This window comes from Musca autumnalis, unplaced genomic scaffold (assembly GCF_047663935.1).
Source record: "Musca autumnalis isolate F117 unplaced genomic scaffold, ASM4766393v1 scaffold_2, whole genome shotgun sequence".
Lineage (NCBI taxonomy): Eukaryota > Metazoa > Arthropoda > Insecta > Diptera > Muscidae > Musca > Musca autumnalis.
Genome location: NW_027411755.1, coordinates 182781823 through 182914827, shown reverse-complemented (window position 1 = coordinate 182914827; position 133005 = coordinate 182781823). Strand labels below are relative to the sequence as shown.

Here is a 133005-nt window from a genome sequence, read left to right as displayed (position 1 = left end):
ATAATCGGTTATTGCCAGTGTGACCGTTCATTTTTGTCAGTCATCAGGCAATCACAAGATATTTTGTGGTTGCTGGGTTGTTTGACATTTATCAATATTTCTGAAAAAACGACTGTCAAAACTGATCGTATGTACCACGCTTTAATACCGTCACGGTTGCACAGAAGGACTGTCATAACGCCCAGAACACACTTAGGGTATTATGACAACTTGAAGTACTTTCAATTAAAATAGTCTTGTTGTTGTAGTCTCAGTTTCACCTTATTAAGTCTCGGTCCACACTAGAGCACATTCAATGAATTAATTTCTTAAAAATAGGCTTTATTAGATCGAGTTCCCCATTATAGCAAATTTATAAAAAATATGGAACTCGATCTAGGGACGCATAATTTCATGAAAATTTTTTAATGAAATCACTCCAGTGTGGACCGGGACTAATTACATCATGATCCACACATTTATTAACTTCATGGAAGAAAATTGAGTGGGACCTTAAGGCCTGGGTACATAAGCTGCCTCGTCTGCTTGCCTTGCTTTGATGCTTCATTTCTGACATAATAAAACTAAAAGATTAAAGAAGGCCGAGCAAATTTCGAAATGGGTTGCCCCTTTCTTTTTTATTCTTTTATCAGAAGCAAGCAAGGTTGGCGAGGCAGCTTATGTACCTAGGCCTTAATTTTTTCCACATATTTGTTTACATTTTAATTTTAGTATCTTCCTTTTATGTCATTTATTCTCTGCATTATTTTGAAAAAAAAAAACTCAAAATGTAACGGACAACTCGGAGAAACAGTTGCAACATTGTGTACTTTTTTGAGTAGAGTTGGGTTTTTTTGTTACAATCACAGAATACAACACTGTATTTTTGGTGGATTTGTGCCGGATTGAAATCACATCTGATCAAAATTTATCGGATTAAGCTATTAAATCCTCGTAAAGAAGGTTAACCCGGCAAAAAAAATTAACTTTTTATTCTAGAATATGTATACAAATTTCTCAAACTATGCTTACACACACATTCCTTTTGCATGCACTGTTTTGATAACATAGAAAAAATCCGGCAATTTCTAGGGGAATTGTGAAACTCTTAATCGCATAATTAAAAAAAAAAATCTCAAAGATCCAAGAGAAAAGAATTGTGTAAATCATGAGAATATCAATGAAATTCTTATTGACTACAAGTATTGAATACACAATAAAAACAATAACAACAGCGACGTACATATAATAATGATAAGATATAAAACTATTGACCAACCGGTTTAAGTGCTTATCGAAAGGAGGAAGAGTGTGTCAATATTATTCGACTATACACACACACTTCATATTAAAACAATAACATGTAATTAAGTAATTACGAGTATATTGAGAATTAAAAACATATTAAAATGACCTCAATAATATATAATGAATGATTGCAGTCGGTATGTGGGACCATTTCATTTCGAAATCCCATTTCACGTACTGAAATATCAATATCAATGCCCCCAAAGTTATAAGAGTGGTAAAATGAATGGGGTATCTATTCAGGAACTGGTAATCATAAGACTAACCTTCAAAATACGTACGTTATTTTGATAGAAATCACAGTGCAAAAGGTAATGGTCAAGATCTTTATAACAGGCCACGTAACAACAACTCTATTTTGACCGAAAAAAATTAGATGGGCGACACAAAACCAGTAACTACGGCAACATGTCTATTGTGATTGAATACCTCCAAGTTGTGAAATAATTATGATTTTATGCGATTAATTCCCAATTGCAATGAATTTGACATCATGGAGGAAATCAGCTGATCTTATAGTACATTTAAATGTAACTGGGTTTAATATATACACTGGATTTCAAATGTATCTGCCGATCCCTTAAAACTACGTTTACATTAAGAAATCCACTCGATTTAAACTGCCAATTCCTTTTCTTACCTTGCGTTTACACATGACAGGACAGTTGAGTACATGTATTGATTGCCAAAATCTAAAACTTGCCTGTGTAACGTAGGCGTCCAGACAACTGCAAAAACAGTTGTAAAATTATGATTAGTTTTCCGTTCACATATTTTGTTCTTGTTCATGTTATTTTATTTTCAACAGATTTCAATTATTATCTCACTTATTTTTACAAAAATGTCAAAAATTTGTTAAACCGACTGCCGGTGAAAAAATGATGGACAGATGGGAGACAGCCGACAAATGTATGTGTTAGTAAATCAGAGTTGTATTTGAAGACAAACTGTCTGGTGTAAACGCCTAGTTAAAGTACATTAAGGCTATGCTGGATTTATTAAATCCAGTGGATTTAAGTTGTCATTTTCATACAATGCATGTCAAATAAACGATATTATGCACTTAAGGCCGCGGCACATACGGTCCGTAATATTAGACTAGCTGTCAAATGCATTAGCTTTGTTCCTTTATGGCCCCGGCACATACGATACGTTGTGCGTCGCGTTACAACAACCACATGAAAACTTCAAAAACAAACTTGGCATCACTTACATTTTTTTCATGTGGTTGTTGTTTCTAACGCGTGACGCAACGCACAACGTACCGTATGTGCCGGGGCCATTACTTTTTTAATGGTAAGGGTGGTAAAAGAGAAAAGTGTCAAATTTGCTCAAAAATGCTCTCTCATGAACATTTTTACCAGAAAAGTAAAGGAACGGAAAAATGGTATATCTAGCAGCAATGTCAAAAAGAAACATAAAAAAATCAAATTTCGTCTTTTATTTCACAGTTTTTAATTTAGTTTTCGAATTTTTCCTCTGTTGATCGTCTATTTGTGAAATAATCGTCAAACAAAAGTCGAAAAATCAGTTCTGCCATTTTTTACCTGCAGAAATTTTGGTGGTAGCCTGTGGTAGAAGAGAATGCCATTTTCGCTCTCTCTCCACTCTCACTCTCTTAAAAATTGCTTCCAGTTTTGCCACTTTTCGGGGTTAAGGAACGCTTTGCAGGTTAAAAATGGTAACAAATGGGAAAAATGGTAACCTCAGGTAAGTAAAGGAACACACCTATTGTTATTAATCGCATACATGGCACATTAGTTGTCAAAATTCATTATTGTGAATAAAATCACATATAAAAGGGAAAACAAGCAATGCACAGTAAAGATGAAAACATATCCAACGTTTGAGTAAAGTTTTGTGTCATTTTTGGTAGATTAATAATAGACAAAGTGCTGCCAAGTTAAATTTTTCATTGTTCTTCTACAAAAAATGACACCAAACTTTACTCAAACGTTGGATGTGTTTAGGGCTTAATACGTTATAGTGCACAAACTTTGACGTTTGGTATGGTTCATGGCACAATTATTGTTATTGATGTTAAGCTGAAAACACATACAACGTTTGAGTAAAGTTTTGTGTTGGGCGTTGACAAAAAAACAACAACAGGGCGACGATGACACCAAAGTCCAGCGTTTATCTGTTTGTCGGCATATATTTCAAATTTGAATTTTTCGGCATCATGCCCGACAGTGTAAAAATGGCCAAAACGACACAAAACTTTACCCAAACGTTGTATGTGTTTTTAGCTTTACACCATCGTATTCCGCCATGATCGCATGGAAATTTATATTGAGCGGCTTTTACATCTATATATAATATAATTGTTCCACAAACATCCCAGGCGGGACAAGGGAGACTTCTCTCATATCAATGAGTGCCCCGATTCATATTACCTCAATGATATGGGACCTACAGTTTATCGCCGAGTCCGAACGGCGTGTTCCAAGACACCACTTGTAGAGAAGTTTTACATGGATGAAATACTCAGAAAATGTCGCCAAAATTACTGAGGGGATTTTGCCACCGTTGAAAATTTGATGTTGCCTAGCCGGGGAATCGAACCCACGACCCTCTGCGTGAAAGGCGGGTGTGCTACCATTGCACCACGGTGGCGCCGATAGCTTTTACATCTAACATGTATTATAAAACATGCCTCCTTTAAGTTGTCATCCTCGGGGGAGCCTGTAACCCCTAGAGGACGCGTCCCCAGGTGGCGGATAGGGGAATGCTTCCCAGATATGGGTGGTAAGAGGGAAATCAAATACCTCTCGCGGACCAACAGGTAGCGGTGTCTGTTTCCACAGTGGGCGGCTGCAAACAGCGTCTGTACTCTAAGAAGAGCGGCTGAAACGAGGACGGAAAACTTACAACCCATCAGAAGATAAGGGGAAATCACTGATGTATTATCCCTTGAAAACCATATTACAATGAATGCAGAAACAAACATATGGCCCTCAATCTCCGGTAACTCGAGGGTGCTAAGAATCCCCGGAGGTAAAACTAAAAAGACGCTTAACATTGGTACTTGGAATGTTAGAAGCCTTTATGAGTCAGGCAAATTAAGCAACACAATATCTGAAATGGAAAGACTGAATATAGATATCCTAGGTGTTTGCGAAACCTGGTGGCCGAATGTTTCGGAATTTGTATCCCATGGTGCCAAAATCTTCTTCTCTGGAAATTCGAACAAGAATCATAGGAATGGTGTTGGGATTATCATTAGAGGGAACATTTCCAAAAGCGAGGTAGGATTTTTTCCAAAGTCAGATAGGACCATGATGATCAAAATAAAAGCAAGGCCGCTCAACATCAATATAATTCAAGTATATGCTCCCACATCAGACAGAAGCAATGAAGAAGTAGAAATGTTTTATGAGGAAATAGAAAGTCTTGTTAAACTTACAAAACCCCATGATATAAATATCATCCAAGGTGATTTTAATGCAAAAGTAGGGAGAGGTGAAGTAACTGGTGTTACAGGACGATATGGATTGGGCGAAAAAAATGAAAGAGGTGAACGACTCATTCAATTCTGTCAAGAATTCAACATGAAGATAGCAAATACACTTTTCACTCTACCGCCAAGAAAGCTCTACACTTGGAAATCTCCACAAGACAGAATTGGCAACATCATTAGAAACCAAATTGACTTCATTCTTATCAACAGGCGACACTGCTCATCAATAAGGAAGGCCACAACATATCCGAGTGCTGATGTACCATCTGATCATAACCTTTTAATGGCAAAGATACGCATAAAACTAAAAACTCATACTAAAAAGGCACAAAGTAAAAAACTTGACTTAGGAAAACTTCAAAACCAAACACTAAAATCGGATGTATGTACAAGAATAAATACAGAGCTGAATAATGTCGACAGCGAAGATATAGAAAATATATGGAATAATGTAAAGAATACTATAAACTCAATAGCCAGAAACACCCTAGGCAATTTTATAAAACCAAAGACCAAAAATTGGATGACTCAAGAAATCCTGCAGCTAATGGATGAAAGAAGAGCATTTAAAAATAAAGATTACGAAAAGTACTGGGAACTAAATAGAGAAATTCAAAGGGAGATACGTAACGCAAAAAATAATCACCTAAATACTCAATGTCAGGAAATTGAAAGACTTATGAGCCTACATGACGATTTCAACCTGCATAAGAAATTGAAAGAAGCATCTGGACAATATAGGAATACAAATCCATCTATCCTTTTCAATAACAACAATGAACCGGTCTTTGAAATTGCAGAAAAGAAACATATCTGGAAAGAATATATCCAAACACTATTTAAGGATGATAACAGATCAAGCTACGTTAACAATGCACCAGATTATATGACAGGAAACAGCATCACAAATAATGAAGTAGAATCAGCAATAAAATCCCTTCGAGATGGAAAAGCTACAGGGCCTGATGAAATTCCAGTTGAATTATTAAAAATGCTAAATAACAGCAACATTGAGCTACTGACAAAACTGTTTAACTACATCTACGATACTGGTATATACCCACAGGATTGGCTAAAATCCACCTTTATAACAATACCAAAAAAACCCCATGCCAAAAAATGCAATGACTATCGTCTCATTAGTTTAATGAGTCACGCTCTTAAAATTTTTCTTAAAATTATCCAGAAGAGAATATATGAGACATGTGAAAAGGAAATGGGAGGAACTCAATTTGGTTTTAAGGAAGGAAAGGGAACCCGTGAGGCTTTATTCTGCATACAAATACTCGTTCAAAAATGTAGAAGTGTCCACAAAGACGTATTTTTATGCTTTATAGATTACGAAAAAGCATTCGACACTGTGCAGCATGATAAGCTCATGGAAATTCTCACAGCAATTGGAATCGATGAGAAAGAGATAAGGTGTATTAAAAGCTTGTACTGGCACCAGACTGCCCAAGTCAACATAAATGGAGATTTAACTGAAGATGTAGCAATATCTAAAGGAGTTCGGCAAGGATGCATTTTATCCCCACTACTCTTCAATATTTACTCCCAAAAAATTTTCCACGAAGCAGTAGATGGCATCCAAGAAGGTATATTGATAAACAACAATTACATAAATAATATCAGATATGCTGATGACACTACATTAATATCCGACAGCATATCAGGCCTACAAAATCTTGTTGATAGACTAACATCAAGTAGTGAGTTGTATGGGCTAAAAATAAACACCCTCAAAACAAAATTTATGATAATAAGTAAGAACAACGCTCACAACGAGCTGATTTTAAAATACAAAATTTCCATATTGAGAGGGTACAAAGTTTCAAATATCTGGGAGTTTTGCTAAACGATCAATGGGACTACTCAAAAGAAATCAAATGTCGCATAGAAATGGCAAGAGATGCATTTCATAAATATAAAAAAGTTCTAATAAGCCATGATATAAATGTTGCAACAAAATCTCGTTTAATAAAAGCGTATATACACTAGCGGTCATCTGAATAGGTTTGAATGTTAGGTTTAAAATGTTAAGGTGTCTTCTGATGGGTTCGTATTGCAGATCCATACTATTTACTTTTTGAGAGTCCTATACTATGCCAACATTCCCAAGAAAAAACTTGACGGTGTTGCCATATTTTCGGAAAATATCCCAATTATAATAAAAAATGTACAAAAAGTGTCCAATTTTTGCGATCATCAGAATAGGTTTGAATCAAATAAAATTGAATAATTGTACTACCCATGCAAATATTGCGCAGTTTTTTGGTATAGTTTAGTAAAATGGAACATTCTGATAAATCTTACAACAAAGTTGACCCGCTTTATTAGGAACGTGGGTTCAATTCTCAACCTGGAAAAGTTACCAAGAACTTTCAGATAAAATCAAGAAATATTCCAACAAAAACGTTTTATAAACCTGCTTTAAATGATTTTTTTGTTTTCGTTAGATCTCTTCTGAGCTCCGAAAATTGTCTGAAAGCAAATACGAAGTGTAGCCATATTATTATGATCGATAAATTAGAAAGGCCATTGAAAATAGTTGGTATTTTAGTTCAAGTTTCATTTTTTAACTATCCTTGCAGTACAAATTTAAGTATTATCATGCTCACAAATCCACTATAATTGACCACATGTATCATAAATGTTCGAAAATTGGTCTGGAAGAATGTTTCTTCGACGATAATAAAGTAACAAATTTGTAATTCAAATTTAACTCAAAGGGGCATGATATCGCCGATTTTTATAGTGCTGTATAACCTCAGTAGTCCATTCGTTTGTACTCATTCGTGTTTGTTTTATGACTTGTTAACAGAAAAAAAACTTTTTGACCTGACTATATAGGTATTACAGCACTATAAAAATCGGCGATATCATGCCCCTTTGAGTTAAATTTGAATTACAAATTTGTTACTTTATTATCGTCGAAGAAACATTCTTCCAGACCAATTTTCGAACATTTATGATGCATGTGGTCAATTATAGTGGATTTGTGAGCATGATAATACTTAAATTTGTACTGCAAGGATAGTTAAAAAATGAAACTTGAACTAAAATACCAACTATTTTCAATGGCCTTTCTAATTTATCGATCATAATAATATGGCTACACTTCGTATTTGCTTTCAGACAATTTTCGGAGCTCAGAAGAGATCTAACGAAAACAAAAAAATCATTTAAAGCAGGTTTATAAAACGTTTTTGTTGGAATATTTCTTGATTTTATCTGAAAGTTCTTGGTAACTTTTCCAGGTTGAGAATTGAACCCACGTTCCTAATAAAGCGGGTCAACTTTGTTGTAAGATTTATCAGAATGTTCCATTTTACTAAACTATACCAAAAAACTGCGCAATATTTGCATGGGTAGTACAATTATTCAATTTTATTTGATTCAAACCTATTCTGATGATCGCAAAAATTGGACACTTTTTGTACATTTTTTATTATAATTGGGATATTTTCCGAAAATATGGCAACACCGTCAAGTTTTTTCTTGGGAATGTTGGCATAGTATAGGACTCTCAAAAAGTAAATAGTATGGATCTGCAATACGAACCCATCAGAAGATACCTTAACATATAAGAAGAAAAAAATTCAAACCTATTCAGATGACCGCTAGTGTATGGCCAGTCTTGTTATATTCAGTCGAAGTGTGGACGTTAAAAGCGGCAGATATCAAACGACTCGAAGCATTTGAGATGTGGGTGTACCGTCGAGCACTAAAAATACCATGGGTCCTGCATGTATCAAATACTGAAGTATTGCGAAGAATGAATACAACAAGAGAATTATTAAACAACATAAAGAAACGGAAAACGGCATATCTAGGGCACATTATGCGAAACCGTAAATACATCATTCTCCAGGAAATACTGCAAGCAAACATAGAAGGAAGACGTACCAGAGGAAGAAAAGAGATGTCATGGATTCAAAATATCCAACAATGGACAGAATTCCAGAACGCCGAAAATCTAATAAGCATAGCGAGAAATAGAGATATATTTTCCTATTTTGTTAATAATTTATAAAAAACATAAATATGTAATTTTTTTGACAATTGTAATATGATCGCTAACATTCGAAAATCGAATAAGCAATAAAGAAGAAGAAGAGTTGTCAACTCCAAGAATACCTGTCAATTAAATTACGTAAATTCCCAAAAACACTTGTTTTAAATGCAAGTGTAAAATGCGTTTTAATGTAAATTAATCGTAATAAATTAAACTTTTATTTTCAGTACGTTTATATATAACTAAATTTAGTTAATCCAGTTTGTTCCATTCGTCAAATCCATCGCGAACACGACAAATAAGTCCACATAATGGGGTTATAGTACGTTTTCATATAACCGAATTTAATAAATCCACTGGATTTCAAATGTCAATTCGATTCACATTTTCATAGAAACACAAATGATGCCCTGCTCTTGTACATTCCCCTATACCGAAAGTAGCATTCACACGTATTGCCGATACGAGTATGAGTAATCACAACTACCATTTCACTTGATTTATAAAGGTCACCACTATAACAACAGTCAATTGAAATTCTAAAGTTTTTTATTTAGTTTTTCATTACGACTCGGTGCGGAAAGACCGCCGGCACGCGCTAAAAACATGTTACCTACAAAAGTATCTCTACTTGTCACATTTGTTGTGATCGCAAGTTTGTCGCTACAAATTACACCAACAAATGGAGCTAATATTTTGGGCATTTTTACAAGTCATAGTCCATCACATTTAATTGTTCATATGTCGGTTGTAAAAGTATTAGCCGAACGTGGACACAATGTAACCGTGGTGGTAACTCAGAAACCCAAAGTTAATCACAAGGACATTAACGTCATTGTAATACCGCCACTGCCGGAACATGAAGAGATTTTAAATCGTGAAGTTTCCGGTATGGCGATGAAAAAGAATAACATTTTTACTACCGTATCGAATATGTTCGGTTCGCTGCGCCTGCTAATCGACATGCAAAAGGAAACCCTGCAAGATCCACGTTTCACCGCCCTCTATGATAATTCTAAATTTGACCTAGTCATCGTTGGCTTCTTTTTCAATATTTTCCAATTGGGAGCGGCAGCCAAATTTAAGGCACCAGTGGCTATAAGTTGGTCGGGTCCATCAATGATTATGACAGATACTTTGATCGGTAATCCTTTGGAAATGTCATATGTACCCAATATGAATATGGCTCTAAATGTCGGTGAAAAAATGTCGTTCCTCCGGAGAATACAAAATATTATGATGAATGGATTTTTCGATTTGATTATGAAGATAATGGACTTTAGAAGTGAGGGATTTTATAAGTGAGTATTTGTTTAATGGTCGTCTGATACTTAAAAGTTTGGCAATGTTGGCTAGTCCATATCTATGTACATTTAACGAATTTTACATTCAACGTGCTTTATAAAACATGCATCATTTAATTTGTCAATTCCATACAATATCTGTCAATGACGTAAACTCACAAAACTCCTGTTTTACATGGTTTTCGGTGTTTGTGATGTTGTCTCTTATTATTAGTTTCAAGAAACTAGCTAGTGTGACCAAGGACTTTGATGGAGAGAGAGGTGAGGAATATAGTAACCATTTGCCTCTCAATACCTTCTCTCATCGACAAAATGACAATTACCGCAAGGAAAATTGCCTAATGTAGGTATGGACTTAATAATAATAGCTCATTTAGACTAGCCATAAATCCTCGACTGGATTTAAAAAATCCAGTACAAATCTCATTGCATTTAAATATACATTTTGGAGGATTTAAATGACAGTCAGCTGATTTTTGTTCATAGCACAATTACCAAGGTAGATGCATCAGCCCATCTGATTGATTTTGAAACGTCAAAATAATTTTTTGTAAATTGAATTCGTCTCAAAAACATACGACAATACGAGGATTTATTTTGTATGGGAAATCTGGTAGATTTTGGCTGGATTTAGCAAATAAAACCTGATAATGTGCTAAATCCGGCTAATGAAGTCATATCTAAATGGGCTATAAGTCTATCTGTTTTCATCCAATCTGTTATAGCCCATTTTGATATGACTTTATTAGTCGAATTTAGCACATTATCAGGTTTTATTTGCTAAATGCAGCCAAAATCTGCCAGATTTTTCATACAAAAATAAATCCTCGTATTAAGTGGATTTGTTTTAAATCTGGCATAAATCCTCGTATACAATTCTGTTTTTTGCAACATGTTGCTAGAAAATACAAAAAGTTGCAAGCTGGCACAAGAAACAAGGTAGATGCATCGGTGAATTTGCTACACTAAAAATAATTTAAAATGTTAAAATTTGTAAACAAGGCGGAAAAAATAAATTTGATTTTAATCAACCAAGACTAATAATTACGATGTCTAAACGATAAAATAATTTGTTTATTTATTTTAGATGGGCAAACTGCGATAAAATAATTCTTTATTTGCTCTTTAGTTAGCATTAGTAGCATAATGTGCTAACCCTGCGTTTACACATGACAGGACAGTTGAGTTCATGTATTGATTGTCAAAAACCCAAAACTTGCCGCTTTGACGTAGGCGTCCAGACAACTGCAAATCCAGTTGTAAAATTATGAATGAAAATCATCGATTTGTTTTTGTTTTCCGTTCACATATTTTATTTTTGTTCATGTTCTTTTGTTTCCAACACATTTCAATTATTATCTTACTTATTTTTACAAACATTTGTTAACCCGACTGTATGTGAAAATATTACTCTGTTCCAAAACCTGCAAGAAGCTACTACTTTTTACTACGATAACATTTTTTCCTTTATGTTATCGAAAAAAATAGTAAAAATTAGTAGATTCTTGCAGTACTGGAACAGACCATATGATGGACAACTGGAATACAGCCGAAAAATGTATGTATGTGTTAGTAAATCAGAGTTGTATTTAAAGACAAACCGTCTGGTGTAAACGCCTAGTTACATTTTCAGTATTAAACAATAAATTTGTAACTTGACGTATGTTTTTTGAGACGAATTCAATGTACAAAATCATGGTAGAACAAGAAAAGGTAGCAGCAATACCCAGCTGACTGAACTGGGTTGTAGTGTTAGTGTCAAATTTCATATGACATTTTATACATTTATTTCTATTCCGATGTACATTAGGGACATATATTTTTTGAGAAAAAATATAAATCATTCGGAAAAACCATTTCCCAGAAAGACTTCTTCATATCAATGATATGTAACCTCCTCCAAGTTCGAACGATAAGCCGCGCAGTAAATCACCGCTTGTTGAGGCGATACAACGTTTGTTAATATGTGAGGTATTTTGTTAAAATTTAAAAAAATAAGGCCCTAATAAACATGTGCTTCTTTGATTTCTAAAACAAAACATTGAAACAGCTTCTCCTTTTTCTATGAATTTCCAGCGACCCCAAACTTTTCTGCAAGAATTCTACTTTCTGCGAGAATTTATGCATTTAGTGGAATGATGTGGAACCATAAAAATTGAAAATGTAACGAATTTTCATTCATGTTTTCCAAAATATTCAACCAAATGTGAAAAATTATTAGTTTTTTAAATTCCAATAATTTATAGACATTTCCTTGTTTTGTTTACAAATATAACTGGCAGTAACGTTACAAACAAAAACAAATTCCTTTGTGGTTGTTGTTCGAGTTGTATTTGTTGTAGTATTAACTTTACCTTATATTTGTTCTACCATGGTACAAAATATTAATTTGAGGTTTCAAATTCGATCAGATTGGCTGATACATCTACCTCGGTAATTGTGCTATGAACAAAAATCAGCTGACTGCCATTTAAATCCTCCAAAATGTATATCTAAATGCAATGAGATTTGTACTGGATTTATTAAATCCAGTCGAGGATTTATGGCTAGTCTAAATGAGCTATTAAATTTATTGTAATTGCGAATTAATCGTATGTATGAAAACCATGATGTTCCTAAAACGCCGTTTGAATAATACTATGTTTACATTTACGAAATCCACTCGATTTCAACTGTCAATTCCATTGCTCAAACGTCAAATGAAATCCAATCGATTTCAGATGAGTTTTCATTTGACGTATACACAAAGGAATTGACAGATGAAATCGAGTGGATTTCGTAAAAGTAAACATAGTATAAGACTCTTTATGGGGTCAACCTTCTTTATGAGGATTTATTTGACGTCTACACAATGGAAGTGACATTTGAAATACCGCGGATTTATTAAATCCGGTTATATGCAAACGTGGACCGACTTCCGTATTGTCAGTTGCTTTTTATTCGTGCATGAAACTAGGGGTTCTTAACAATTTCCCCACTACTGCAATTTCATAAAATTACTCTAGTATGGAACTCGATATAAGAACCCCTAGTTTCATGCACGAATACAAAGCAACTGACAATACGGAAGTCGGCCGTGCTGTTATCAGACCATACATACATATCATGGTACAATAATACAGGTAGCATTATCAAGCCAGCTGATGGTAACATAATGTGTCAATTGCATTGAACTGATGTCAAAATCTTATGTTACCAACAATTGCCGATGCGGCTACCTGTGTATTTGTACCATGATACATATGTTTCATAATCCCAGCAAAAATTTGAATCCGTAGATGCAGTTTAAGCAGTACAAGTGAACAGTGCGTTTGTCGTTGGAGTACATCTTTTCCTATAAATTAAATTTGCTTCCACAGCACACAGCTAGGATGCACTCCATTTTAGATCCAAATCACGGCTATTGATGTTGTGCTTTGGATTGAATTTATATGCATTCTTCGGATAGTGTTTTTAATCAGTCTAAAGATGCAATAAAAATGCAAGCCTTTGCAAAATATCCCAGAATAAATAAAATGCATTTATTTTTTGTGTAAAACAAGAATACAAAGAAATTTATTATTGCTCTGTTCCAGAACCTGCAAGAAGCTACTATTTTTTACTACGATAACATTTTTTCCTTTATGTTATCGGAAAAAATAGTAAAAATTAGTAGATTCTTGCAGTTCTGGAACAGACCATATATAAACACATATTAAAAGAGTTTCCATTAAATTCAATCGCAATTGAGCTTACTTCCTCCGTTCTCCATTTAATCCAAGCGCATCTGATTTTGCTTCATCATCCTAAAGGCCAGAACAGAATAAATCGTCGCTTGCTTTAGCTTTGTTCCTTTACGTGCAAGAATCTTCAAGTTTTACAACTTTTTACTCGAAAAGCGTTCCTTTACTTCAGACACCATACAATTCATATGGAAGTAGATTACAACTTTTGCTACTTTTGCCAGTTTTACCATTTTCAAAAGTAAAGGAATAGACCATTTGCTTGCTTCCCCAAATGTCAAATTATAAAGGAATGCCAGAGCCTCTTTATAAATCCACCTGCGTTCCCATTTAGGAGGCTCTGGCATTTCTTTATAATTTGACATTTGGGAAGCAAGCGATGACAGGACAGTTGAGTTCATGTATTGATTGTCAAAAGCCCAAAACTTCCCTGTGTGACGTAGGCGTCCAGACAACTGCAAAAACAGTTGTAAAATTATGAATGAAAATCATCGATTTCTTTTCGTTTTCCGTTCACACATTTTGTTTTTTACATATTATTTTGTTTTCAGCACATTTGAATTATCATCTCACAAACTGTCTGTAAACGCCTAGTAAAGGTTTTTTATAGCCCTGTTTCTTTACGTGCAAGAATCTTCAAGTTTTACAACTTTTTACTCGAAAAGCGTTCCTTTACTTCAGACACCATACAATTCATATGGAAGTAGATTACAACTTTTGCTACTTTTGCCAGTTTTACCATTTTCAAAAGTAAAGGAACAGACCATATGTTGCCTTCCCATCACTAGTTCAGCTTTCGTCATGAACTCCAACTCCACTCCATTAACAATTTCCGTTTTGTGAATTACCTCAAAAATGTTCGCAACTTAAGTTTTTAATTTTTTATTTTATAACAAATTCTTAGAAATTGACACACTTTTTTTTGTTTTGCCAGCGGCGGGTAGGCTAACAAACTGGCTTGTTTGTGGGGATCTTTCAGCAAGTGCATATAAAATGTATCTAACGGAGTGCATTTTTCAGTACTCCGTGTGGACTGAATCGAAGGATGTAGTGAAATAATAAATCTACATGCACAACTTCCAAAATTTTTTGCTGGGAATGCAATGTGATGTTGTTGTAGTTACTGGTTAATAATTCTAAAGCCACACGTTGAAACTTTTATACGAAACTTTCACAGCTTTTGGGAGAGAGCAGAGGTAAGGAGCTCATTCATCTCCGCTCTCTCCCAAGAGCTATGAAAGTTTCAATGTGTGGCTTTAGAGTAAGGTGATTGAAAGTCCTTCAAGCTTTCAACATTTTTGTTTATTTTTTTCATACGATTAATTCACAATAATAATGAATTTGACTGATTGGATGAAATCAGCTGGCCCGCTTCACCTTATGTATTGCCCCATGTTGTACATCATAATGCCAAAGACGTATAGATATAAAGACTCGAAGAAATGATTATTCCAAAAACATGTGATAATAGTTCCACATTTTGGTTACAGATGGCTACACAACTCACTGGAATTGATAACAGCAATGCCAATCGTTTTTGATTCCCATTTCTCGTGGCAGAAAACATTAACGTTGTATTTTGTGGCTGAAATTTATTTCTCTACTTTTTTTATTGTTTATTTAATAAAAAAATCAGAAGTGAATGCCGTCAAACTTGAGTTTTAATGTTTTTCTTGTCAATATTCCAATGAGTAACAGTTTTCTGGGTCTATCTTGTATTGCCACTAAACTTGAGTTGCGTTGTCAGTTGTCTGCGCGACTGAGACGAAATATTGTACCCATGGTACAATAATTCTTAGGTAGGCCACAGCTAACAGCTGATTACAATTTTTTTTTGTTATGGCTTAATCTGTCAAAACCGTGTTGACATGCAGAGTTGATATTTATTATTGATCAAAAAATTCAACTCTGTTTTGTGTTAATTTCAACATTTCGTTCTTCTTCTTCTTTGTATACTCATCCGTTATCATTCATCAAAACAATTTTGACGTTTTAAGCCATAGCGACAGGGTTGTATTTTTTTTTGCGATTCTCATACCTGGCCTACCTATGAATTATTGTACCATGATTGTACCATTAATGTCAACTCAACTGGGTGGTCGATAAACATGTTATCGATCAGTGTTTTTTCAAACTTGTGACCTCTATTCGCCAAAAAAAAAAAAAAACATTTTAAAAATAAAGCGCTTTGGATAACTCTTTTGTGTATTCTGGACAATATTTTAATATTTTGGCTGAGTTTCGAGCAAATTTGGAAAACCACCCAAGATTGGAATATAACCTGCCCATTGAATCTTCGGATCGTCAAGTTTTATTTGCTGTCCCAAAAAATGATAAGTTCGGTGGAATTATTTTTTGATGATGAAGAAAATATACAGGACAATGCATCTATTAGAAGAAATTTGAGGGACAAGTCGAATCCATTGGAATTGCCATCTGCACTGTAAGCTGATGATCATGTGGAAAGATCTGTATAATCAGTAAATTATCTCAGGTTTAAGGCGTATTTTGGATTGCCAAAGGATGCCGCAGTTTACGTTGTGGAAACGTTAAAGGATGACTTCAAAGAAAGTTACAGATCAACAGGAATACCCCCACTTTTAAAAGTGTGCGCAGCGTTGCGATTCTTGGAGGACGGAAGTTTCCAAAAGTCCCATGGCAATGATTTCAACAATTGCATGGCTCAATCTACATTGTCGAGAGTATTGAAGGAAGTTGTCCACTTGATAGAGGACAAATTGTGCCAAAATTGGATCGTTTCGAAGTTGACAGAGGAGGAGAAAAGGCAAAATAAAAACCATTTTTATTCAAAAACGAAATTCCCTGGTGTAGTCAGCTATATAGATGGAACTCATGTGCACATTGGATTTTCACTTAATTTATCAATTAATATTTCGAACTGCTGCTTTGTCGTTATTTTCACCATATTGATACACAAAATTAATTAATGATGCAAAGAATCAATAATTGTTAACAAAATGTTTATTTTTCCTTCTATTTTACTTCTTGTTTCTTCGAAAATGTTCACTGCAACTGAAAATTGGTGGTTGCTGAAAAACAGCCGCTTCGTCAACTGAGATTCGCAACTTCAGTTGAGAGTTGCCATACGTGGATCAATTTTGACAACTGGCAACGCCACTCAACGATAATTGTTATCGACGATCGACCCCTTCGTTTAACAGAATGTTGCTATGATATCGTAGCAACAGAGGTTAACTCCCTCTACAGTTAATTTTTAACAATTGACTTTTCCTATCTTATAATATTGACATCTTTGATAATGCAATAAATAGGGTGAACTAGACTATTTTGAATGAAAGTCCTTCACACTGTCAAAACTTTTGTTTACGTTTTCATACGATTCATTCACAATAACAATGATTTTGACAGATCGGTTGAAATCAGTAGTGGAATTCTGTAACACATTTTTTGAGTTACCGACAAATGTCGGTAAAATTAAACGCATCAATAAAAGTTGACAACTCTGTTGATACTGTTCGTTAATTACCGAAATTATAAGAATTTTAATTTTACCGATTTATGTCGGTAATGCTTGGTTTACATTTACGAAATCCATTCGATTTCAACTGTCAAATCCATAGGTTAAACGTCAAATGAAATCCAGATGAGATTTCATTTGACGTTTGAGCTATGGAATTGACAGTTGAAATCAAGTAGATTTCGTAAATGTAAACTTAGCATAAGTCAAAAAATGAGTTACAGAATTCCACTACAGCTGACCTTAGCCCCAAAATGCGTTCCCGTACACCAAAAAAGTTGTAAAATGTTCACTTCTCTTTGAACAAAAAGGTTTCTTTAGAAACCGTTTACACGACAAATTTGAGCGAGCAACTATGTGCAACATGTTTGCCGGCCGACTTTGACATTTGTTCTAGATTTTTTTGATGTTTCTGCCATTTTTCCACCCATTTTCGACAGTTTGGCCTTTTGACACTTTTATCATTAAAAAAGTACTGGAACGAAGCTTATGTATTGCAGAATGCTGTACCAGTAGCTGCAACAAGAAAACTATTTTGATTGAAAGTACTTCAAGCTTTCAAAATTTTTGTTTACATAGGATTAATTCACAATAACAATAAATTTGACAGATTGGATGAAATGAGCCGGATTTAAGGGCCAAGCCAGTTGCTCGGCCTTCTTTCTTCTTTTATTTTTATTATGTCAGAAATGAAGCACTAAAGCAAGGCAAGCAGGCGAGGCAGCTCATGTACCCAGGCCTTAAAGGCCTCGTCACATAATAGGATTTCTGGCTTAATTCATTTAGTTGCATGTTCTTCCGGCTTTAAATCAAAAGTCAAAGCATACGAAAATTCTGTTTCACCACTCATTCAGCCGCGTAAAGTTGCCTCACCTTATTAGGAAAATTGCCTAATGTAGATATGGACTATGTTTGAGGAAGAGAGAGGTGAGGCATATGGTAACCCTTTGCCTCTCAACACCCTCTTTCACCGACAAACTGACAATTGCCGCAAGGAAAATTGCCTAATGTACACCATTTTCACATGTAATTCGAAGAATTTCAGTTGTAACTTGATAATTTCATTTGAAATTCGAAACATTTCACTTGTAATTTGAGAATTCCATTTGAATTTCGAATTATTTCATTTGTAAATTGAGAATTCAATTTGAATTTCGAATTATTTCATTTGTAATTTGAATTTTTTCATTTGTAAATCGAATTATTTCATTTGTAATTCGAATTTTTCTACTTTTAATTTGAATTTTTCTATTTGTAAATCGGAGTTTTTTCATTTGGAATTTCAAATGCAAAAATTCAAATTACAAATGGAAAAATTCGAATTACAAATGAAATAATTCGAATTACAAATTAAAAAAATCAAATTACAAATGAAATGATTCGAACTTCAAATGGAATTCTCAAATTACAAATGAAATAATTTGAAATTCAATTGGAATTCTCAAATTACAAGTGAAATGTTTCGAATTACAACTGAAATTATTCGAATTACATATGAAAATGGTGTAGATATGGACTTACTTGAATCATAATAGTCCATTTTTACATTTAGGCAATTTTCCTTGCGGCAATTGTCAGTTTGTAGGTGAGAGAGGGTGCTGAGAGGCAAATACTATGTTTACATTCACGAAATCCACTCGATTTCAACTGTCAATTCCATTACTCAAACGTCAAATGAAATCCAATCGATTTCAGATGAGTTTTCATTTGACGTATACCCAAAGTTATTGACAGATGAAATTGAGTGGATTTCGTAAATGTAAACATAGTAAAAGGGTTACCATATGCCTCACCTCCCTCTTCTTCAAACTGACAATTGCCACAAGGAAAATTGCCTAATATATATATATATATATGTCGTGTGATTATTTCAGGGACATTTTTTCGACACAGTGATTTTTTCGGGGACATTTTGAAATTTTCGGGACAGTCCCCGAAATTTTATTTATTCTGAGGTTATTTTGGGGACATGTTAATTTTAGGGACATTTAATGTACAAATTTATGTTGCATGTTTAATTTCAAGTTCACTTTATATTTGTTCGATGTATATATTCGTTTTATGTATATATAGCAATTATATCCAATTTTTTCCTAAAAATTAAGTATTTATTTCCTCCAGGGTTACCACTTTTCATGGAATTTCTGACAATTTTTAACGCCGTTGAAACATGTTTATTAGACCAACTTTGAAGTAACTTAGTTACGTCAACAACTATTACAAAGAAGAAGAGTATCAATAACAAAGAGTATTGTCATAGAAGGCAAAAAATTGAACAATAATTGGCCTACATCATATTAATTGAGTCTTGTGTGTAAATTAATGAGCAGATAGACTTCGTGGCGAAATAGAAACAGCAAAAAAGATTCAGACGTGGATGCAAAAAACGGAACAAGTCTAATTTAGGGGCACCTCACGGATCGGGCTGAAATTCCCGGGGGAAGTTTATGCTTCCTGAGATATGGGTCTTAACATTTGGAAAATGGCTTAATTTAACATCGCTACCTTGTTTATGGACACCTGTCGAATCGGGCTAAAAATCCTATCATAGTTACTTCTTGTTACACTATTCGCAACTATATATAGATTACCGGGGGAAGTCCACACTTTCCGAGATATGGGTCTTGACTTTTTACTCGCCATTATTAATTAACCAATGGGTATCATTTTAAAACACAGGAAGAGTGATTTCTAAAGAGTTCTTAATTTTAAAGGAAATTAAATTTCCTAATAATAATTTATTAAATTAATAATAGGTTTTCTATAGACACGAAGACTCCTTAAGTGGTCTTCTATAGAATAGAAGTCGCCTTAAGAGGTCTTCATTAGAATAGATGACATATTAATAGGTCTTCTATAGAACGGTGAACGATGTCTTTTGTAAAATCAAAGGCGCTTTGAGAGGTCTTCTATATAGAATCGAAGCCGCCTTAACAGGTCTTACAAGGAATAGAAGTAGCCTTAAAAAGTCTTCGTTAAAATCGAAGACGCCTTAAGAGGTCTTCTATAGAATAAAAGACGACTTAAGAGGTCTTCTACAGAATAGAAGACGCCTTTAGGGGTCTTCTATATAATAGAAGACGCCTTAAGGGGTCTTCTATATAATAGAAGACGCCTTAAGGGGTCTTCTATAGAACGGTACACGCCTTATGAAGTCGTCTACTTAATAAAAGACTTAAGAGGTATTCTATACAATAGAAGGCGACTTAAGAGGTCTTCTATAGAATAGAAGACGAGTTAAGAGGTCTTCTATAGAATAGAAGACGCCTTAAGAGGTCTTCTATAGAATAGAAGACGCCTTAAGAGGTCTTCTATAGAATAGAAGACGCCTTAAGAGGTATTCTATAGAATAGAAGACGCCTTAAGAGGTCTTCTATAGAATAAAAGACACATTAAGAGGTCTTCTAAAGAATAGAAGACGTCTTAAGAGGTATTCTATATAATAGAAGACGCCTTAAGGGGTCTTCTATAGAACGGTACACGCCTTATGAAGTCGTCTACATAATATAAGTCTATTATTATGTAGACGACTTCATAAGGCGTGTACCGTTCTATAGAAGACCCCTTAAGGCGTCTTCTATTATATAGAGTACCTCTTAAGAGGTCTTCTATTCAATAGAACGCGACTTAAGAGGTCTTCTGTACAATAGAAGACGCCTTAATAAGTCTTCTGTACAATAGAAGACGCCTTAATAGGTCTTCTATAGAATATAAGACGCCTTAAGCGGTCTTCTATAGAATAGAAGACCCTTAAGAGGTCTTCTATTGTAAAGACACCTTAAGAGGTCTTCTATAGAATAGAAGACGCCTTAATCTTCTATAGAATAGAAGACGCCTTAAAGGTCTTCTATAGAATAGAAGACGCCTTAAGGTGTCTTTACAATAGAAGACGCCTTACGATGTCTTCTATAGAATAGAAGACGCCTTAAGAGGTCTTCTATACAATAGAGGACACCTTAAGAGGTCTTCTGTACAATATAAAACGCCTTAAGAGGTCTTCTATAGAATAGAAGACACCTTAAGAGGTCTTCCATACAATAGAAGACAGCTTAAGAGGTCTTCCATACAATAGAAGACGCCTTAAGAGGTCTTCTATAGAATAGAAGACATCTTAAGAGGTGATCTATAGAATAAAAGACGACTTAAGAGGTATTCTATAGAATAGGAGACGCCTTAGGAAGTCTTCTATACAATAGAAGACGCCTTAAAAAGATACCCTACGGCATCTCATATTCCATCGAAGATTCCCTACGGCATCTTCTATTCTATAGAAGATACCCTACGGCATCTTCTATTCTATAGAAGATACCCTACGGCATCTTCTATTCTATAGAAGATACCCTACGGCATCTTCTATTCTATAGAAGATACCCTACGGCATCTTCTATTCTATAGAAGATACCCTACGGCATCTTCTATTCTATAGAAGATACCCTACGGCATCTTCTATTCTATAGAAGATACCCTACGGCATCTTCTATTCTATAGAAGATACCCTACGGCATCTTCTATTCTATAGAAGATACCCTACGGCATCTTCTATTCTATAGAAGATACCCTACGGCATCTTCTATTCTATAGAAGATACCCTACGGCATCTTCTATTCTATAGAAGATACCCTACGGCATCTTCTATTCTATAGAAGATACCCTACGGCATCTTCTATTCTATAGAAGATACCCTACGGCATCTTCTATTCTATAGAAGATACCCTACGGCATCTTCTATTCTATAGAAGATACCCTACGGCATCTTCTATTCTATAGAAGATACCCTACGGCATCTTCTATTCTATAGAAGATACCCTACGGCATCTTCTATTCTATAGAAGATACCCTACGGCATCTTCTATTCTATAGAAGATACCCTACGGCATCTTCTATTCTATAGAAGATACCCTACGGCATCTTCTATTCTATAGAAGATACCCTACGGCATCTTCTATTCTATAGAAGATACCCTACGGCATCTTCTATTCTATAGAAGATACCCTACGGCATCTTCTATTCTATAGAAGATACCCTACGGCATCTTCTATTCTATAGAGGATACCCTACGGCATCTTCTATTCTATAGAAAATACCCTACGGCATCTTCTATTCTATAGAAGATACCCTACGGCATCTTCTATTCTATAGAAGATACCCTACGGCATCTTCTATTCTATAGAAGATACCCTACGGCATCTTCTATTCGATAGAAGATACCCTACGGCATCTTCTATTCGATAGAAGATACCCTACGGCATCTTCTATTCTATAGAAGATACCCTACGGCATCTTCTATTCGATAGAAGATACCCTACGGCATCTTCTATTCGATAGAAGATACCCTACGGCATCTTCTATTCTATAGAAGATACCCTACGGCATCCTCTATTCTATAGAAGATACCCTACGGTATCGTCTATTCTATAGAAGATACCCTACGTCATCTTCTATTCTATAGAAGATACCCTACGGCATCCTCTATTTTATAGAAGATACCCTACGGCATACTATATTCTATAGAAGATACCCTACGGTATCGTCTATTCTATAGAAGATACCCTACGTCATCTTCTATTCTATAGAAGATACCCTACGGCATCCTCTATTTTATAGAAGATACCCTACGGCATCCTCTATTCTATAGAAGATACCCTACGGCATCCTCTATTCTATAGAAGATACCCTACGGCATCCTCTATTCTATAGAAGATACCCTACGGCATCCTCTATTCTATAGAAGATACCCTACGTCATCTTCTATTCTATAGAAGATACACTACGGTATCGTCTATTCTATAGAAGATACCCTACGTCATCTTCTATTCTATAGAAGATACCCTACGGCATCTTCTATTCTATAGAAGATACCCTACGGCATCTTCTATTCTATAGAAGATACCCTACGGCATCTTCTATTCTATAGAAGATACCCTACGGCATCTTCTATTCTATAGAAGATACCCTACGGCATCTTCTATTCTATAGAAGATACCCTACGGCATCTTCTATTCTATAGAAGATACCCTACGGCATCTTCTATTCTATAGAAGATACCCTACGGCATCCTCTATTCGACAGAAGATACCCTACGGCATCTTCTATTCTATAGAAGATACCCTACGGCATCTTCTATTCTATAGAAGATACCCTACGGCATCTTCTATTCTATAGAAGATACCCTACGGCATCCTCTATTCGACAGAAGATACCCTACGGCATCTTCTATTCTATAGAAGATACCCTACGGCATCTTCTATTCTATAGAAGATACCCTACGGCATCTTCTATTCTATAGAAGATACCCTACGGCATCTTCTATTCTATAGAAGATACCCTACGGCATCTTCTATTCGATAGAAGATACCCTACGGCATCTTCTATTCGATAGAAGATACCCTACGGCATCTTCTATTCTATAGAAGATACCCTACGGCATCTTCTATTCTATAGAAGATACCCTACGGCATCTTCTATTCGATAGAAGATACCCTACGGCATCTTCTATTCGATAGAAGATACCCTACGGCATCTTCTATTCGATAGAAGATACCCTACGGCATCTTCTATTCGATAGAAGATACCCTACGGCATCTTCTATTCGATAGAAGATACCCTACGGCATCTTCTATTCGATAGAAGATACCCTACGGCATCTTCTATTCTATAGAAGATACCCTACGGCATCCTCTATTCGATAGAAGATACCCTACGGCATCTTCTATTCTATAGAAGATACCCTACGGCATCCTCTATTCGATAGAAGATACCCTACGGCATCTTCTATTCTATAGAAGATACCCTACGGCATCCTCTATTCTATAGAAGATACCCTACGGTATCGTCTATTCTATAGAAGATACCCTACGTCATCTTCTATTCTATAGAAGATACACTACGGTATCGTCTATTCTATAGAAGATACCCTACGTCATCTTCTATTCTATAGAAGATACCCTACGGCATCCTCTATTTTATAGAAGATACCCTACGGCATCCTCTATTCTATAGAAGATACCCTACGGCATCCTCTATTCTATAGAAGATACCCTACGGCATCCTCTATTTTATAGAAGATACCCTACGGCATCCTCTATTCTATAGAAGATACGCTACGGCATCCTCTATTCTATAGAAGATACCCTACGGCATCCTCTATTCTATAGAAGATACCCTACGGCATCTTCTATTCTATAGAAGATACCCTACGGCATCTTCTATTCTATAGAAGATACCCTACGGCATCTTCTATTCTATAGAAGATACCCTACGGCATCTTCTATTCTATAGAAGATACCCTACGGCATCTTCTATTCTATAGAAGATACCCTACGGCATCTTCTATTCTATAGAAGATACCCTACGGCATCTTCTATTCTATAGAAGATACCCTACGGCATCTTCTATTCTATAGAAGATACCCTACGGCATCTTCTATTCTATAGAAGATACCCTACGGCATCTTCTATTCTATAGAAGATACCCTACGGCATCTTCTATTCTATAGAAGATACCCTACGGCATCTTCTATTCTATAGAAGATACCCTACGGCATCTTCTATTCTATAGAAGATACCCTACGGCATCCTCTATTCGATAGAAGATACCCTACGGCATCTTCTATTCTATAGAAGATACCCTACGGCATCTTCTATTCTATAGAAGATACCCTACGGCATCTTCTATTCTATAGAAGATACCCTACGGCATCTTCTATTCTATAGAAGATACCCTACGGCATCTTCTATTCTATAGAAGATACCCTACGGCATCTTCTATTCTATAGAAGATACCCTACGGCATCCTCTATTCTATAAAAGATACCATACGGCATCTTCTATTCTATAGAAGATACCCTACGGCATCCTCTATTCGACAGAAGATACCCTACGGCATCTTCTATTCTATAGAAGATACCCTACGGCATCTTCTATTCTATAGAAGATACCCTACGGCATCTTCTATTCTATAGAAGATACCCTACGGCATCTTCTATTCTATAGAAGATACCCTACGGCATCTTCTATTCTATAGAAGATACCCTACGGCATCTTCTATTCTATAGAAGATACCCTACGGCATCCTCTATTCGACAGAAGATACCCTACGGCATCTTCTATTCTATAGAAGATACCCTACGGCATCCTCTATTCGACAGAAGATACCCTACGGCATCTTCTATTCTATAGAAGATACCCTACGGCATCTTCTATTCTATAGAAGATACCCTACGGCATCTTCTATTCGATAGAAGATACCCTACGGCATCTTCTATTCGATAGAAGATACCCTACGGCATCTTCTATTCTATAGAAGATACCCTACGGCATCTTCTATTCGATAGAAGATACCCTACGGCATCTTCTATTCGATAGAAGATACCCTACGGCATCTTCTATTCTATAGAAGATACCCTACGGCATCCTCTATTCGATAGAAGATACCCTACGGCATCTTCTATTCTATAGAAGATACCCTACGGCATCCTCTATTCTATAGAAGATACCCTACGGCATCTTCTATTCTATAGAAGATACCCTACGGCATCCTCTATTCTATAGAAGATACCCTACGGCATCCTCTATTCTATAGAAGATACCCTACGGCATCCTCTATTCTATAGAAGATACACTACGGTATCGTCTATTCTATAGAAGATACCCTACGGCATCTTCTATTCTATAGAAGATACCCTACGGCATCCTCTATTCTATAGAAGATACCCTACGGCATCCTCTATTTTATAGAAGATACCCTACGGCATCCTCTATTTTATAGAAGATACCCTACGGCATCCTCTATTTTATAGAAGATACCCTACGGCATCCTCTATTCTATAGAAGATACCCTACGGCATCTTCTATTCTATAGAAGATACCCTACGGCATCTTCTATTCTATAGAAGATACCCTACGGCATCTTCTATTCTATAGAAGATACCCTACGGCATCTTCTATTCTATAGAAGATACCCTACGGCATCTTCTATTCTATAGAAGATACCCTACGGCATCTTCTATTCTATAGAAGATACCCTACGGCATCTTCTATTCTATAGAAGATACCCTACGGCATCTTCTATTCTATAGAAGATACCCTACGGCATCTTCTATTCTATAGAAGATACCCTACGGCATCTTCTATTCTATAGAAGATACCCTACGGCATCTTCTATTCTATAGAAGATACCCTACGGCATCTTCTATTCTATAGAAGATACCCTACGGCATCTTCTATTCTATAGAAGATACCCTACGGCATCTTCTATTCTATAGAGGATACCCTACGGCATCTTCTATTCTATAGAAAATACCCTACGGCATCTTCTATTCTATAGAAGATACCCTACGGCATCTTCTATTCTATAGAAGATACCCTACGGCATCTTCTATTCTATAGAGGATACCCTACGGCATCTTCTATTCTATAGAAAATACCCTACGGCATCTTCTATTCTATAGAAGATACCCTACGGCATCTTGTATTCTATAGAAGATACCCTACGGCATCTTCTATTCTATAGAAGATACCCTACGGCATCCTCTATTCGATAGAAGATACCCTACGGCATCTTCTATTCTATAGAAGATACCCTACGGCATCTTCTATTCTATAGAAGATACCCTACGGCATCTTCTATTCTATAGAAGATACCCTACGGCATCCTCTATTCTATAGAAGATACCATACGGCATCTTCTATTCTATAGAAGATACCCTACGGCATCCTCTATTCGACAGAAGATACCCTACGGCATCCTCTATTCGACAGAAGATACCCTACGGCATCTTCTATTCTATAGAAGATACCCTACGGCATCTTCTATTCTATAGAAGATACCCTACGGCATCTTCTATTCTATAGAAGATACCCTACGGCATCTTCTATTCTATAGAAGATACCCTACGGCATCCTCTATTCGACAGAAGATACCCTACGGCATCTTCTATTCTATAGAAGATACCCTACGGCATCTTCTATTCTATAGAAGATACCCTACGGCATCTTCTATTCGATAGAAGATACCCTACGGCATCTTCTATTCGATAGAAGATACCCTACGGCATCTTCTATTCTATAGAAGATACCCTACGGCATCTTCTATTCTATAGAAGATACCCTACGGCATCTTCTATTCGATAGAAGATACCCTACGGCATCTTCTATTCGATAGAAGATACCCTACGGCATCTTCTATTCTATAGAAGATACCCTACGGCATCTTCTATTCTATAGAAGATACCCTACGGCATCTTCTATTCTATAGAAGATACCCTACGGCATCTTCTATTCTATAGAAGATACCCTACGGCATCTTCTATTCTATAGAAGATACCCTACGGCATCTTCTATTCTATAGAAGATACCCTACGGCATCTTCTATTCTATAGAAGATACCCTACGGCATCTTCTATTCTATAGAAGATACCCTACGGCATCTTCTATTCTATAGAAGATACCCTACGGCATCTTCTATTCTATAGAAGATACCCTACGGCATCTTCTATTCTATAGAAGATACCCTACGGCATCTTCTATTCTATAGAAGATACCCTACGGCATCTTCTATTCTATAGAAGATACCCTACGGCATCTTCTATTCTATAGAAGATACCCTACGGCATCTTCTATTCTATAGAAGATACCCTACGGCATCTTCTATTCTATAGAAGATACCCTACGGCATATTCTATTCTATAGAAGATACCCTACGGCATCTTCTATTTTATAGAAGATACCCTACGGCATTTATATTCTATAGAAGATACCCTACGGCATCTTCTATTCTATAGAAGATACCCTACGGCATCTTCTATTCTATAGTAGATACACTACGGGATCTTCTATTCTATAGAAAATACCCTACGATTTCATGATTTTTATTTATTGACGAAAATACATATGTAGACATGTTAAAATATAAATGGATCAGGAACAGAAATCCTTTTTTATTGTCCTTGTCCACGGATGAAAGTTAGCTCCCATTTCTAAAAGCAGGCTCTCTGACTGGTCCGATATATTCGGTGTCTTCTTCATATGTTTGTCCTCCTAGGTAAAGGAAACATTTTACATTTCGTGAAACATTGGACTAGTCATCCTAAACGAAAATTATCCTCTTACCTTATAGAATGGAGAAAATTGTGTTGAAAGGCTCCTCGTAAACAAATATCCAAGTATTTGTTTTGTTGTCCTAGGTTTTAGTTATTGTAACTAAATTTTGTTCGGCGTCTATATTTGTAATAATTTAGGCATTCATGAGATACAGACCTATTTTTTCGTAGACGCGTTGCATATATAGTAAAGAAGTCCTCATTTAAAAATTAGCGCTCTACACTTTCGCAAAGGCGAGAAAATCGATCTATATTCGTGTAAAACAAGAAAATTTTACAAAATTTGTTTATTCCACAAAAAAAACTTTAGCGCCATTGTTTTGACACATGAAGAACTCTTTGTCACTTGTTTTATTTTTTGCCTGCGTTCGAATTGTGTATATGGTGTATGCCAACACAACAAACTGGGTTATTAATATAAACAATTTTATAGGCCGTTTACATATAACCGGGTTAACCCAGTGGGTCTGGGTTTCAAATGTCATTTCCATTGTGTATACTTCAAATAAATCCTCATAAAGAAGGTTAACCCTGCAAAAAACTATAATCTAAACGCCGTATTATAGATTTATAGCAATTAAAAAAAATAAGTATTTTGAATAATAATTTTTATGACAACCTACGTTTACATACCCAGCAAAATAAATTGGAAGTAGTGCAATGTGGACTAGTTCTGTCACGGAATGTTTTGATACAGTTCAAACGGAATAGAGCTTGATTTCTCAAATTTGGACTGAAGGTCACTGATGAAGAGTAAAAAAAATGTTCCAAAGGGTTTTTGAAAACCATGAGCGTAAGAAAAGTACTAAATGGTAAGAAATTTGGTACAATTTGGATTTGAGTGAACGAATAGACCTGGAATCCTTAAATTTGGAATTGGAAATCAGTTGGAGTGTAGGATAAAGGTAGTTTTGGAAATTCGATCTTATAGTAAACGGATAGCGCTTGAGGTCTGAAATATGAAATTAGGATTACTGTTGGATTTTAGGACTGAAGAAGTTTTGGAAATTCATAAAGAAAAGTATTAAGTGGTACTACATTTGGAACAATTTGGATTTTGGTGGACGGATAGAGCTGGAACCCTTGGATTTGGTAAAACTACTGTTGGAGTGTAGGATTGAGACATGTAGGTAGTTTTTGAAATTTGTACATATTGGCACGAATTGTACCAACTGGTACTAAATAGTACAATTTTGATTTGAGTGCACGAATAGCGCTGGAATCCTGTTATTTGGAGTTAAGGTTACTGTTGGGGTGAAGGATTGAGGTAGTTTTGGAAAATCGTACGAAGAGGACTTAACGGTACTTAGTTTGGTACAATTTGTTATTGGACGAATTTTGACTTAATATTACTGTTATTATTTGGTATTAATGTTAGCACAGTTTATACAGTTGGCCATTCAGAGTTCTGTTAACAACATTTGACAACAAACATAATAGATTGTTCATTATTGTGATTTGATTTCCTTTGTATTTTATGTATTTGACAGCAAACTAAATAGTCAGGGCTAACTAGTTTGGGCTGAATGGCCAACTGTATAAACTGTGAATGTTAGTGTAGGATTGATATAAGTGGTTGTCAGGGTGAGTGTTGCTGTGTAGCGTATATGGAGGTGGTTTAAGAAGTACGTGCATACCATACATATACGAAAAGTACTAAATCGTTCTAAATTTGGTATCGGGTGTAGAGTCACTGTTTGTGTGTGGAGTTAGCATATGCAGATAGATGACTTTGTAAATACATACTATGAAAAGTACTAAATGTTTCAGAATTTGCTACAATTTGTTTTTGTGTAAAGGGGTTTTTGGAAAGCCGTCCTAGAAAGGTACGAAAAATACTACAGGGTACTAAATATGGATGTTTGTACTTATGTGTACGAGAAGTACTAAATGGTTCTAAATTTGGTACAATTTGGATTTGAGTGAATGAATAGAGCTGGAAACTTGAAATTTGGAAATAAGATTACTGTTCTACTGCAGGATTGAGGAAGTTTTAGAAATTTGTACTTATGGATAGGAGAAGTACTAAATGGTACTAAATTTGGTACAATTTGGATTTGGGTGAACGGATATAGCTGGAATCCTGAAATTTGGAATTAGGATTACTTTTGAAGTGTAGGATTGAGGTGGTGTGGGAAATTCGTACTTATTGATACGGAAAGCACTAAATGGTAATAAATTTAGTACAAATTGGATATGGGTGAACGAATAGAGCTGGAATCCTGAAGTTTTGAATTAAGGCTACTGTTGGAGTGTGGGATTGTGGGCGTTTTGGAAATTCGTACTTATGGTATGAACAGTACTAAATTTGGTGCAATTTGGATTTGAGTTAAAAGATAGAGCTGGACTCCTGAAAGTCGGAATTAAGTTTACCGTTGAAGTGTATGACTGAGGGAGTGGTGGCAATGCATACTTCGGAACAATTTGGATTTTAGTAAACGGATAGATTTGGAAATAATACCCCGGTTACACTATTGAAGGTTAACCCACTGGGTTTAATAGATCCAATGGGTTAATCTTTGCTGGTTACACTTTGCTTTTCGAGGATATAAACTGTCAGCTGATGTTTGTTTACGTATACATACAAAATAACTAATAAAGTCATGTTTTACACTTTTACAATTTCTCGTATGTGATATCGTCCCCACAAACTACAAAATAAGTGTGTACTTACGCTATCGTTTTCCATAATTTATTAATTTGTTCCCTTTTTTATTTCTATTTATTTTATAAACAAACGTTGGTTTATGTTTTTGCCAAGAAGTCAGTCCGCCACAAAACATTCGAATTTAAATCAGCTGATCAAACTTGCAAATTCTTACAAGAAACATTAGGTCTGTACGATAACCCAAAAGTTTGTGCAAATTTGCACAAACTTTTACAAAATGCTGTTCGATAACAAACTTGCAAAGTAAAAGAGAGAGAATTTGGAGACAATTGTGAGAGAATATTGGAGAGTTTTGGAGACTTTTGTTTACAAGTTTTTGCAAGGAAAATTTTTCTTGTAAGAATTTGCAAGCTTGATCAGCTGATTTAAATTCGAATGTTTTGTGGCGGACTTCTTGGCAAAAACATAAACAAACGTTTGTTTATTAAAATAAATAGAAATAAAATAGGGAAATATTATTAAATAAATTATGGAAAACGTTAAATGTAAATAAAATAAATTATTTTGTAGTTAGTGGTGACCATTTTCTTTTTTATTCTAAAGGTATCAAATCCCAGCAAAAAGCGGTGCATTCATGGAGTAGGAGAAACACAATGAATGAACTGGGTTCCAGTATGTTTTATATTTGTGCAATTGAAAGGGAATTATAAGGACCTCGTCACATAAGAGGCAGAAATGATTTCAGCCTTATGTACCGAAGCCAGGACCACAACAAACAGCATCGGTACACATTTCCCAAGAATTCCAAATATTGAGCTTTTGTGGCGGAGGTACAGTAGAAGTTAATTGAAATTCGGACAAAATATTAGGAGATCAAAACTGTGGACCAAATTGGTTGCCCTGTTCAAGAGATATTGTGCTACCATTTTAGTGACATTTTTAAATACATATATGTGGACTAAATTTGGACAAAATATGACGATGTTGTTCGGTTCAGTTCGAGAGTTGTCGTGCACTCCAGCCACTACGTATGGTGACATAGAGGTTTTTACAGCTTTCGGGCTGTTCTCTCAAGAAGTATGGACTTGCCCCCGAAAAAAATGTTACCATCGTAATTGAGGCAGAGAATGCAAGTTGCTTCAAAATATATCAAAGTGATTCGAGAGCAGGTCTTAAAGTGAGCTTATTCGAAATTTTGTGTGGGAGGTACCCGAAGGAGTGGACAAATATGGTTCATATTCGAATCTGATCTATATTAGGACCAAATCAAGAGTTATCGTGCGCACAATTTTTTCGAACATTTCTAAACTTTTTTGGGGAAGGAAGCTGAAGGAAATGGAAAATAAACAAGAAAGTATCAGTCTGCTGAGCCGATAGAGATATACCCTCAGTCACGTACACCCGAAGAAAAAAAGTTAACACAATACTTCTGTGTGTTTTTTAGCTGTTGGGAAAATTTTCCAGAATGTTGCAACAAAATTCAGAATGATCCCTTAGGAGTGATCAGATGTAGTATATATTCGGACCTTATACAAATTTGTAGGAAATATTTTTGTTCTTTATTAGTCTATGGATATTTTCCTTACAGATTATGTAATAAAAAATGTTGTACTTAATTTTCTGAATTTAAATATATTACAATTTTACTTTTCAATTTACAAAGTTTGAGCTAAATCGATTTCTCTCTTAAAGGGTTATTTTACACATTAGCCAGTTTAGGTGGTGCCGGTAGGATTTTCTGAACCTTTTTGGGTCATTATCTGAGGAAGTATGGACTTGCCCACAAAAAAAAAAAAAAAAAAATACAACGTCGTAACAGGGGCCGCAATTGCAACCTGCCGCATCACAAATTAATAAGATCAGAGAGGAGTCGTTAAACTATACTTTTTCCAAATTTTGTGTGGGAGGTACCCAAATGAGTGGACCGATATAGTCCATATTAGAACCCGATCTATGCCTGAAAGTAATATTACTAATAGCAAAGTTTGACTCAATTCGGTCACTCCCTCCTAGAATTATCATGCCCACAATCTTGGCGAAACATTTTGAACCTTTGTGGGGGAGGTACCGGAAGGAGTGGACCGATATGGTCTATCTTCGAACTTAAACTAAGTTTGGACAAAATATTGACCAAATATGTTGATCCGTTCGAGAGTTATCGTGCGCTCCAACTACTCACATGGTATTATATGGGTTGTAGTTTTTGTGCTGATTTCTGAGGAAGTATTGACTTGCTCCTGAAAAAATTATATCGTCGTAATGGGAGTAGTGAATACAAGTGGCTGCAACAAAAATCAAAGCGAATCGGGAATCCATATTGGAACCTCATCTATGTCTGGTAGAAATGTCACGATGTGCAAAGTATGGACTAATTCGGTTACTCCCTTCAAGAGTTATCGTGCGGACAATTTTTCCGAACATTTTTGAACTTTTGTGGGGGAGGTACCTGAAGGAGTGGACCATATGGCCCATCTTCGAACGTAAATCAAATCTGGACAAAATACTTCGATACCCAACATTTGAACCGAATCGATTGATCCGTTCGAGAGTTATCGTGCGCTGCAGCCAACCAGACAAACAGACGGACGGACATTGCTTGATCGACTCAAAATTGTCTGAAACTGATATCGTATAAACATACTTGGGGTCTAAAACCATTATTTCGATGAGGCAAATTTTTGGTCGTATCAAAGTGTAAATACCCTCTTTAGCCTAAAGGCTGAGGGTATAAAAAATGGAAAATAAAAAAGAAATGGTAGACACTTTCAATTGTTAAATTTAATCTTTTCCGCTCACTTCTTCTTGTTTATCAAATCAGCTGACTTCTTGCAAGTTTTTTTGCAAATTGCTGTTCGATAACAATCTGCAAATTTTTTGCTTCGAGAGAGTAAAATTGTTGGAGAGAGGTTACTGAGAACTTACTGAGTGCTTGCAAGTACTTTTCACTTGCGAAGTTATCGTACACACCTATTTTTCTTGCAAAAACTTGTAAATAGAACTCTACAAAACTCTCCAAAATTCTCTCACAATTGTCTCCAAATTCGCTCTCTTTTACTTTACAAGTTTGTTATCGAACAGCATTTTGTAAAAGTTTGTGCAAATTTGTAAAAACTTTTGGGTTATCGTACAGACCTATTTACACAATTTAGTACAAAACATTTAAAACAAGCTCTTTTATACTATGTTTACATTTACGAAATCCACTCGATTTCAACTGTCAATTCCATTGCTTAAACGTCAAACGAAATCCAATCGATTTCAGATGAGTTTTCATTTGACGTATACACAAAGGAATTGACAGATGAAATCGAGTGGATTTCGTAAATGTAACCCAAGCATTAGTGGGGTTTTAGAACAAAAGGCTCTACTTGCAGTTGAAAATGTATTAAAAATTGAACATATTTTACAAAATAATGTTAGATTGTAAACTCAGCCACTTTCAACTCTTGGTAGCGATCAACAATAGGATGAGAACAATTTTCGGATACAACATTCCGGTTCATTACTGATGAAAAACGCTCGATATGCGTACAGTTTAAATTATTTTTATTTCAAAACTTATGCATGGTTTACATTTCATGATTTGTCATAAGCTTCCTAATACTTATGTCCAATTTACATTAGCAACTTTTTCGTCATTTAGAGCTGTTTCGTCATTTATTTGCTAAAACAGGCAACATTTTGCGTCATTTACCATACAAAAATAAATGACGATAGCTACGTCATTTATTCTAAACAACGCACGAAAACACCATACTATTATACGCAACCCTGCTGTTTTATGATGTCTTTTGCCAAGTTTACACTTGCGCTCCAAAATCCACTGGATTTTACGAAATCCTGAAATACACCCCGGTGTTTATACTTATTTTTTGTTGATTTCAAACATATCACAATTATCAAGGTAGATGCATATGCGCAGCTGAACGAACATGAATTTTCAAAACAAGTTGTTGTATATTTAATTAGTCATCAAAAATATACGACAATATAGAACTTTACAACTTTATTTCGAAAATTACCGTAAAATTATCTATATATCGTATTAATTGTGTATAGTACTAAAAAATAAAAAATTATTTTATCGTTGAGACATCATAATAATAAATTTTGATAGATAAAATTTGTGCTCAGAACCTGCAAAATATTATTACTTGATGTAGTTTGCTCGTTCAGTGCTAAAAATGATTTCCCGTACTCCGAAATCTTGCAAGACTTGCACTTCTCTTTAAACAATAACAGCGCCGAATAACACTCTCTTCTCCTATTTTCTGTCATACAATTTTGGCTTATTAGAAACTAGCAGCATGTTCGTTGGCATCTAACTACGATAGCTGATACGTTGATTTTGACATTTCTGCTGGAGTTTTTGCAATTTCCGTCATTTTTCCGTTCCCGTCTTTTTTAAGAAATTTGTATTGGGAAGAAATTTATGAAAATTCGCTCTTTTTTCTAACATAACCACTAAAAAGTACGGGAACACAATGAAAAACAGCATTTTAACAAAGTAATTTCATATTTTTTTCACATTGCTTACAAATTTTGATAATAAAATTTTTTGTTGCAGCAACTGACCATCTACCTTGTTTATTGTGATACGTGAAAAGTGTTGCAACTTTTGGTACTTTTTCAGGCAAAAGCAGGGTTGTATATCATGTGTACTGTGATTTCGATGTTGATTTCGCTGAAATCACGAAATGAGATGATTTCATTTTTGTATGGGAAATCATGATAATTTTTGCTTGATTCCGCGCGAAATCACGAAACGCCTTCGAAATCACGAAAAGACGCCGAATGTAAACCAAACATTTGTTTGTTTGTGTGTGTTGTAGAAAAACAAAATTACTCAAACGATGACAAAAGCGAAAATATATAGTTAAACAACTTGCAATCATTATGTTTTTGGAATTAATTTAAGTTATTTGATACACATTTGTGTTGAAGTTCCTATTTTTCTGAATGAATATATTTGGTCTGTTCCTTTACTTTTGAAAATGGTAAAACTGGCTAAAGTAGCAAAAGTTGTAATCTACTTCCATATGAATTGTATGGTGTCTGAAGTAAAGGAACGCTTTTCGAGTAAAAAGTTGCAAAACTTGAAGATTCTTGCACGTAAAGGAACAGGGCTATTGTGTGCGTGTGTTTGTGTTATTGTATATGTGTGTATGTGCGATTCCTTTTTTTTCGTCGGTAACTGACCGATGATTTTCGATAATTACCGACATAAAAATCGGTAAAATGTGTGTACAGAATAGCTATTACCGACAAATATCGACATTTGTCGTTAATTCCATCGGTAGAGAGTTACAGAATCGCACTACTGGTAGATTTTGGGCGGATTTAGCAAATAAAACCTGCAAATGCGCTAAATCCGGCCTATAAGTCCAAGTCCACACTAGTGTGAATTTCATTAAAAAATTTATGAAATTATGCGTTCTTAGCTCGAATTCCTCACTACTGTATTTTTATGATTTTACTCCACTATGGAACTCGATCTAGAGACTCATAATTTCGTATCAAAATTTCAGTGAAATTACTATAGTGTGGCCCGAGACCATGTCAAGGAACACAGCTTATGTTCGATCAGCTGCACATATTAGAGCTGGTAAATCATCGATATTCTCAACATTAAGTACAGTACACATTGTCAGTTTTGAATGATGCTTTTTTGCAATTATCGAAAACTGTCCAACCGTCCAGCAACCACAAAATATTTTGTGGTTACATGATGAATGACAAAAATGAACGGTCACACTAGCAAGCAACAACAAAGCTGTCATTTAAAACTGACAATGTGTACCCAGATTTAGATATTTTCGATATCATGTTTAAAAATATAGATTGCTATCGATATTATCGGTAATTTGTCACCACTATTTTGGGAATAAATATGACGGAAATCTCTATGCCTTTGTTCACATTTTACACTAGTACTTCACAGAAATATGAAAGAACAAAACATAGCTGCTTGTATTATAAAAATATACAAAAAATACAAATTTCTTTATTGAAAAATTTGTACGTGTGTAAAATATACTAATATGAGGAAAGAGGGGACGATATCTCATACGAGAAATCGTAAAAGTGTAAAACGCGACTTTATTACATTTTCCGTAAATGTTTTCTTTGCTCGCTATTTATGCATTTAATCACATATTTTTGTTTTCCAATCAATCACAATACTGTTTAAATACGTGTTGTACCATTACCATTTTAATTTTTGGAAAGTATTTTTTTTTTTTTGATTTTTATGTGTTATTTTGTATGTATTCATAAACAAACATCAGCTGACAGTTTATATTCTGGAAAAGCTAAGTGTAACCAGCAAAGATTAACCTTCAATAGTGTAACCGGAGTATTATACCCCGTTTGTATTTAACCGGGTTAACCCAGTGAGTTTGGGTTTCAAATGTCAATTTCATAGCGTAATAGACCATTTAGATGTCAATTCCATAAATGTCAATTCCATCGCTTATATTTCAAATAAATCCTCATAAAGAAGGTTAACCGTGCAAAAAGCTATAATATAAACAGCCTATAAAAGTCCAGTTAGACTAGGCTGGATTTAGCAATTATCTGGTTTAATTTCACATATGTTGTATGAAAATGACAACTTAAATCCACTGGATTTGCTAAATAAAGCATAATAGTACGTTTAGACTTATAAATCCACTCGATTTCAACTGTCAATTCCATTGCTCAAACGTCAAATGAAATCCAATCGATTTCAGATGAGTTTTCATTTGACGTATACACAAAGGAATTGACAGATGAAATCGAGTGGATTTCGTAAATGTAAACATAGTCTTACAGGCGTTTTAGGCTTCATTAGCCGGATTTAGCTCATTATCAAGTTTTATTTGCTAAATCCGGCCCTAATCCACCAGATTTACCAAACAATAATAAATCCTCGTGTTGAGTGGATTTGTTTTAAACTCGGCATAAATCCTCGTATACAACTCTGTTTTTTACAACATGTTGCTAGAAAATACAAAAAGTTGCAAGCTGGTACTAGAAACTAGGTAGATGCATAGGTGAATTGCTATAATAAAAATAATTTAACATTTCAAAATTTGTAAACAAGGAGGAAAAATTAAATTTACTTTGATATACAAAGCTAGTTTTAATCAACCAAGACTAATAGTACGTTTAGACTTACGAAATCCATTCGATATAAAATATCAATTCCATATCGTATATGTCAAAGAAATCGAGTGGATTTAAAATTGTGATTTATTTGACCTGTACACTATGAAATTGACATTTGAAATCGAGTGGATTTATAAGTCTAAACGTAGTACAATGCTAAGTTTACATTTACGAAATCCACTCGATTTCATCTGTCAATTCCATAGCTCAAACGTCAAATGAAATCTCATCTGAAATCCATTGGATTTCATTTGACGTTTAACCTATGGATTTGACAGATGAAATCGAGTGGATTTCGTAAATGTAAACATAGCATAATATTTACGATCTCTAAACGATAAAATAATTAGCTCTGTTCCAAGGCATATTTATTAAAGGTAGAAGTGACAACCAGCTGTATTCTTACTTTTTTGTAAATTTAGTTTTCAAAATGTAATAGGGTCTATTCATGAAATTTGAAACTTCGAAATTTGCTAACATAAAATACTTATTTTCATCGTAAATGAGTAATAAAAATTGCATACGAGAGTTCTGAATGCGTTATATTTAAATTTTGATTCAAATTTGTTCTATTTTAGAGGATTTTCAAAATGTATTTATGTGTTTCCTGAAAAACATTTTTGGAGAGACCCTAATATTCAATATTTTCTTTGACAATTAATTTTCAATAACAACAATGTTGTTTTTGAAAATTTTTTAGTTGTTGTAATTCATGCACATACCTTCTATAAATTTGTCTTGCTCTGTTCCAGAACTAAAAAGTTTTTACAATTTTTACCACTTTTACACATTTTGCGTTCCCGTACACAAAATTTATATGAAAATCGTTTACGACTTTTACAACTTTTACGACTTTTACCACTTTATAAAGTACGGGAACAGGCCAATTATTTGTTTGGTAATTAGTTAGCATAGACAGCATAATATGCTAACATTTTCAATACCAAACAATAAAGCTGGAAACAGATACAACGTTTGATTAAAGTTTTGCGTTGGGCGTCGATAAAAAAACAACAACAACAGGGCGACGACGACACCAAAGTCCAGCGTTTATCTGTTTGTCGGCATATATTTCAAATGAATTTGAATTTTTCGGCATCATGCCCAACAGTGTAAAAACGGCCAAAACGACACAAAACTTTACCCAAACGTTGTATCTGTTTACAGCTTAAATTTGAAATTTAACCTTTTTTGAAGCGAATTTAACTTAGGCTTGGTTTACATTTACGAAATCCACTCGATTTCAACTGTCAATTCCATTGCTTAAACGTCAAATGAAATCCAATCGATTTTTGACGTATACATAAAGGAATTGACAGTTGAAATCTACTTGATATTGTAAATGTAGTATTACAACAACATCTTTTGACGTTTCATTTCGATCAGATGGTCAAAGGCATCTACCTTGGTAATTGTCCTATGACTAACTAAAATTAGCTGATTGCCATTTAAATCCTCCAAAGGTATATCTAAATGCAACGAGATTTGCATTGGATTTATTAAATCCGATTGAGGATTATGGTAAAACTTTGTTTAGACTATGCACTTACACGATGATTAAGTGTATTTTCCCGATTTATTTGACATATATTGTATGAAAATGACAACTTCAATCCACTGGATTTGCTAAACCAAGCATAGTCTAAACGGGGTATTAGTCTAAATGAGCTATAAACGTGAAATAAATCCTCATAAAAAAGATTAACGCGCAAAAAACTCTCGTGCAAACTCTCGTTTTATACATAACGATGTAGTTTATTTCATTTAATTTGTTTACTTTGTCCAAAAAATGCGAACACTTCACATTTTCTTAACAATAGGCACTCCAGTGCTGTAAAATACAATAATTATTTTAGGCATGTCATTTTATGCTAAGTTATACCCCGGTTACACTATTGAAGGTTAACCCACTGGGTTTAATAGATCCAGTGGGTTAATCTTTGCTGGTTACACTTAGCTTTTCGAGGATATAAACTGTCAGCTGATGTTTGTTTACGTATACATACAAAATAACGAATAAAGTCGTGTTTTACACTTTTACAATTTTTCGTATGAGACATCGTCCCCTCTTTGCTCATATTGGTATATTTTACACACAGGGATACATGTTTGTATAATGGTATCAAGCGTACTCATTGTTAAAAAAGTGTCTAATTTAAAAAATAAATAATTTTATGATTTTCAAATAACTTTAGATTTATTAACTCCATAAAATCTCATGCTACCAATCGTAAACGTGTAAAACACGACAAATTCTGTTGCAAAAACAGTTGCAACTTATGGTACTTTTTGAGTAGAGTTGGATTTTTTTTGCACAAATACCGAATACAACACTGTATTTTTGGTGGATTTGTGCCGGATTTAAAATAAACCCAGTCGTGAGAGGAATTAATTTTTGTATGGCAAATCTGGTCAGATTTGACCAGATTAAGCAATAAATCCTCATAAAGTGGGTTAACCCGGCAAAAAACTGTAGTGTAACCGCACTATTAACATTTACGAAATCCACTCGATTTCATCTGTCAAATCCATAGGTTAAACGTCAAATGAAATCCAATGGATTTCAGATAAGACTTCATTTGACGTTTGAGCTATGGAATTGACAGATGAAATCGAGTGGATTTCGTAAACGTAAACTTAGCATTAGATTGGAGGAATGTCTTCTCGAGAGAAAGCTATTCCGCGAGAATTGAATTTCTCCAGAATATTCACGAATGGACTGTTAAGTCCAATTTACATATGCACATTAAATGATTTCGTTTTACGAAATCCTAGAATCAAATGAAGTGTATTTACATCTGTTTTTTTGCGTCATTTGCTTACGCACACAATCGCACATACACACTTATACAATAACACAAACACACGCACGCAATATATTTATTCAGAGAAATAGGAATTTCACAACACAAATGTGTATCAAATAACTTAAATTAATTCTAAACACAAAAAACATAATTTTCGCAAGTTTTTTAAACATTTATTTTTACTTTTGTCATCGTTTGAGTTTTTTTGTTTTTCTTCAACACACACAAACAAACAAATATGCCATTTAGATATGACACCATTAGCCGGATTTAGCCCATTATCAGGTTTTATTTGCTAAATCCAGCCAAAATCTACCAGATTTCCCATACAAAAATAAATCCTCTTATGAAGTGGATTTGTTTTAAATCTGGCATAAATCCTCGTATACAACTCTGTTTTTTGCAACATGTTGCTAGAAAAAACAAAAAGTTGCAAGCTGGCAGAAGAAACAAGGTAGATGCATCGGTGAATTGCTACACTAAAAATAATTTAAAATGTAAAAATTTGTAAACAAAGCGGAAAAATTAAAATTGTTTTGATGTACAAAGTTAATTTTAATCAACCAAGACTAATATTTATGATGTCCAAACGATAAAATAATTCGTTAATTTATTTTAGATGGGCAAACTGCGATAAAATAATTCTTTATTTGCTCTTTTGTTAGCATTAGTAGCATAATGTGCTAACATTTTAAGTATTAAACACTAAATTTGTAATTTGACGTATGTTTTTTAGACAAATTCAATTTACAAAAAATTCTTTTGACGTTTCAAATTCTTTCAGATAGGCTGATGCATCTACCTTGGTAATTGTGCTATGAACAAAAATCAGCTGACTGCCATTTAAATCCTCCAAAATGTATATCTAAATGCAATGAGATTTGTACTGGATTTATTAAATCCAGTCGAGGATTTATGGCTAGTCTAAATGAGCTAAAAGACATCGTAAAACAGTTGCATTTTTTGGTAGTTTATGGCGAAAAAGCTGGGTTGCATATAATAGTATGGTGTTTTCGTGCGTTGTTTAGAATAAATGACGCAGCTATCGTCATTTATTTTTGTATGGTAAATGACGCAAAATGTTGCCTGTTTTAGCAAATAAATGACGAAACAGCTCTAAATGACGAAAAAGTTGCTAATGTAAATTGGACATTAAACTTAAAAATAAAATACTTCTTTTCATCCTCATAGCTGGTTTGAATTACGAATTACGGATTTCATCTGTCAATTTCTTTGCCTATACGTAAAGTGAAAACTCATCTGAAATCAACTGGATTTCATTTGACGTTTGAGCAATGGAATTTACAGTTGAAATTGAGTAAATGTAAACTGGATATATGCGTTTTATAAACAGTTCTGTATGCTTTATATTTACATTTTGATTCAAATTTGTTCTACTTTACAGGATTTTCAAAATGTATTCATGTTTTTCCTGAACAAATTTTCAGAGCGATCCTATTATTCCATATTTTCCTTGACATTTTATTTCCAATAACAACAATGTTGTTTTTGTAAATTTGTTAGTTGTTGTAATTTATGCATCTACTATCTATAAATATGCCTTGATCATAACTAATAATAATTGTTTTATTAGGATGAACTTTGTATTGAAAAGCCAAATTATTTTTTCATATTTGGTATGTTCCTTTACTTTTGAAAATGGTAAAACTGGCAAAAGTAGCAAAAGTTGTAATCTACTTCCATATGAATTGTATGGTATCTGAAGTAAAGGAACGCTTTTCGAGTAAAAAGTTGTAAAACTTGAAGATTCTTGCACGTAAAGGAACTGAGCTATTGTTTAAAATTTTTGCACATTTTTGTTGCAATTTGCCGATACAACTACCTTGTTTATTGTGTAATTTTTGTGACGACGTAAATAAACAAATGTAAATGGCTCTGAATTTCTCTCAAGTGTCAAAACAAAAGCGCATAAGTTTATTTCTTTTGATTTCAATTAAGGTCGCCATCAGACCATCTGCTTTTTTACATGTATGTTGTCACTTTGGGTATATATATTTGTTTTGAGGCATTTTTGAAGGGAATCCATATCTTCTACAGGTAAAGTGTATGATTGATTGGCACTGGCATATATCTAACATAATTCTTATTTCATTCTTTTCTTAAAGCGAAGAAAATCAATACAACGGATTACATCACAAAGGAAACTCTTAAGGAAATACGCTCTAATATCTAGTGAAGTATGGACTTGTTGTTGAGATGCCTATGGTAAATCTTGCTGACCTATCCGAGGGGTGCCGAAAACGAGACTTAGCCATTCATTCTAAAGATATTTTGGAGAGCTGTTGACGATCAAAACCCATATTTCCGGAAGTATTGTTGTGACCTGGGCCCCAAGGACTTTTTATGGCAATAATTTCAGCCGATCCAAGAGGTGGACTTGAATTCGGGCGATGGGCAGAAGTATGAAGCATCTCAGACCCTTTAAATAAATTTATATAACTATTTGGTGTTGTGATCTTTATTATTAGAATCTTATGTAGATTGGCATCTGTAGAAGATGCCAATTAAACGTCTTTTATTCTGTCTATTCTATAGAAGACCTCTTTAGGCGTCTTCTATTCTATAGAAGACCTCTTAAGGCGTTTTCTATTCTGTAGAAGACTTCTTAAGGCGTTTTCTATTGTATAGAAGAACTTTTATGGCGCCTTCTATTCTATAGAAGATCTCTTAAGGCGCCTTCTATAGAAGACCTCTTAAGTGATCCTCTATTCTATAGAAGACCTCTTAATGCGTCTTCTATTATATAGAAGACCTCTTAATGCGTCTTCTATTGTATAGAAAACCTCTAAATGCGTCTTCTATTGCACAGAAGACCTCTTAAGGCGTCTTCTATTGCACAGAAGACCTTTTAAGGCGTCTTCTATTGTACAGAAGACCTCTTAAGGCGCCTTCTATTGTATGGAAGACCTCTTAATGCGTCTTCTTTTGTATAGAAAACTTCTTAATGCGTCTTCTATTGTATAGAAGATCTCTTAAGGCGTCTTCTATTGCACAGAAGACCTCTTAAGGCGTCTTCTATTGCACAGAAGACCTTTTAAGGCGTCTTCTATTGTACAGAAGACCTCTTAAGGCGCCTTCCATTGTATGGAAGACCTCTTAAGGCGTCTTCTATTATATAGAAGACATCCTAAGATGTCTTCTATTGTATTGAAGACCTCTTAAGACGTCTTCTATTCTATAGAAGACCTTTTGACGCGTCTTCTATTCTCTAGAAGACTTCTTAAGGCGTCTTCTATTCTATAGATGGCTTCTTAAGGCGTCTTCTATTGTATTGAAGACCTCTTAAGACGCCTTCTATTCTATAGAAGACCTCTTTTATTCTGTAAAAGACCCCTTTAGGCTTCTTCTATTCTATAGAAGACCTATGAAGGCGTCTTCTATTCTATAGAAAGCTTCTTAAGGCGTCTTCTATTGAATAGAAGACCTGCTAAGACGTCTTCTATTGTATTGAAGACCTCTTAAGACGTCTTCTATTCTATAGAAGACCTCTTAAGACGTCTTCTATTCTATAGAAGACCTCTTATGGCGTCTTCTATTGTATAGAAGACCTCTTAAGGCGTCTTCTATTCTGTAGAAGACCTCTTAAGGCGTCTTCTATTCTATAGAAGGGTTCTTAATGCGTCTTCTATTGTATAGAAGACCTCCTAAGAAGTCTTCTATTATATAGAAGACCTCTTAAGGCGTCTTCTATTCTATAGAAGGCTTCTATTGTATAGAAGACCTCCTAAGACGTCTTCTATTGTATTGAAGACCTCTTAAGACGTTTTCTATTCTATAGAAGACCTTTTAAGGCGTCTTATATTCTATAGATCTCTTAAGGCGTCTTCTATTCTATAGAAGGGTTCTTAAGGCGTCTTCTGTTGTATAGAAGACTTCCTAAGATGTCTTCTATTCTATAAAAGACCTCTTAAGGCGCCTTCTATTCTATAGACCTCCCAAGACGTCTTCTATTGTATGGAAGACCTCTAACCTCTAAGGCGTCTTCTATTCTATAGAAGACCTCCTAAGACGTCTTCTATTATATTGAAGATCTCTTCTATTCTGTGAAAGACCTCTTTAGGTGTCTTTTATTCTATAGAAGACCTTTTAAGGCATCTTCTATTCCGTAAAAGACCCCTTAAGGCGTCTTCTATTCTATAGAAGACCTCTTAAGGCGTCTTCTATTATATAGAAGGCTTCTTAGGGCGTCTTCTATTGTATAGAAGACCTCCTAAGACGTCTTCTATTGTATTGAAGACCTCTTAATAAGTCTTCTATTCCATAAAAGACCTCTTATGGCATCTTCTATTCTGTAGAAGACCTCTTAAGGCATCTTCTATTCTGTAAAAGACCCCTTTAGGCGTATATAGAAGACCTCTTAAGGCGTCAACTATTCTATAAAAGACCTCTTAAGGCGTCTTATATTCTATGGAAGACCTCTTAAGGCGTCTTCTATTCTATAGAAGACTTCTTAAGGTGATTTCTATTCTATAGAAGACCACTTAAGGCGTCCTCTATTCTACAGAAGACATCTTATGGTGCCTTATATTCTATAGAAGTCTTTTTAATGGGTCTTCGATTCTATAGAAGATTAAAAGTTTGCGCAGATGCCTCTTTTGTTTGCAGGCAGGTCAAGTTCGAAAATTTGCTATATAGGCCTACGATTTGTATTGCATCCATGTAGTACCTATGTACAAGTATTTTGAAGTTTTCGCTACATATTCTGACAGAATTTTCTAGTGGTCAAGAAACTTCTCCATTACAATTAACATAGGCCCACTTTTTAGAATAGCTCCCATATAGCGGAACGCCCGAAAGTTTTTTTAGCTCAATTTTCAGACCGAATTAACTATAATTTGGCATTAGCTATATTCTTGATCCGGATAAAATTCTAAGTCGATATAGCCTCGTCATTCCGTTTGTCTGTTGAAATCAATATAAAGCCTGCAATATTTAGAATAGAGCTTTATAATTTGGTATAGAAGTTCTATAACTTCTAGGATGTTTTGTGGTGAAAATGGGCTATACTGATCCCCGTTCTAATATCTGTACCTTCCGATTTTCTGTATTTTGAAGGGTTTCTTCGTTGGAGGTAAAAACTTTCCACCAGAAATCTTCATATAGCCCACATAGAATAGTACCTCCTGATTTTCGGTATTTTTTGAGATTTCAGTGCCATTATCGAACAAAAAGACTATGGTTTCGGGTCAATCCGGTACGAAAGAACACGATTGCGATATTGCTGTAATTTGGTACTGCGTGTTGTCAGTCCTATACGGAAAATTGTAAATATTGGTCCATGTTTGGAGATGCTTACGACATACAGTTGTCGAAATCACTGGTCTAGCAGCACCGAACTGAGATATGTTGACAAACTCAGTATGTGTTTGTGGGAAATAATGGAACAAATGTGAACAACATCGGATAATATATTGGTGTAGCTCCCAAATTAGGTGTAATTTGGTGTTCTTTCTCCACCAAATATTGTGGACATAAGTATACGTTTTAGCATTTCCCCTCATATACACATTTTCAGACCAAATAAGCTGAATTTTGACATTGGAGGTTCTATGTGGACATACATCTTATCAGCCAAAAAGTGTGATCATATTCTACGTTTTGATATAGTCCCCATATAACTGTACCGCCAGATTTTGGGGATTTTGAGGATTTAAGTTATTTTTCAGACCATTTGTCAGCAAGAGTTGCGGCTAGTTGCATCTAATCTATAAGTTCCAAATTAATTCGTAAAAAATTGGTCTAGACATTACATTTTTAGTTACGCTCCATTCAACAAAAATTTATTCCACTAAAAAAATACAGGAAAAGTAATCATTTTTGAAATTTTTTTGTTATACAACTATGTACGTCTAGTTTTTATACCCTCCACAAAGGAGGATATGATTAAATTTTTCATTCCGCTTGTAACGCATCAAAATAATCATCGGAGACCCCATAAAGTACATATATTCCTGATCGGGTAAAAATTCTAAGTCGATATAACCATGTCCGTCCGTCCGTCTGTTGAAATCAAGATACAGCTCGCAATTTTTAGCTATTACCTCACCGAAATGGCTGAAATTTGGTATTTACACTTCGTTGGGCGTACAAAACTTTCCTCCAGAAATTTTTCGGTATAGGTTCACGCCTTTATATATCCCCCACAGAACGACACCTCCCGATTTTCGGTATTTGGAAGGTTGCGGCCATAATTCACCAAAATGGCTGGAATTTGGTATTTAGCCTTCACTTGGGGCATACAACTTTCAATCTGAAATTTGTTGGTATAGGTCCACGCCTTCATATAGCCCCCGTAGGTCGGTACCTCAAAAATTTCGGTATTTTGAAGGTTGTGGCCACAATAATTCATTTAAGTGAAATTTAGTATTTAGTCTTTGTTGAGGGTATTCAACTATCCCCTCTAACTTTGCCGATATATGTAGGTCAATGCCTTCATACAAGTCCCATAGAACGGTACCTCCCGATTTTCGGTATTTTAAAGATTTTGACCTCAATAATCCACCGAAATGGCTAAAATTTGGTTTTTGGTCTTCGCTGGTGATGTTCAACTTCCCCCCCTAAATTTGTCGTTATAGGCCCACGCATTTGTGTAGCCTCCACAGAACGGTACCTCCCAATTTTCGGCATTTTAAAGGTTGTGGCCTCAATATTCCACCGAAATGGCTGAAAATTGGTGTTTAGTCTTCATTTGGGGAACAAAACTTTTTTCCATATATTTGTCTGTATATGGATACTGCTTCATATAGCCCCCATAGTACGGTACACCACATTTTCTGTATTTTGAAGGTTTTAGCTTCATTATCTCACCGAAATAGCTGAAATTCGGTACATAGTCTACGTTGGGGATAAAAAAGCATTTTGTCCGTATAGGACCACGCCTTCATATAGTCCCCATAGAACGGTACCTCCCAATTTCCAGTATTTTGAAGGTTGTGGCCGCAAAAATCTACCGAAATGGCTGACATTTGGTATTTAGTCTTCATTTTGTTATTAAACTTTCCCCCAGAATTTTGTCTGTATATGTCCACGCCTTCATGTAGGCCCCATAGAACGGTAACTACCGATTTTCGGTATTTTTTACCGAAATTGCTGAAATTTGTTATTTAGCTTCTTCATAAACTTAAGGAAACTTCAATACAACTCGTGGTAGGGTATTCGTAGGAGGGTATCACGATTTCGGCCCAGACGAACTTAACGACGTTCTTACTTTTTTTAATTTGACTTACACCAACCCCTATCAATACAAATTATCTTTGTTTCGTTTAACAATTAAACATATGTAATGTTAGATATTTTGCAACAATTTCGTTAAAATCTGAAGCATCAAAATTTCTTGCAACAAGAAAAAAGTAAAAACTAAATTTTAGTAAAAATTTGTAATAATTATTGCAAATTATGGAGTACGGGGACACATTTATTATTAATTTACAGAAGAAAATAATAATAATTTCAAAGGCCAACTTACTTCAAATTGACGCCGTTCAGTTCAGCGAGAAATTATTAAGAATGTGGTGGCAACCCATTTTTAAGTATTTGCTGTGATTATTTTGAGGACTATGTCTCAAAGTTACCACGACATCCATGATGTCCTCAAATGAAGCAGAAGATATATAAAATGGTCAGGGGGCAAGGATAATACAAATTTTGGTCAAAGTTAGGAAAATACATATAATTTAGACTACAACGAAATACAATTTCGGTTCAAAGTTCAAATATTTCACTGTCCCCAAAATATCTACTGGACATATATATATATATATATATATATATATATATATATATATATATATATATATATATATATGGACTTATTACAATTATTTTTATAATTTTTAAGTAATGACGACTTCTATTTTGCTTTTTAAAAGAGTCAGACTTAATCGCATAGTCGTTGTTTTTAAATTTTATTAAAACAGCTTTAATTTATTTTAAAACAACATTAATTATTTTTCAGAGAACTTTTTGGTCAAGAAGAAAACTTTCCCACTCTAAAGGAAATGAAGAAAAATGTTTCAATTATTTTGGTTAATGGGCATTTCAGTGAGGGTCCTATAAGACCAAATGTACCGGCTCTTGTTGAAGTTGGTGGCATACAAGTTAAGGACAAACCAGATCCATTGCCAAAGGTAAGTTTTGCATTATACATATATATGCATAAAGTCTATTCATAGAATTCTTATAGCTTTGTTCCTTTACTGTTTTAATAGTAAAAGTAGAAAAATTGATCTCACGTAGATATTGCAGCGATGTCAAAAAACAAATATGGCTGCTTAAAAATATAACAAACAAACAAAATAAATGTCACTGTTTTTATTTTTGTTCCCTTTTTTATTATTATTTATACTTATTTTTTTCTTTTTATTTTGCTTTGACAATGCGCGTTGTTTTCTTTTGCCTTAATTGTCAAATAAATGTTTTATTACTTTTTGGGGTTTAAGGAACGCATTCCGAGTTAAAAATAGTAAAAGTGGTAAAACTTTAACGTAAAGGAACAAAGCTTATACGAAAGAGATTTTATAAAGATTAAACATAATTTAAACTTGCACCTAAAACAAGTATTTGGGGCAAATGCGTCATTTATTTGACAGATATTGAATGGATTTGACCTAAATGACGAATTTTTTTAAAACTGATGTAGAGTAAAATCATAAAATTTCTGTAGTGGGGAATTCGATTTAGTCCATATTTACATTAGGTAATTTTCCTTGCGGCAATTGTCAGTTTGTCGATGAGAGAGGGTGTTGGGAGGCAAAGGGTTACCATATGCCTCACCTCTCTCTCCATCAAACTCACAATTGCCGCAAGGAAAATTGCCTAGTCCCAATTTACATTAGGCGAGTTTTCTTGCGGCAATTGTCAGTTTGTGGGTGAGAGAGGGTGTTGAGAGGCAAAGGGTTACCATATACCTCACCTCTCTTTCCATCTAACTGACAATTGCCGCAAGTAAACTCGCCTAATGTAAATTGGGACCTAATGTAAATATGGACTTAAGAACGCCTAATTTCATGAAATTTTTTAATGAAATTCACGCTAGTATGGACCGGGACTAAGATAAAATTCGCAGTTCCATATAACCGCATTTATTAAATCCAGTAGATTTAAATTGTCAAATCCATTGCGTTTGCGACAAATAAATCCTCATAGAGGAGGTTTAGAGTACATTTAGACTATGCTGGATTTAACAAATCCAGTCGATTTATGTTGTCATGTTCATACAATATATATGTGTGTTCGTTTACGAAAAATTTGTACGAATTGTTACTGGATGTTGTTCGTTTACTCTACAGTACAATGCAAAAGTCTTTAGTCGATTACAAGAAGTTACTGGACTTGTACAAATTTGAAAAATTATTGAGTAAACGAACACACCTTATGTATGTACAGCATGTCAAATAAATTGAGATAATGCACTTAAACATGTTACACGGGTATAGTCTAATAGGCTTTTAAAACGTGAAAAATCGCTATTGTAAGCATGTTATATTTAGTTCTACTTCTTCCTATAACTTCCTGGCTACTTAATACTAAATCTTGTATTTGTTCTCTTTTCAGGATATTGCTGATTTTCTCGATGGTGCCAATGAAAATGGTGCCATTCTCTTCAGTTTGGGCTCAAATCTTAAAGGTTCCAGTATTAATCCTGCCACAGCAACATACATTTACAATGTTCTATCAAAACTTCCACAGAAAGTTATTTGGAAATGGGAAGATTTAGAAAATACACCTGGAAATTCACCAAATATCCTTTACAAAAAATGGATGCCACAAGATGATATTTTGGCCCATCCAAATTTGAGACTATTTATAACACATGCCGGTAAAGGTGGTGTTACTGAGGCCCAATATCATGGTGTTCCCATGTTGGCCTTACCCGTTTTTGCCGATCAACATGGTAATGCCGAAAAAGTAGTTAAATTGGGTTATGGTAAACAATTGGAATTGATCTCACTAACGGAGGAAGCACTGCGAGAAAATGTTCTTGAAGTTCTAAATAATCCCAGCTATCGTAAAAATGTTAAAGAATTTTCACAACTCTATCGTGATCGACCATTATCGGCACGCGAAAATGCCGCTTTTTGGATAGAATATGTTGTGCGTCATCATGGTGCTGCACATATGCAAAGTCCTTTGGTTCATATGAATTTCATTGAAAGCAATAATTTGGATGTTTATGCTGTTCTGATTGGTGTGTTTTATGTTCTATATAGAATATTTAGTTTGATATTCTGTATAGTGTGCAAAAAGATATTCAAGAAAAGCTGTGGTACTGGTGCCTCCAAAGATAAATCGAAGAAAAAGGTTAAAAAACAATAGTTTAAATTTTAGAAATATAATTTGTAGGAATTTCTAGTCGCATATTTGGCTGATACGTTTCATTGTAAATAAAATGTGTTCTTTCTATACATTAATAAAACTTAATGAATGTTCATTTGATTTCCTTCCCAATTAAACTCGAAAATAATCGATTTTAGACCAATATCCAATCTCTGTACCATGGCACAATAAAGGCTTCGGCACATACGGTCCGTTGTGAGTCGCATCACACGTCAAAAACAACAACCACATGAAAAATGTGTAAGTGATGCCAAGTTTGCAGCAAGGTAAGCAGGCGAGGCAACTTATGTACCCAGGCCTTAAGGTGCGAACACAATGAGAAATTCATGTTCATCCAAGCCTCAATTTATGTAAAGGAATAAAGAAAAGGAGGATCGCATTTTAATTAGGTAGTACCTCCCCTTTATTCTTTTACATGAAATTGAGCGTGAAGTAAGCGGCATATTTCATTGTGTTTGCACCTTTAAGTCGAAATAATCTATTTATTGTTTAACACAAGATCTATTCACCTTGTTACATAATGGGTACTTTACACGATATGTTATTTTACATATGTATGTGTTGTCATTTTGCATATTCCTTTTGTATATAAAAAGTGACAACCCATATGTAAAAAACATATCGTGTAAAGTACCCATAAGTAGCAAAACAACAACAACGCCATTTTGGCGTTTTACGCCACCTTAAGGCCCGGCACATCATTGTTTAACAATTTTAGCTTGCCCACATCTGCTTATCATGACAACTGCGTGACACAGCAGAACTAAATGTGTGATTATCTATCACAATTAAAATCGCTACTCAAACAACTTGAAATATTAGATAAGATACGGTCATATTCGCTGGTCACCCTACTTTTGTAAAAGATAAATAAAAAACAAAAAATATATAGCAAAAATCGAAAGATCTATGTTTCTAAGGGTCGAAATACATACGGTCCGTTGAGCGTCGCGTTACTACAACCACAAGAAAACTTCAAGAACAAACTTGGCATCACTTACACATTTTTCATGTGGTTGTTGTTTTCAACGCGCAACGCGTTGCACAACTGACCGTATGTATGATAGCATGGGGAGGGTGTGCCACGTTTTTGTTCAAAATGTTCTAATATCAACACCGTTAAAGCTTTTTCAAATATTATTTTTGGAAAAAATATAAGCATATCTTGGCTATAAGTTTTGATATATAAATGTTGCTAATTTTGTTTTTAAAATATAATTTTTGAGAATTTACAAAATGTCTAAAAAGTGGCTAAGCCGCCCCACCCATGGGGCAGCTTTGCCACCAACGTGGATGCCTACGGCAAGGGACTCTAAATATTCATTTACCACACTTCTTCCTTAAATATCAAAATTTTACCATAAAGCAACGTTTTATCTATTGAATAATCACAAATTATACTAAAATTGATAAGAAAAAAGATCCTAGCATTCAATTGAAGTTGGTATGTTGAATTTAGATACAAAAGATATAATATTACGTCAATACGATACGTTTTGCATAATATTTGATTTTCATAAACAAATATAACATAAACAATATCCCAGCAAAATAAATTGGAAGTAGTGCAATGTGGACTAGTTCTGTCACGGCATGTTTTGATGCAGTTCAACTGGAGTCGTGAAAAAGGCACTCCAGTCCTCACATTTTAACCGCATTTGGATGCAATCCAAAGAATCACATCCACTTGTCACATTTTAACAACATCCGGATGCAGTTCAACGGAGTCGTGAAAAAGGCACTCCAATTCCTCACAATTTAACAGCATCCGGATGCAGTCCAAACGGAGTCGTGAAAAAGGCACTCCGTTCGCTACATTTTATTAGCAGTTGTTAGAGATCCCTATATGTACATAAATCAGATTGTACATCTCTACAGGCAGCGGCTTTCATTTTCCAAAAAGAGATAAGCGTGTTAACATGTTCAAACATTTGTTAATACAAACTAAATAATATTTAATATTTAAATAATATTTAATTTGTGAACATTTTTCCGGCAACTCACCAGAAGAAAATTTCCGAATGGAGTGCTGTTGGAGTACGTGTCGAAATCTTAACTGGTGATGGGAAGACAACCCATTTAGCAAATGAAGCAAAAACAGTTCAGCTTGGAACAAATGCAAGCGGAGGAAACACGCATGTTTGCGATTGAATTCAATGGAGAATTTTCATAATTTGTGTTAATGTAATAAAGTTGTTAATATTTTTGTTTTGCACAAATAATAAATGCATTTTATTTGTTCTGGCATATTTTGTAATGGCTTGCACAATTTCCGCAGAATGCCTGTACCAAACACGTGCTTTGGACTGCCTCCTATTCTACCCCAAAGGGCATGGTAGAACAAATACAAGGTAAAGTTAATACTACAACAAATACAACTCGAACAACAACCACAAAGGAATTTGTTTTTGTTTGTAAACCTTAGTGTCAACGTAAATGTAAACAAAACAAGGAAATGTCTATAAATTATTGGAATTTAAAAAACTAATAATTTTTCACATTTGATTGAATATTTTGGAAAACATGAATGAAAACTCGTTAGATTTTCAATTTGAATGTTTCCATATCATTCCACTAAATGCATAATATCTCGCAGAAAGTAGAATACTTGCAAAAATGTTTCGGGTCGCTGGTAATTCATTGAAAAAAGATGTTTCAATCATTTGCTTTTGAAAACAAAAAAGCACATGTTTATTAGGGCTTTATTCTTTTCAAGTTTAAGAAAATACCACACATATACACAAATATTGTACCGCCTCTATAAGCGGTGTTTTAGTGTGCGGCATGTCGTTCGGACCTGGAGGAGGTTACATGTCAATGATATGAAGCCGTCTTTATGGGAAATAGTTTTTTTTTCTGATGAATAAATTTGTTCTTCAAAAATATATATCCCTAATATACATCGAACATAGAAATAAATACATAAAATGTCGAATGGAATTTGACACTAACACTACAACCCAGTTCAGTCAGCTGGGTATTGCTGCTACCTTTTCTTGTTCTACCATGCCCAAAGGGTTAGTTAAAATGCAATGCCAAAGGGTCAGTTAAAATGCAGTGCCAGAGGGTCAGTTAAAATGCAGTGCAAAAGGGTTAGTTAAAATGCAATGCCAAAGGGTCAGTTAAAATGCAGTGCAGTGTAAAAATCATCAGTGAAAATGCATAATTTGATGCACATCCAGATTACTTGTACATATCATTTAACTGCATCTTTGGAGGCAAACATTTTGCTGGGATAAGTTAATCCCGACAAATTTCTCATATTAACCCACCCCATCCTGATATATGCGCCCCACCCCCAACCTGTTTCATAATATGAATAATCTTGGCATTTATAATTATTTTTTAATACAAATTATTTGGATTCTATTTCATATTATTATTATTTACTCTATTTGGTAATTTTAACACATACCCCCATTATTATAAGTCTTCTTTTGTTATAGTTTCGATTCACCGAACAGATTTATAGCGTTCCGGTTAACTTGAAGTTAAAAGTGATGATTGAATTTCAGGGAGGAGCTTCTTGTCATTAACATTCAATGTGAAAATTATATTTTTAATGTCTCCAAATTAGCTTATTTTTCATTTCCATATCCATCAGATAGTAAAAAACACATGTAATAATGGCCCATAAACTGGGAAGTTCTACATTCCATATGTTTTTGTAAAACGGACTAACTATGCAGATACATCTACCTTTATTATAGCCATTTGAAGTTTTAAGCCATGGCTGCAGGGTTGTATGCATGGTACCATGGTACAATGATGTATAAGGTAGGCCACAGCTAACAGCTGATTACAATTTTTACTTGTTGTGGACTATTCTGTCAAAAGCAGGGTTGTCATTTTTTACTTTTGTTGACATTATGCAATTATAAACAAGAAACTTCCGATGCAACGCTATATCTTAAAATTAAAAACAATTTCAAACGATTTTTATTCGCGTAGCAAAATTAAATTTTTAATTTTTTTAATAGTAATACTTGCGAAAGGACGATTCGTGAAACATAGATATTAATTGACATATGTTCCAAAAGTACGGGAATGTAAAAATTGCAATTTTTGTAAAAATTCTAGCTGAAATGTTTCTGCAAGTCAGATGCCAGCAATCACAATCTTAGATCAGCCAAACTTGTCAAGTAGAAAATAAGAGAATGACATTTTTCACTGCCATAAGTTTGGATGCAACTTTTGCTATTTTTGGAACTAGCAACAATATTCTGGAGCCTAGTAATATTTATTTTTTACTCTATTTGGTACTTTTTACATATTCACTGTTTATATGTTCCAAATTCCATATTTTTTTGTAAAACGGACTAGATATGCAGATACATTTACCTTTATTATTGTACCATGCCATTTGACGTTTTAAGCAATGGCTGCATGGTTGTATTTTTCAGCGATTTTCATACCTGACCTACCTTTAGTCTTATGCCAGACTATGAAAATTTTCATTAACGTGAAAATGACTTTATAGGCAAGAGGTGTGAAGGGGGTGAAACTGTGTACACAAGCATGGTACAAATACACAGGTAGCCGCATCGGCAATTGTTGGTAACATAAGATGTCAAAATTTGACATCAATTCAATGCAATTGACACATTATGTTACCATCAGCTGGCTTGATAATGCTACCTGTATTATTGTACCATGTACACAAGGTTCTGTAATCTGAAATTATTCTTTGTGTTTAAATTCGTAGCTCTGAAATGTAAGGCAATAAAAATATCAACATTTTCATTTAATTTCATATACATGTGTAAATGTCAATGAATTTTTAGCAGAAAATGACACAGAGTTTTCATTGAAAATTTTCAGTCTGGCATAAGACCTACTTTATTCTACCATGCATGGTACAATAAAGTGGAGGTAGGCCAGGGGCTCAATTCTGTTTCTATGAAAATGTGAAATGAAAACTTTTATAAAGGAAAAAACTGTCAAATGAAAAAAAATTATAAAGGAAAAATTTTTCATTTCAAATTTTCATAGAACAAGAATCAAAGACATAGAACTGTAAAGATTGGACATAGTGCATAATGCAGTTCAATTTTGCTATTAAACCATAGAGGGTGTTTGTGTATAACATACAACTAACAGAACACGACCGCAACAAAAACAAGTAAAACATAATTTTATGTCACCACATTGGAACATAACATTATGTTAGACCATCTGCCGATGTATTGTAGCACTGTAAATGTCCCATCTTGTTATATTTTATGCATGGCACAATTACCCAGGTAGTGGCATCGTAAAATTTTGAATATGTTATGTCAAAACTTTCTTTATGTTGTTGGGGAAATTACAACAAAAATATTTTTTTATAAAGGGATTTGACTTCTCATATTCGATCAGCTGGCGTGATACCACTACCTGGTAGTTCTGCCATGATTTTATGTCTTTGTCTTTTATCAGTGGAGGTCGTCACATTCATTATTGACGGTGTCCGCATCCTTACAGCCTGGGAAGTGGGTCTCTGCCAGGAGGTTAAGAGTCTCGGTAGCAGAGTCAGTCCACGAACCATCTTGCTTCTTGATATTTCCAATGGATTTAGGGTCCTTGGAAAGTATCCTACGAAACCTAGCTGCATCGTTGGCTCCTTCTACTGACTCACAGAAATTCAAACAAGATTTTTTCTTAGCTCGCTTGATCTCGCTCTTGTATTTATTGAAACTCACCTTGTAGGAGTCCCAATCAATGTCGAGTTTAGTCTCATAAGCCCTGTTATACAGTCGCCTGGTAGTTTTTCTAAGCTCGCCAAGTTCCTTGTTCCACCACACTGGCTGAGATTTCTTCCCAGGATAGGTTAGTGGACAGGATTCCTTATGGCAACGGAGAAGAACGTCTGTAAGATTTTTTACGGTCCCATTAAGATCCTCAGCTGTTTCCACATTAATGTTAAGAGCCAGTTGAGAACTTGTTAGTTCCGTGTACTTATCCCAGTTTGTTCTTCGCGGGTTCCTATAAGGCATTTGGCGACCCCCGTCCAAAATGACATCAAAGGATATCTTCCGATATGATCCGAGAAGGAACATTCTTTAGATACCTTCCAATTACATAGGACGGAGTCGTCTAGATTAGAGAGGGTTAGGTCGATGACCTCCTCCCTATCCCTAATTTTAAAGGTTGGATCATTACCCCTGTTACATATTCGTAAATTATATGATAAAATAAAGTCGAATATAGACTCACCCCTTTTGTTGGTGTCATTGCTGCCCCATTGAAAATGGTGAGCGTTTGCGTCGCATCCCAGGATCACGTTACAGGTACCCATCATGTCATCGAGCAACCGTGGGACATCCAAGTTTGGTGAGTCTGGGGCCTCAAAAGGCATGTATACGGATGACAGCAGTGTGGCCATCCCCGTACCATGCTCCAGCCTAACCGTGCACATGTCACCGTTGCTGTAATTAGATAAAAAGATTAGATTTAAGCTCTTTTTATCTACTATACAAGTCCTCACCTTGTCCCCCTCGGACGCGGCGAAGATGTCGAAATTGGCATTGCTTAGTCCAGAAACCTTATTTTTATAGATATAAGGCTCCTGGACTAAGACGATGTCTACTTCAGAGGTCGTGAGGGACAAGAGTAGTTCAGCGGCGGCGGCTTTGCAATTATGCAGATTGATCTGCAAAATGCGCAGCCTTTGCCGCTTCCCTACCCTTACTGAGTTTCGTGGAGTGGACTCAGTCGAAACCGAACCCATCCTGAACCGAAATTCAGTTTTCCCTCACGTTCTCTAAGATATAACTCCCCAGGGCGGTCTACCGCCACTCTTGCAACCAAACCACCATCCTCGTTACAGGGTTCTAGACTTATTACAGTCCAGCCCGATGTAGGTAGTGAGGTTGGGATTTTGCAATCTAAGCATCTTCAGCAGGAGCTAGTTATCCACAGTAGGTGGGGGAATCCACGCTGAAAGAACCTTCCTGGATGGAATATCAGTTAGGGGGACCGCCGCGAGATCAGCTCCTTCCAACAGAGCGCCAAAGCCCTCAACTGTCCGAACAAGAAAGTCTCGTGACTTCTTGTTCAGAGAGTTAATAACTTTGACACCCTTTCGCAAGAAGGCGCTGCCAAATTGTCGGTCTTCCTGATCTTCCGGTCCAGAAACTATGGCAGAACGAAGACCAATTTCAAAAAGCAACCAGTGACTGTCGCTGATTCTACCGTTCGGGTCAGCTCTGTCGATGATTGCCAAATGAAGGTCTTTATCATCTGCCACTGTAACTGGTCTACTGTATGGCTTTTTGCGTCCTTGACCGCGCGCCTTGGGGTTAACTTTTCCAGAGGAGGTGGATGCCTTCTCTGTACTCGGTTGCTTCCCCTTGGTTGTACGCTCAACAGCCGCCGCATACGAGGTTGATGGTTCAACCAGCTGAGAAGTCATCGTCTTCTTTGGTGAAGGCTGTGGACCCTCGGAGGAACGAACGCGCTTCACAGATTTATTCTGCGGGGCATTGTTCGTTCCTCCAGAAGACGATGTTTCCTTAGCTGGTCTAACCATCTTCCTACTGAGACCAGCATTTCCAGCCGCTTCACCCTTGCCTTTCGGAGCAGAATCGGGCTTTGAGGCAGAGTCCTTCACCGGTCGGTCATCACTAGGGGTGCCTGTAGGTTTGGGGGTGCACTCAATAGCCTTTTCCTTTACCTGTCGGTTCGGGTTAAGCTTCTGAATAGGTTTCGGCGTAGCACATTTGCCAGAGGCAGTAGGCTTAGCCGGCTCCACTACTTTATCCGGGAGGAAGATACGTTCCACCTGGAGCTAGCGATTAAATTCATGCGGGTAAAGGCCTACGTACATAAGCTGCCTTGCCTGGTTGCCTTGCTTGCTTCTGATAAAAGAATAAAAAAGAAAAGGGCAACCCAGTTCGAAATTTGCTCGGCCTCCTTTATTCTTTTATTTTTATTATGTCAAAAATGAAGCAGTAAAGCAAGGCAACCAGGCAAAGCAGCTTATGTACGCAGGCCTTAAGTTCTCTCGTACTTCCTTATGAATTTCAGCTTACCCCTGATGAGGTGGACCTCCCTCGCCGAATGCAAGTTCGCATCTCTCCCTACGAACTTGCGAAGATAGGATACAGCACGTTTGTAGTGCTTCGCATTCGATGCTTCGCGTGCAGATGCAACTTTCGAGTCGCTGCCCGTTGTCGGGGTCTCGTTAGATTCGTCGGACATCATTTCTGTTGCAGTCTGCCTTGGAATCCTATTGTCGGCAGGTGCCGACACAGGACCAGTCGGAATCGGACCTGCATCCGGTTGGGTATTAGGGTTCGCACTCCCTTTGTCAGAGTCACAACAACCTTCCTGTGTAGACTTGGCCGGGATCACCGTGGTGTACAGCTCATCATCAGTCAGGGTTAGATTGTGTAACAATTCCTCCGGGAGTGTGTCCTCACAATGCTCATCCGGTACAAGCCTATCCAGCTGGTCGAGGAGTTCCCTACTTTGCCTCTCTAAACTGTCATGAATAGTTCTGAGGGTCCCGTGAAGGTCGTCCCCGCCCGGATCACAATCACCAGCCCTGGCTAAATCATGTTCCTTTTAAAATACCGGGTCGTCATCTAATATGGGTGTTGGAATTGATGCTCTTGTAGCAGGTACAGCTGTAGGTGCCAAGGCATCCACACCTAGAACAGCCGGATCACAATCACTTGATCTCGACGACACATGGCTTGTGGTCACACCAACGCTTGCCGCCGGTACTGGGTTATTAACTCCCTGCACCGTAACTTTATTTCTCCTATTCTTTCTACCCATTTTACGAGGGCGGTTCGGAAACTTCTTAGCCTATCAATGAAAGAGAATAGTTAGTTTTTCAAAGACATAAATACAACAAGATAAGACATTTTGTTTGCTATCATTCTTCAGTGAATGGCTTTTGAATTTAACATAATGTTATATCACGATATGGTGATATAACATTTTTTTCTTTTATACATTTTTACGTATTTAACCGAATTTACCGATCCAGTTGACATAGAATTATTCTTGAATAGATCCTTGAATTCATAAATTTCGTTTCTGATACCATTACATACTGCAACCTGTTAAGGGTAATGTTTATGTACAAAGTTTCGTAAACATTTTTTTGTTGCATGCATTTTGTCATGTCTTAGTTGTATTTATGTCTTTGGTTTTTCAAAAATATTTTTATTTTTCAATATAATCTCCTGAAACTTCAATACACTTAGCCCAACGCTTTTCTAGCAATTCTATCCCTTGATTAAAATAGTTTTCCTCAAGGTCTTCAAAATAGTGGTTTACAACTGTAATTGCATCTTCATTTGAGGTAAAACGCTTGCCAGCAAGAAATTTTTTTAGATTTGGGAACAAGTAAAAGTCACTGGGAGCTAAATCAGGAAAATAAGGTGGGTGGTCAAGCAACTCGTACTTTAATTCGTTGATTTTAGCCATTGTTAAAACACTCTTGTGTGCTGGTGCGTTGTCTTGAGAGGACGTTTTTCTCGAATTTGTACATTTAATTGATCCAAAAGGTTGCAATAGTACTCTGAATTTATTGTTTTACCCTTTTGCAGATATTCAATCAATAAAATATCTTTGAAGTCCCAAAAAACCGTTGCCATAACCTTACCAGCCGATTGAATTGTTTTTGCCTTCTTTGGGGCACTTCCTCCAGCTTAAGTCCATTGTTTGGATTGTTCTTTTGTCTCTGGAGTATAGTGGTGGATCCATGTCTCATCAACAGTTATGAAACGACGCTTAAAATCCAGTTTAAAGCACGGTTACACTACAGCTTTTTGTCGGGTTAACCCACTTCATGAGGATTTATTTGCTTAATCTGCTCAAATCTGACCAGATTTGCCATACAAAAATTAAATCCTCTCATGGCTGGGTTTATTTTAAATCCGGCACAAATCCACCAAAAATACAGTGTTGTATTCGGTATTTGTGCAAAAAATCCAACTCTACTCAAAAAGTACCAAAAGTTGCAACTGTTTTTGCAACAGAGTTTGTCGTGTTTTACACGTTTACGATTGGTCGCACGAGATTTTATGGAGTTAATAAATCTAAAGTTATTTGGAAATCATAAAATTATTTATTTATTTGTTCATTAAACACTTTTTTAACAAAAATATGATTGATACCGCGATACAAAAATGTATCCCTGTGTGTAAAATATACCAATATGAGCAAAGAGGGGACGATATCTCATACGAGGAATTGTAAAAGTGTAAAACACGACTTTATTAGTTATTTTGTATGTATACGTAAACAAACATCAGCTGACAGTTTATATCCTCGAAAAGCTAAGTGTAACCAGCAAAGATTAACCCACTGGATCTATTAAACCAAGTGGGTTAACCTTCAATAGTGTAACCGGGGTATTATTTCGCTAAAAACGATCCAAACAAGCTTGAGAAATGTTCAGTCTTATGCGTTTTTGATCAACTGTTAACAAATGCGGCACCCAGTTTGTAGAAACTTTTTCTTCTGTAGTTCTTCATGCAAAATTAAATGGACTCGATCATTTGAGATGCCCATGATATTAGCAATTTCACGCACTTTTATTCGTCGATCATTTAATACCATATCATGCACTTTGGCTACAATTTCTGTTGTTGTTGCTGTTTTTGGACGTCCACTACGTGGTTCATCTTCAATGCTTGTACGACCACGTTTAAATTCAGCAACCCAATTTTTTACTGTTGCATATGAAGGAGCACTTTCACCTAACACATTCACCATATCATTATGAATTGCTTGTCCCGATAAACCCTTTTTATGTAAATATTTAATGACACCACGCATTTCTAATTTTTCCATTGTAAAAAAATTGCGGATGCGTCTTTTTTGAACACCTGTTTCTATATGAAGGAGTTGCCAGATCGAAACAAAATTTAACATGTGTTCATAACAGAGATGGAAGTTTCCAAAACACTTAAATTTTTTCTGTTTATACCACGCTTTTTGTGCTAGGCTAAGAAGTTTCCGAACTGCCCTCGTAGTTAATTAATTTAAGGGAACTACCCCGATCCAATTTTTGGTCCACGGGGGGTCCGAGGACCCCCAGGGTCTCCACAATGTGCGGGGTCGGGTCCGGCTTTGTTTGCCCAAGGACGGCTCCGACTCTACACAAGCAGTGACCCCCTTCCCATCCGCCACCCGGGAAGACGCGGCTGGTAGGAGAATGGCAAACTCCCCCAGGCTAGTCTAAATGAGCTATTAGATATGACTTCTTTAGCCGGATTTAGTGCATTATCAGGCTTTATTTGCTAAATCCGGTCAAAATCTACCATTTCCCATACAAAAATAAATCCTCGTATTGGGTGGATTTATTTTAAATTCGGCATAAATCCTCGATACAACTCTGTTTTTTGCAAAATGTTGCTAGAAAATACAAAAAGTTGCAAGCTGGGACAAGAAACAAGGTAGATGCATCGGTGAATTTCTATTACAAAAATAATTTAAAATGTCAAAATTTGTAAGCGATCCGAAAAAAACTAAATTTGATTTGATATACAAAGATGATTTTAATCAGCCAAGACAAATATTTGCAATGTTTAAACGATAAAATAATTCTTTATTTGCTCATTAGCATGACACAATTACACAGATAGTGGTATCACACCAGCTGTTCGAATATGAAGTGTCAAATCCGTTTATAAAAAAAATTATTTTTGTTGCAATTTCCCCAACAACATAAAGAACATTTTGAAATAAAATATTACAAATATGTCTATGCCACTGTCTGGTCGATATGTCTTGCTCATTAGTTAGCATTAGTAGCATAATGTGCTAACGTTTTCAATATTAAACAATAAGTTTGTAATTTGCCGTATGTATTTTGAGACGAGTTCAATTTACAACAACTTCTTCTGACGTTTCAAATTCGATCGGATGGGCTGATGCATCTACCTTGGTAATTGTGCTGTGAAGAAAAATCAGCTGATTGAAATTTAAATCCCCCAAAAGGTATATCTAAATGCAATGAGATTTGTACTGGATTTATTAAATCCAGTTGAGGATTTATGGCTAGTCTAAATGAGCCCAGCAAAAAATTTTGGAAGTTGTGCAATTGGAGTTATGATTTCACAACATCTTTCGATGTAGTCCAACAGAGCTATGAACAATGCACTCTGTAATATACATTTTATAAGAATTTGCTGTAAAGTTCCCTACAGAAAAAAACCAGTTGGTTGATCCCTACACATTTCTTCAAAAGACAAACAAGAGTGTATACATTTCGGAGAGTTTGTTATAAAATAAAGAAATAAAAACTGAAGTTGCGAACATTTTTGCTGTAATTCACGAGACGGGAAATTGTTAATGGAGTGAAGTGCAGTTGGAGTCCATGTCGAAAGCTGAACTAGTGATGGGAAGTCAACATATGGTCTGTTCCTTTACTTTTAAAAATGGTAACAGTGGCAAAAAATGGTAAAAGTGGTGAACAGTAGTGGTATTCTGAAACTTATTTTTGCTGTTATCGATAATTGTCGGTAAAATTAAAATGCTTATAATTTCGATAATTAACGAAATTTTTTCGGTAAGCTAACGATGAATAAAAAGTAGTCGCTAGCCTCTACCGACACAAACAGTCATAATTTTGCGATTTAATTTTACCGATTTTTGTCGGTAACAGCAAAAATGAGTTACAGAATCCCACTACTGGTCTCATATATATTGTATGCTTTTTAAAGTAAAGGAACGCTTTGCAGGTTAAAAATGGTAAGAAATGGTAACCTCAGGCGCGTAAAGGAACAGAGCTATAAAAAACCTTTAGTATGATGAAGCAAAATCAGATCCTCTTGGATTAATTCATGGTAGAATGATAAAAGGTAGTCGCATCTGTCAAATTTAGGAAAATACAGCCCTGTATGTCTGTACGGGAGCGTGTCAAATACAAAACAACAATAGTACATGACATTTCATAATATAAATAAAATACATATATTTGTTTACCATTACTTTTTGTGTTTCAAAAAAAAAAAAAAAAACATTGGACATTTCAACAAATATTCGTACTCTGACTGGTAAGGCGCTAAAAAACACTTTTGACAGCACCGAATTTAAACAATGGAACAACGATTCTTGAAACATACACCACAATAACAACAAAATCTAATGGAACAAAGAAATTACAACAAATGCGTTCCTGGATCAAAGGATCAACCTCAGGAACAACAAATGTTGCGCCATTGAAACATACAGGATTGAGTGAGGATTTTATTTCTTCAGAAGCAGCAATAATCATCAGTGAAAACAGAATTCTCAATATATGAAAATTGGGTCGCAACCAACATCTCTACTACAACAACAGCAACAATTATCCGTGATTAATATTGCATGGAATCAGTCAGATTCGTAAGAATCGTACTACAATCGTACCTGTAACAAAAAACTTATATGTATACAAGGACAATATTCACGGTCATTCCAACAATTGGCGGAGCAAATCTACAATATTCCAAGGTTCTAGTATTACAACCAGGCCACGCAATTTCTGACAGCTGATAAATATTCTATGTAGCTGTTTCTTTCCCTATGGTAGTGGCAAATAATTCCCGACATTTGTATTGATATAAAGTTTTGCAACATTTTATTAATAAAAACGCCTTAAAATATAACATACATGTAGTTTCGCTTGATTAAATCTGTTATAATAAATCAGAATATATAATTGTAGTCCGGTCGGGTTGTTGTTGGTGGATTTGATCATGAACAGTTTAACCGTTTTATATGTGGTGTTCCCTGAAAGAATCCAAAGTCTGTTGTTGTTGTAACAATGTTATTATATGTTTGTAAGTTCCTATCCTGCATAATCTGGCTCTGGGTCAATCTCCAGTTCAAGGAATGTGGCTGTTTCGATGGAATCTACTAGTCATTTGAGCATACGTTTTGCGCGGTGTCATCGATCCATGCACTATAGGAATTCAGACGGCTGGACCATACCGAGCGTAGTCGAGCCAAAACTACTCTGGTTTGTCGTGCAGCTGACGCTCCTCGGCTGCGATAGATGTACACATATTTGGATCCAACGCTTAGATTTCTTCGCAATAATGATCGATTTTAACAGCCGTAGCTTTCCTTTCCTTCCTTGCCGATTTTCAACAAGCAAACATTCACCAAATTTGTTGTGGGAATCGGCATTGCTCAATAGGACTTTTTTCTTTAAGATTTCTTGCAGATCTTGATAAATATCCATAGCGCCACCAATGGTCAACAGTAATTTTTAATGTACATATGTATTTGTCGATTGTTTTTGACGACCGGAGAAAATTTAATTTTTAAACAAACATTTTTCGTTTTAATTTAAAAATGGAAATTAAATTTAAACTGACATTTTTACATACATACAAATGTAAATAAACACACATACATATAAGCATTCAGTGTCAATTTTTTTGACAATGAACGTACTTCAAATTTAAAATTTGAAAAAAATTTTAAACAGCTGTTAGCATGAAACTACCTTTCTTGTTGTACCATGGATTAATTCGAGAACGTAGAAAGTAAACTCAAATGTGATTGAATTTAATGGAAATTTGTTTAATTTGTTTTTAATAAAGTTCTTTGTATTCTTGTTTTACACAAATAATAAATGCATTATTCTGGGATATTTCGCAATAGCTTGCATTTTTACTGCATCTTTGGATTGATTAAAAACACAATCCGAAGAGTGCCTTTAAATTCAATCACTACATAGAAAGTAGTGATTTGGATCGAAAACGGAGTGCATCTTAGCTCTCTTGTAAAATTCATAAGTCGATGGTCAGACTAGCACGGTTTCATGAAACCAATTTCGTTAAAGTTTCTTTTCAAATTTCGTTAATGTCCACACACGTTAATGTGAAATTTAAGATCTTTGCGTGTCCTCTTTATTTTACCATTCGCGTTTGTTGTGTTTCTCATACCTATAAAAACAAAAAAAGACAAATAAACCAAAAAACAACACAAAATAATTAACATTAATAATTAAATTAATATTAATAGTTAAATTGTCACTATTTCATTTATTAAATGTTTTTATTAAATATATTTATGTTTGTTTTGTTGTTAACGTTTGCTTGAGAAAATAAAAATGAAAGAAAATTGAAGAAAAAATCGTGCAACGAAGAACAAGAAGAGGCAACACAACAAACACAGAAAACCATGTACATGGGATTCACTACTTCATACCCCTCGCCTATAAACTTGACGTCGCCATGTTGAAATCGTGCTAGTCTGACCATCGACTAAGTGAGTTCATATGAAAAGATGTACTCCAACGGCAAATGTACTGTACACTTGTAGTGATTCAACTGCATCCGCGGATGCAAACTTTTTGCTGGGGAGCTATAAGATGTAGCGTTGCATCAGAAGTTTTTTGTTGGAACAATTCACCGATGCATCTACCTTTATTATTGCATAATGTCAACAACAATAAAAAATGTCAACCCTGCTTTTGACAGAATAGGTCATATTAAGAAAAAATTATAATCAGCTGTTAGCTGTGGCCTACCTGTAATTATTCTACCATGGTTGTATGTTCTAAAACAATTTTAAAAATCATTAAATTCATTTGTTTTTAAAATTGTTTGACTCACACCATGGTACAATAATAGCTTTGTTCCTTTACGTTAAAGTTTCTTCAAGTTTTACCATTTTTAACTTGGAAAGCGTTCCCTTACCCCAAAAAGTAGTAAAACTGGAAGCAATTTTTGAGAGAGTGAGAGAGGAGAGAGCGCCAAAATGGCATTCTCTTTTACTACTTTCTGCTCGACAAAGTTCGTGGTGTAAAAATTGGAAAATCCGACAAACTGCTGATTTGACATTTATTTGGCAATTAAGGCAAAAAAAGAAAACAACTCGCATTGTCAAAGCAAAATAAAAATAATAAAATAAAATAAGTAAAGTAATAAAAAAAACAATGAAATAAAAAAACAGGGACATTTATTTTGTTTGTTGTTGCTTTTTTAAGCAGCCATGTTTGTTTTTCCGATATCGCTGCAAGATCTACTATTTTTCCGTTCCTTTACTTTTGTGCAAAACTTTTTACGTAAGAGCAATTTTGGCAGTTTTCTCTTTTCCTACTTTTACTATTAAAAAGGTAAAGGAACAAAGCTATAAATAATCCCATATTTTTAGTCACTAAACGGAAACTCTATTTGCGATAAACTGATCAGTCTAGTAGTGTTATCATTTCAAAGTGAGTGTGAATAAATTCGATTTGCAGATCTCTTCTGGGACGTTTTACTATGTTCCCTCATTCCCTCATTCGTTAAACATTAGAGCCACTCTTAGCGTCACCGCCGTTCAGACAACACGTTTATCGCATAGTATTGTTCGAGAAACATAAATCTGTTAGCGGCATCGAAGTGAAATACCGTTATTTTAAGAGTGGAAAAATTTCATCATCAAATTAGTTTTTTATTCTTTTTTCTATTTGGAAAACTTAAATTTCTGATTGAAAGAAGTGTTTAAGTTTCTGAGGATTTAATATCCTCAAAATGGATGGTCATGTGGATCCTCCACCGGCTCAGCCACCGGACAAAAGGACAACGTCAAGGTTAACTGCCAAAAGAACCACAAACATGGGCAAATCAGATCGATCGAGATCGCGATCAAAATCGAGGGAAAGAACAATGGATCATGACTTCCAAACTCCATCAGTGAAAACCATTCAGCATCAAGGCACCCCGTCTTCATCTATGGAAACGCTACTTGGTCCATCCATTTCATCACCCAGTTTACCACCCACCGACATTTCCACTAAGCCACCCACTCAACCACAGTTTTCAGCCTCAAACGAGCAACCTGAATCTGCAGCAAAAGTTGAATATTTTTATGATATTAATCATCCAGGACCGTACATGGTGTACGTCGACAGAACTTCAAAAGATAAACAGCGTCTACCCATCAGCACTTTCGGATTAGCCAGGTATGTTAATTCATTAGACAACAGTGACATTCAAACTGTAACCAAAATAGGTTATGGACGAGGAAAAATAACCTTCAAAAATGCCAAGTCTGCTAATGAATTTGTTAAAGACAAATCTCATGTTGATGCCGGTTATCAGCCACACATCTTTGCCCACTTCGTCTCACGAATGGGTATTATTTATCCTGTTGATCCAGATATTACTGTCGAGGAGTTGTTTAACAATATTCAAAGCGAGATTCCTATTAAGAAAATCTTCAGAGTGATGCGCAAAGAAAAGGATGAGCTTGTTCCTACTCAGCGAGTAAAAATTTTATTTGAGGGGCTTACTGTACCCACTTTCATCAAAATATACGGTTTTGCAGATATTCGAGTGCGCGACTATATTCCATTTGCGCAGTGTTATAAATGTTACCGTTTTAACCATGTAATGAAACATTGTAAGCAGAGAGATGCAAATTGTAGAACTTGTTATCAACTACATGAAAATCCAATGGCACCTTGCCAAGCTATTAAATGCTCAAATTGCTCTGAAGCCCATCCCCCCACGGATAGAAATTGTAAAGCCAGAAGCAAAGCTTTTAACATTAAAAGAATAATGACGCTTGAAAATCTAGTTATGTCAGAAGTGAAAGTTAAGTATCCAACCATTTTCTCCAATAGGTATTATTTGTTGGATGATGATATTCCCGGAAATTTCCCGTCATTACCACCCAGGAGTAATCAGAGAAACCCTCAGCAAGCGTCACAAGCAAGGAATGTTCAAGAATCTGCAAGAATTTTACAAGCGAATCAGTCATACTCAAAAGTCATCAAGAACACTCAAAATCGCGATCGTGAAGCCGAAAACTCCAGAAAGCTGGAACAACAGCGTCGTTTGGCGCTTGAAGAGGATGCTGTCTACCAATCTCCCAATGGCACTGCTTTGGGTCTAGCTGCGCAAAACAAAGTTTCTGAATTAGAAAAATTGCTACAAGAAACCACAAAATCAGTCTCTGGCTTCTTAGCCGAATCAAAAAATCTGCCATCTGAGCATTTTAATTTTTTAAATAGTCTTCGTGTAAATATTGAAAAGAACCTAGTTCAATTAGATGTCGAAAAAATTTTTGGTAACCTTACGGACCCCACTGGGACCAACATATAGTTTAAAATAATCAACATGAAATTCCTTCAATTTAATATTCAAAGTTTGAATAACAACCACAATAAACACTTACTAGAGCTTTTCCTACATCGACATAATGTCGATGTAGCCATACTTACTGAAACATGGATTAAAGATAATTCATGTTCCAGTATTCTCAATTACAATTTTGCGTGCAAAAACAGAGCCGATGGATATGGTGGAGTCGGTGTTTATATGAAGCAATATATTAAGTTTTCCCTCTTGGATCTAAATATCGATGCAGAAGTTCTGGGTATCCAGACAATCAACCTTAAACAGAATTTTATTATAATTGTTTGCTATTTCCCTCCAAGTACAACCACGGCGAATTTCCAGAACGCAATCAATAGTCTTCTGTCAAAAATTGAACATTTTTCACTGCCAATTATTGTTGGGGGTGATTTCAATGCGAAGTCGACGTTGTGGGGTAACCCTTTCACGGATGCAGTTGGCAGACATCTGGAGGACAGCATGGAAATGCACAATTTTTCCTGTATAAACAATGGTGATCCTACTTTTCGTCAAAATGATTACTCATCAGCTCTCGATGTTACCTTTTGTAAAAACTTCTCCATCACCCCTTCGTGGAAAGTGCTTAATAACCGATTGACTAACAGCAATCATCTTCCAGTAGTTATTGAATTGCAGTCATCTATGAACAGCCCTAAAAAGTTGCACCGAATACGCCATAAAAAAGTTTTGGAAGATTTTTCGCAGTTGAAAGTCGGACACTCGATTGAGAGCTTTAATAGTGATACCGCATTAATTCTGAAAAATAATACCATTTCCATTCAACCCGACAATAAATATATCCCTAAAAGATGGTGGACTGATGAAATTGAGCGACTATTTAGATTGCGGAATGCGGCTCGTGGCAAATATTATAAAACTCGACTCCTTACAGATCTCACGCTGTTCTACGAAGCGGAAGACAAACTCAAAGAAGCTACGGAGAGACAGAAGAAGCAGAACTTTAGTAGTTTTATTAATCAGGTGTCCTCAGCGCAGTCTTCAAGTCACTGTTGGAAACTAACAAAAAATCTTAAAAACTATAAACAAGAAAAGAGCACCAATCAATCGTGGACTGAGGAGAACCAGGAAAAATATTTAAAAATAATTGCGAGTTATGCGAATAACAACAGCACCAACGAATCTGAACCATCTTTTTCTCAAAGTGGCAGCAGTACTGTTAATTTTACAATTAGTCCTCCAGAACCTTCAAACGTCAGTGATGGCAACAATACAGTTTTTAATCCAGAGGACAGAAATCAATCCTCTGTAATCTTCAGCCGTAACAATGTCGTTATTCGTGAAAATGAAGCCTGTTGCAGCAATGTTAACATCAACTCGAATACCTTTTCTGAACCACAACCGATACCTACAGAGGTTAACAACTACAACATGCAGATTGATGGTGAAGCTGAGTCAGTTGTTCAAAATCAAAATATCACCAATAACTCACCAATATTACGTTTAACTTACGACGACTTTTTGAGTTTTCTAAAATCACGCAACCCTGATTCAGCCGCAGGGCCTGACAGAGTTTCATATCGCTTTGTTAACACCTTACCCGAGGAAAGCAAAAGGAATCTGTTTTATATTATTGCAGATATTTGGTCTAAGGGGTCTATCCCAGAGTGCTGGAGATTTGTTAAAATAGCACCTATTCCTAAAAAAGGCAAAGACCCAACGAAGATTGAAAATTATAGACCAATTTCGCTTTTATGCGTTCCTTTAAAAATTCTGGAATCAGCTTTAAAAACCAATATTCAAAACCACATAGACCAGTTCAACATTTTACCCAGCAGAACATATGCATACAGACCTGGTCGATCGACATCAATGTGTATTAACGACCTTATTAATTGTGTTCAATCGTTAAAATCCTCTGGTAATCATGTCCTAGGTTGTTGCTTAGATGTCGAGAAAGCATATGACTGCACGGATGCAACAACATTGGCATATAAATTGATGGAGATTGGAATTAATGTCAAAATAGTTAAATGGATTTATGAGTTTTTAAGAAGGCGAGTTCTATGTCTTGGGAACAAACGAGTTTCGGTCCAGAATGGTTTAGCTCAGGGTAGTGGCCTTAGTCCTACCCTGTTTAATATTTATACCTCTAATCTTCATGAGCTAAGTTGTGATAACTGTAAATTGTTCCAGTTTGCGGATGATTTTTTCATTGTCACCCACGATAAAGATTTTGAAGCAGCGCGAGCGTTATTGCAAACAAAAGTGGAGGAATTCCATCAAAAGTGTGCCTCCATTCATCTACATTTCAATCCAGAAAAGACTAACGTCATTCATTTTAATAGGAGATCTCGTGATTTCACAATAAATTGCAATGGAACGTCTATTAACCAGGTCCGAAGAATTAAATACTTAGGATTGTTCGTGGACGCGAACAATTCGGCTAAGCACCACTTTGATCAAGTCCTGGATAAAGTTAATCGGAAATGTCAGTTCTTAAGGACGCTCAGTGGGTGTAATTTTGGAATTGATCCAGTTAAAGCTCTAACATTATACAAATCTGTGGTGAGATCTAAAATCGAATATGGATCAGCTGCTCTAGCTAACGCTGGCAAAACCTGTTTGGATCAAGTCCAAAGATGCTACAATACTCATTTAAGAAAATCCTTGGGTCTAATTCGATCAACTCCCATTCCAATTGTTTACCAGTTAGCTGCTGAACTTCCGCCTATGTGGCGGTTTGAACTTGCTGCTGTAAAAGAGCTAATAAAATCATTTGCATTTGAACTTCCAATCAAGAATACACTTCTGTCGGCGAAGCAACCCCTAAATACCAGCATCTATAAAGTTTTTGACAAATATAAGGATGTTCTTACCAATATTCAACCATTGCAAACAACACAAGAAACAAACTGCAACATCAAAATTTATAAAGACTTCTTTGAAGGTGCTGTTACCAAGAAATCACTTGCCAATCAAGAAATTGTTTCATCTTTATTCAACAAAAAAATGTCGGCGGTAGAAGCAAATCACTTTGAAATCATCTTCACAGATGGATCAGTGACGGAAACTTGGACTGGTGCAGCATTCATTCATCAAGGATCGGGAACAGTTTTCGCTTTCTATGAAGAAAAAGTATTGTCGTCTATGTCCGCGGAGTTAGTAGCTATCATCAAGGCAATTGAATATGCTATTAATAATAACTTTCTAAAAGTGGCAATTTTTTCCGACAGTTTAAGCGCGTTACAATCCGTCTCATCAACGAGTCATCGGAATTACTTGGTTCATAGAGTGTGGTGGTTGGCTTCAGACTTTGGTGGAACGGTGGAGCTCCATTATATCCCAGGGCACTCAAAAATCAGGCTTAACGAAATGGTGGATCAAGCTGCCAAAAGGGCAAAGGAATTTGGATCTCGCCTTAATTTGTCTTGGCCGATAGGCGATGCCATAGCAAAGATAAATTCCGATCTTTGGAAGGAATGGGATCGACATTATCAAGATGATGCAGCCAACAGCAATTCACCTTTCTACAAAATATTTCCAAAGGTATCAAGGAAAACTTGGTTTCACAATTTCACTGGCTCACCTGTAAAATGCAAGCAACTGAATAGAATTCTTAGCGGTCACTGTTTTTGTGCGGATACACTGGCAAAAATGAATGTGAAACCATCTCCCCTATGTGAATCATGCAATATGGATGAAAATGCATCCCATGTTCTATTTGTTTGTTCAAGATTCAAAAACGAACGAGAAAAAATACTTGAATTATGTGATGTTGCCACAATTGACGAGTTTGTCAAAATTTATGGTCTCAACAAGTTATCCATTCTTGGTGAATTTTTAGACTCTATCAATTATCAGCTGTAAAATCAACTAGCATTTGTGTGGCGTTCTGCGGCCAAATAAATCTTCTACCTTACAGCAGAGCGAAAGGAGAAGTAACGATTAAACCGTGAAAAAAAAAAAAACATTAGAGCCAGTCGGTCATTATCATGGCAAAATTAACCAGGTAGTGGCATCGTAAAATTTTGAATATGTTATGTCAAAACTTTCTTTATGTTGTTGGGGAAATTACAACAAAAATAATTTTTTTATAAAGGGATTTGACTTTTCATATTCGATCAGCTGGTGTGATGCCACTACCTGGTAGTTCTGCCATGGTCATTATGCTTCGTCCTCATCATGGTACAATTAAAAAGGTAGAAACAACGGCGAATTGCTACAACAAAGCAACTTTTTTTGTAATGTAAAATGTCAAAATTTTCGCCAAATGATCTCTTGTTGTCTCTTTTTATCGCTTGTGTTTGTCTATAAAGTGAATACATGCTATCTCTTACTTACCGAATAATATGGTTTTTTGTTTTGGTTTTTCATGGCGAATTCCTAGTTTTTTGACGTTTTAGATTCGATCAGCTGGGCTGAGGCATCTACCTTTCTAATTGTACCATGGTCCTCATCCGGCTCTGTCGGCCATTTTGCTTTGTTTTCATGTTTCATATTGTTTCCCTTTTGTGCTCCTTATTTGAATTTTTGGAACGTTTTTAAATTCGTTCGTACTGCAATTTCTTTCATTCCATACATTCTAAACATTGTTGGTAAAGATAAGATTACACGTGAAAGGATTGTCGTTCGGCCTTGGCGTGGCGTCGTATTAATCATTAGCATGATAAATCAGGAATTAGTGGACTATTTAAAAGGACTTGGCGTATGTACAATATGTCAATTAAGATATTTGAAGGCACGCGGGAATGAATATAAGGACCTAAAAGAGAGCTTCGAAAAGGTAAGATGCTGCAGACGATCAGCAAAGAGGGAGTGTAATGTAACTGATCTCTTCTTACCTTTTAGCTTAATGTTAAATATACTGAAGAAGCTGAAAAAGTTATCCTAGATGAGGATAATGGAACAGTTTGTAAAAAACCCAAACATGAAAGTTGTCCATGCTGTTTGGGACTATTTTCCAAAAGCTTTCAGTCCCAGCTAATCGAATCAATATATCAGACTGATATTAACAAATTTGAATGCAATGACATTGTAGTCGCCATTTCGATGCCTATGATTGTTCAAACTAGACAACTTGCCATGTGGTATGCTTTGTTGGACAAATTTGGCAATAAAATTGACAAAGAACGTGCCCCGGATGTTCCCCTAAAAGAAGCAATCAAACTGATAATAAATCCCATTATTTGTAAAGAGCTAAAGAAAGGATATGATGCTAATGGTGGAGGTGGTGGTGGTATAATGATAAATATACAACTGTCTCACAATCAAGAGGAGGACAATTTAAATAAACTAAAACAATTACATGATAGGGCTTTTCCCACTGCTCCAAATACCAAACGTCAAGTGGTATCCAGAGGAGTTCTAGACAAGCAATATATGCCAAAACGGATAAAAAGTGAATTGTTCAAAGAGTATTTTACAGTGCCACCTCCAGCTGATGACTGCCTTAAATTGGACTCCATTGAAATGATAGGCCCAACTGTCTTTGTGGCCGGTCGATATCGGAAAATATCAAGAAAATTATCACACACACCTTGGATATTAAATGGTAAGCGAGTTATGGAGGACAGTATTGAGGAGATAATAATAGGGACAGTTGCTCCATATTTTTGGTAATTATTTAAAAAAAATACTACGAATTCTTTGCAAATACAACCATTTTCATTTTAGCAAAGACACGTCTAAGGTAATTTTTATGTCAAGTGGTCGAGAAGATGTTGATGTACGTTGTTTGGCTAAAGGACGTCCCTTTGTTTTGGAAATACCCAACTCAGTACATACCACTCTTCCTATTGCGGAGGCCAACCGCATGGAAAGCGAAATTGACAAATCTAGTAAATTGTCGGTACGAAATCTTCAAATGGTTCAGCGGGAAGAGTTGGTACACATCAAATCCGGCGAGGAACAGAAGAAAAAATATTACAGAGCTCTCTGTAAGCTACGTGACCCTGCCACTCTGGATATTTTGAAAAAATTAGATATCCCAGAAGGTTTTGAAATTCAGCAGAAGACACCTATACGTGTTCTGCACCGTCGTCCCTTGCATACACGGCCGCGAATGATTTACAAAATGAAAGCTTGGGTTCACAAGGATAACTTAAATGTTTTGGTTCTAGATGTTGTCAGTCAAGCTGGTACTTACATTAAAGAACTGGTGCATGGTGAATTTGGACGAACGACACCATCAGTTTCATCCCTTATTGGACAACCAGTAGATATTTTAGCTTTAGATGTAATGGCCATCGACCTAGATTGGCCAAAGGAAGTTGACAACAGCATACAAGAATAAAATGCAACAGGTTTTACAATAAAAGACCCTTTATGTATTTTTTTAATTTTCTTTGTAATTTAATATTTTTTGTTATTGTACAAAATAAGAATTCACCACAAATTCTAAACCAGAATAAAAAGCATTTCAAATGCCACTTAAATAGAAGAGTAACTAAGCTTTATAACCAATAAGGTTTTGAGAGGTGATTTGGGGCAAATCTCTGATTCCATTTTTATCAACAACGGCTACGTTAAATTTGGATAAATTAATGACCAAACGTTTTTGAATTTCCACCACACACTTCTTCAGCACATCATACGCCTCTTCTTGGGTTATATTGTCATAGTGGTAACGATCAAAGATACTGGCACAAAACATACCACCATAACCCTGACCGGCATATTTTACAGACTTGGCATTGGCCAAGTAGTCAATGTAATGCAATTCTGGACCCTCCTTGGGATCATAGCTAGAAAAAGAGGGTAAACCAACAAATTAAAAATCTTGAGGGATAAATGTTTTCTTAAAAACTTACCCTGCCACAAACAAGTTAACTTGATATGGTGTCCTAGAACGCAAATAATCGGCCAAGTTTTTGCGTGTAAAGTGTGCAGCACATTTAGGACTTAAGTCATAGCCATTACGCATTTTGTATAGTGCAATATTTTTGGATATAAACTCTGTAAACTGCACTGTATCACCGGACTCGCCAATAGTTGCAAACATTAAATTATCAGCAATTTTGGTTATTTTATTTTCATCTATCGAAAAATAGAATTTTTGAGTTGAAATCGTTTGTTTTGTACCATCACTTCAGATTTATTATTCGACTGACTACTGTCCGTCCTTTCTTACCTTCTTTCATTACTATGATGGAACGGGCCTGTGTTGTATCTGCGGCTAGCATAACGAAATCAGGACCACGAATACCCAAAATAGTTTCCATATTTGTTTGTTTTGTTGTTTTAAAAGATTTTATTAATTAATACAAAATTGTTTGGAAAATCCTATCGCTCTTCAATGTCTTTGCAAAACGAGCCGGAATGACAATTGTGTTTTTCGCGTCAAGTCATTACCAGTGTTGCCATATTTTGTTGATATTATAATCAATCGATATGGTAAACGGAAAATATCCCATTAAGAGTTCAGGCAACACGTTGAAATGTATAGCTATGTTTATATATAAGAGCTCTGTTCCTTTACGTGCAAGAATCTTCAAGTTTTGCCACTTTTTACTCGAAAAGCGTTCCTTTACTTCTGACACCATATAATTCACATGTGATCAGTTTACAACTTTTACTACTTTTGCCGGTTTTACCATTTTCAAAAGTAAAGGAACAGACCAAAGGTATGTACGATAATATCCAAAGTTTGTACAAATTTGTACAAGGTTCGAGTATGGTACAATAATGTATAAAGTAGGCCACAGCTAACAGCTGATTACAATTGTTTTCTTGTTATGGTCTATTCTGTCAAAAGCAGGGTTGACATTTATTACTGTTGTTGACATTATGCAACTATAAAGGTAAATGCATCTGTGAAGTTTTCCAACAAAAAACTGCTTTAACACTATATCTTAAAATTTAAAATTTTGTTCGCATAGCTAAATAAATTGTTGATTTTTGAATACGTAGAAATACTTGTGAAAGAACGATTTGTTAAATATTGATATTTATTGTTCTAAAAGTACGGGAACGGAAAAATTTGCAATATTGTAAACTTTCGAGCTGAAATGCCGCCGTATCTGCAAATTGGATGCCAGCAATCAATTTGGGTACTTCTTTCTTCTTTTATTTGCCCATCCGTTGTTCGGATATAAGCGATCATACATTAAATCGTTTTACAATAATTATATTACATTTCAGAATATATAAATATTTTCTTGTATATATTTTTGTTATTTATATTGTCGGCAGTTCTCTATTTTTGGCCGCCCTAAACAAGTTCCTTTCGTCATCGTAGCCAGTCCAATCTTGAATATTTTTAAGCCAGGAGAGTTCTCTTCTTCCTCTACTGGGTCTTCTTTCAATTTTCCCTTTGAGAATTGTTTGGATGAGTTGGTATTTATCATTTCTCATTAAGTGGCCGAAATATGAGATTTTCCTATTTTTTATCGTTTTAATCAATTGTCGATCCAGTATCATTCTTCTTAAAACTTCATTGTGTACAATTTGGGTACAACTTTTGTAATTTTTGGAAGTTCTAAATTTCATATATGTCATATATGTCATTTGACGTTTTAAGCCATGGCTACAGGGTTGTATTTTTCAGCGATTTTCATACCTGGGCTACCTCTACTTTATTACACCATGGATTCGAGTTTCACATTATTGAACGCTAAGATTCAAGTGATCCATATTCTTTTCTATATAAAGCAGAAAAGACGTCAAGCCGTAAATACATCAAACGTTTGGGTAAAGTTGGTCGTCATTTTTGATAAAATAATAAAGAAAAAAATCGATGTTATCCTTGCTTTTTTATCAGAAATAATGCCCAACTTTACTAAAACGTTGGATGCGTTTTTAGCTTCATTGTTTCAGTAAAGTTGGTCGTCATTTTTTATAAAAGAATGAAGAAAAATTCGATTTATATTGCCCTTGCTCTTTTATCAGAAATGACGCACAACTTTACTGAAACGTTGGATGTGTTTTCAGCTTCAATGTTTCAGTAAAGTTGGGCGTTCCGATAAAAGAGTAAAGACAAATTATAGCTCTGTTCCAGAACTAAAAAGTTTTTACAATTTTTACCACTTTTACACATTTTGCGTTCCCGTACACAAAATTTACATGAAAATCGTTTACGACTTTTACAACTTTTACGACTTTTACCACTTTATAAAGTACGGGAACAGGCCACATATCTATGCAATTTCATACAATTACTTTAGTATGGAACTCGATCTAAGAAAGCCTAATTTCATAAAATTATTTTATTGACATCACTCTGGTGTGGACCGCGACGAAGGAATTACATATGGGCAAAAATATGAAATCTGTCATTCATAATGTGTATAATAGTAAGAACGTCATGCCAAGTACCGAGTTCTTTTAGCCAAAAGCTCGATGGTTTTTTGATTATTAGCGAAAGGATAATTGCCTATTATAAATCTGCCCTATATTTTTCGTTATAATATAATAATAATAATTGTTCCACAAACATCCCATACGGGACAAGGGAGACCTCTCTCATATCAATGAGTGCACCCCGATTCATATTAGCTCAGTGATATGGGACCTACAGTTTATCGCCGAGTCCGAACGGCGTGTCCTAAGACACCACTTGTAGAGAAGTTTTACATGGCTGAAATACTCAGGAAATGTCGCCAACATTACTGAGGGGTATTTGGCCAACGTTGAAAATTTTGATGTTTGACTGGCTGGGGAATCGAACCCACGACCTTCAGCGTGCAAGGCGGGTGTGCATACCATTGCACCACGTTGGCACCCATATTTTTTTTTTGTATTTTTCGTTATAGTACGATTATATATAACCGGATTTAACAAACCCACTGGGTTTCAATTGTCAATTCCATTGCTTGTATTTCAAATAAATCCTCTTAAAGAAGGTTAACCCTGCAAAAGGCTAAAATATAAACATGGTCTAATAGCCGGTTTATATTATAGCCTTTAGCAGCATTATGAGGACTTATTTTACGTGTATGCAATGGAATTGGCATTTGAAACCCAGTGGCTTTAGTCGAAGGTCAGACTAGAGAGGTTTCATTAAAAAAGTTGCGTTTAATTAGGCGTTCCACAATCGACCTCTCCAGTACTGCAATTTTATGATGTTACTCTAGTGTGAAAGTCGATTGTGGAACGCCTAATTAAACGCAACTTTTTTCTCGAAACCTCTCTAGTCTGACCATCGATTTATTAAGTCTGTGTTTAGACACACAAATTTCTCGGGAAAGTAAATTGAGTTTTTGGGAGAGAGCGGAGAGGAAAGAGCTCCTCAATACTCTTTCCTACCCCCTATTGCCTAAAAACTGAATTTACTTTCCCGTGTGTCTAAACACGGACTAACAGCGTGTTTTTGTAAAAATGCTTGCCTGTCACACGAACCGTTCGTACAAGGCGAATTTAACAAGGTGATCCAATAGTTGACGTTAGGTTGTAGTCTTCATTTGCTGTCAAATTTTTTTTGCGCGAAATATCCACAAAAGTTAGAAGAAAACGTTAAAATATTATTCGCGAAGCTTAAACAAAGATGTTGTACACAGATATTTTTTATAGAAGCGAAATATTTGTTATTTATTTTTGATTAAAAATATGTTTTGACAGCAAATGAAGACATAGGTTGCTATTATTCTATCACCTTCTTTCTTACACCATGCGTTCGTACTAAAACGTATACGTAAACAAATTTGTCCAAAAATAATTGTGATAATATGAAGAAACGGATGTACATATACGCGTGTGCTTCTATGAAAATAAATAAAATTGCATTCCCTTCCAGTTTTCGTGTGCTTAGTGTCATTTATTACTCAAATTATTTAATTTTCATTCAAAACTATGGGTCTTTTCCATTCGTTTATTTTTGACTTATTCGTTCGTCTGATTTTGTTACGAAAACCAAAAAATACGAAAATAAAAAGCTTTCATTTGTTTGTCACACGAATACAAACGCCAATTCGCTATGAAAACCAAATTGTGTCTTCGTTCATGAAATCGACGAACGAATGGGCAAAAACTTTTTACAAAAACAGGCTGTAAGTCTAATTAAATGTAAACGTACTAACATGTCCGCCAAAACGCCGTATCTTTATAAAGATTTATTTTAAACACAATAGAATTGACATTTGAAACCCATTGTGGTTTATTAAATCCGCTTAAATGCAAACAGGGTATAATACTATGTTTACATTTACGAAATCCACTCGATTTCATCTGTCAATTCCTTTGTGTATACGTCAAATGAAAACTCATCTGAAATCGATTGGATTTCATTTGACGTTTGAGCAATGGAATTGACAGTTGAAATCGAGTGGATTTCGTAAATGTAAACATAGTATAAGATGGTTGGTGTTTCACAATTACTTATAGCATGTTTACATTCGACTTTTTGCAGGGTTAACATCGTTCAAGAAGAATTCGACATGTTGCACTCTCACTTAAGTTTCTGTCCACACCATATTTCTTTCAGTGTATGTGCATTTGTTTGCATTTGGCACGAATATGTTGTCAGCATTGTTGTTGTCATTTTTGAAACAGCAAGCGTCGTTATTTGTCAAACAATTTTTTGCTACACAGCCTATTTATTGACTGCAGAGGAATTTAACAAACAATTAAGCAATGTAAAATTTAAATTGTTTAAATAAAAAGTGACCTAAGATATAACAAACAGCTGACAAAATCCAACAAAGATAAATTGTTCAATATTTTATATTCAATTGTAAGTTTAGAGACACAAAAAAAGGCGCAATTATGGCTACACGACGTCGTCCACCATTGACACAGGAAAATGAGGATAGGCGCCGGAGCCGGAGTAGTAGTATATCTAATAAACAATCGACCAGTGGAAATGCTTTGGCAAAGACACCATTAAAGACCCCACAGCAGCAACAACAACAGACGCAACAACAAGTGCAAGATGTGGAAATGACAGAACAGCCCATGGCGGGAGATGCTTTGGATGATGCCAATATGTCCGATGATGAGGAGGGTGGAACACGTATTGGTGATATTTATATTCCACCACCTATACCTCCATACTGTTCCACAGAGAGTAAGGGGCCAAGGTTAATTATTAAGAAAATCGAAAATTTCAATTTTAAAAGTTATGCAGGCAAAGTGGTTCTGGGACCATTTCATCATGTAAGTACATACATGCTGAAGAAAAGAGATGTTTAAATTTTAGCTTAATAATTCAATATTTTAATGTAGTGCTTTACAGCCATTATTGGCCCTAATGGGAGTGGCAAGAGCAATGTTATTGATTCTATGTTGTTTGTGTTTGGTTATCGCGCCAATAAAATTCGTTGTAAGAAAATCTCAACCCTCCTGCACAATTCGGCACGTTATCCCAATGTCAATATGTGTTCAGTGGCTGTGCATTTTCGTCAAATATTGGACAAGGAAGATGGTACCTGTGAAGAAATACCTGATAGTGAAATTATTGTTGAGCGTACCGCGTATCGTGACAATTCTTCATATTATACCATAAATGGCAAGAGGAAACAATTTAAGGATGTGGCAAAATTGCTGAAAAAACATCATGTGGATTTGGATCATAATCGGTTTTTGATTTTGCAGGTTAGTAAAAATGTTTTTTGTATTTCGCAGTAAATTTTCATAAAATTACAATCCGTGCAGGGTGAAGTTGAATCCATTTCTATGATGAAACCCAAAGGTTTGGTTGAGGGTGAGTGTGGTATGTTGGAATATTTAGAAGATATTGTGGGTACAACACGTTACAAAGAGCCATTGGTCAAGATCAATGAACGCGTCGAGCTATTAACCGAAGAACGTACCGAGAAACATAATCGTTGTAAACTTGCCGAACGTGAAATGAAAGATTTGGAACAACCCTACAATGATGCTGTTGAATATTTACGTCAAGAAAATGAAAATACACGAACCAAAAATCTTCGTATACAAAAATATTTAAGTGAGAAAAATAAAAAGCTAGAAGAGTACACAAAACAACATGAAGAAATTAGCAATGAGCTAAAGGAACATGACAATCAAGTTGATAATTTGCGTAAGGAGCGTGAAGAGAAGGAGGACATTATTAAAAAGGAAATGCAGTAAGTATTATATATCCTAATTCTTATTTCCATATTAAAGCCTTGAAAACGGCCACCTATTTTTATTTTTAAACGTCTATAGAAGGTGCCTTCTATATGTCCTCCCAAATGTTTTGAGAACATCAACACGATAGACGTAATTAAAGCTTTACAGAATTCTTACTTAAATTCTTTCAAGAATTCCAAATCTTCCAAATCGTCCTACCAATAGCCTTGTACTAAGAATACTCCTAAAGTTTAAATAATGTACATTTATTTTCCTCCTTAAGCTCTATAAAACCTCCTGTTTACGATCTTTTTAAATTCTCTTAATGTTCATTTTCTACTCTTTCAGAAACCACGACAATTTGCGAAAGAAAAAAGAAGACATTGAAAAGAAACTAGAAAAGGCCAAGGCAAATTTTGCTGAAACTCAAGAGACAATGACAGTTGTGAATAAACGACGTCACACAAATAAAAACCAAGTGACCAAAAATGAAAAAGAACTCGAGGATCTACGTAAAGTACCCGAGAAGAATGAAAAAGAAATCGAAGAATGTGAAAAGAAATTGGAACGTTTAGTTAAACAAAAAGCCGAACAAGAGGAAGAACTACAACGTAACTATACCGTTTTAGAAGAGCAAACCAAACCTCTCATAGAGCAACGTGAAAAACTCGAAACCGAACTAATGGATTTAAAACTTAATGTAGATGAGGCTAAAGCAGATTTGGCAATGTCTCAGTCTGAATTGAAAATCTTAAAAAGCGACGAAACTGCCGAGACACGTAAATATGAAACCCTAAAATCTTCTTATGAAGATTCCGAAAAAAGTCTCGGTGAGAAAAAGGAACAGGTGGTAGAGTTACAATCACGTTTGCCGGAATTGAAGAAGGATATTCATGAAAAGACATTGAAATTGAAACAATTACAACAAGAAGAACAACAATTAAGACAACAAGTTATGACGATCAAAGCTGAGGTAAGTCCGCATGCTAAACTGTTGCGGAAACAAATTGAATTGTGGGTTCTTTTCTTTTTCTAGATAAATGAAAAAGTTGTTAGCATGCAAGCCATGCGTTCCAATAACAAAGTATTGGATTTCTTAATGCGACAAAAGGCAGAAGGTAAAATCCCTGGCATACTGGGACGTCTTGGTGATTTGGGTGCTATTGATGCTAAATATGATGTAGCCATATCTACAGCCTGTGGACGTTTGGATAATATTCTTGTGGATACCGTTAACACGGCTCAAAATTGTATTGAATATTTGAAACGTTATGATGTGGGTAGAGCATCATTTATAGCCTTGGAAAAGGTGGCATATCTACAGAATCAATCAGGACCCATACACACGTAAGTAAAAAAACAATTTTATTGAAAACAATACTTAGAAAAATCCTTTGTGTCTTCCCCAGAATGACTTCAAAAGCCATTCAATGGAATATAAATAGGTATTTTCATAGAAGACCCATAGCTCTTCTTACAGAAGGCCAATATGACTGCTTATAGAGGACTCATACGTCTTCTCATGGAGGATCAGTAGGTCTTCTCATAGAAAACCAATTAGTATTCACATAAATAACCAACGATCTTCTTTTAGAAGACCAGTAGATTTTCTCATATATGATCAAGAAGTCTTCTCATAGAAAAACAAAAGTTCTCTCTTAGAGGACAAATTTCTTTTCAAAGAAGACCAACAGATCTTCTCATTGACGATAAAAAGTTCTTCTCATAGAAGATAAAAAGAAGACCAAAATGTCTTCCCCTAGAAGACCAAAGGTTATTCTCTTAGAAAATCAAAAGGTCCTCTCGTAGAAGACCAAAAGGTCTTCTCATAGAAAACCAAAAGATCCTCTCATAGAAGACCAAAAGGTCTTCTCATTGAAGGCGAAAAGGTCTTCGCATAGAAGACAAAAAGATCTCATAGAAGACCAAAAGTTCATCACATAGAAGACGAGAAGCTTTTCTTATAGAAAATCAACAGTTCTTTTCATAGAAGACAAAAAGATCTTATCATAGAAGACGAAAAGTTTTTCTCCTAGAAGACCAGTAAGATTTCTTATAGAGGATCATGGGTTTTCTCTTAGGAGACCAATAGTTGACAATAAAAAATAATCAAGTTTTCTAATAGAATATCAAAACTTCTTCTCATAAAAGACCAAAAGGTCTTCTCATAGAAGAACAATAGCTGACAACAGAAGACTAACAATTTTTCTCATAGAAGATCAAAAATTCTTCCTATAAATGACAAAAACGTCTCCTCATAGAAGACCAAAATAAAGGTCTTATAGAAGACCAATAAGACTTTTCACAGGAGATCGGTCTTCTCAAAGAAGACCAGTAGTTGTTCTCATAGAAGTCCAATAGTATTTCTTATAGACCAATAGTTCTTTTCTTCCAGAAGACCGACAGTTCTTCACTTCTAGAAGATCAGACTGTTATAGATTTTGTTGTCACCTTTATTGAAAATCATTTATTTTCCTTATTACAGCCCCGAAAATGCTCCACGTCTCTACGATTTGGTACGCGTTGAGGATGAACGTGTTCTGCCAGCATTCTATTTCGCCCTACGCAATACCCTTGTATCCACCGATTTGGAACAAGGTACCCGCATAGCCTACGGGGCAAAACGTTTCCGTGTTGTCACACTAAATGGTGATCTTATTGAAACATCGGGTACAATGTCTGGTGGTGGTCGTACACAAATACGTGGTAAAATGGGTACAAAAGTTCGTACCCAAACCCGACAATCGCTCGATAACTCGGGTATGTCACAAAAAGATTTGGAGGCAATGCAAATAAAATGTGAAGAACTATCATCACAAATCAATTACAATCAAGAAGAACAGGGTAGACTGGAACGTGATTTACAACAATTGAATGTGACGCATCAACGTACCGAAGGTGATTTGCAAAAGTTGTCAATTACCATAAAAAGTTTGGAAGAACAATTGCCGCGAATCTTTAAACAATTGGAATCTCAAAAGAAACGCATGGATCAAACCCTGACCGATGCTTCTAAGGTGGAAGATGTCCAGGCAACAATTGCGACGAAAACGGAGACACTGAAAGCTGCCGAAGCAGAGGCCGGCAAAGTGGAAAAGAAAATTGCCGAAATTAAAAAGAAAATAGATAGTATCCATGGCGATACCATCAAAGCTGTCCAAACAAAAATCAATAGCTTGGACAATCAAATTAAAAAACTAAAAGGAAATGTTTCCAAATTAAAGGTGGAAGTGACGAATGTTGAACGTAACGTCAAGAAAATGGAATCTCAAATTGAACGCTTAAATGGAGAAATTGAAAAAGCCCAAGAGGAGCTAACAACCTTATCGGAAAAACGTACCGCCTTCGATGAAGAAATAGTTGAGCTTCAAAAACAATTGGAAGAGGCTAAGGAAGCCATTGAAAAGGCGAAATCAGAATCTTCAGGAGTGCACAAAGAAATATTGGCCATACAGAAAACTGAAAGCGAGCTTAAATTAAAACGTGTCGAAATTGAGCAAAAATTACAAACCGTGGCAGCCAAAATGTCCGAGGTGAAATCTCAAATACCACATTGGCGGGATCAGCTGAAACCTTTACGTTTACATGAAATACCAGGTGACACCGAACCCCCAGCTCCTTTGAAAAAGTATACTGAAGAGGAATTGGCCGCACATACCCTGCAAGACATCCAGTACAAAGAGAGTGTTCAAGAGGAGTTACTGAAAAAGAAGCCCAATTTGTCATGTATCCAGGAATACATAGAAAAACGTGATGTGTACTTGGAAAGGGTAAAGATTCTAGAAGACATTACCTGTAAACGTAATGAAATGCGTCAGCTATACGACGATGTACGCAAGAAACGTTACCATGAATTCATGTCTGGTTTTCACATCATCACCCGCAAGCTAAAGGAAATGTATCAAATGATTACCCAAGGTGGTGATGCGGAATTGGAGTTGGTAGATTCCATGGATCCCTTTACCGAAGGTGTTTCGTTCAGTGTAAGACCCCCCAAAAAGACCTGGAAAAACATATCAAATTTGTCGGGTGGTGAAAAGACACTTTCCTCTTTGGCCTTGGTATTTGCCTTGCATTATTATAAACCATCTCCATTGTATTTTATGGACGAAATTGATGCTGCCTTAGATTTCAAGAACATATCAATTGTGGCCCATTACATTAAGGAAAGGACTAAAAATGCTCAATTTATTATCATCTCTTTGAGATCTAATATGTTTGAATTATCCGATTATTTGGTGGGTATATATAAGGTCAAGGATTGCACGGATTCGGTCTGCATACAAAATGAACCACCCAAAATGCTAGAGACACAAACACAGGCAACACAACATATGCCATCACAGCCGGCTCATTTAATGCATTCCATAATAGGTAGTGCTGACAACACCATGGTGAATGTCACTGCTGGTGGCCCCCCGACAGCAGAGAACAGTCAATTGAATCAAAGTAAGATGGGCCCACCACCACCACCTCCAACAGCAAGCCAGCAACCCCCGCCATCAACATCAGTATTAGCTGCTAAATCTGTAAGTCTTGATGATTCAATTGATGAGGAATCCCCTGCCACATCAGTGGGACATCACAATGATGAAAATCAACGACCACCCTCAATGTCATTGTCCAATACACGTTCCACATTTTCGGTAAGCCAAAATATGACTTTTCTACCACAGGTCGAGAGTACAGCTCTTTCTGAGACGCAATTTAATCTGACACAAAGTCAATCACAGGCCGCCTCCATTACTTCACCGCCAACCACTACCTCTAACTGATATCTACTAAACTGTTCTTGTCCCGTGGAACGGGATTTTCGTTTGTTTTTCATCTTCTCTTATTTATGTGTTTCCAAATGTACTATTTGCCATATATACATACATACATGTTTCAAAAAAGATTGTTTAAACACTTGAAGTAATTTTTCCTTAGGTTCCCTTTAATTTTTAATTTAAATATGGTATTTGCATTTTATAAAATAACAAAAATAAACACTGATATATTTACAAATCTAATGGAATATGTTTAGTTTAGGGACTCCATCAGCAAATTGCTATGGTCTTGGGAGGTTTGGACTTCCTATCCAAAGTATGTATAGCACAGCATTGCCAGTAAATTTATGTTAAACCATGTTCGTTGTTTTCAAAAAGTTAACTTTATTCCAAAGTACACTATCATCACAGAATTTTAGCAATATTTTTACAAATTTCCTCCAATGCCTGGGTTGTTGCATTACTCATTGCTGTTATGTCTTCGCCCTTGTCGCAGGCTTTAGTTAACTCTGGATCTAAAGGCAATGAACCCAAAAACGGCACCTGCATTTCTTCACACATGGCACGAGCACCACCTGTTTTGGCTGGGAATATTTCCGATGTATTACCACAATGGCCACAACGGAATATACTCATATTTTCCACAACTCCCACAATTTCAATCTTTTGTTTCTTGCAAAAGTTAATCTCCTTACGTACATCCAAAAGCGATACTTCTTGGGGCGTTGTAACAATAATGGCCTTCAATGAATTCGGCTGACTTTCATCTCGTAAGTAAGACACCACCGACAAATGTTCATCAGATGTTCCTGGTGGGGTATCAAGCAACAATAAATCCAAAGTACCCCAATCAACTTCACTTAGAAATTGTCTTATCATGCCATTTTTCTTCGGGCCACGCCAAATGATAGCATCATCTGGTGAACCCAAAAGGAAGCCAATAGACATTAAACATATATTATCATCAACCCCAACAGGAGACCAACCCGAGCCAGATTGATGTACATTTTCGCCTTCAACTCCCATTAGACGTGGTTGTGATGGACCACATATATCAATATCCAATACACCGAAATTTTTATCATTATATTGTCGTGCCATGAATCGTGATAGCAACATGGTCACTGTACTCTTGCCAACACCACCTTTTCCCGATAATATAAGCAATTTGTTACGCACATCTTTCATTGCTTCAGCAACTAATGCTTTGCCAGGATCTTCAAGTTTTTTATTGGGATCACTGCATATTTTCTGATTAGGACATCCTTGACATGCACTTCCCAGGCCAGCATTGACACTCTGGACACCAGGACAGTTTTCCGGTTCGGGCATCATATTTGAAACTAATCTGTGCACAAATCCACACTATTGAAAAACAAACCGATTAAAGCAGCGTAATAAATTAGGAAGAGGAAAAAGTGACCGGGCTGATTAGTTCTGCGTTCTGGATAGGATCAAGTAGGGTATAGCAGATCGAAAAAAGCTGAACTATGCTGAACAGCTGATTGCAAATCAACACCATTTTATGACAGAGTTGCCATAATAGAAATTCTTTGTTGTATGGAGATGGAAAATAGGAATTTCAACTTTTTTTGTATATCCTCCACCATTAATATGCATGGTACAATAATCTAGAAGGTAGGTCAGGGGCTCCATTCTTGTTCTATGAAAATTTGAAATGAAAACTTTTATAAAGGAAATAAATGTCAAATGAAAAATTTTATGAAGAAAATATTTTTCATTTCAAATTTTCATAGAACAAGAATCCAGCCCGAGGTTCGAACAAAACAAATTGTGAAAAACAAAGCCTGGGTCATGGCACAATTACCAAGGAAGTGGCATCGTAAAATTTTGAATATGTTATGTCAAAACTTTCTTTATGTTGTTGGGGAAATTACAACAAAAATATTTTTTTATAAAGGGATTTGACTTTTCATATTCGATCAGCTGGTGTGATACCACTACCTGGTAGTTTTGCCATGGCCTGGGTGCTTATTCTGTCAGGATTAAGTCTGTCTGGTTACTTTCCCAGCAAGAATTGTCCAGCAAGAACTTTCTCAGAGAGTAAGGGGTTTTTATTCTCTTTTGCTAGAAAATTGTAAAAAGTAAACAGACACCTTCCCAGCAAAAACCAGCAAGCAATCAGCTGACTTGCCAAAACAGAACAATTTGTCCGCCAACAAAGGAAGCAAACACGCTGTATTTTATTAAAAATAAAAAAGAAAATGTAACAAAAAAGTATTTTTCCACTTTACAAATTTGTTCTCCATAAAACAATACAATTAGACTATGTTATTTAATGTTCACAAACATAAATCAACAAAAAACTAAAAACGGCTGATTGATTGTTTTCAGGAAGAAGAAGAGCTTGCAAGTGCTTGCTAGAAGAAATTTGTCCAGCAAGAATTTGCAAGCTCTCAGTGAAAGAACTGTCAAAATGTCTCTCTCGAATCGCTCTCTTTTGCTGGTTTTTTGTGTTAACAGACGACTTCCAGCAACAATTGGTACAAATTGTTACAAATTTTAGGGTAACCAGACACAGCTATTACCATAACTGAATATGAAACAGGTTGTATTCAAAGACATAAAGTAATAAAGACCTGACAAAATGCATGCAACAAAAAAATGTTTACGAAACTATGTATAGAAACATTACCCTTAACAGGTTGCAGTTAATTCAAAATCGCAACCAAGGAGGAACATTTCATGTAATGGTATCAGAAACGAAATTTATATATTCAAGGATCTATTCAAGAATAATTCCATGTCAATTGGATCGGTAAATTCGGTTAAATACGTAAAAATATATAAAAGAAAAAAATGTTATATCACCATATCGTAACATAACATTATGTTAAATTCAAAAGCCATTCACTGAAGAATGATAGCAAAAGAAATGTCTTATCTTGTTGTATTTATGTCTTTGTTGTATTGTTTATTTGATACCTATTTTGGATCATTAACTAAAAACGCAAAATGCGGCAGCCATATTGTTGTTTTTCAAAAAATTTGGCACCATTTACACTTTTTTCATGTGGTTGTTGTAACGCGACACTGGATGCACCGTATGTGCCGCGGCCTTAAGTTGTCTTTACAGAGTCAGCTTCTGTATACATATGTTCAAAATTTAGTTCATCACAATGTTGACGAATTTCAGTTCAATAAATGTTGTAATAACAATTTTCATTTCGAATATTTTTTCAAAACAATACACATATGTACATATACAATTTGTGTATACTGATTTTAAATAATAAGCAAACCTTGTATTGATTGTACCATGATAATTGGTCTGTTCCTTTACTTTTGAAAATGGTAAAACCGGCAAAAGTAGCAAAAGTTGTAAACTGCTCACATACGAATTGTATGGTGTCAGAAGTAAAGGAACGCTTTTCGAGTAAAAAGTGGCAAAACTTGAAGATTCTTTCTAATATGGAGGGTATAATTAAATTCATCGAAGACGAATATATAGGCTCTGTTCCTTTACGTGCAAGAATCTTCAAGTTTTACCACTTTTTACGCGAAAAGCGTTCCTTTACTTCTGACACCATACAATTCATATGAGAGCAGTTCACAACTTTTGCTACTTTTGCCGGTTTTACCGTTTTCTCTTGTAAAGGAACAGACCAATATATTCTTTCCCAGCATGAAATTCTTAAGGCCTCACCACATACGGCGCGTTGAGCGTCGCGTTACAACAACCACATGAAAAATTCAAGAATAAACTTGGCATCACTTACAAATTTTTCATGTGGTTGTTGTTTTAAACGCGTGACGCGACTCACAACGGACCGTATCTTGAAATCAAGATACAGCTCTCAAATTTTTTAGCGCTTCGCAATTTGGTATAGAATTTTGTATTCCTCCTGGGATGTTCGACATTGAAAATGGGCTATATCGGTAGACATTTTGATATAGCCCCCATAGAACGGTACCTACCGATATTCTGCATTTTGAAGGTTTTATCCTCATTATCAAACCGAAAAGGCTGAAATTAGTTGTTAAGTCTTCGTTGGGGGTATAAAACTTTTCATCTGGAATCTGTCGGTATAGGTCCAAGTCTTCATATTGCCCCCATAGAAACGTACCTCCCGATTTTCGGTATTTTGAAGGTTGAGACCTCAATATCCCACCGATATGTCTGAAATTCGGTATTTTATCTTCTTGGGGGTATAAAACTTCCACCTGAAATTTTTCGGTATTGCTCCACGTTCTCATATAGCTGCCATAGAATGGTAATTTCCAATTTTCGAGCAGTATGCATATGATTTATCCCATAAGTTTCAACCACCTCTTTAAAAGTTTTTGCCACAAATTGTGTCCCATTACCTCTGTGAATGACGTCGGGATCTCCGAAGAACATCCTCAATCGTAAATTTTACAACGTTTGAAGCCGTTGCCTCTTTCATATCTTTTAAAGATATAAATTTGCTAAAATGATGAAGGTATTGCCACTTTGGAGCTAGGATATTTACCAAAAAATCAATATAAAGCTTTTGAAAAAAGCCGATTGGTGAATACTTCATTTCCAATACCCGGTTAAATGTATTCATTTGTAAGTTTCCTTAGTCGATGGTCAGACTAGCAAGGTTTCTTGAAACCAATTTCGTTGAAGTTTCTTTTCAAGTTTCTTTGGTGTCCACACACGTAAAGGTGAAATTTAAGATTTTGCGTGTCCTCTTTATTTTACCATTCGCGTTTGTTGTGTTCCTCATACCAATAAAAACAAAACAAACATAAATAAACTAAAAAAACAACACAAAGTAATTAACATTAATAATTAAATTAATAATAGCAGTTAAATTTTCACTATTTCGTTAATTAAATAGTTTTATTAAATCTTTTTATGCCTGTTTAGTTGTTAACGTTTGCTTGAGAAATTAAAAATGAAAGAAAATGGAATAAAAAATCTTGCAACGAATGACAAGAAGAGGCAACACAACAAACACAGAAAACCATGTACATGGGTTTCACTACTTCATACCTCTCGCCTATAAACTTGACGTCGCCATGTTGAAATCATGCTAGTCTGACCATCGACTTACTAATGTATGTATTGTATTGCCAAACTTTCAATTTCTGCAAGTAGAAAGTAATAGGGCATTCCGCGCCTAGATCATTTTCAGTGTGGGGTAGGATGACGTAAATGGCATTGCGGTATAGCATTCACATGCAAAGTCAATTTTTATTCATTTAATTGTATACAATCGTGATATTACGATTGTAATATTGTAAAAATCGTAATAATATAATAAATAAAAAATTATGATAATATTAATAATAATTAAATAAATACAATAGGTTTGTCTTCGTACTTACTAAATGTTGCTGAAACACTTTTTTCAGCAACTTTTCCTTTATATAACTGTCAAAATCAGAAACATTAGTAATAATTTTTACAAATTATCGAGTACGCAGACAGGCATAATATAACAAATTTCGAAAATCATTGGGTGTCATTTTTTGCACCTCTTTGATTTTTTATGCGTCCGCGAACGTGTTCCGTTCTATGTACACCCTCCCCAATGAAAAATCCTAATGGGTACTTTACACGATATGTTTTTTACATATGAGCTGTCACTTTGCATATATATTTTGTATGGGAAGTGACAACTCATATGTAAAAAACATATCGTGTAAAGTACCCATAAGTACTTCAGCTGCTGGAAGCAAAATTGAGACTTTTTTCATACCAATTGTTAGATTAGCCCTTTTTAAACAGTAATACTTCACACATTTGCAGACATTAGCCAAGCAACTGACGATACGGAAGTCATCCGAGGTTGCAGATTGTTAAAAAGGTCTCAATTTTGCTTCCATCAGCTGAAGTACTACTTAACAAATGCAAAGATATGTACATATTTCACAACGTCACAATTGCGCATTTTTAACCCAGGTAAAAAGGAAACATGAATCTTTTACATTTCTTTACGAAATCCACTCGATTTCGTCTGTCAATTCCATAGCTCAAACGTCAAATGAAATCTCATCTGAAATCCATTGGATTTCATTTGACGTTTAACCTATGGATTTGACAGATGAAATCGAGTGGATTTCGTAAATGTAAACTTAGCATAAATGCACAGAAATGTAAAAGATTCATGTTTCCTTTTTACCTGGTTTAAAAATGCGCAATTGTGACGTTGTGAAATACATATCTTTGCATTTGTTAAGTAGTACTTCAGCTGCTGGAAGCAAAATTGAGACCTTTTTAACAATCTGCAACCTCGGATGACTTCCGTATCGTCAGTTGCTTGGCTAATGTCTGCAAATGTGTGAAGTATTTCTGTTAAAAAGGGCTAATCTAACAATTGGTATGAAAAAAGTCTCAATTTTGCTTCCAGCAGCTGAAGTACTTATGGGTACTTTACACGACATGTTTTTTACATATGAGTTGTCACTTTTCCCATACAAAATATATATACAAAGTGACAGCTCATATTTTAAAAATATATCGTGTAAAGTACCCATTAGGATTTTTCATTGGGGAGGGTGTACTTAGAACATAGCATTAGTTGCATTTTCAAGCAACAATGTATGAGCAACCGAGAACAATGTATGAGCAACTGAAATATTTTGACGAAGTTTAAAAACTAAAAAGAATCTGACGATACGGAAGCCAACCCTCCTTTAACAAACGTAGGGAGTGTCCAAGTCGCTCGAAATTATTAACAGGTCCAAATACACAAAGACATTCTATTTCAACATTTGCGGGACGATTTTATTCTGCTGCATTGCACAAACCGAATGGCATCACGCGGAGTTGGTATAATGGACGACCATATGTGCGATTATCTAACTCATTTTTTGAGTTACCGACAATTGTCGGTAAAATTCATATGCTTATAATTTCGGTAATTACCGATGTTTTTCGGTAAGTTAGCGATGAATAAAACGCAGTCGGAAAGTTCTACCGATAACAAGAGTGTTGTCAACTATTATTTGAACTTTTCATTCATTATCGATATTTTTCGGTAAGTTAGCGACGAATAAAAAGTCGTCGTAAAGTTCTACCGATAGCAAGAGTGTTGTCAACATTAATTTAAACTTGTCATTCATAATACTATGTTTACATTTACGAAATCCACTCGATTTCATCTGTAAATTCCTTTGTGTATACGTCAAATGAAAACTCATCTGAAATCGATTGGATTTCATTTGACGTTTGCGCAATGGAATTGACAGTTAAAATCGAGTGGATTTCGTAAATGTAAACATAGGCTAATTTGCAAACTTTTTGCTGGGAAGTAAAGCATTTTTTTATTTGTATGTAGACTTCTCTTCTGTAATTTCTTGTTGTATTCTATTCAGGTCGATTTCATCCACGTCGAAAACACCGGATGCTAAACATTTTTGCAAGTATTCTACTTTCTGCGAGAAATTATGCATTTAGTGGAATGATATGTTTTTCAAAATATTCAATCAAATGTGAAAAATTATTAGTTTTTTAAATTCCAATAATTTATAGACATTTCCTTGTTTTGTTTACATGTACGTTGACACAAATAGTACATTTACATTTACGAAATCGCATCTGAAATCCATTGGATTTCATTTGACGTTTAAGCAATGGAATTGACAGTTGAAATCGAATGGATTTCGTAAATGTAAACCAAGCATAAGGTTTACAAACAACTAATTTCAATGTGGTTGTTGTTGAGTTGTATTTGTTGTAGTATTTACTTTACCTTATATTTGTTCTACCATGACTGATTTGAAAGAATAAGCAAACCAATAGAAAAAATTGTAATCAGCTGTTTGCTATGCCCTACCTTGTAATGATTCTACCATGGTTTCTGATATGTTTCCGTTCCCGTACAATGTGTGTGTTTGACTCATTTTCAACAGATTTCTCTTTTGACACATTTATCATAAAAAACTACTGGAGCGAAGCTAATATATTTTTACAGTACTGAACCAACATAGGGTTAATTGTCATATTTTTTTGCATAACGGTGGTAACACTGACATAAACAGCTGTTGATTACATTCATCATTTTCTCTCGCAGCAATTTTTTTGCAGTGGAGTGATTGGCTGACTCTTTTTGTAGTGCCCGTTTGATCTTCCGAGATATTTCAGCGGAATCAAATCAATAAGCTGGTCCCCCGCCAATCTCCGCGTTAAACCATATACTTGTTCAAGTATTTGTTGTTGTTTTGGTTGTATTATGTTAACATTAATAGATTAGGCCAACTGCTGCTAAACTATTATCATAAGTGAAAAATAACTGCTGTTCAAAAATCAAAATTATTTTGAGGGGAAAACTCTTTCGGACCTTTAAAGAAATCAGACGTTCACCATGGAAACTCAAAATAATGACACCACAGATAAAGCTGTGAATGGCGTGAGTGTGGAAAAGAAAAACAGCATTAGCTCAACTAATGGAACAATAAAGGGCTTATTAGATGGTGAAAGTTTAACGTCAAGTAAGTAATAAATAATTTTGTGTTTCTTTCATGGAAATATCAAGAGGGTCAAGTTCAAAGTCCATAGAGGTGTTAAAAATTCGTTTACGCTATGTGGGCTATGTGGCCCAGACATAGTTTTGCTTAAAGCTTCCGCATGTGAAATATACACACACACTGTAAACAAATTGAATAAAAGAAATACCTACTCACCGTCTGGTTTCAGGTATTTTACATAAACCTTTTACAACAAACCAATTAATAAACAAACATATAAACGAAATTTTGTTTAAATATGCAATTAAAATGGGAATACATTTTAAAATCATTTTAAGATAGAGCCTTTGATGGGTCTCTTGATTTACACATAGTTGACAGGTGATACCCATTTGTTGCAAATATAACATATAGTCTTGTGCCAGACTATGAAAATTTGTATGAACATGTTTTGAGTTTATTGGTATGGTAAGAAGGGAGAAAGGGAGATTCTTCGCCTCCTCTCCTAAATGTTAAAAAATGTTCATGATATATTTTCAGTGTCTGGCACATACATCCAAGTATTTACTGTAACTCATACATTTTGTTTGTTCGCTTTACATATTTACAGATGGTACCACCACCACTCGCACTCAGGATTCATGGGAGGAAGTTACAATTGAAGTGCCATGGGGAACAGTTCAAGGTAAAATGTAATGATATTTGTCTTTAATTGTAAATATGAATTCATTCATAGCATTTTTGTTACTACATAAAATCATCCTAGCGTGAAATGTTTTATCTAATCGTTCGTATATAACATATGGAATGATTCAGCAAACATTTGCTGTAATATACTAGAAATTTGAAGTTATCTATTTATTTTCACTGGCGATGAGTCAGAATATAAAAAACTATTCTGATTTATTTAACACTTATTCGAACTTTCGAAAGGTAGCTCTTTCCGATTTTGTAAGGGCAGTTATAGGGCAGATTATGTAAATGAAGACTACAATAAATTTCTGGTTAGTAAAATAAACCGACTAATGCCCGTAATTTCTACGCGTAGTTATCTATGAGATCATAGATATCCCCCGTGTAAGCAAAATTTCATAATTTCAATCCATAGGTAACGTTACCGGGTCGAAAACGGTCGTGTTACTTACACCAAGTATTTTGCCTGGTTGATCGTTGCCAATGTGTTAAAAATTGTAAAACACTTATATGTGGCAATGTTTTTACGAAACCATGAATGAAAATCACCAATGTTACCACATGTTTTCAAAATATACACGCCTCGGTAAATGGCACGTAGAAATTACCAAACGCGTAGGTAAAGATAACTAATAGGTAGCTACCTACCAGGTTACCTAGGGCTAGAAATTACGGGCATAAGGCTACAGAAAAAATTAAACAAAGCCGATTGTTTACCCTTCTATGAGATGGGATTAATTCCTGTCTTCTTAAAGTAGACCTCAAGATGTTTGCCGATATCAGTAGTAGCATATCAGAGTCCTTATGAAATCAAGGATAGCTCGAGAGTTTATATATTGTACATTTTTAAGAGAGCCTTTGGGTCCACATGATTGTCGGTATATATAGTAAGGTAAGGTTGCTTTCAAGTCGTTAAAAAAGTGTCTATAAAAGCAGCCTTTCCTTCAGAAAATGTCTATATAAACACCGTTTCTTTCAGAAAGTGACTAAGCATTCTTTCTTTCAGAAGGGTTTATAGAAGCAGCCTTTTAGAAAGGGTCCATAGAAGCTGACTTTCCTTCAGAAAGTGTATGTAAGAAACCTTTCTTTCAGAAAGTGTTTATAAAAGCTGCCTTCTTTCAGAAAGTGTATATACAAGCACCCTTTCTTTGAGAAGGGGTTCAAAGAAGCATCCTTACTTTCAGAAGGGGTTCAAAGAAGCATCCTTTATTTCAGAAAGTGTATATATAAGCACCCTTTCTTTCAGAAAGTGTCTATATAAGCAGCATTTCATTCAGAAAGGGTTTATAGAAGCAGCCTTCCTTTCTATCAGAAAAGGTCTATAGAAGCACACTTTCTTTCTATGGAAGCAGCCTTTCTTTCAGAAAGTGTATATATAAGCACCCTTTCTTTCAGAAAGTGTCAATATAAGCAGCATTTCTTTCAGAAAGGGTTTATAGAAGCTGCCTTTATTCAGAAAGAGTCTATACAAGCACATTTTCTTTCAGAAAGGGTCTATAGAAGCTCCCTATTTCAAAAACGGACTATAGAATCACCGCCTCTATCAGCGATGCGTCTAAAGAACCACCCTTTCTTTCAGAAAGGGTCTATAGAAGCTTCCTTTCTTTCAGAAAGCGCCTATAGAAGCACCCTCCTTTCAGAAAGGGTTCGAAGAAGCATCCTTTCTTTCAGAATGGGTTCAAAGAAGCATCCTTTCTTTCAGAAAGGGTGAATAGAACCATCCATTCTTTCACGAAAGATATTTGGAAACACCCTTTCTTTCAGGAAGGGTCTGTGGAAGCACCATTTCTTTCAGCATGGGCCGGTGGAAGCACCCTTTCTTTCAGAAATGGTCTATAGAAGCACCCTTTCTTTCAGAAAGGGTCTGTGGAAGCACAATTTCTTTCAGGAAGGGTCTGTGGAAGCACCCCTTCTTTCAGAAAGGGTCTGTAGACGCGCCCTTACTTTCAATAAGGGTCAATAGACGCACCCTTACTTTCAGAAATTGTCTATAAACGCACCCTTACTTTCAGAAAGGGTCTATAAACGCACCCTTACTTTCAGAAAGGGTCTATAAACGCACCCTTACTTTCAGAAAGGGTCTAAAGAAGCACCCTTTCTTGGAAAAATGGTCTATAGAAGCACCCATTCTTTCAGAGTGTCTGTGGAAGCACCCTTTCTTTTAGGAAGTGTCTGTTGAAGCACCCTTTCTTTCGGGAAGGGTCTGTGGAAGCAACCTTTCTTTCAGGAAGGGTCTGTGGAAGCACCATTTCTTTCAGAAAGCATCTGTGGAAGCACTCTTTCTTTCAGAAAGGGTCTATAGAAGCACCCTTTTTTCAGTAAGGGTCTATAGAAGCACCTTTCTTTCAGAAGGTGTTGAAAGAATCATCCTTTCTTTCAGAAAGGGTCCATAGAAGCATCCTTTATTTCAGAAAGGGTCTATAGAAGCATCCCTTATTTCAGAAAGGGTCTATAGAAGCATCCTTTATTTCAGAATGGGTCTATAGAAACACCCTTACTTTCAGAAAGGGTCGATAGAAGCACTCTTACTTTCAGAAAGGGTCTATAGAAGCACCCTTTTTTCAGTAAGGGTCGATAGAAGCACTCTTACTTTCAGAAGGTGTTGAAAGAAGCATCCTTTCTTTCAGAAAGGGTCCATAGAAGCATAATTTATTTCATAAAGGGTCTATAGAAGCATCCTTTATTTCAGAAAGGGTTTATAGAAACACCCTTACTTCCAGAAAGGATCTATAGAAGCACCCTTTCTTTCAGAAATGGTCTGCAGAAGCACCCTTTCTTTCAGAAATGGTCTACAGAAGCACCCTTTCTTTCAGAAATGGTCTACAGAAGCACCCTTTCTTTCAGAAATGGTCTATAGAAGCACCCTTTCTTTCAGAAAGGGTCTATATAAGCACTCTATCTTTCGGAAAGGGTCTGTGGAAGCACCCTATTTTTCGGAAAGGGCCTGTAGAAGCACCCTTTCTTTCAGGAAGGTCCTGTGGAAGCACCCTTTCTTTCAGAAAGGGTCTGTGGAAACACCTTTTCTTTCAGAAAGGGTCTATAAAAGCACTCCTACTTTAGAAAGGGTCTATAGAAGCACCCTTTCTTTCAGGAAGGGTCTGTGGGAGCACCTTTTCTTTCAGAAAGGGTCTATAAAAGCACTCCTACTTTAGAAAGGGTCTATAGAAGCAGCCTTTCTCTCAGAAAAGGTCTATAGAAGCACCCTTTCTTTCAGATAAGGTCTATAAAAGCCCTTTTTCTTTCAGAAATGGTCTATAGAAGCACCCTTTCTTTCAGGAAGGGTCTGTGGAAGCACCTTTTCTTTCAGAAATGGTCTATAGAAGCACCCTTCTTTTAGAAGGGCTCTATATAAGTATTCTATCTTTCGGAAAGTGTCTTTGGAAGAACCCTTTTAGGAGGGGTCTGTGGAAGCACCCTTTCTTTCAGGAAGGGTCTGTGGAAGCATCCTTTCTTTCAGGAAGGCTCTGTGAAAGCACAATTTCTTTCAGAAAGGGTCTGTGGAAGCACTTTTTCTTTCAGAAAAATTCTATAGAAGCACCTTTTCTCTCTGAAAGGTTCTATAGAAGCACCTTTTCTTTCTAAAAGGCTCTATAGAAGCAAGCACCCCTTTCAGAAGGAGTTCAAAGAAGTATAGAAGCGCCGTTTCTTTCAAAAATTGTCTATAGAACCACCCTTAGTCTATTAAAAATTGTAGGTCTGATCAAGGTACCATATGATGTAGATGAGGTTTTTTATTATCAAAAATTACACATCTTTGTTGGTATTTTAGAACAAATTGAATTTAAACTAGGTTCATAATTTTCCAAATATGTTTCATGATTGAATATAATTACGTGATGTACACACAATGGAAGTGACTAACGTTGTGGTACATGTTTTTTGTTGTATGTATGAAAATGATTTTATTATGTGATAAAAACAAAAAACAACTTCTAATACTAATTAATTTGTTCTCTCCAATTTCACAGGCAAATGGTGGGGTAGCCGCAACAGACAACCCATTTTGGCTTTGCATGGTTGGCAAGATAATTGCGGTACCTTTGATCGTCTTTGCCCATTGATGCCAGCTGATATATCTATACTATGCATCGATCTACCGGGACACGGTAAATCATCACACTATCCAAAGGGTATGCAGTATTTCCTGTTTTGGGATGGCATTTGTTTGATACGTCGTATTGTACGTAAATATGGCTGGAAACGTGTAACACTTATGGGTCATTCATTGGGCGGAGCGCTAACATTTATGTATGCCGCCAGTTTTCCTGCCGAGGTCGAGAAACTTATAAATTTCGATATTGCTGGTCCACCAGTCCGATGCATAGATCGTCAAGCCGAAACAACCGGTTGGGCATTGGATAAATTTTTAGACTATGAAACATTACCAGAAACTAAAGTACCTTGTTATTCATACAAAGAAATGACGAAACTTGTCTTGGATGCCTATGATGGTTCGGTGGACGAAGCATCCGTTAAGTATTTAATAGAACGTGGTATGGAAGTGGCACCACAACATCTCAGCAAAGATGGTTATCATTTTTCACGGGATTTACGTTTGAAGGTCTCTCTCCTTGGTATGTTTAGGGAGGAACAAGTGTATGCCTATGCCAAACGCATACGTTGTAAAGTTCTCAACATTCGTGGCGATCCTGGTATGAAATTTGAAAATCCTCATGTCTATGACCGGGTGATTGAAATATTGAAAGAAAATGCTGAACTTGTGATATATAAAATTGTACCTGGAACACATCATCTACATTTGGTTACACCGGAACGTGTAGCACCACTTATTAACGAGTTTTTATTACAATCTTAAGTAGTTTGTAACAAATTGTAAGAGAAAGAGATTAACCAAAAATGCCTGTGAATAAGATACTACAGTACATATTCATATATGTACTATGTATATATTGTATGTATGCGTGTGCGTAATATATAGGAGGCTTATTTTTGTAGATTCCATTAGCAAATTATGTATATGTTTAAATATGTTGTATTATTATTTAAAAAAAAAGAAAGAAGTAAATTCAAAAAACACTGAAAATAAAAATCAATAATTTTGGTTGATGGATCGGAAATTATGAGTTAAGAGTCACGGTATACCTATACAAGGTAATGGCAATAGTCTCCTCCTTTCACCTTATTACATCTTTAAATTTTGAAATATGATGAAGATGGATGGGATTTGCGACTTTAACCCTTGGACAGCTGCAAAAATTGGCTACGCGACCAAAACCTTTTTTGCCTTAAAAATCTTTGAACGTTAAAATAATTGTAAACGGACGGCCTTCGGGCAGGATTTAATTCAACACTTATAATAAGTTTACATTTACGAAATCCACTTGATTTCAACCGTCAATTCCATTGCTTAAACGTCAAATGAAATCCAATGGATTTCAGATGAGTTTTCATTTGACGTATACGCAAAGAAATTGACAGTTGAAATCGAGTAGATTTCGTAAATGTAAACCAAGCATTAGATAAACAAACCGACTTCGTGTTCACTTATTTGCCTTATAAAATCTTAAAACATTAAATCATGATGAACTTTTGGGCTGTTTTAACTGCAATAGCCTTCTTTCGCCTTATAAAATTTTGAAACATGATGAAAATGAAATGAAATTTCACCTTTGGACAGCTGCAAAAATCGGCTACGCCTACGAAACCTCGAATGTGTGTGTTTTGTTCCACGTGTTAAGGATATGTTAAAAAACTTTAATCCTTGACCAATGGGAACTGTGCCGACTGCATACGCCAAAACGTAGTTGTTTGGTTTGTAGAGGTAGCTAACTTTTTTAAACTGCTATAGATGAACATTCTCATGATAGTTGCTTATGGCATCAACGACTACGTCTGTGTTCGTTTTGTGTCCCTCAATTGTTCCTTTGAGTTGTACCTAGAAGATCCTACCACGCATGGGTTGGAGTCCTATTCCTAATTTTTTTTATAATGCTGACGATGATGAGAAGAATCTTCCAATCGTCATATAAATTATACATTGGTGTCATGAAAAGGCATCCGGTTGTAGTTCTCAGTGCGGGCTTCTGAAAAGTCTGAATACTCCTCCATTATGTTGTACTAGTATTCGACACCAAAGCAGTCTGTAAGATAGATTCAATAGGGGCTCAACTTTCACAAATTCCACAAGCGACATGATCGTAACAATCTCTCTACCCCTTCTAGTGGACTGCAGAATACAGGACGTCAAACAGTTCCAAAGATATCACCCATTATTAGAGAACTTTCTTCCGAGCGAATCCTTCTGATGTTCCGAAAAGGAAATTCCGAGACATCATCACTGCTGCAGCCGCTCTCCATATACCTACTACACAAATACCCGAAGTGAGATCAAACTTTCCAGCAGAGGCGACGGGATTAGCAAATGAGCCAACCCCAGAGTCAGGGAGCTGACACATAAAGTTAACAGCTTGTTCGGCGAGCAGATGTGGAACAAGTGGTTATATCAAGAATTGCAACGCTGGAACCGGTATAAGTGAATTGTGGAACACGTTAAATCACTCTCGAAATCTGAAAAAAGGAAGATAGGACATCAGTCACGTTTGGCGACGTTACGTTGACTGACCCGAAGTAGTGCGCAAATTATTTCAATCGACAGTTTGTCGAGCATCCCTTGAGTGACAAGTCGAAGGGAAGAGTACAACGTCGCATCAGTACTCTTTCTGCCGAGGATGAACCACCTCAGGAAAAAAAGTCCAAGCCACGTAGAGTGAAACAGGAAGTTCCCCAAAGTGGGATCGTATCCTATTATTGTACGTTCTTGGCGTAAGGTACTTTCCCCGATGTCATTTGTGAAAGGCTGAAAGCCTATTTTATCAACTTTTTCCACGCGAGGAAAATGGTAGCAGAATTCCGGCCACCAACCACCGCAAGATTCTAGGGGAATGTGATCACCCAGCATGTTCACAAAATCTACGGCCACTCTGTTCAACACATGAACACCAGAGGTGAGAACTAAGTTGAATGCCATGGTCGATTTTAGCAGAATTCCGACCACCAACCACCCCAAGATTCTAGGGACCACATTCGACAGCATGTACAGCATGTCAGCACTTGGGGTGCAGATACAGAAACCTTGTTGATCATAGATAATGCGATAGGTCGGTGTGCAACGCGAGAACTGCAACATGGTAACTTTTCAAGATTCTTCCAGTACAGCAACACAATGACATGCTCTATGTTACATTCGCTGTTGTAGGGGGATCATTTCCTTATGGGGCCCTGGCTAGCCATGTCGCCTCTCTGGGTGTGGTCCCAACCCTTCACCCCTACCCCTGACATGTAGCAATTAAATCATGAACACTATACTAACACTACTACACTAACACACAGATGTATCACCCATATAATAAACCCCCACCTGATGACCTATATGGTGCCCGCCCAACCATGATCAGTACCCCCTCTTCTTCCACCTACTGACCCCACAAACCGCCCACATCCATCACTTACCTCGTCCTTCAGTCCTCCTTTAACTAACTCAACACATCATCATTATGGTCTTAACAAACATTCACATAATTTTTATTAATATAAATTACTAATACTAACAGAATTATTCTTATCACTACTCAAGGTCTTTTTATGATTTTTAATAAAAACTAGCACAAAAATAAAGTAAATAAATATCAAAAATTATTAAGTTAAAATTCAAATAATGGTTTTAATTTATCACTAGTTTCCCTGTTAGGAAAGATGAAATTTAAATTTCAACGGCTTTTTGCCAAATTAATTAAAAGCGAAAGGTCCTCTGACCAACAAAATACATAAATCCCTCAATGGGTTTCTTTTATATCCAATACAATGAACTTGGACATACAAGAACAAAATTCACATTCGCAAAGCGATATTTGAACCCACAGTGAAAGTGGTAACGAAATCACACCCACCCTAAAGTCTTCAACAAAAGAGCTCTTTTTACGAAGGAAATTGATGGGGAACAAAAAAAACTATATTCAAACTTTACGCTTTGAGAGTGCTGAAAAAAAAAGAAGTTTTAACATGTACTAAACAGATCCTTAAAATAAATATTAATAATAAAATACGTCAATACAGATAATTAAGAATAGTAATAAATAAGATGGAAAAGTAAAATATTAAGTCAATATAAATTTAATAATAAAACTGGTTCAAGAATGGTAACGTCGCTTTTTATTCACCGGTTTTCTGTCTTCACATCACTTAGACTTCATTTCCAAACATCTTTTTATGATCATCAACCATTACGTTTTACAGTTTTTTTGGTTATGGTTAGAATGCTCAAATCTTCTAACTTGGAAAATCAATGTTGCACTAGGTGCATATTTCGGTAGAATGGACACGGTAAAATTATTACAGTTTGTTGATGTCTATGTGGATCTTATTCCGTGTCTTAGATTATTATAACAGTTAATTCTTTGTGGTGCTGAACCAAGATCAAGCGGACTACTGGTATAGCCACTGCCCCGTAGATGGCGGTTGGGCAGAGATAATGGCTCTAGATAATTTTTTGTTTGGGAAATAATCTTTCCTACCTTATGGCAATACCGGGGTGCTGTCTGTGTTAAGTTGACTTTACTATACTCCACAAGATGCTGCTGTCCGTCGGTCGGTCAACCAGTGCGTGTAAATGTGGCTTGCCTATCCAAGGAATAAAAAAAATTAACTTTTTTGTTTGGTAGATTAAGCCACTTTCTAGATTACCTCTATGGCTTTCGCCTAACACTTGTTAAATATTCCTTCACTGGTTTAACAGCACAAAAACAAACACAACACTCCACCGCAAACCTAATTTAATCAGAATAATTTTACATAAATTTGTAATAATTTTTATTTATTCTCAGACTAATTATCACCTTTTATTCTGTATATTATTTCACTTAGAGTTTAATCTCTTTGATTGTAACAAAATTACACTAAAATTTCACAGGTTTTCAATAAAAAGGTTATATCCCGTTCAGCACCAATTTTCTATCTATTAACCTCTCTTAATTCGCTACTCTCTTTTATAGCCTTTGTAGTGCGCAAATGCAACTTTCCACTAATCGACATTTTGGTAATAAGACACCATTTATCCTACTCTAAATTAACATCCATGGTCCCTTTCTAGTTAAATTTTCATAATTAAGTTCATTAGAAAAATAAGAGCCAGAATTTTCTCCCAACTGCTATCTAAGAGCACACAACTCTAGGTCGGTAACACCGTATCCCTACGTTGCTTAGTTCCTCTAATGTAAATTAGTTCCATTTGGGTTATCCTTCCTAGTGAATGACTTTCATAGCCATCTGACAACTGTCATTGTTTTGGCTTTTAATTCGTGAGGTGGTATACATTTTGGTGTCGTTCTAATTTTATTTTCCTTATTTACAGAAAAATACATAAATTCATTTTCATTAATCTATTTTTCTCTTTCATTTCAGGTGTTCCTCATGCAAAGGAGTGCATGAGATTGCCCAAAACGTCAGTGGATGCATATTTTATTGAAATGGAATGTGTGTTCACAGATAGAATTTTGGGCTGCCTCATGCATTTCTTCACATGTGGTTTTCTTGCAATTTAAGTCCTGGCCAGCATACCCAGGCAAGAAAAGGGTGTATTAATTAAAACACACAATCATTCATCGACACCCCAACGATTGGCACAATATCCAATAAAACATTTGCCACACCGAATATGTGGCCCCAAAACAATTTGCCACACAACAAAATAAGAGGCAACAAAAAAAAACAACAACAAAAACTTGCCTCCCCGCCAACAACAACTAACCTCACTAACAAGGCATGGCTAACAGTGAATGTTACCCGCAGCAAGTGCCTAAAAAACACAGATACTAACCCCCTTACTACCATTTAGCTCTCCCTAGCTTCCTCATCTTTAGCGGCACATTGGAAGCTAGGGATATTTTAATTTGACCGTGGTTTTGAGACCGCCACGAAGGCAAAAATGGTCTCCCCTAAAAAACCCTCCACGCAAAATTTTTTTTGGGGTCAAGGCACGGACTTGGGCTTCGAGGGCCTCGCAACAAAACTCCATCACTGGCAAAGTATGCCGACAGTGATGGTGTGCGATGGGCTTGCAGATTTTTGGAGAATAATGCGGATCAAGCCCAACGTGGGGAACTCTCACGCCCTGAGATAAGCCGGGCAAACTTATTAGGGAAGTATTATCACGATTTTGTCTTAACAGTTCCGATACTTGGTGACGGGTTTGTTTCTTTCCAGGGCTGAACCACAGGATAACACTTTTCGGACTTTCATATGGACCATCTAACGAAACATGTTGGGGTTTATATCGGACCATGAGTTGGGTAAGTTTTACCTAAGGGGTGTATACTTAAATTAGGAGTGTATAATCAGGATAGGGGTATAATTAGGCTATGTGTATAAATACGATAGGTGTATAATTAGGGGAAAGGTGTATAAATAGGAGAGGTGTATAAATAAGAAAGGTGTATAATTAGGAGAGGTGTATAATTAGGCTAGGTGTAAAATAGGGACATTGACGAACATTATAATCTCAGGTACTGGTTTATCACAGGTATTATTAAATCACTATATTGCACTATTAAATTGAACCTAAAACTACTAGGACAACACAAACACACTTGCTTAGTTCTAATAGTATCACAGGTTCATTTCAATATTGCACATTAGGATTTAATATCCTTTACGTGATAAATGCCAATAGGCTGTCCTTGAAGATTCTCCAGCTCGTACATATTGCCTCCTACAGGTTTCACAATCCGACATTTCAGGAATTTCTTGCAAAATTTTGCATTGACATTCCTTTCAAAATCGGATTGGACAATATTCCGCCTATATACCTCCTGGCCTGGTCTAAATTTTACGACACGGGCCCTCCGGTTATACCGTTCGGAGCTTCTCTCATAGGCTTTATGGAGATTTTCTTTTACCTTTTCTCGTATAATCCCAAGTTTTTCGTGTCTCTGTAAATCTGTCAATTCGTGGTCTGTCATTGACATCAATTTCCGGGCCAGGTTATAATCTTGTCCACTGGAAAACATGTGGAACCCATATATTGCGAAGAATGGCGTTACTCCTGTAGCCGAATGTATCGAGTTCCGCAATGCACATTCGATTTCATTCAGATACAGGTCCCAGTCTCTGTGATCTTCTTCTAGATAAGTCCTTATAGCAGTGATCACAGACTGGTTAACCCGCTCAGAAGCGTTTGACTGAGGGGAATAGTAGGCAGTCTTTAAATGTTTAATTTTATACGAGTCGATCATTGATTGAAAAGCCTTAGAGACAAATTGGGCCCCGTTGTCACTATGGATCACTTCGGGGACCCCAAATTTATAAAATATTTCCTCTACCAAAAATTGCACAACGTTTGCTGCAGTGGCTTCTTTCATTGCCTTTAAAAAAGTAAACTTCGAGAAGTGGTCGACAATAATAAAAATATAAGCATTCCCCTTTTTAGATCTGGGATACTTTCCCAGAAAATCGATGTATAATTTTTGAAAGGGTCTGTCGGTGACCACTTCTTTTCCTATATCGGGCATTAGATGTTGGTTGCTGGCCTTCGATTCTTGGCATTTTTGGCAATTTTTTATAAATTGTCTGACCTGACTTGCCATTTTCGGCCAATAGAAGAATCTTTTGATCTTTTCCAGGGTCTTGGTTATCCCTCCATGGCATGCCGTAAGTGAGGTATGTGCCTTCAAAATTATTTCATGGGTAATCCCGGTTGGTAGCCAAAGTTTCCACTGAAATTCATCCCCTATTAATTGATCTGGAAGACTTTTCTTGTAGACCATACCATTGTCTACTTTCAGATCTGGCAACCGTTGGCTATTTTCATTAATGGTTTTGATCAGGTCGAGATACTCCTCGCTTTCAAATTCAGTCGTTTCGAAGTCTAGAAATTCTTCCATATTTAGTTCATCGACCTCCTTATCAACAGGAGCTCGAGACAACATATCGGCCACAACATTTTCCGATCCCTTTCTATGTTGGATCTCAAAATTGTATGCCTGTAATTGGAGTGACCACCGTGCTAATCGACCACTCAGATCCTTTAAGGACATTAGCCACTTTAAGGATGCGTGGTCGGTTATCACGGTGAAAGGCATCATTTCTACATAAGGCCTGAATTTCCGAATAGCCATCACCGCTGCCAAACACTCCTTCTCGGTCACGCTATAGTTTCTTTGACACGAGTTTAGCTTCTGTGAGTAGAAGGCTATAGGGTGTTCCTCCTTATTGTCATTCAATTGGTATAAAACGGCCCCTATGCCATACTCTGAAGCGTCGCACTGTATGTAGAAGTGTTTGGTGAAGTCGGGATGGCGTAATACGGGAGCTGAGGTAAGGGCCTTTTTCAGATTTTCAAATGCCTTAATCCCTGCCTCACTAATTTCAAACTTTTTCGACTTCTTGAGACTATCAGTCAACGGGGCAGATATTGTAGCAAAGTCCTTTATGAACCTGCGGTACCAGCCCGCGGTTCCAAGGAAACTCCTAACTTCGCGTGGGTTCCGGGGTACTTTTATACTCCTAATCGCCTTAATTTTATCGGGATCTGTCTTCAGTTGTCCTTGGCCAATAATGAACCCTAGGTACTTCAATTCCTGAAAACAAAATTGTGATTTCTTCATTCCTATGGTTAAATTTGCTTTTTTCAGGCACATCGCAACTTCAGTTAAGAGTCGAAGATGCTCTTCAAAATCGCTAGATATAACTAAGAGGTCGTCAAGATAGATGAAAACGTGTTCTTTTAAGCGCTGAGGAATAACTTTATCCATAAGTCGGCAAAGGCGCTGCGCTGCGTTACAGAGCCCGAAAGGCATTACCCTAAATTGGTATAATGGCCTCCCGGGGACTGTAAACGCAGTACAGGCCTTGCTTTCCTCGTCAAGTTCGATTTGCCAGAAGGCATATTTTAAATCGACACTGCTTATGAAGTACGTTTCATCTATCCTGCTCAAAATCCCATCAATATTTTGAAGTGGGTATGCATCTTTCACTGTTAGTTTATTTAGTTTTCGAGCGTCGAGACAGAACCTGTTTTTCCCCGGCTTCCGAACTACAGTGGTACGGTTGCTCCACGGGCTCTCGCTCTCTTCTATCACGTTGAGCCGGAGCATGTTGTCGATTTCCTCGTACACTATAGCTTGGACAGCCGGAGATAACGGATAGTGACGATCCTTAACAGGCTCTGCTCCATCTATTAACTTTATTGAATGCTTCTCTAAAGTGGTTTTCCCTAAACCCTTCTCTTCAAAGGTGTCAAAGCAGCTTATGACCTCATTTAGTTGTTGTTGTTGTTGGGGAGATAAATTATGGGGATTTAGCTTGTAGGCTTCATCATCCAGAATGTCTTTTTGCATTTTTTCAATATCTAGTTCATTCGCCTCAAGAACCTCGGGTACTAAGTTAAACAATTTCCAAAAATCTATGCCCAAGTATAATTCCTGTTCCAGGTCGGGACATAGATATAATTCTAGTTCTCTAATTATCTCGTTATATTTTATTTCTAGTTTTACTTTTCCCAGTATCCTGTGTTGCTGACCAGAGGCAGTCTTTACGTTTGAAAATATCGGGCTAATGCCGACATCTAGGGGTTCCAAAAATTCTCTGCACCCTCTTCCCAGGATACTGACCGAAGCCCCGGTATCTAACAGACCCTTAATTTTGGCCCCCTGGACTTCTACCTCGGCAAATAATCTTGGGTCATTCTTACCACCAAACTTCTTGACGGAATCTATAACCAAACTCATCTCTTTATGTCTATTTCTGAATTTTTGGCGAATTTTTCTAATTTTGGAATCGTTTCCCTTTTGGACATCGCTATTACCCATAATTCTTGTTCGAACTTCCTCATAATTTTTCTTTCTGATTTCTAGCGGTATATAATGCCTCATCTCAGGTTCAAAGGCCACATCATTGGCTTTTGATATCTGGTCTAATATTGATTTATGTGTTATTGACTGATTTTGGAAATTTCTTAAAACTCTTAGGGGTTTACAGTTGGACGTGGCCCCCCCGTAGTGTCCACGCCCCTGTTCCGGTTTCCCTGTTGGCAAACGTCACACTGAGGTGTCTTGGTCCCCGGTTTTCCGCATCTATAACAAAATAATGCCCTAGTTGTGGCTTCACATTCCCGGAATGTATGGCCTGATTTCTGGCAGTTCCAACACCCGATGTTTGGGTTCCGTTGCCTCATGGTTTGTAGGGCATCTACTTCCCCCACCCCATCTCTATCCTGGTTAAAATCTTCCGGATAATACATCCCATCATATTCAACCTCATTGACCTGTCTTTGTGGACGAGATGGTGGTGGAGCATAAGGCCTAATTTCCCTCCTGAGGAAGTTCTTTTCAGCTTCATTGCATTCTATGCGAAGTTGCTCCACTGAAGAGACTTGAATGGGGTATACTATGCGGCTAACATTTTCCCTTATGTTCTTCTTCATTATTTTAATCATATCAAACTCACTTAGTGGTTGAACCAATTTTGCCCTCAATTGACCCATGGCATGGAAGTATGTATCTATGGACTCATTTGGCTGTTGTCTCCTTTGGGCTAACTCGGCTATTAATTCCACATTAGTCTTGGAAGACTGATATTGGCTTAATAAGCTATGCTTCAAGTCTTCCCAATCATGGAATTTGTGAGTCTTTTCAAACAGCCAATACCATGACTCTGCCCTTCCTGTGAGCATGAGAGGAAAATCTCTTATTATTTCAGCCCACGGAATGCCATATTGTCTTTGGAAATACTCCAGACGATATACGAATTCCTCAACAGAGAGTCCCGAGGAGCTCCCATCAAAACGAAGACCTAACTTGTTCATTCTGATTCCATACCTTGGGTCAAATGGTACTAAACTGCTACTCTGGGCCGGGAACTGTCTTACCAACTGGTTAGAAGTATTGACACCCTGTGGAGCTACGTTTTCCCTATCGACTCTATTTTCCATTGTCCCATTGGTAGATGCCATACTGTGGCTATTGGGGACCTGACCCTGTATTGCCAACTGGTTTGGTGGTGGATTTAGTTGGTGTGCTACACCTCCGCTAGTGGAAGCTACATTTGCGGCACTATTTGTAGAATGAACTCGCCTTTCGGGTACCTGGTTATGATTTTGACCTACCCTATTCCCTTCTTGTATTGTTTTGGTCAAATTTAACAACATATTTTTAATTTCATCCATTTCTGTTTTCAGGGTTTGGATTTTACTTTCCAGGACTCGTTGGCCTAACAGATTTACCTGGGGAGTGTTTTCATTTCCCTGGAGATCCCCTCCCACTGCACCCTGCAGATAAACTGGTCCTAAGGAATTAGTAATCGGGGAGCCAACATTGATGGTCTGAGACAGGTCTCTAATTGTACCCTGATTATTTTGTTCGGGTTCTGCCATTTCAAGGTTGGTATTATCTCTCTTTTTCTTACTGTCAATCACTAACGATCTATTTAAATCAAAAATTTCAGGCCTGTACCTCTTTCTATTATTTTCTCTTGTTTTGGAACGAGTTGTAATATTCATCCCCTACACAACAGTTACGAATTCAAATCCTAAGTGGTATAATCTACTATAATATCTAATATAATCGGTATTTCTTACAGTCAACTTTTTCTTAATATACGAGGACTTCCGGACGAGATGTGATGTGTGCGGTCATTATTGGTCTTTCACAAAGGTCTATTCTAGGAGGTGATACATAAAACAAATTTAACAAATTACTAACAAAAGTCCCAAATTTGCGTTGTGACATGATGTATCGTCTACACGAACACATCTTACTATTCAAACTGGACAGATACAACAGATCCTAGCAATCCACTAGGACGGATATCTTACATTCGAACAGGCTCACGAAACAAATAAAATCGATACTAACATTCAAACAAATCTTCCAGAGAGTGATTTGCAACTACTTTAGTGCACTCATCTAATGTAGGCCAAATCATTCCCTGTTTTGCATATGTCATTTCCCAACTTTTGTCATAGTCTTCCACAATGTGTCGCCACATACAACATTCTGGCTAATGTCCAGAATGGCTATGAAACGAACGCACTTTGGGTTACTACAGCTACAGTGGGAAATGTTGGGCTATTTCCAAAACTCTAATTGGCTATTGCCAAGTGTGTTGCTGTCATACACTTTATCAAATTATCCGGATTTACATCCGGATTACATTATTTTTGGGCGCCATACTGTTACATGCGCTGTTGTAGGGGGATCATTTCCTTATGGGGCCCTGGCTAGCCATGTCGCCTCTCTGGGTGTGGTCCCAACCCTTCACCCCTACCCCTGACATGTAGCAATTAAATCGTGAACACTATACTAACACTACTACACTAACACACAGATGTATCACCCATATAATAAACCCCCACCTGATGACCTATATGGTGCCCGCCCAACCATGATCAGTACCCCCTCTTCTTCCACCTACTGACCCCACAAACCGCCCACATCCATCACTTACCTCGTCCTTCAGTCCTCCTTTAACTAACTCAACACATCATCATTATGGTCTTAACAAACATTCACATAATTTTTATTAATATAAATTACTAATACTAACAGAATTATTCTTATCACTACTCAAGGTCTTTTTATGATTTTTAATAAAAACTAGCACAAAAATAAAGTAAATAAATATCAAAAATTATTAAGTTAAAATTCAAATAATGGTTTTAATTTATCACTAGTTTCCCTGTTAGGAAAGATGAAATTTAAATTTCAACGGCTTTTTGCCAAATTAATTAAAAGCGAAAGGTCCTCTGACCAACAAAATACATAAATCCCTCAATGGGTTTCTTTTATATCCAATACAATGAACTTGGACATACAAGAACAAAATTCACATTCGCAAAGCGATATTTGAACCCACAGTGAAAGTGGTAACGAAATCACACCCACCCTAAAGTCTTCAACAAAAGAGCTCTTTTTACGAAGGAAATTGATGGGGAACAAAAAAAAACTATATTCAAACTTTACGCTTTGAGAGTGCTGAAAAAAAAAGAAGTTTTAACATGTACTAAACAGATCCTTAAAATAAATATTAATAATAAAATACGTCAATACAGATAATTAAGAATAGTAATAAATAAGATGGAAAAGTAAAATATTAAGTCAATATAAATTTAATAATAAAACTGGTTCAAGAATGGTAACGTCGCTTTTTATTCACCGGTTTTCTGTCTTCACATCACTTAGACTTCATTTCCAAACATCTTTTTATGATCATCAACCATTACGTTTTACAGTTTTTTTGGTTATGGTTAGAATGCTCAAATCTTCTAACTTGGAAAATCAATGTTGCACTAGGTGCATATTTCGGTAGAATGGACACGGTAAAATTATTACAGTTTGTTGATGTCTATGTGGATCTTATTCCGTGTCTTAGATTATTATAACAGTTAATTCTTTGTGGTGCTGAACCAAGATCAAGCGGACTACTGGTATAGCCACTGCCCCGTAGATGGCGGTTGGGCAGAGATAATGGCTCTAGATAATTTTTTGTTTGGGAAATAATCTTTCCTACCTTATGGCAATACCGGGGTGCTGTCTGTGTTAAGTTGACTTTACTATACTCCACAAGATGCTGCTGTCCGTCGGTCGGTCAACCAGTGCGTGTAAATGTGGCTTGCCTATCCAAGGAATAAAAAAAATTAACTTTTTTGTTTGGTAGATTAAGCCACTTTCTAGATTACCTCTATGGCTTTCGCCTAACACTTGTTAAATATTCCTTCACTGGTTTAACAGCACAAAAACAAACACAACACTCCACCGCAAACCTAATTTAATCAGAATAATTTTACATAAATTTGTAATAATTTTTATTTATTCTCAGACTAATTATCACCTTTTATTCTGTATATTATTTCACTTAGAGTTTAATCTCTTTGATTGTAACAAAATTACACTAAAATTTCACAGGTTTTCAATAAAAAGGTTATATCCCGTTCAGCACCAATTTTCTAACTATTAACCTCTCTTAATTCGCTACTCTCTTTTATAGCCTTTGTAGTGCGCAAATGCAACTTTCCACTAATCGACATTTTGGTAATAAGACACCATTTATCCTACTCTAAATTAACATCCATGGTCCCTTTCTAGTTAAATTTTCATAATTAAGTTCATTAGAAAAATAAGAGCCAGAATTTTCTCCCAACTGCTATCTAAGAGCACACAACTCTAGGTCGGTAACACCGTATCCCTACGTTGCTTAGTTCCTCTAATGTAAATTAGTTCCATTTGGGTTATCCTTCCTAGTGAATGACTTTCATAGCCATCTGACAACTGTCATTGTTTTGGCTTTTAATTCGTGAGGTGGTATACATTTTGGTGTCGTTCTAATTTTATTTTCCTTATTTACAGAAAAATACATAAATTCATTTTCATTAATCTATTTTTCTCTTTCATTTCAGGTGTTCCTCATGCAAAGGAGTGCATGAGATTGCCCAAAACGTCAGTGGATGCATATTTTATTGAAATGGAATGTGTGTTCACAGATAGAATTTTGGGCTGCCTCATGCATTTCTTCACATGTGGTTTTCTTGCAATTTAAGTCCTGGCCAGCATACCCAGGCAAGAAAAGGGTGTATTAATTAAAACACACAATCATTCATCGACACCCCAACAATTGGCACAATATCCAATAAAACATTTGCCACACCGAATATGTGGCCCCAAAACAATTTGCCACACAACAAAATAAGAGGCAACAAAAAAAAACAACAACAAAAACTTGCCTCCCCGCCAACAACAACTAACCTCACTAACAAGGCATGGCTAACAGTGAATGTTACCCGCAGCAAGTGCCTAAAAAACACAGATACTAACCCCCTTACTACCATTTAGCTCTCCCTAGCTTCCTCATCTTTAGCGGCACATTGGAAGCTAGGGATATTTTAATTTGACCGTGGTTTTGAGACCGCCACGAAGGCAAAAATGGTCTCCCCTAAAAAACCCTCCACGCAAAATTTTTTTTGGGGTCAAGGCACGGACTTGGGCTTCGAGGGCCTCGCAACATCTATTTGCAATACTTGCTCAGGTAAAACCGTAAAAGCCATCCTAATCACCAATGTGAATAGGAACCACCCACTCAGCCATTTCAGGAGGGATCTTCATGATCTAGAAATAGAGGTCCAATGCTACCGGAGAGAACCCATAGATCAGCAAGCCTATCAAACAGCTTTGAATAGCATTTATACGGACGCAGTCGCAGATGTATAATCAACTATGGTTTGAATGCAGTTCCCGGAGAACATCCCCATCCCCCATCTATCGCAGCTGAGGAGCGTCAGTCGTCTGAATATAAAACGCTGAGAGAACTCCGTTTTTAAAATACGGAACTTCCACTTTTTGTTCAAGCATTCACGTAAGACTAGCGTCCACACATATTATAATTCTCTAACGGCTAAAACTAGGTCGGAAGGTGGTTTCTTTGCTCGATGTCCTAAAACTGTTTAGCGAGGTTGGCGGCAACAACCGCTTTTGATAGCGAAATCAGTCAAGTTCAATGACACGGTCTGTTCTTTGCGGAGATGACATAGACCCATCTATCGTAAAATTTGATTTACCTTCGTGGCCGAAAAATAACTTGGGCACCTATTAGAATCATCAACCAACGTGACGTCGACAAACGAATCTGATATCCAATCTTCGTACATACTTCCATGGTTTGAGAGTGACTTAACCGTAGCCTTCAGTTTACTGGCACATCTTTCGAAATGTATACATTCAGAGTTTAAGGCTTAAACTCAATTTTAAGGTTCTAATCTCTGTGTAAATGTAAGGCAAAAATTTTTGATTCGTAGCCAAATTTATGATCAGTCCATTCCGATAGTTAGCTTTCTATAGAACGTACTTACCATCAATTTTTTCCAGAGAATAACTTTCTTTTAATAAATACCAAAGAATTCACTTAATTAAACTTCACTCGCGCAATAGAAGGAATGAAATTGAATTTCTTCAACTGTTGGTCATTTAAAATTTTAATAGTTTCGCCACATAGTGGTGTATAGTGTAGATAAACCTCACTATGCCGCATTAGATCAATGTATAAAGAGCGCCACCTACTAGAAAATGGCACAAACTAAACAAATTTCTCTCGTGTAACCAGTGATGCCAGATTTGCCGATTTATCGGCATTTTGCCGATTTTTAGTCCAAAAAAATAGAAATGCCGATTTTTACCCCTAAAATGCGGATTTTTAGTCGATGGTCAGACTAGCAAGGTTTCTTGAACCAATTTCGGTAAAGTTTCTTTTCAAGTTTCGTTAGTGTCCACACACGTTAACGTGAAATTTAAGATTTTTTTTTACCATTCGCGTTTATTGTGTTTCTCATACCTATAAAAACAAAAAAAGACATAAATAAACCAAAAAACAACATAAAATAATTAAAATTAATAACTAAATTAATATTAATAGTTAAATTTTTATTATTTCATTAATTAAATGTTTTTATTAAATCTTTTTATGTTTGTTTTGTTGTTAACGTGTGCTTGAGAAAATAAAAATGAAAGAAAATGGAAGAAAAAATCTTGCAACGAAAAACAAGAAGAGGCAACATAACAAACACAGAAAACCATGTACATGGGTTTCACTACTTCATACCCCTCGCCTATAAACTTGACGTCGCCATGTTGAAATCGTGCTAGTCTGACCATCGACTTAGTTAAGGCAACTTGTTCACATATGGTCTGTTCCTTTACTTTTAAAAGTGGTAACTGTGGCAGAAAATGGTAAAAGTGGTGAAATGTTCTCATATAAATTGTATGCTTTTAAAAGTAAGGGAACACTTTGCGGGTAAAAACTGGTAACCTCTGGCACGTAAAGGAACAGGACTATAAATGGTCTGTTCCTTAACTTTTGAAAATTGTAAAACCGGCAAAGAATGTGGCAAGACTAAAATATGTTTAATAAATGGTCTGTTCCTTTACTTTTGAAAGTGGTAAAACCGGCAAAAGTAGCAAAAGTTGTAATATGCTTCCATATGAACTGTATGGTGTCTGAAGTAAAGGAACGCTTTTCGACTAAAAAGTGGTAAAACTTGAAGATTCTTGCACGTAAAGGAACAGAGCTAAAATTTCCGTTTTGTATGAAAATTGTGGTTGCTAGAACTAATTTGGTACAATAACAAAGACAACTATATCGTCAAGAGTAGTTTGATTATTAATAATAAATTTTTTTAACATATTATAAAAACAGTTTGAATTTTCTTGATTACCAAAACGTGTACTTCAGTATATACGTCAAGGAAATTGTTCAAACACCGAAATTGTCGAAAAGTGGGTTAGTGGAAATAATTAAAAACTGCACAAATTTTTACATTGAACTTTGCGGTCAGATTTTGAAGCGATTTAATTTTGAAAATAATGCCTGATTTAGACTATGCTGGATTTATCAAATCCAGTGGATTTAAGTTGTCATTTCCATACAACATATGTCAAATAAAGCCAGATAATTGCTAAATCCAGCGTAGTCTTAATGGACTTTAAATTTAAGTGCCTAGCTTCAATAAATCAAAGTTTTATAATAAATGACACAGAAGATTAATTTTTCGACATTATAAAAGAATACGAATGCTTTATAAACATAAACGAAAAGCAAGAACTGGACTCAGAATTACGCGAACTTTCACGTTTAAATTTCCAAAATTTGTTTAAAGATAAAAAATAGAGTTGCTGGAGTTTTGGAAAACAGCGTGTGAATTAAGATGTGCATATTCTGAACCATTATTTCCTATTTTGTCCAAATTTAGCTCTGTTCCTTTACGTGCAAGAATCTTCAAGTTTTACAACCAGTGTGACCAGATTTGAAAAAGTGTTGCAGCTAAATCAGCACTAAAATAATGCTAAAATAAATATTAAAATGCCAAAAAATAATGCTAAATTTAAAAACGTTATTTTTTAATCAAATATACCCGCCACCACAGTATAGAAGGTATATAAGGTTGGTTTTTCCGTTTGTAGCGCATTGAACTAATCATAAAGTATATATTAGTGATAAAATTCTTAGTCAATCTATGCATGTCTGTCCATATGTGGTAATCACTTAGCATCCACAAAAACTGAGATATAGCACTGATTTTTTGAAATATGCGTCTTTTGTTTGCAATAGGGTCAAGTTTGAAGATGGACTAGATCGGTCCATGTTTTGATACAGCCCCTATAAAACGGTTGTATTTTACATTTTATTAGCTATTTAAGATTCCAAAAACCTTCTCCACCATGTGGACATAGAGCCCACGTTTTGGAATAGGTACCATAAAAAGGTACCGGCTTATTACAGTTATTTTGGGTGTCATTTGGGTTCAAAGTGGTTAAACAACTTATTCACAATTTATAGCCCCCATATAACGGTACCACTCGATTTCAGGTGGTTTCAAGTTTTTAGATGACTGAATTATTAAGTATTTGGGGTTCCCAGTGGTCAAAAAACTTCTCCACCTAAAATAGTGGTATTGGTACTTTCGTAACAAAAAGAAAAACTAACTATTCCATATCAGTTCTGAATATTTCGTGGTGGAGGGTATAACAAGTTCGACCCGGGCAAACTTAACGTTTTTTATTTGTTTTATTTTATATGCTTATTCACATTTTTATTCCTTTAAATCAGAGCAAAAAAGAAAAATCTGGAATTTTGAGCTGTTCAAACAGCTGTTCTATTCAATTCAACCAACATTTATCAGATTTTTAATAGAAAAGTACTAAAATATCTCAGATTTCGTGGATAGAATAATGCTAAATTTATAATGGAAAATGCTAAATGCCAAATGGAAATTTTGCAGCTAAATACAAAAAAATAATGCTAAATATAGCTGCAAAAATGCTGAAATGGCCACACTGATTACAACTTGTCAAGTTTTACAACTTTTTTTTCTGAACCATTATTTCCTATTTTGTCCAAATTTAGCTTTGTTCCTTTACGTGCAAGAATCTTCAAGTTTTACAACTTTTTACTCGAAAAGCGTTCCTTTACTTCAGACACCATACAATTCATATGGAAGCAGATTACAACTTTTGCTACTTTTGCCGGTTTTACCACTTTCAAAATTAAAGGAACAGACCATTTATTAAACATATTTAGTCTTGCCACATTCTTCAGCAAATGTGGAAAGAGTTTCTAGCCAAGTAAAGCTTTGTTCCTTTACGTTCAAGAATCTTCAAGTTTTACAACTTTTTACTCGAAAAACGTTCCTTTACTTCTGACACAATACAATTCATATGGGAGCAGTTTTAAACTTTTACTACTTTTGCCGGTTTTACCATTTTCAGAAGTAAAGGAACAGACCATAAATGTAAATAAAAACAAGTGCCGAAATCGATTAGTTAGGGACTCGATGGAAGGAATTCTCTTTACTAAAGACTACTTAAAATTATAATGTTGTCATTAAAAATGATTTGTTACAAAACTTTAATTCAAATATTTATTACAGAAATTGAATTTAGTTGTAAAACAACATTTTAAAATTCCAATACAAGTAGTAAGAAAGAGTCAGTCGGCTTTGCTGACAGAGGCATACCCTCAGCCTATGTGAATTGAAACTTTCTTCTACGGACAGATCGAATGTTTTTAAGGTCTTTTCAGAAATTTGTGGCCATTTTTAGACATTTGAACTTGCCGAAACTTCGAGAGTTATTTTTTTTTTTGCATACTTTAGGCTATTTTCTCAGGAAGTATGGTCCTGCCCCTGATGAAAATTGTACCGTCGCATGGGGGGACTGAATACAAGCTGTTGCAACAAAAACCAAAGCGATTCGAGAGCAGGTTCTAAACTGAACTTTTTCGAAATTTCGTGTGGGAGGTACTTGAAAGAATGGACCGATTGAGGCCATATTGGATCTTTATTTAAATCTGGTAGAAATTTCACGATGTGCAAAGTATGGACCAAATCGGTTACTCCCTTCAAGATAAGTGCCCACAAATTATTCGAAATTTTGTAGGGGAGGTACAGGAAGCAATGGACCGATATAACTCATCTTCGAACTTAAAATAAGCTTGAACAAAATATTACGAAAGCCAAACTTTGGAAAAAAATCGGCTCATCCTTCGAGAGTTATCGTGAGCACCAGCCGGATATTGCTAAATCGACTCAAAATTGTCTGAAACACATTTCGTCCAAACATACTAGGGGTCTAAAACAGGCATGACCAAAAAGAGAACGGAGAAAATGTGAATTTATTCAAAATATTGGCAACTTATAACAGTGTGTTAGTAAGTTTGTATTCACGCAATATGTAAAACAATAACAAATCAAAACATTTGTACTCTTTTGTACGCTCTTTCTGTGCACTCGGGTCGTGTGCGTGTAAATTGCCGAAAATCATCGGCACCGCCGTGCCAAATGTGACCATCCTTGGTCTAAAACAATTATTATTATTATCGTTAGCATAAATGCTGAGGGTATAATAACAATCAACTTATTAATTACCCTCTTAAGACAATAGGTCTTTACGATAACCCAAAATTTTGTACAAATTTGCACAAACTTTTACAAAATGCTGCTCGATAACAAACTTTTAATGTAAAAGAGAGCGAATTTGGAGACAATAGTGAGAAAATTTTGGAGAGATTTGGAGAGTTTTGTTTACAAGTTTTTGCAAGTAAAATTTTTCTTGTAAGAAGTTTGCAAGTTTGATCAGCTGATTTAAATTCGAATGTTTTGTGGTGGACTTCTTGGCAAAGACATAAACAAACGTTTGGTTATTAAAATAAATAGAAATAAAAAAGGGAAAATTATTAAATAAATTATGGAAAACGATAATGAAAATAAAATAACTTATTTTGTAGTTTGTGGTGACGATTACCTTTTTATTTTATTATTTATTTAACAATTTCCGTCAACTTCTTCAAATCACCTGACTTCTTGCAAATTTTTGCAAATCGCTGTTCGATAACAATCTGCAAATTTTTAGCTTCGAGAGAGTAAAATTGGTGGTGAGAAATATATTGAACTCATATACACACGTACTTATAAATATATACTACATATGCATATGGTAAAACCATTTATATTCATACATATTTTGAATTATTGCCTTGGTTTGTGAATTGTTAATTGGTTTGTTGCATTTAAAATGATATTTTTTAACTTATGCTTATTAAATATAGCAATAATTTGAACTGAAATAAACGTTATTTATGGTCTGTTCCTTTACTTCTGAAAATGGTAAAACCGGCAAAAGTAGTAAAAGTTGAAAACTGCTCCCATATGAATGAATTGTATTGTGTCTGAAGTAAAGGAACGCTTTTCGAGTAAAAAGTTGTAAAACTTGAAGATTCTTGAACGTAAAGGAACAGGGCTTCAATTTGCCGATTTGACGATTTTGGCACCCGAGAATTGCCGATTTTCGACCAAACTTATCTGGCATCACTGCGTGTGACGCCATTTCGTGTTATCATTTCTTCGTGATTAGCATCCCATCTATAATTTTAAGTTGACTAGCTGCCCAGCAAACGCTATCGTAAACTTTTCAATTCGTGAAACTATACTTTCCAAAAAGATAAAAATAAGAATAATAAGATATAATTCATAAAGAGGACAACATTAAGAATTTCATAATATTGCAAATTGTTACCTTTGTGTAAGTGAAAAACGAAACCGGCAAATAAATCAAGTAAGGAGGTGAAAGCAAAGCAACAAACATAAACAAAAAAATGTAATACAAAAGAAAATACAGGGAAAAAGGCATAACTATCTTTGGCCCAGTATTATTCCTATTCCCAGCAACCGGTATAATTAAAAAATGCCTTTTATTCTCTTTGAGTGTTCTTATTTGTTCTCAATCGACGAGACAGCATTTGAGTGATAACAGTCAACAACACACATACACAAACTAACCACGGCAAACACAAGTGGAGTGATAATTTGAACAGGGATACCACATGTCAGTATTGCCAGATTACAACTTTTAATAAATCAATGTAAACTGGCTGAAAAAAAAACGCCCAAATCCTGTTAATAAATGGTCTGTTCCAGAACTGCAAGAATCTACTAATCTTTACTATTTTTTCCGATAACATAAAGGAAAAAATGTTATCGTCGTAAAAAATAGTAGCTTCTTGCAGGTTCTGGAACAGAGCAAATAATAGTAATAAATATCAGTCTAGATATAATTTGAAACGACAAAAAGGCTTTCCGATTTTCGAATCATGGTTTTTTGTAAGACCCTCAAAAAGTAGTCCATTATAAGCAAGAAGGGCTTGCTTGCACGCCAGCGTTGCTTCGTCTTGTTACAACATAAATAAACATTTACGGGTCATTTTGAAAATTTGTTTTAATAAAATTTGTTTTTGTACTTTTTTACATTTCATCTGCGTCGTAAAAATATTAAAAAATCCTAACGAAAACGCTGTTTAAATTTTTCTTAAATATTATCTAAAACGCATTTTACGCTTGCACTTAAAACAGGTAGTTTGCAGTTTACGTCATTTACATATTTGACAGATATTGTAACAAATTGACAACTTAAGTGATGCATGTTTTATAAAACATTTAAATAAAAATTACATTTAAGAGTAATTTTGACCAAATATAGATCACACATGAACCTTTCCAAAATGATGCTATACTTTCTTTGTATCCATAAAAATTACCCTTAGAATCTGTACAACCTGTTTCTGTTGGACTCACTTCTATGGTTGCCGAAAATCGTTCATCTAGAAAAAGTATCGAACTAAGCCATACAGTAAGTTTTTAAGGCAACACACCTGATTTTTAATAATAAACTTTCGCTATCAAAACGCTTCGTAAGAAGTTTTATTGTTTGGGTTTGAATGCCAACAATGTTGAAATTTTGTTTTTATAAAAGCAAATATGATCAAGATATTTGGTCTGTTCCAGTACTGCAAAAATCTACTAATTTTTACTATTTTTTCCGATAACATAAAGGAAAAAATGTTATCGTAGTAAAAAATAGTAGCTTCTTGCAGTTTCTGGAACAGAGCATTTGTTAGCAATATTTCTAAAAGCTTTTTCAAAGGAAAGTGCAAACAATTTTGTTGTATGTCCTGATTTTTTCCTCTATCAGGGCAACGCCGTTAAAGACTAGTATAATATACTGTTAGTATAATATATCATTAGATTGTTTGTACGTACTCTGGACATAACCCTTAATAATTTTTCGTAGTCATTTGTTGGAAAATAACTTCAAAAACTAGAAATTTCTAGCCAATTTACCTACAAAGGGACACTAGTTACCATCATGCCAAAATTACGTCAGGAAGATTATGCTTTCTGTCGGAATCGATGACAAAACTACTGTAAACGATAGAAAACCAATTATTCCACCATTCTGATTACTAAAAAGGCACAAAACGCCAGCAATATGGTCATTATTAATCGATTATTGTGGTGCCTCAATTTCAATGCTCAATTTTAAAATGCCCATTTTTTATACCCTCCACCATAGGATGGGGGTATATTAAGTTTGTCACTACGTTTGTAACTACTCGAAATAATCATTGTAGACCCCACAAAGTATATATATTCTTGATCAGCGTGCAATTCTACATCGATATAGCCATGTCCGTCTGTGGAAATCACTCTAGCGTCCGAACGGATTGACGTAGGTTGATGAAATTTTGGGAAAATATGTTATATTTACATAGGTCTTTTGGTATTGAAAGCGGGCTATGTAGGTCCACGCTTTCGTATAGTCCCCATACAAAATGACGCGTGACGCGTCGTCGTTTTAAGGAATTTTTAAGATATTTGGCCCATTTTACCACCGAATTGGTTGTAATTTGGTACTTTGTGTCTCCAGAGGCCAAAAAATATTCCTACCAAAGTTGGGTTATATAGGTCCACGTTTTGGTATAGCCCCCATATAAGGCCCCATATAAAGTACGCGTCATTTTAATATATTTTGAATGTATTAGACCCATTTGACCACAGAATTGGTTGTAATTTGGTATTTTGTGTCTTCAGAGGCCAGAAAACATTCCTACTAAAGTTGGGTTATATAGGTCCACGTTTTGGTATAGCCCCCACATAAGGCCCCTTATAAAGTACGCGTCATTTTAATATATATTGAATGTATTAGACCCATTTGACCAAAGAATAGGTTGTAACTTTGTATTTTGTGTTTCCAGAGGCTAAGAAACATTTCTACCGTAAAATGTTTATATAGGTCCACGTGTTGATATAGCCCCCATAATACAATATCTCCCGATTTTCGATATTTTGAACGTTTTAGCCTCATTATCACACCGAGATGGCTGAAATTTGGTATTTAATCTTCTTTAGGCGTATAAAACTTTCCCCCAGAAATTTTTAGGTATAGGTCCACGCCATCATATAGCCTCCATAGAACGGTATCTTCCGAATTTCGGTATTTTGCAGGTTGTGGCCACATTAATCCACCGAAATAGCTGAAATTTGTGGTGGAGGGTATAAAAAGCTCGGCCCGACCGAACTTAACGCTTTTCTTACTTGTTTGTTTTCCGATTCCATATCTACATTATACCCCGGTTACACTTAACCGGATTAAACCAGTGGGTTTGGGTTTCAAATGTCAATTTCATAGCGCAAACGTCATATACATGCTCATGATGTGGGTTAACCCGGCAAAAAACTCTAGTGTAACCGTACTATTAGGCAATTTTCCTTCCGGCAATTGTCAGTTTGATGGAGAGGTGAAGCATATGGTAACCCTTTGCCTCTTGACACCATCTTTCACCAACAAAGGCGTTTTCACATGTTAGGTTTTCACTGCTCAAAAACGCATTGTTCGTTCTGATTGTCATTCGTAAATTGTGTCAGTGTTGAAACAAAATGTGAAAGTAAGTGAACAAAAAGGAAAAAAGGAACTTTTTTCATAAATTCGTTCATGAAATATTTTTTTATTTATTTTGTAGTATTATACAAAAATTGTTCATGTAAATGTTATAATTTTTAATTTATTCATTTTATATTCTTCGCGATTGAAATTATTTTAAATGTTTTGAAATAAAAAAATTAACAGAATTCTATATCTTATATATCTTAGTATTTCCTTATTTCATAAATATCTTTCTTGAAAAATTTAGACCTGCGTTCATCTTTTTTTAAATTATTACGGTATTCTCTATTAACAATTTTAAGCGATTCGTCGTACCTGCTTTTAGGGTATTCACAAGAATTACTCATTCTAAAATGTTCAAATACAATGCGCACATGAAAATTTTAGGTACCTTTATGTAAAACCGTACTTCTTTTTGTAAAAAAAGAAAAGCAACACTGGATATGAAAATTACGGATGACAATGAAAACGGACAACGCGTTTTTGAGCAGTCAAAACCTATCTTCTGAAAACGCTCATACTGACAATTGCCGCATGAAAAATCGACTTATGTAGATATGAACCTACAAACAAGGACTGCCGCAAGTAAATTTGCCAAAAGCATAGTACTGGCCAACAAAACTAACATTTATCGAGGTCTACTTCGACGTTTTTATTTGCCAGAAAATTGTCCTAAAAGTACGTTGACTGTCGGTGTGTACCCCGCTTAATGTAGATTGTGACTAATAAATAACATGTTTATATTATAGCTTTTTGTCGGGTTAATTTACTTTATGAGGATTTATTTGATGTATTTGACGTAAAAATGTCTTTTAGGGAGATAAAAAAATGTAAATATACGAAATATTGCACTCTGATCTCTGTATACTTCAAAAAAAGCTTATTTATATAATCGAGCAATTATAATCGACACAAGAAACCTAATAAGCTCCACCTAGATGGAATTTGGCCTAAAAACGACCTTTTGGGACAAATATAAGATCAAATTAGCGCTTTTTTCTTATGTGGTGTAATAGGAATCCAAGTTACAAAAAAACAAATATGTGGCAACACTTGGCTTTCACTCAAATAAACAAATACACGCTCAGTGTACGCGTCAAGTTGTCAACTGTACTAAAATCGTGAATGCCCCGCATACAACAAAATAAAACGCTCATTTCAGTTTGATTTGTGGTGTTGTTGCGTGCGTACGTACGAACGAGAATTATCCGTGCGCTGGTGCTTTCTCCGTTTACGTTTGTTTGTGTGTGTGTATTATTAATCTTCTCGTCACTGTGGAATTTAATCAGTTCGCGGTCATTTGAGTATTAATGCTACTACTTTACTCTATTTAGTTGGCAGAAGAAGGCTAATAATAAGAAAAATAAATAAAAAGAAGAACAAGAAAAGACGACTACTTGTCAAGTGTGTTGAAATTATTGAAACAATTAAAAATTGTGCGTGAAAACACCATCTGAAAAATAACAAAAATATTATGGCAACGAAATCAAAACGCGCGGGTACTGCCACGCCCCAACCGGGTGGAACAAGTACTCCATTAATTACTGGTTCAAATCGTCCATCCAGTCCATTGAGTCCAACACGCCATTCACGTTTGGTGGAAAAGGCTGAATTGCAGAATTTGAACGATCGTTTGGCTGCCTACATTGATAGAGTACGCAATTTGGAAACTGAAAATGCCCGCCTATCTATTGAAGTGCAAACAACACGCGATACCATAACGCGTGAGTCCACCAACATTAAGTCGATGTACGAAAATGAGTTGAGCGATGCCCGGCGTTTGTTGGACGATACGGCCCGTGAAAAGGCCAAATTGGAAATTGACATCAAGCGGCTATGGGAGGAAAATGAGGAACTGAAGGCCAGATTGGATCGAAAGACGAAGGATTGCTCAATTGCAGAAGGTGAGTAGTGGTGTACCTAGAATTGTTTGTGTAGTGTGTGCGTTTTGTTGTTTTATTCTATTTTATCGGCGGCTTTGCTTTGGTCGGGCTAATCGATGGATGATTGTGGTGTACATGTGTTTTTCTTCATTTTTTGTTATGTCAAAATTCTATATTTGACAATTTGCGATGGCTGCTGTGTTTTGGTGTATGTGAGTGAAAGAGAGGGAGAGAGCTTGAGAATAGATGCGGGTGACATTTGTTAGTACAGTGCGCAAGAGTTGCCATATTTGGTAGTTTGTTTTGCACTTTGCAAAATTAATTTTATATTCAACGGATTTTTTGTTTGTTTTCAAATGACTAATTTGTTTTGTTTTTTATTTTTCCTATTTTTCCCTTAGGAAATGCTCGAATGTATGAATCAAGGGCTGCTGACCTCAGCGCCAAATATAACGCGGCAAATGCTGATCGCAAAAAGGCAGTTGATGACCTTAATGAGTGTCAAAAGGAATTGGACCGTCTCCGCAAACAATTGGATGAAGCTAGGAAACACTTGGAAGATGAAACACTGGCCCGCGTTGACTTGGAGAATAATATACAGAGTCTACGCGAGGAACTTACCTTCAAAGATCAAATCCATTCACAGGAAATCAACGAAACACGCTCTCGTCGGCAAGTTGAGATTAGTGAAATCGATGGTCGGCTCTCCGAACAATATGAGGCCAAGTTGCAACAGTCACTGCAGGAATTACGTGAACAGTACGAAGGGCAAATGCGCGCCAATCGTGACGAAATTGAAATGCTATATGAGCAAAAGATTAAAAGTCTTCAGGCCGCAGCTAATCGTAATTCCGGTGCAGCTTCAAGTGCTATCGAGGAATTACGTTCAACTCGTACTCGCATTGATAGCTTGAACAGTCGCATCAGTGAGCTCGAATCTACAAATGCTTCATTGAATGCACGCATTCGAGATTTGGAACAATTGCTGGACAATGAGCGCACTCGTCATGTCTCCGATATTGCAGGCTTGGAAGCTGAGTTGCAACGTTTGCGCGACGAAATGGCACTACAACTGCAGGAATATCAAGACTTGATGGATATTAAGGTAAATATACATTTGGTGGAATATGAAACTGGTATTTAATGTTAATGATTTAAATAATTAGTTAAGAGTTGCGAAACATAACGTGAGCTTGTCTGCTTTCAAAGTCCACTTGACCATCGTAGCACATTCTAAAAGCTGCAAAATTTTTAGGTTTTTTATATAGAATCTTTGATGGTTCTACAACACCTCTAGAATGTGGTTAGTTACCAGTTCTTATACCGGTCATTACAGCTAGACTGCTATAACAATAAGCTCACCTTCATCCCACCACAGTAGAGCTGATGTTTAGAAGCGAATTGAGTCCCACACCCCCACACTGTTTTAATGTTTTAGCCAGAACTTCCGTTTCATCTTACTGCAATTTTGATATTCCATCAAAACCTAAAGTTATTGATGTTTTCGCACTAGCGACGAGCTCGCCCAACTCTTCTGTTGTACAACATCCATATTCGGTGTGTATTTTCAAATAATTTAGATGTCATAACCACGTATTCCGGTTGTGTTCGCAGCTTTTCTTTCGTTCAGACTTCAAATGCCATTAGACGAAGCCCATCAGGCTCATTCGCCAAACTCCTATGTTTAATGTACAGTTTGGTTCTTGCGTTTTAAACAAATATCCTTTTTTGGTCTTCCAAAAAATTTTAACGAATCACATTTATTGTCCTCTATATGTCCTTATTATAATTACTGTATTTTCCTCGTGGGATCATCTTAAAAATCACCGATTATTGTCCTTTGGGTCATAAAAATCTTGTTAATAGTCCTCTTCAGGTCTTTCCCATATAGTCTTTTTTGCATCAGTCTAAAAACTTTAAAAAATGCAAGTTTATTGTCCTCCTAAAAATCGCTAAAAAGTCAAGTTTAATGTTCTCCGTCTCTAAAAAATTATTTATGTCTTTATTATTCTCGTTGGTCCTCCCTTTGGGTCGTCCTAAAAATCTTAAAAAATTCTTTATAGTCTTCTTTGGGCCCTTGTAATATTTTATAAAATGTCATTATTGGGTCCTCCTAAAAAACAAAAAAATCTAGTAAACTCTTTGTTAAAAAAATAAAACTCTCTTTGGTCCTCCGTTAAATCGTTATAAAAATCAAGGATTATTGTCCTCATGGGATCGATCCTCTTAAAATCCTCGATTTTTGTCCTTTGGGTCGTCCTAAAAATCTTTAGAAAATCCTATTTAAATAATTGTCCTTTTTGGGTCCTTCTAAAAATTTTTGGAATGTCCTCGGGTTTATCGTCCTCTTAGGACGCAAAGAAATTCACGTCTAATGTTCTCCTTCGGCCCTCCTACAAATCTAAAAAACAAGGATCATTCTTCTCCTTGGGTCCTATAAAAACTCCATAAAAATCCAAGCTTATTGTCCTCATTGGGCCCTACGAAAAATCTTAAAAAAGATTATCGATTATTGTTCTCTTTGGGTTCTTCTAATTAAGAACCCAAAAAAATACAAATTTATTTCCCTCTTTGGGTCCTCTTGGAATTCTTGAATGTTTGGTCATTTTTGTAAAATAATATAAATGAAATGAAATGAAGGATCGTTCTTCTTTGATCCTCCTAAAACGAACAAAATATCCAAGTACATTGCCTCCCTTGGGTTTTCCTAAAATTAAAAAAAAGATCCTTCTTAATTTTCCTTTTTTGATTCTCATAAAATGCTTAAAAGTTTAGTCCTCATGAAAATTAGCGATTTTTTGCTTTAAATCCTTGTATAACGTTTGAAAAAACGATGTTTGTCGTCTTTCGGTGGTCTCCTAAAACCATTTTTTTTGTCCCTCCAAAAAATCTTCAAATATTCATTTTTAAAATATTAACTTTTTCTTTCCGATCTTCCTCTTTTAGGTTTCGTTGGATTTGGAAATTGCCGCATACGACAAGCTGCTGTGTGGTGAAGAAACCCGTTTAAACATTACACCCGGTCCCGGATCTGCATCGGCTAGTTCATTCAGTCAATCATTGCGTTCAACACGTGCCACACCCCATCGTAAGACACCAATGCGTGCTCCCTCCACTGCTTCGGGTGCCTTCAAACGTAAACGTACCGTTGTCGATGAATCCGAAGATGTTAGCCAGTCGGAATATTTTGTAACCAGCAGCGCCAAGGGCGATATTGAAATTTCTGAATTTGATCCAGAGGGTAAATTTGTTAAGGTACACAATAAAGGTACCAGTGAAGTACAAATCGGTGGCTGGCAAATCAAACGCAATGCCGATGGCAAAGAGAATACCTTCAAATTCCATCGCACAGTGAAAATTGATGGTGGTGCCACCATAACAGTATGGTCTTCCGATGTAACGGGTGTAACACATGAACCCCCAACTAATATCGTAATGAAGTCACAAAAATGGCAAAGTGGTGAAAGTATAAAGACCTCACTCTTTAATGCCGATGGTGAAGAGGTAGCCGGTGCAGAACGTCTTAAGCGTACAGTTATACGCCACGTTTCACGTCACCGCACTACCGGCACTGGTGCCAGCAGTGGTCGTCAAAGTGTCTCCGTTTATGATGGTGTGGGTAATGAGGACTTATATCATCAGCAAGGTGATCCTGAACAGCAACAGGGTGAAGAAAAATGCCGCTTGATGTAAAAAAATCATTTGCTGCTGCCACTTTTCCCTTTACTCCAAAAAAGGGAAGATAGCCAGAAAATAAACGAGTTTTTAAGGTGTAATTTTTAGTCTAAAACAAAGGAGCGTTATGTTAGATATATGCTCTATAAACGATGAATAGAAAGAAGATATGACGCGCAACTTACTATTTTTTTTACAAATTCTCACATATAAGAAAACAAATTGTAATTGCTTCCTTTTCACACACACACAGAAAAAATGATTAGTTCTCTTTATTCGATCAAAGACAGTTTCAGTTCACTTAATTTAAAAAGACTTTGAGGTTAATGTTTTGAGTTTGGTCACATTTTCGAAAGAAACAAATAGGGCGTTATTTTACCCATAAGTTAATTATGTACTCTCCTCATAAGCCTAAGCCCAAACTCAGTTTGAAGTTAATGAAAAAAGAAACCCACCACCGCCATTTCCTTTATTGATGAAATTTTGTATTTTATTTTCTTTTTCTTCTTGTAAACAAATTTGAAAGTGGAAGAATTCCACACATACAAACACATTCAATTTATAATTTTTTCTAATTTAAAACAAGAGAACAATTTACACTTATTTTTTTTTAACTATAAGTATGTAAACTAACTTTAATTATAATGATTATTACAAAACCACAAGACATAAAAAAAAAACAATATTAAAAAAATGAAAGAAAGAAACCAACCCCAATAAACCAAACAATGTACAAATTTATGTTTCATTAATTAATTTAAAAAGAAAAATATTCTAAATTTTATGTTTCGTAAAAAACCATTTCTACTAGTTGTTCCATATATTATTTAAAGACTAATTCGAGAATAGTTTTCTCCATTTACGGGGAAATTTTCGAATAGAAATACAATAAGTAATGGATGTACAAAAAATGTAAAAAAAATATTTAAAACTTGTTTCTTGTGGAGGTTACCTATGGGGGATACTACTTTTTGACATTGATTCGAAAAAATGATTTCTTGGGAGTAGGATTTTCTTTACCGAATATCAGAAAATTTTGGACAATTTTCTGAAGTTAGACCACTTACATATTTGCCATTGTCGAGGGGAATGCGGTTTTTAGAGATATTGAAATCTACTTTTATTGGTATTAAAAAAAATCATAAATCATAGACCTCTTTGTTGACTTCTCTCTCCCTTTTTTGAGATCTTTGGATTTGGAAAAAATATTTTAAAAATTCACGATTATTGGTATGGCTGGCTTTCGAAAGGGCAGTTGCTTTGTATTCTTAGATCGAGTTCCCCAACTACTGCGATCTACTGCGATCCTAAGAAGTCAGCCTATATTAAAAAAATCGACGATTATTAATCTATGGGTCCATGGAAAAATTATTCATAGCGATCATGAATACTCACGTAGGGAGCTTCTCACGAGTGAGTTGCAGCTCACTTCTCACGTCTCGACCTATCACAAATGACAAGGGAGGAGCGAAAAAAGTGAAGAGGGGTTCACAAGTTTGAAAATTGAAAATAGTGCCGCATTTTGTGAACCCTTGAAAATATAATTTACGTTGCCATATCGTTATTTTATTTACAAATAATTTTGCAATAACTAAATTCGTAATTTTTTTATAAAACATTACTTTATTTTAAATTAAATTAATATTTCTAAAACGAAAAATAATTTTTATCAACAATCCACTTTAAAAATACTTGGTAATTGATAAAAATATTAAATGTTTGATATGTGGCAACATCTGTAACAGCTGTTTTTGTTTTGTTTTGACAGATACATACATACATATGTAAAAATTGTTTATTTACGCCCGAAGAATTTCTGCAATTTGCAAAAAAGTGAACAAAAACCGTTTAAAGGTCATTAAATGGCAAAAAGAAATGAAAATGTTTAATATTGGATTTTGAATGATGTGCGAAACGACAAACGCTGAGGAATACAAAGAAAACCAAGCAAAAATTTGTGGAAGTCGTTCCATGCGATGCCAATATCTCACTGGATCTTTTGTATTAGTTCAAATGAAGTTGTGAAAGAACCCATTTTCAGCATTTGGAAGGAATTTCAAGAATTGTAAATAAATACAATACGTGAAACATCCGACCTTTTCTCCAGCAATAGGACCAATCATATGAATGCTAAGTACAATTCGTGAAATTCGGATCCTATTCAACATTTGAACCAATTTCATGGATTTTAAATACAATTTCTCAATTTTCAAGAAGGTTAACCCTGCAAAAGGCTATATAATATAAACATGCCCTTTTTTATGAATTTAATCCTTCCTATTGTGGCTTGTTCGTGGAATATGCCATGTTAAGATACCATTCCACTGGGTTATTGAAGATGCCATCCAAAATGATTTGGATCTTTTAGGGGTCACAGTCTTGTAAAAAGAATGGGCGAAGGTGGTAAAAAGGTGACATATAACTTGCACTCATGCTTGAATAGAATCTTTGGCATCGAATATTTTGCTGGGAACCTTAGCGAA

General features: G+C 35.8%; 7 protein-coding genes and 6 long non-coding RNA genes across 17 annotated transcripts; 8 read left to right on the top strand and 5 right to left on the bottom strand.

Moving 5' to 3' along the window:
• Positions 1 to 9255: 9255 nt before the first annotated feature.
• On the top strand, positions 9256 to 51389 carry LOC141392738 (UDP-glucosyltransferase 2-like). The gene is made up of 3 exons (XM_073965621.1): positions 9256 to 10063; positions 48925 to 49096; positions 50523 to 51389. The coding sequence occupies exons 1-3, from the start codon at positions 9369 to 9371 to the stop codon at positions 51282 to 51284; spliced, it is 1629 nt and encodes a 542-aa protein (XP_073821722.1). The 5' UTR covers positions 9256 to 9368; the 3' UTR covers positions 51285 to 51389.
• LOC141392740 (uncharacterized) lies at positions 15993 to 16553 on the top strand. The gene is made up of 2 exons (XR_012409864.1): positions 15993 to 16231; positions 16283 to 16553. It is a non-coding gene; the product is annotated as an uncharacterized lncRNA (long non-coding RNA).
• Positions 28144 to 28609, bottom strand: LOC141392741 (uncharacterized). The gene is made up of 2 exons (XR_012409865.1): positions 28396 to 28609; positions 28144 to 28323 (listed from the first exon to the last, which is right to left on the bottom strand). It is a non-coding gene; the product is annotated as an uncharacterized lncRNA (long non-coding RNA).
• On the top strand, positions 42513 to 43412 carry LOC141392739 (uncharacterized). Its single transcript, XR_012409863.1, has 2 exons — positions 42513 to 43007; positions 43076 to 43412. It is a non-coding gene; the product is annotated as an uncharacterized lncRNA (long non-coding RNA).
• Positions 51390 to 73852: 22463 nt separating the features above from the next.
• Pus10 (Pseudouridine synthase 10) lies at positions 73853 to 75767 on the top strand. The gene is made up of 3 exons (XM_073970234.1): positions 73853 to 74111; positions 74177 to 74943; positions 75002 to 75767. Exons 1-3 carry the CDS (start codon positions 73992 to 73994, stop codon positions 75618 to 75620), a joined length of 1506 nt encoding a protein of 501 aa, XP_073826335.1. The 5' UTR covers positions 73853 to 73991; the 3' UTR covers positions 75621 to 75767.
• Prosbeta4 (Proteasome beta4 subunit) lies at positions 75658 to 76677 on the bottom strand. The gene is made up of 3 exons (XM_073970235.1): positions 76458 to 76677; positions 76138 to 76363; positions 75658 to 76071 (listed from the first exon to the last, which is right to left on the bottom strand). Exons 1-3 carry the CDS (start codon positions 76546 to 76548, stop codon positions 75774 to 75776), a joined length of 615 nt encoding a protein of 204 aa, XP_073826336.1. The 5' UTR covers positions 76549 to 76677; the 3' UTR covers positions 75658 to 75773.
• Positions 76678 to 80796: 4119 nt separating this feature from the next.
• On the top strand, positions 80797 to 87345 carry glu (structural maintenance of chromosomes 4-like protein gluon). Its single transcript, XM_073970231.1, has 6 exons — positions 80797 to 81415; positions 81485 to 81853; positions 81914 to 82347; positions 82682 to 83306; positions 83370 to 83680; positions 84819 to 87345. Exons 1-6 carry the CDS (start codon positions 81026 to 81028, stop codon positions 87106 to 87108), a joined length of 4419 nt encoding a protein of 1472 aa, XP_073826332.1. The 5' UTR covers positions 80797 to 81025; the 3' UTR covers positions 87109 to 87345.
• Positions 87251 to 88589, bottom strand: Nubp1 (NUBP iron-sulfur cluster assembly factor 1). The gene is made up of 2 exons (XM_073970232.1): positions 88526 to 88589; positions 87251 to 88467 (listed from the first exon to the last, which is right to left on the bottom strand). The coding sequence occupies exon 2, from the start codon at positions 88435 to 88437 to the stop codon at positions 87508 to 87510; it is 930 nt and encodes a 309-aa protein (XP_073826333.1). The 5' UTR covers positions 88438 to 88467; positions 88526 to 88589; the 3' UTR covers positions 87251 to 87507.
• Positions 88590 to 95068: 6479 nt separating this feature from the next.
• Positions 95069 to 101276, top strand: kraken (serine hydrolase like 2 kraken). Its single transcript, XM_073970230.1, has 3 exons — positions 95069 to 95529; positions 96116 to 96190; positions 100167 to 101276. The coding sequence occupies exons 1-3, from the start codon at positions 95403 to 95405 to the stop codon at positions 101012 to 101014; spliced, it is 1050 nt and encodes a 349-aa protein (XP_073826331.1). The 5' UTR covers positions 95069 to 95402; the 3' UTR covers positions 101015 to 101276.
• A 3254-nt stretch (positions 101277 to 104530) lies between these two features.
• Positions 104531 to 105160, bottom strand: LOC141393248 (uncharacterized). The gene is made up of 3 exons (XR_012410038.1): positions 105051 to 105160; positions 104899 to 104982; positions 104531 to 104835 (listed from the first exon to the last, which is right to left on the bottom strand). It is a non-coding gene; the product is annotated as an uncharacterized lncRNA (long non-coding RNA).
• Positions 105161 to 113462: 8302 nt separating this feature from the next.
• Positions 113463 to 114279, bottom strand: LOC141393247 (uncharacterized). The gene is made up of 3 exons (XR_012410037.1): positions 114037 to 114279; positions 113885 to 113968; positions 113463 to 113821 (listed from the first exon to the last, which is right to left on the bottom strand). It is a non-coding gene; the product is annotated as an uncharacterized lncRNA (long non-coding RNA).
• Positions 114280 to 114478: 199 nt separating this feature from the next.
• LOC141393246 (uncharacterized) lies at positions 114479 to 116109 on the top strand. Its single transcript, XR_012410036.1, has 3 exons — positions 114479 to 114506; positions 114602 to 115227; positions 115283 to 116109. It is a non-coding gene; the product is annotated as an uncharacterized lncRNA (long non-coding RNA).
• A 5460-nt stretch (positions 116110 to 121569) lies between these two features.
• Positions 121570 to 131259, top strand: Lam (Lamin). Of its 5 annotated transcripts, none has more exons than XM_073970226.1 (4): positions 121570 to 121799; positions 126299 to 126868; positions 127249 to 127952; positions 129794 to 131259. In XM_073970226.1, exons 2-4 carry the CDS (start codon positions 126439 to 126441, stop codon positions 130538 to 130540), a joined length of 1881 nt encoding a protein of 626 aa, XP_073826327.1. In that variant the 5' UTR covers positions 121570 to 121799; positions 126299 to 126438; the 3' UTR covers positions 130541 to 131259. The 5 variants fall into 5 exon arrangements, with proteins under 5 accessions (XP_073826327.1, XP_073826326.1, XP_073826329.1 ...); XM_073970225.1 differs by having other exon boundaries at positions 121575 to 121766; XM_073970228.1 differs by having other exon boundaries at positions 121593 to 121807.
• The last annotated feature ends 1746 nt before the right edge of the window (positions 131260 to 133005 follow it).

Bases quoted from the DNA above. Each gene is read 5' to 3' on its own strand.
- LOC141392738 (XM_073965621.1), top strand. From the start codon at position 9,369: ATGTTACCTACAAAAGTATCTCTACTTGTCACATTTGTTGTGATCGCA. The intron at 10,064-48,924 runs GTGAGTATTTGT...ATTATTTTTCAG, and splicing joins AGAAGTGAGGGATTTTATAA to AGAACTTTTTGGTCAAGAAG. The intron at 49,097-50,522 runs GTAAGTTTTGCA...TTCTCTTTTCAG, and splicing joins AACCAGATCCATTGCCAAAG to GATATTGCTGATTTTCTCGA.
- Pus10 (XM_073970234.1), top strand. From the start codon at position 73,992: ATGATAAATCAGGAATTAGTGGACTATTTAAAAGGACTTGGCGTATGT. The intron at 74,112-74,176 runs GTAAGATGCTGC...CTTACCTTTTAG, and splicing joins TAAAAGAGAGCTTCGAAAAG to CTTAATGTTAAATATACTGA. The intron at 74,944-75,001 runs GTAATTATTTAA...TTTTCATTTTAG, and splicing joins ACAGTTGCTCCATATTTTTG to CAAAGACACGTCTAAGGTAA.
- Prosbeta4 (XM_073970235.1), bottom strand. From the start codon at position 76,548: ATGGAAACTATTTTGGGTATTCGTGGTCCTGATTTCGTTATGCTAGCC. The intron at 76,364-76,457 runs GTAAGAAAGGAC...ATTTTTCGATAG, and splicing joins CATCATAGTAATGAAAGAAG to ATGAAAATAAAATAACCAAA. The intron at 76,072-76,137 runs GTAAGTTTTTAA...CTCTTTTTCTAG, and splicing joins GTTAACTTGTTTGTGGCAGG to CTATGATCCCAAGGAGGGTC.
- glu (XM_073970231.1), top strand. From the start codon at position 81,026: ATGGCTACACGACGTCGTCCACCATTGACACAGGAAAATGAGGATAGG. The intron at 81,416-81,484 runs GTAAGTACATAC...ATTTTAATGTAG, and splicing joins TTCTGGGACCATTTCATCAT to TGCTTTACAGCCATTATTGG. The intron at 83,681-84,818 runs GTAAGTAAAAAA...TCCTTATTACAG, and splicing joins CAATCAGGACCCATACACAC to CCCCGAAAATGCTCCACGTC.
- Nubp1 (XM_073970232.1), bottom strand. From the start codon at position 88,437: ATGATGCCCGAACCGGAAAACTGTCCTGGTGTCCAGAGTGTCAATGCT.
- kraken (XM_073970230.1), top strand. From the start codon at position 95,403: ATGGAAACTCAAAATAATGACACCACAGATAAAGCTGTGAATGGCGTG. The intron at 95,530-96,115 runs GTAAGTAATAAA...ACATATTTACAG, and splicing joins TGGTGAAAGTTTAACGTCAA to ATGGTACCACCACCACTCGC. The intron at 96,191-100,166 runs GTAAAATGTAAT...CCAATTTCACAG, and splicing joins GCCATGGGGAACAGTTCAAG to GCAAATGGTGGGGTAGCCGC.
- Lam (XM_073970226.1), top strand. From the start codon at position 126,439: ATGGCAACGAAATCAAAACGCGCGGGTACTGCCACGCCCCAACCGGGT. The intron at 126,869-127,248 runs GTGAGTAGTGGT...TTTTTCCCTTAG, and splicing joins GGATTGCTCAATTGCAGAAG to GAAATGCTCGAATGTATGAA. The intron at 127,953-129,793 runs GTAAATATACAT...TTCCTCTTTTAG, and splicing joins AAGACTTGATGGATATTAAG to GTTTCGTTGGATTTGGAAAT.